The 114,435-nt window shown below is 38.0% G+C and overlaps 16 protein-coding genes across 22 annotated transcripts; 9 read left to right on the top strand and 7 right to left on the bottom strand.

Moving 5' to 3' along the window:
* The first annotated feature begins 6,033 nt into the window (after positions 1-6,033).
* Positions 6,034-7,117, top strand: LOC137950146 (tetraspanin-15-like). Its single transcript, XM_068796531.1, has 2 exons — positions 6,034-6,645; positions 6,800-7,117. Exons 1-2 carry the CDS (start codon positions 6,034-6,036, stop codon positions 7,115-7,117), a joined length of 930 nt encoding a protein of 309 aa, XP_068652632.1.
* Positions 7,118-8,795: 1,678 nt separating this feature from the next.
* On the top strand, positions 8,796-9,849 carry LOC137950143 (tetraspanin-15-like). Its single transcript, XM_068796530.1, has 2 exons — positions 8,796-9,425; positions 9,517-9,849. Exons 1-2 carry the CDS (start codon positions 8,796-8,798, stop codon positions 9,847-9,849), a joined length of 963 nt encoding a protein of 320 aa, XP_068652631.1.
* A 406-nt stretch (positions 9,850-10,255) lies between these two features.
* Positions 10,256-14,389, bottom strand: LOC137950584 (E3 ubiquitin-protein ligase DA2L-like). Of its 4 annotated transcripts, none has more exons than XM_068797137.1 (8): positions 13,897-14,389; positions 13,450-13,501; positions 13,314-13,359; positions 12,396-12,477; positions 12,149-12,260; positions 11,712-11,787; positions 11,068-11,134; positions 10,256-10,983 (listed from the first exon to the last, which is right to left on the bottom strand). In XM_068797137.1, the coding sequence occupies exons 1-8, from the start codon at positions 14,092-14,094 to the stop codon at positions 10,393-10,395; spliced, it is 1,224 nt and encodes a 407-aa protein (XP_068653238.1). In that variant the 5' UTR covers positions 14,095-14,389; the 3' UTR covers positions 10,256-10,392. The 4 variants fall into 4 exon arrangements, with proteins under 4 accessions (XP_068653238.1, XP_068653242.1, XP_068653239.1 ...); XM_068797141.1 differs by having other exon boundaries at positions 10,256-10,968; XM_068797138.1 differs by having other exon boundaries at positions 11,712-11,784.
* Positions 14,390-15,083: 694 nt separating this feature from the next.
* Positions 15,084-15,407, top strand: LOC137950141 (GPI-anchored hemophore cfmA-like). The gene has a single exon (XM_068796528.1). It carries the CDS (start codon positions 15,084-15,086, stop codon positions 15,405-15,407), a length of 324 nt encoding a protein of 107 aa, XP_068652629.1.
* A 1,454-nt stretch (positions 15,408-16,861) lies between these two features.
* Positions 16,862-17,308, top strand: LOC137950140 (putative glycine-rich cell wall structural protein 1). The gene has a single exon (XM_068796526.1). It carries the CDS (start codon positions 16,862-16,864, stop codon positions 17,306-17,308), a length of 447 nt encoding a protein of 148 aa, XP_068652627.1.
* A 7,026-nt stretch (positions 17,309-24,334) lies between these two features.
* On the top strand, positions 24,335-25,012 carry LOC137950914 (glycine-rich cell wall structural protein 2-like). Its single transcript, XM_068797575.1, has one exon. It carries the CDS (start codon positions 24,383-24,385, stop codon positions 24,890-24,892), a length of 510 nt encoding a protein of 169 aa, XP_068653676.1. The 5' UTR covers positions 24,335-24,382; the 3' UTR covers positions 24,893-25,012.
* A 12,894-nt stretch (positions 25,013-37,906) lies between these two features.
* LOC137950426 (UDP-glucuronate 4-epimerase 1-like) lies at positions 37,907-39,611 on the bottom strand. The gene has a single exon (XM_068796881.1). It carries the CDS (start codon positions 39,376-39,378, stop codon positions 38,056-38,058), a length of 1,323 nt encoding a protein of 440 aa, XP_068652982.1. The 5' UTR covers positions 39,379-39,611; the 3' UTR covers positions 37,907-38,055.
* Positions 39,612-47,253: 7,642 nt separating this feature from the next.
* Positions 47,254-53,552, top strand: LOC137949850 (uncharacterized). The gene is made up of 8 exons (XM_068796061.1): positions 47,254-47,502; positions 47,605-47,729; positions 47,857-47,894; positions 49,266-49,376; positions 51,426-51,505; positions 51,949-51,985; positions 52,296-52,337; positions 53,252-53,552. Exons 1-8 carry the CDS (start codon positions 47,263-47,265, stop codon positions 53,317-53,319), a joined length of 741 nt encoding a protein of 246 aa, XP_068652162.1. The 5' UTR covers positions 47,254-47,262; the 3' UTR covers positions 53,320-53,552.
* Positions 53,553-53,981: 429 nt separating this feature from the next.
* LOC137950157 (serine/threonine-protein kinase BLUS1-like) lies at positions 53,982-62,932 on the bottom strand. The gene is made up of 20 exons (XM_068796539.1): positions 62,824-62,932; positions 62,406-62,653; positions 60,794-61,048; positions 60,460-60,584; positions 60,321-60,365; positions 60,143-60,224; positions 59,990-60,058; positions 59,720-59,890; positions 59,558-59,623; positions 56,635-56,703; positions 56,395-56,526; positions 56,234-56,307; positions 55,882-56,103; positions 55,497-55,591; positions 55,258-55,355; positions 55,130-55,189; positions 54,839-54,961; positions 54,680-54,754; positions 54,458-54,519; positions 53,982-54,383 (listed from the first exon to the last, which is right to left on the bottom strand). Exons 1-20 carry the CDS (start codon positions 62,840-62,842, stop codon positions 54,326-54,328), a joined length of 2,148 nt encoding a protein of 715 aa, XP_068652640.1. The 5' UTR covers positions 62,843-62,932; the 3' UTR covers positions 53,982-54,325.
* Positions 62,933-64,018: 1,086 nt separating this feature from the next.
* LOC137950466 (cinnamoyl-CoA reductase-like SNL6) lies at positions 64,019-66,161 on the bottom strand. Its single transcript, XM_068796945.1, has 6 exons — positions 65,777-66,161; positions 65,506-65,663; positions 65,199-65,387; positions 64,918-65,071; positions 64,636-64,828; positions 64,019-64,545 (listed from the first exon to the last, which is right to left on the bottom strand). The coding sequence occupies exons 1-6, from the start codon at positions 65,934-65,936 to the stop codon at positions 64,464-64,466; spliced, it is 936 nt and encodes a 311-aa protein (XP_068653046.1). The 5' UTR covers positions 65,937-66,161; the 3' UTR covers positions 64,019-64,463.
* Positions 66,162-66,871: 710 nt separating this feature from the next.
* On the bottom strand, positions 66,872-75,666 carry LOC137950425 (uncharacterized). The gene is made up of 13 exons (XM_068796880.1): positions 75,486-75,666; positions 74,920-75,114; positions 74,632-74,768; positions 74,390-74,539; positions 73,810-73,911; positions 73,026-73,190; positions 72,769-72,879; positions 71,497-71,594; positions 69,280-69,403; positions 68,126-68,215; positions 67,705-67,749; positions 67,276-67,596; positions 66,872-67,175 (listed from the first exon to the last, which is right to left on the bottom strand). Exons 1-13 carry the CDS (start codon positions 75,550-75,552, stop codon positions 67,149-67,151), a joined length of 1,632 nt encoding a protein of 543 aa, XP_068652981.1. The 5' UTR covers positions 75,553-75,666; the 3' UTR covers positions 66,872-67,148.
* A 3,345-nt stretch (positions 75,667-79,011) lies between these two features.
* Positions 79,012-86,220, top strand: LOC137950450 (probable chlorophyll(ide) b reductase NYC1, chloroplastic). The gene is made up of 10 exons (XM_068796919.1): positions 79,012-79,425; positions 81,854-81,932; positions 82,027-82,162; positions 82,587-82,661; positions 82,784-82,979; positions 83,273-83,341; positions 84,508-84,647; positions 84,810-84,932; positions 85,443-85,635; positions 85,813-86,220. The coding sequence occupies exons 1-10, from the start codon at positions 79,069-79,071 to the stop codon at positions 85,996-85,998; spliced, it is 1,554 nt and encodes a 517-aa protein (XP_068653020.1). The 5' UTR covers positions 79,012-79,068; the 3' UTR covers positions 85,999-86,220.
* A 1,127-nt stretch (positions 86,221-87,347) lies between these two features.
* Positions 87,348-92,681, bottom strand: LOC137950451 (sm-like protein LSM7). Of its 2 annotated transcripts, none has more exons than XM_068796920.1 (6): positions 92,517-92,681; positions 90,466-90,512; positions 89,650-89,731; positions 89,053-89,124; positions 88,374-88,426; positions 87,348-87,762 (listed from the first exon to the last, which is right to left on the bottom strand). In XM_068796920.1, exons 2-6 carry the CDS (start codon positions 90,466-90,468, stop codon positions 87,673-87,675), a joined length of 300 nt encoding a protein of 99 aa, XP_068653021.1. In that variant the 5' UTR covers positions 90,469-90,512; positions 92,517-92,681; the 3' UTR covers positions 87,348-87,672. The 2 variants fall into 2 exon arrangements, with proteins under 2 accessions (XP_068653021.1, XP_068653022.1); XM_068796921.1 differs by having other exon boundaries at positions 92,444-92,527.
* A 3,726-nt stretch (positions 92,682-96,407) lies between these two features.
* On the top strand, positions 96,408-100,899 carry LOC137949774 (proline-rich receptor-like protein kinase PERK1). The gene is made up of 8 exons (XM_068795958.1): positions 96,408-97,345; positions 97,959-98,534; positions 98,878-98,964; positions 99,082-99,152; positions 99,337-99,413; positions 99,793-99,940; positions 100,049-100,210; positions 100,474-100,899. The coding sequence occupies exons 1-8, from the start codon at positions 96,736-96,738 to the stop codon at positions 100,789-100,791; spliced, it is 2,049 nt and encodes a 682-aa protein (XP_068652059.1). The 5' UTR covers positions 96,408-96,735; the 3' UTR covers positions 100,792-100,899.
* Positions 100,900-103,248: 2,349 nt separating this feature from the next.
* On the top strand, positions 103,249-107,002 carry LOC137949740 (ras-related protein Rab7). Its single transcript, XM_068795902.1, has 7 exons — positions 103,249-103,517; positions 103,824-103,850; positions 103,952-104,051; positions 105,711-105,857; positions 105,933-106,013; positions 106,283-106,428; positions 106,710-107,002. Exons 1-7 carry the CDS (start codon positions 103,465-103,467, stop codon positions 106,777-106,779), a joined length of 624 nt encoding a protein of 207 aa, XP_068652003.1. The 5' UTR covers positions 103,249-103,464; the 3' UTR covers positions 106,780-107,002.
* A 356-nt stretch (positions 107,003-107,358) lies between these two features.
* LOC137950480 (subtilisin-like protease SBT6.1) lies at positions 107,359-113,755 on the bottom strand. Of its 3 annotated transcripts, none has more exons than XM_068796962.1 (10): positions 113,087-113,755; positions 112,687-112,815; positions 111,666-111,818; positions 111,383-111,499; positions 110,404-110,588; positions 110,029-110,292; positions 108,866-109,940; positions 108,194-108,694; positions 107,876-107,936; positions 107,359-107,792 (listed from the first exon to the last, which is right to left on the bottom strand). In XM_068796962.1, the coding sequence occupies exons 1-10, from the start codon at positions 113,609-113,611 to the stop codon at positions 107,701-107,703; spliced, it is 3,102 nt and encodes a 1,033-aa protein (XP_068653063.1). In that variant the 5' UTR covers positions 113,612-113,755; the 3' UTR covers positions 107,359-107,700. The 3 variants fall into 3 exon arrangements, with proteins under 3 accessions (XP_068653063.1, XP_068653064.1, XP_068653065.1); XM_068796963.1 differs by having other exon boundaries at positions 108,194-108,688; XM_068796964.1 differs by lacking the exon at positions 112,687-112,815.
* Positions 113,756-114,435: the final 680 nt, after the last annotated feature.

Genomic DNA, 114,435 nt, shown 5'->3' with positions numbered 1-114,435 from the left:
ACGAATATCAAATAAATGTGTAGGTTGTACAACTGCATAAAATTAAAAATTACATGCTGATGTTAAACTGAGACCTGAATAAAATATCATTCTTTACCGATGTAAATCATGCTTAAAAATCAAATCAATTGACATAAAAAACATTGTCTGTGGGCTAAATATTTTTTTAATTCAAACAGATTCAATATTTTTTATGAGTAAACTTGATGATAAAAGTATCAAATTATTTATGAATTCATAATTCCTGTGGGTAAATTATGAATAATTTGATATTTTATCCTAATTAATATACTCAAATATAATAAAAGTTCTTGTGGGATAAATTTTATTATATTAAGTATAATTAATTACAATTAATTTCTACTTTTTCTTTATGATAAAACTATCAAATTATTTATGAATTCATAATCCCTATGGGTAAATTATGAATAACTTGATATTTTATCCTAACTAATAAACTCAAATATAATAAAAAATCATGTGGGATAAAATTTATTATATTAAGTAAAATTAGTTACAATTAATGTCTAATATTCTTTATGTGATGCTAATCATATAATTTTTATTAAGGTAAAGATGTTGTGGCTACTTTCTACTTAATAAAAATTATATGGATCACTAGACATTAAATCTCATAAATGTATGAGAATAGCATGAATTGCATAATTATAACTTACACTAACATGTTATCATTATGCACAAAATATTCTCATAAGATATGCCTAATTAAAAACTATAATATTATACATAACTTTAATTTCATGCATTTACATATATGCCAAAAAATGCATAAAAATTGTAACAAGAAATAAATGTAAAAATTCCTATATACATAACAATTGATGGTCACTAGCCTAATGGTCACTGGCGCAAGTCACTTTCCCAGCGCGCGTTCGAATCCCGCCGACGCAAAACCAATTTTAAGTACCGAGTCGGCTCGGTCCAGGAACGGCGAACCAACTCAACTGATCCGAGTCGACTCAAGTGTTTTTTTTTTTCTTCGTGTCAACCTGACCTGAGTCGCGGTTGTCAAGTTGGAACGACGAGTCGCAGAAGACTCGTCCCGAGCCAACTCGATGGTATTTACAAAAAAACCATATGAATTTAATTAACATGTTTCTGCGCGCTGGAGGTCGTCTTCAACCACCAGCCGCGCACAGAAAAATATTCGCCGGCATTTTTTCAAGTCTTTGACTCCGGCAAACCTGTCGGAATGGTCGCCGGCGTTAGCGCTGCGGCTCCGACGCTCTCAGGCGTTGCGAGAGAGCCGCCGACAGTCCCGCACCAAGAGCGGACAGAGACTGTCGGCTCCAGATTTTTTATACAATGTCGACGCCAGCAAACCGTGCAGAATGGTCGCCAGTGCCGGCGTCATGCTCAACGCTGGTTGTCGCCGATGCTAGAGCCCCGGCTCTCGCAACCAGTGAGTGCATAATTTGTTTTTAAAAAACATAACATAGACCAAAACAGAAACAGAGACTTCTCGGAATCAAAACACTGGATCAGAGGTCTGCTCTGATACCAACTGTAAGCTTTAAACATGAATTTCTAATAACAACGTGAAATTCATCATATAAATTAAACGGAAGCTAAATGACATACCTCCTTCCATACACTTCAAATTTTGTTCTCTGTTCGACACTTCCGATCTCTGAGCATTCATGGCGATGGCTCAACTGAAGGGGCTTGAGTGACGAAACAGGGGACCGAAAACCATTAATTGAAGCCAACCTCCCATCAAGGTTATTCATGGCTTCGTGTTACCGAGGGAGTTGCAACTTCCGAAAGTTGCAACTGCCAGAAGTTTGAGACCACGTTAATGAGAAAACCGTTTCTCATAAAAATGGTTAACATGGTTATCCTTTTTTAAGTATGTAAAGAAAAAAATCCGGTTTGTAGGAGTGGATAAAGATATGTGAATTGTAAGAATCCCTCGGCATTAACATGTGGTTGAACCTATAAAATTTTAACATGAGGTTGAACTACATCTCATGAAATTTTAACATGTGGCAAGATTAAGTATACTTTCCCTCAGATTGTGGCACATGGCAGGATCAAGTCTCCTACAATGTGTCGGATGATGTAAATCATATTAATGCCACATGGTGTTCCTATTGGTGCCATGTGTTGTTAATATGCCAACTCCCCGATTTGTGTGGCATCTAAGTGGCATTCTCTTGTACTTTGATTTTGGTGGAGGCCTAGTTTGATTGACTTCATCTTGACCATTGATCAAGCTTCGATCTTAGATTTTGACTGAAATTCCGATTGAAGATCAGTTTGACTATCCTTCCACACTTTGACTGTTGAGAGATTTGATTTTGACGAACAATCAACTGGTGGCCAAGTTTCTTTGATCTAAACTGTTAATTGAGATTGATGATCTTGACTATTGATCAAGGTTAGAAATTTTGGTGATAAAATTTTGATGTCTATAGATGCCTCCGTTGTGACTTCGTTTTTTTAGTAGATGGACAAGTCTCAGAGTACTCTTTCTCTCTGTTTGTTTCTTTTTTGGTGGCAAACCTAACTTGACCTATCATTTAACTTAGGGTTTCACCTTTTTTTTGCTTTTTCATAAAACCCTTCTTCCATGAAGAGTTTGAGTGGGAGTAGGGTTTTTTTTGCGTGGTAGGACCGATTCATGGGACAACCATCAAAGTGTAACATTGAGGAACTTTTTGGTGATAGGCCCGACTTATGGGACAACTGTCAAAGTGTAACATTGAAGATTTTTTTATGGTGAGCTCAATTTAACAGACAACCAACAATGTGTATATTGAAGAAATTCTTTTTTAGTGGTAGGCCTGACTCATGGGACAAAAATCAAAGTGTAAAGGTGAAGAACATGTTTTTGTTGGTAGACCTAATTTATGGGACAACCATCAAAGTGTAACATTGAGGATTCTTTTTTATGGGCCTTTGATGTATGGGACAATCATCAAAGTGTTCAATTGGATTTACTGTGTTGGTTTGGTGGGGACAAGCTTCTAATATGTTATTTTCATGAAAATAAAAAGGCCACGTGATGACATCTGATTGTACTTGACCAACTGAATTGGAATTTGAATCTCATCTTATAACTACTTTGGATTTAAACTCATAGAAAAGATAATCTCTGCAGTATCTCACTACGCAAGAAATTTTTCCAATTAAGAATCTAATCCCCCATACATTACTTCAATTTCAATTCTATACCACTTCAAATCCTGTCAATGCAGAGATTTAATTAGCAATACTTCACTCTCATAGACCTTGTTATTTGGTGTAGAGAGCCAGGTAATAGTCTTTCCTCCTTTTTTTTTCTTCTTTTTGCTTTCTCCTCTTGTTTCTTTTTCTTTTTCCTCCCTTATTCTTCCCCTTCTTCCCTTCTCAATTTTTTCCTTTTCTTCTTTTTTTCTTCTTTGTTTTTTCATTTTTCCTCTCTCTTTTTTTATTTTTCTTTTCTCCTTCGTTCTCTCTCAGATTTTATATTGCTTCTGATTTATGACATTTTCTTTTAAAAACTTTCAGGTTGTTCTAGTGGTTGTGGACGATTTTGCGACCAATGGAGCTTTGTCTAGGGCGCAATGTCTTTATTCTCAGCCTAGAGTGAGTTGCACCCGCAAGCAGAGAGGAAGAAGACAAGCTAGATAAATTCAATTCTCAGACTAAGAATGTAATTCTTTCTTTATCTTTTGAAGCCCATATATTGGTGTTTTGTTGTTTTTTGTTGGAAGTAATCAACATCTTCATATATATTGTAGGCTTCTGTGGCTAACTCTTGGAAGTCTTTGAACTTTTTACTTTGAAAAAAGTAAAGCAAACCATACTTAATTCCTTGGATGCACATTTGGCATTCTGCTTCTGTCGAGAGGTTTATGCTATCTTTGAAATTCAAGCTCAATTTCTCCAACACTTAATGTAGTCAATTATTTTTTCATCCCTTCATTGCTTACTTTAGGTGAGCTCCACCAATGTGACATTGCATTGAGTGTTATAGAATCAACTTAAGAATTCATTTCTAAGTTGTTACCCATTGTCAATGGACTTCAGAATTAGTTCAGCAAATCAGTATAAAACATTTCCTTTCAATGAGTGGTTGAATTGTTCCACCATCAAAGCATCATCCGTCCCGACATTGTTTCAAGTTTAGATGAAGTGCACAATATGTTGCTTTGGGTTACCATTTCCATCAAGCTATTAGAAATTGGGTGGAGCTTGGATTCTCTTATTGTAAGGTTGAAGATAGACTTGAAATGTTGTTTGTGTTTCGTCCACTAGTTGAAGGTCTCATAGAATATTTTCAACAATGACTGAGAGAATCAATTGATGAGAAACCTCCTTATGTGGGTTGGAGAACTTGTTGACTTGTTGGAGCAAAATATATGCCCTCAAAAGCTAAGTCAAGTTGAGGCGGATTTTTGGGACAGAAAGATCAGGTTTGCTTTCTACGACTTGATTTTAGACATGAGTTATTCAATTTGAGTATCTCTTGCCTTAATTTGCTCATCTTTTTCCTTCATTACTTGTTGTAGCTCAACAATTTGTTCCTCCAAAGTTATTACTTGTGTCATCATGATAGATATACTAACTCTTGGAAACATTGTTTATGTTGAACTTTCTTTTTGTGATGCGTACTGGAGATTTGTTTGAAGAGAACTATTGCATAGCTCCTCATATCATTTTACATTCGCCAACACCATAGGGCTTGAAGAAGTTTTGAGGTGAAGTTCTTCATGTACAATTGTAGACGTGGTTGCCCATAGACCAGTATGGTGGCTTTATACACTTAGAAGGATATGATACTTTCTTTTCTTCCATTTCAAGGCATAATTTCATGGTTGAGTGAACCTCCTTGTTTCACTTTGATGACTCAATGACGGATTGTGTGTCTCACAACCTCTAGTTTAGATGGATAACAATCAGATTTGCCTTATTTGGACTTGATTAACTCATATTTGAGCTTGTGGCCTTGAGATCCTGACTCTTCTTTGTGCCATAAAATGTCAAGATGTTGGATCAACTGATTTTCTTTTCTTGTAGAGAAAGATATGAAAAGTAGAGATGGTTCAGTTGAATATGCAAAAAATATGGACTTACAAATGGGTTGGTCTATGAAATGGCACAACCCATTTATAGTCAAATAACACAAAAAAAAAATTACAAGTGATGTTTTGGGTCCTATCTATACTGACCTTCTGATTTAATCGTCATGACAAGTGTAGAATACCTTTATAAAAGTAGTTGTTTAGTTCGTATTTGAGTCTTTAAGTAATTTCTACTTGGTGTTTAGACAAGAGTTTCAGGCTTGTTTGTTGCGGCTATGAGGTTTATCTTCGTTCTTTGAGCTCTCCCAAAATGGCAAATGGATCACTATAGAGGGCCCCTTTCTCTCCCTTAATTTCTCTTTACCAAGTCTCAATCTATGAATTTTTTGCTTGTGGTAAGACCAAGTCACTAATGTGCCAACTTACCCACTTGTGTGGCATCTAATTGGCATTTAAATGACATTCTCTTACACTTTGATTAGCAATGGCCCAATTCGATTGGTTTCATCGTGATCCTTGATAAAACTTTCTTTTCATACTTTAACTGCAAGTTGGGAGTTTCGATTTTGACCATGGCTCTACTGGTGGCTTTATTTCAATCCATGTCGTTAATCGATATCGATAATTGTGACCATCTATCAAGGTTAAAAATAAATTTCTGTCTAAAATTGCTTCTACTTTGAACACTTGTCTTCCGTAAGTGTAGGTCAATTAATCATGGTTGGGACCCCTGGCCCAGCTGCTATGTGAGGGGCACCAGGCACGGAGAGGGGAGCTCCTCCCTCCCCCAGCAGGTCCAAGCGCCCATAATCAAGAGGTTAGTTTTATCTTCAGCTGACTTGGTCCCGTACCTTGGCACATTCCAGCGAGAAATACTCATTTAATCCGCCTCCAAGCACTCGACTTATAACTGGTCCAACACTACTCATTTCATTCCATGTTACTATATTAAGCCTCTCACAACAAGGAGAAGAAGAACAAACACTAGACCACCCTCAGCACTATGGAAGAAAACAGTGCCCCGCAGCAGCCAGCTGAAGGAGAACCGAAGCCTCAAGTTGAACCTCCAATGCAGTCTCTTCCTCCTCTACCGCCCCCCGAACCTTCAAAGCCTCCATGCGAAGACCCCAAGCCATTACCAGTGTCTGACAAGATGAAGAGAGTGGCTGTGCTGAACGTCGTGTGCTTCATCCTCTCCCTTCCGGTGCTCGCCGCCGGGATATCATTGCTGTGCATGCGAGACTATGATTGCGAGGATCTTCTGCGAATGTCGGAGATGCGACCCGTGATCGGAGTCGCTCTGATTCTCATATTTATAATCAGTAACCTAGTTATCTACTATGGCTTCCGTTGTCTCATGCCTAGTCTCTTGGCGGTGGTGATCCCACTCATGGTCATGTTCATCGTGGGATTTGCCCTGATCGGTGCCTATAAAATAGAGAGCCGCGCAGTGCCGGACTCGCCCATGTGGCTCAAGCTCAGAATTGGTCAGAGTGTTTATTGGAATGATATAAAGGAATGCTTGTATGACACCCAGATCTGCGCCGAACTGGGCTTCAGAACGATGGGACTAACTTCCTACGAATTCAGTATGGAGAAGCTGTCACGGATAGAGGTAAGCCCCATTATTGTTTACCAGAGCGTTTATCTTTCATCTTTTCTCAATCGCATCGCACCAGATCATACCAACAAGCGATTCTTCACTCTTAAATGCACTCTTAATCATTTACCAACGAGAATAACAATTCATGATCTGTTGCTTATGGCAGTCTGGCTGCTGCAAACCGCCATCTTTCTGCGGGATGCAGTACGTGAACGCAACCTGTTGGATCAACACACGGAAAAGCAAAGAGTACCAGGAGCTCAACTATGCATCAACCTCTGTCTTAGGCGGGGACTGTAGTACTTGGGACAACGAACAGAACAAACTCTGCTACGAGTGCGAAGCATGCAAAGAGGGGTTCTTGAGAACCCTCCAGCAGAGATGGAAACGCCTTGGCGTCTTCCTCATTATAATGGCAGTGCTCCTCATCATTACCCATGTTTTGATTTTCGTCTCAAATGTGGCGGAAAAGCAGAAAACGTAGGGTTTACAGATGCTGAATTTGCGAGTATCGAGTCTGTTTGCGTTTGTTTTAGTTTCATCGTTTAGCATCTTTATTAGAGACTCCAGCTGTGAATAGTGAAAGTTTTTATTTACGAGTTCTCTCCGTCTTCTTTAGCTGCTCTGTGATTCTGTTTCTGATGGTATGGCGGAAGGTAATTAAATTTAGGACGGCGTCCACTGGCAGTGGAGACAAGCGACAAATCTCAATCCATGGGAGATTATTACAATTTTTTTTTTTTTTCAGAAAGAGAACTCATTAAAGGATAAAGAAGATGTTCAGCTGCAAGCATGAGGAAACAATCCCTAAGAGTACAAAGAAAGGCTTAATATGAAAAGCCATAAACCATAAGAAATGCTTCCAGACTCTATCGATTGGTCTGGGAAATCCCTGGACCCGTCATGAATGAACCAGACCTCGCTATGTATAGAGCCATTCCCACCAAGGTGGTTACTTTGGCCCAGAAATTTCGTTAACCAAGTGGTCTAGGGAGATCCGGACTCAAAACAATGTTTGGTTCGTCCCAAACTAGTAAGTCTATTTAAACGTAATGAGGTGTCAATAAACACATTAGGGATAAGGGCACCATAAAAGACGTTATTGCTTCTTCTCTTCCTGTGTCTTTCCGCCATGGTAGTGGATAGAGTAGGTTCAACTTTTGCAGAATGGGCACTTCCAAACAGCTGAAAAAGTTCAAACTCTGTAAATCCACAGCATTCCCAGAAAAAAAACCTGGGATCTTGGGTGTGAAGAGAAAAACCCATGGGAGTTAGTCCAGTGAAATTCTCCACTATATCAAATAATGGGTTACAACAGTCTCTCCTGAATAATTTCAAAAGGCTGCAGAAATGCTCAAGAACACATGCAGACAATAATCTCATTAGAATTTATAAAGGAACTAAGAGAAAATTTTGGTTTCTTCACTAGAAACTGGATATCTGATAACGTCAGAATTTTTCTTTCTCTACAACTGTCTCAATACTCTCTTTCTTTCAATCCTTTTTCTTTCTTTTTTTCAAGTAGTCGTTGCGTGAGCCCACCCTACAGAAACTAGCAGAAATGGAGGAGCTGCAGACTGCTTTCTTACTGCTACATATGGAGCGATTCAAACTCGGATAAAGAAACCTATTGTATAATGAACATTGAATGGATAAATCCGCAGGTACCAGCTCAAAGCCATGAAGAAGACTCGCCTCCTTAACAAAACCGAGGTCGAAATAAGAAAGTTGCTCAGAAGAAACTGGTTAAACAGATTTGCCATAGAAAAGATCAAGCCTTCAGAAAGCTCATGCCTGAACAAGACAGAAAAGAAGAAGAAAAAAAAAGTTAGCGCATACGAGGATCTAAAATCATCAGAATTTTAAATATTGAAGCCGTTGCCAGACACGATCAGCAAGCGAACCTCTGGTGATCCACATGCCATGGCCGCTGGGCTCTCGTGATTATGAACCGCTTTGCTTCCTGTAGATTCGTTTGCCCATGACCGATCGATTTTCAAAATCCGAATAGCGCTCTTCAAATTTTGACTTGTTCAAGTAAATCTTCTTATATTAAGTTAAGAAAATCCTAACTAATCGAACGTTACCTGCACCGTATTCAACAGTATTTAAACTCCCGCACAGCCACTCTGCCTCACTCCTAATCGTTGACCATCCCAGTAATGGCTGAAAACAGTGGCCTACCGCACCCGGCTGAAGGAGAATCAAAGCCTCAAGTTGAAGCTTCACAGCAGTCTGAAGCTCCAAAGCCTACATTCACTCCACCTCCCGAAGCATCAAAGCTCCCATGTGAAGAACCAATGCCTCCACCAACGTCGGATAAGTTGAAGCGAGTAATCTGCATAGCCTCCGTTGCATGTTTCATCCTCTCTCTTCCTCTGCTTGCTTCCGGGATATCGTTACTCTACATGCGAGACTACAACTGTGAAAATTTCATTCATATGCCGGAGATGCGAATCATGATCGGAGTCGCGATGATTCTCATATTTATCATCAGCAACCTGGTGATCTACTATGGCTCCCGTTGTCTCATGCCGGGTCTCTTGGCAGCGACGATCCCTCTCATGGTCATGTTCATCGTGGGACTTGCGCTGGTCGGGGCCTATAAAATGGAGAGCCGAGCAGTCCCGGACTCGCCGATGTGGCTTCAACTAAGAGTTGACCGGCATGGACGTTACTGGAATGATATAAAGGCTTGTTTATACCGCACTCAAGTCTGCGCTGAATTAGGCTTCAGAATGATGGGATTAACATCCTACGCGTTCAGCACGAAGAAGCTCACTGGGATAGAGGTAAAACTCTTCTCAAACATTGTTTTCTTGAAAGCACTCTCAATCTGTTATCAGTCAGAATAACGATTCGTTCCTTTCTTCTTATATGTAGTCCGGTTGCTGCAAGCCACCATCTTTCTGCGGGATGGAGTACGTGAACGCGACTTGTTGGATCAACGCAAGGGAAAGCAAAGAGTACCAGGAGCTGGAGTACGCATCAAAGTCTGTTTTAGGCGGGGACTGTAGCACCTGGGACAACGCCCAGAACAAACTTTGTTACGATTGCGAATCATGCAAAGAGGGGTTCTTGAGAACCCTCCAGCAGAGATGGAAACGCCTGGGCATCTTCCTCGTTCTAATGGCGGTGCTCCTTATCGCTACCCATGCTTCGATTTTCGTCACAAATTTGGCAGATATGAAAACATGTAGGATCGTGAGAACCTGAAATTTAGCGAATACCCAGTCCGTTCGCAGTAGTAGCTTCACTGTTTAGCTTCTTCTTTCGTTGGTTGTTAGCAGTGATTAGTGAAGAATTTGTTGATCAGTTTCTCCATGTCTGTGTATTGTTCATCTTTTCTTCCTAAAGGGTCATTTAAGACACTTTTGATGATCATCTCTTCTGTTATTCAAATCTAGACTAACGATTTTCATTATCTTCAATATAAGCCAATCAAGAAGAAACATCACTGTTTGCATTTTCATTACTATCAAATACAATGAACTCGCCGTTTTCTTAGCTGCATCTCAATGAGGTTGTCTTAACTTTAAAGAAAGAGTTTATATGAGAGAGAGAGAGAGAGATCCGTTTTTCTAAACACGCATTTTCCGGCAAAAAATCAAAACTCCTTGGAGGCAGATCACCAAATGGAGCACTTCATCTCATTTCACAACTCTCCACATGCAAAAGGCCAGTGTAGTACATCAAATGCCTAACTACAACAAATTATGTACATTATGCACTGCAAATTGGCTGCGTCACTTAAATTATCTAAATCCTCTCCTGTTCGAGAGAAACAGGAGATGAAAGAATAGAGCAGCAGGGGTTTATCTCATCATCAGTATAATGCAGAGTTGCACAAGATCTGTCCGAGAGAGCATGAATACTGCTGAAGGAGGAGCCTCCATCACTAGCCTCCGCTGCATCTGCATCAGAGAAAACCTCTGGCAACAAATCCTGGTTTCCTTCTTCGATGCTGTGGGAGACTGACTCCCAAGGATCATTCTCAGTAGTAAAAGAACAACTAGCCAGACATTCGATTTCTGACCCTGCCTCAGATTCTAGACCTCCTGAATCTGCAACAGAGTTCGTCTCATTTTTCAGGTCCTGATATCCCCTTCCAGAATTTGAAACTGGGGCTTGACCTGTCAGGTCAATTGTGGATTGACCAGGTTCATCCGTTCTAGGAATTGAAACTGCAACTCTTTCAATAACTGATTCTTCTGGAGGAACATCTTTCACCCCCAAAAATGACGCTGAGGACAACAATTTCTGATTTGAATCAAGATTTGCAACCTGAGCCTCACCAGAGCCACTTGGTGCAGAAGATTGCTTAGTTGTGTTTGCCTGTAAGTCAACTTCCTGATAGAATTTAATGCACATAACCAGTTCATTTGTATATTACCAGATCTAGAAGTGTATATATTAAACTAGCACTGAGCAAACCTGAAGAGATCGCCAAATAGCTTCCATTATCATGATCTCTTCATAATGTTGATTCAATGCTCCATGCCTGTTCAATATAATTTGATAAAATACAACATCATACAACTGAAGAAATAATGATGATGATACTAAAATTTTCTCCATAAAAAACAAACTTACTGCATAAAAACTTGTCATATCAGCAAAAACCTCAGTAGACTAATCATTTTCAGATGAAAAATCAAATTTTGTCAAAGATGGATGTTTCGATTTGTCACAGGATATAGAATTCTATCTGGTGAGTCTCAAAAGAATGACAAGACTGAAATGCATCATATTAATTGATTTGTAAAGTTCTAAAAGAAAACGATTTCTACCCTTCAATAGCTAAGAGAAATACTGGTCTATAAGTGTCGCAGATACAATATCAACATGCATTATGCTGATTTGATATGATAATTAAAAGTGTACACAAATGATTTTTGCTCTCCAACAGTTTAGGGATATACTGGTCTAAAAGTCATGCCAAAACAATAATTTTCTTCTGGGATACTAACTAAAAGGCTGAGTTATTGTAAGTCACGTTAAAGAATTTCGAGGACTGATAGAATAAAGATCATTTTCTTCGATGCTACTTAAGACAAGCTAAAATATTATTCTCAAACCTCTCGGGTGACTGAGAGACCATACTTTCTGCTGGTACCTCCACACTAGAGTCTCTAATCTCCTGGGAATCACCTGCTGAAATCCACATATTCACACATTGTAAACAAGTGCATGTGATTAACATTGATAAATACTATTGAATGCATGTTTGATTCCGTGCAAAGAAACTGACTATTTATTTTTTATTTTTTAAAGAACACTGAATATTTATTGCTAAAGTGCTAAGAGGCCTTTGAAGAGAATGTCAAGGAACTCTAAACAACCATTCCTACAGAATTCAAGGAATTAAATATTGCCACAAATCATGTGCAATTTTCAAATTTACCACAACTATTAACACCATCACTCACTTCTAACCTCATTAAAATGAAATAAAAGGGAAAATTTGCAAAATCCAAATTTTGAACAGAACTTGAGCTTAACCCAAAGCATCAACCTGATGATTGAAGCTCTTCATTAGAAGAAGGGAGGTCCACAAGCAGAGTCAGATCATTCTGAGATTCACGCCTCCGTATTCTCATTTTGGCCTCAGTGACCTTCTGTTCTTCCTAAACCATAACAAACCAACTATTGGCCGTCAATTGTCAATAAAAGTTTACTCAGACACCTTAAAAAACAATAATGAACAGTTACTTACATTCAAACAGAGCTTTTACATATTAATTAAAGAAAAGAACACATACCGCTAGTTCTTTTCTTTTCTCTTCCTCTGTCTTAGCACCACGGAACTCAACTGCATAGCTTGAGCATTTGCAAAATGGGCACCTTAAACAGTTAAGGACTTCAAACTCTAGCATTTCATAGAACTTTTAGGTCAGCTAAGACAGTGTAAATCACCAAAATGTCCTCTTGTCCAGATAGCGGGGTAAAGTTTTAAAGAAAGACACCATTTTAGACTGAAACACTTCAGTTCCCTTGATGGCCTAGTCCAGGAATCATTGAACATGTCTTAATTAACAACCAGGCCCATAACGTTTGCCATCGTCCATGGGATAAACTCAAATTCTCCAAACAATAGAGCACTTTCTCCAAACAGTGTATGACTCTAATTCACTTTCAAAGTAGAAAATTCAACACTTGATCTATTCAACTATTTAGTAAAGAAAAAAATCATAATTCAACTGCCCAAGTTCATTTTGGAGGACCACATTTGTTAGATGGTTCTCCTTTTTCTCCGCCACAAAATTTGAAACTTTTTGCAGGTAAGGTATTCACAATACAGAAACTAAAGGCTCCAACTAAAATGCCTGAGAAAGTTATGGCGATCTCTTCTACTATCTTTTCACATGTTAAATCACTTTTTTTTTTCTTTCCATGACATCAAGTAGCAATAACGCAAAAATCCACTTATCAATGTTTCATCTCAAAAGAGTTTTTCAGTAAGACAACAGCTTAGCAGGTTCAGGACATTTTCGTGATTCTAAGAGTAAGAGCAGTTAACTACCCCAACGAAGCAAGATTTGACGACTATGGGTACAAGAAGCAAAATAGGTACGAGAAACAGAGTGGAAACAGAGTATCGAAAATAATACGAACTGCAAATGCAGATGTAGGTAGATACAAATAAAATAACAAAGACGATTATGAAAAAGAAAAGATACTGAGCAGGACGAGCAGCATTTGAAGGCTTCATCTGCAGAAAGCACTCTACATCGGAAGTAAAAGCAAAAGCTTCATAAAGACCGTATTTGAAACCGAACAAATAACTAATAGAAATGAGAAGGGAAAGAAACTTACCTGTGCAGACTCTTTTCCTACAGCATATCGAGCGATTTAAACTCGGGTAGTACTGAAACAACAAAAAAGAGATAAAAATAGAATTTGGGTCCTTGCTATCAGATTCTCGAATTGTGAAAACAAACTGAAGTAAACAAATCAGGGAACTCCAAGCCATGGAAAGGGCCAAGCTTGTAGAAAAATGATGGAACTTTGAATAAATAAAAAGAAAACCTTTAAGGATTGAATTCATCCGAAATTCAATTAGTAAAACAGAAACGAATTAAAACATTCTAACAATGAAAGGAATAAAAGTTGCCAAAGAAAATATCTACGTTTTCAGAGAGCTCCATGGATAAGAAACAAAGAAGACAAAATAAAGCGCATGGGAAAGATCAAAATTGAGAAGAACCCTGATGAAAAGTAGTATAACAATATCAATTATCAGCAATAAGCCAAGAGAATTACAAAGAAACAGATGGGGCATTCTTCTAGTTCAGGATTAGAATCTTCCACGCCGTCGAAGCAAGGCGCGAGCTTCTGAGACAAAATCAGCTTGCGGAGCCGCTTGTAATCGACATCAGATGGCTGCCGTACCAGTCGTTGCGGTCTCGTGAAGCGCTCCTCGATTGAGCTTCTTCGCTTCCTGCAAATTCGGTTGCCCATCGATCTTCAGCCTTATCGTTTCCCCCTTTCTTTATCGAAATCTTCATCGATTTGCGTTCCCTAACATCTGGGTAGGTTAATTTGTTTTCTCCCTTCTTCCACTTCCAGAATAGTTTTATAGTTCGTTCTGCTACTTTGTTCTTTCTTGTCAGAGCTGCAAGCGAATAAAAAAGCAAAAGCGGCATTAAAATATGGGAACCAGGCAGGAAGCAAACTTGTGTCTGCAACTTGCCCAGTCGAGCTTCCCATTCGGTTTCGAACTCTTGAGTCGAATCGGTAGCAAAAATCAGTTCAAACTTCTAAGCTACCGGACTCGGTCATCAGCATCTTTGGTTGCTCCTGTTCAGCCTAAAGCCATGTCAACTCCTTCTTTCCCCTTTTCCTCTATTTTTCTTATTTTTCGACGGCACTTCTCCAGTTTTTAATGTGCCATGTTGGCAATCTTGGCTGACGTGGCTAGTTGATCATCCGATGTGGCAAGTTAAAATTGGGTATTTTGACTAATAAGTTTAGAATATGGGTATTTTTTCATTTTTATTTTCTCTCTCATTTTTCATAAGCATCCAAACATGATAATAGAAACCTATTTCCTTGACACAACCCTTTAGCTTTACCAGAATGATTTGCAGAAGCTTCTGCCTACTTGGATTTCTTACTTTGTCTGGTTCAACTCCTGCAAGAGTGGGTGAGCACATGCGTTGATCAGACTCCACTTTGAAGGTGCAACAATGGGTGCCGCGGCACCACTACAGAAAACGTGTCACTTGCGAAAAGGGGATCTCATTAGAAAATGCTCCACTACAACTCAAACTCTATTTTCCACCACAAGCTCCAAGACACTCTCTATAAAAATAGTTGAAATCAGATCACTCCCACAGGTATAAATAGGTGACCTCCCCCCTTTCTCTCCAGGCAAATCTTCTCATTCCCTGAAACAAGATCGCAGACAGGATAACTACGGAGTTTTCAGTCGTTGCGTGAAGAAGAAAATGGCCAACTTCAAGCTTCTTGCTGTCCTCCTTCTGGGTTTTGCTACTTTTGCTGCAATGGTTGAAAGCCGAATGGAGAGGAAGGACTTGGACTTGGACTTGGGTGGGGGTCTTGGGCTTGGCACCGGTGCTGGACTTGGTGTTGGCTCCGATGGTTCCGTTTCCGGCTCCGGCTCTCTGTCTGGCTCGGGTTCGGGATCTGGGACGGGTCTTGGCTCACGCTCCGGATCTTACTCCAGGTCTGGTTCAATTTCTGCTGGTCCTGGTGGGATTGGTTACGGGCACGGTTCTGGAGAGGGCTCCGGGAGAGGAGATGGGAATTGAAACTCACTTGTACACATCATATCAACTTTGTTAGTGATAAGCGCTTGTTTATATGAATAAGGAAATGGTTTACTCCATCCATTTATCATTTGTGCCTTCTTACCCAAAATTACTTGAGCCAAATCAACTAATCATGCCACATAAGCATTTTTAAACTAATTTATCATTTATCATTTTTAATAAATATTAGTAAAAATAAATTAATTTTTAAACTTAATATAAAAAATACCCAACTTAGCACGTTTATGTGGTGCAACCATGCCACATAAGCACCCAAATGAATTAATGTCATGCCACCTGACACATCATCACATTGCCACATCATTGGACACGGTAGGACATGTAATCATGCCACATTATCAAAGCACCTCATCAACATATCTTTTTTTACAAAATATTTTATTAAATTCAATAATATCTGAAAATCAATAAAGTAAGTATTAATTACATCATAAAAATATATTTTTAAATAATTAATGAAAAATTATATTTTATAACATTAAATTGAAGGTAATAAAATATGTAAGATTTTTAAAATTTAAAATTAATATTTTAAATTACAAAAGAACATAAAATATTGCAGCGAAAAAACATGTTGATCGCAGCACATTGATGACATGGCACGATAACATGTTGTACATTGTCCAATGACATGGCGACGTGATGATGTGTGAGCTGACATACCATTAATTCCTTTAGGTGTTTTGTGGCACCACATAAATGGCCAAAGTTTACATGTCATCTTAGATTGTACACATGTGCAGTTGATTAGCCAAAAGTTAAGTATTTTTTTAAATAAAATTTAAAAAATGATTTATTTTTTTAGTATTTATTTAAAAATAGATATTTTAGTAAAATTCCTTATTAAGACACGGCTATAAACATCTCAGCAGCGCCAGTAAGTAGGAACAAAATATCACTCTTGATTATGCGTTTATCTCTCCATTTTATTTCCTATAAATTAATTTTACTTTCTTGTGAAGCAACTAATGCTACATCCACACCTCATTTCAAATGTTTCTTCCAAGTTCAAGAACACCGGCCATTTTCATTAACTCTACAGTCACGACTCTATAACTGTAGAACTGGGATTTATCTCTGGTGAACACTCCAACAGATAAGAGGATTCTGTTTGTCCTCAATGGTTATTACTAAAGCATAGCAACAGAGTTGATTTCTGTACCAAGAGTAGCTCGATCATCACTACACGTGCTCGTCAGAAAATAATCGAATCATCTACTCCACTCGCAAGATAGTGAGGTCGGTAAATGAAAGAGAGAAGGAAAAATAATGATCCACTCACGGTTGTCTTCTTCTCCACCACATGCTTCTTTCTCATATTCTGATCACCATCCCCTATAAATAGGCAACAATCTCATAGTTTGTGCAATCAAAGCTACAAATCATACAAAGTTGAGAGCTTGGACGTGTTCAAACAATTCCCAGTGAGAAAAATGGCCACCTTGAAGCTTCCAGTGCTTCTATCTCTGCTGCTTGCTGCTATGGTTTTGGCAGCAGAGAGCAGAGTGCAAAGGAAGGACCTGGGTGTGGACCTTGGCGGAGGTCTTGGAGTTGGAGGTGCTGGGGTGGGAGTGGGACTAGAAGGCTCTGGCTCTGGCTCCGGCTCTGGTTCAGGATCTGGAGCAGGTTCATCCGCAGGGTCGGGCGCTGGCTCGTCTGCAGGGTCTGGAGCTGGCTCATACGCAGGGTCTGGTGCTGGTTCAGGTGCTGGTTCTGGCTCCGGTCATGGTAGAGGCTCTGGCTCTGGACGTGGCCATGGTTCCGGTTCGGGCTATGGACATGGTGAGGGCTATGGAGAGGGGTCTGGCTCAGGCAGAGGCTCTGGCTACGGCGAGGGATACGGTGAAGGTGAAGGTGACGGCGGTGGAGACGGCAAATGAGCTGCTTTGATTTTATGATAGATAATAATTTAGCGCCATTATGAGTGTGAATAAATAAAGACATGGTCGTGCTTCAGATTCCATGCTACAAATTTCACCATCTTATGCATGCTAGGTATTTGTTCGGAAAATGCAATAAAGAATTGAATTTTAATCATTAAAAAATTAGTACGTTTTGTGCTATTTGTGGTGCACTTCGTCTTGAGATTGTCAGAAACTCAAGAACGTCTGCAACTGGCAAACCGAGTCCTAACCATGAGCACATTCATTTCGCAAATGGTGCTATCCTTCCAATCTCTTTCCTACAAGAACTGCTTCAAGAAAGAGGAATAGCAGAAACATCGACGCTTATAAACCTGAACGTCGTGCTACTCAGCAAAACCTTAGATTGATTAGTTCAGTTATTTCTTATGGCTGCTGTGCTTCCTCAACGTAAACATCTGAACCACTGAATGGCCGTCGTATCTACTGAACAAAAATCCAAGCAGTGTCGTTTACTAAACTTACAGAAGTCGACTTCACTCTCTTCGGCACTTCGGCTAAATTCCATCAGATCAGCCACAAACAAAACACAATGACTTCGATAAAAATTCAACATGACGTAGAAACAGTTGTGGTTAGGCGGGCTGGACAATCGTCACGCCAGAATGAAAAGGAAAAGTCGACGAACGTGTCCGTCTCCATGGCTCATGGCTAATCCACTTTGCTAAGAGTATGATGAGTTCCATGTACAAAGCAATCTAAATTTGACAAAAACACTCTTTCTCTTTCAAACTTTAAGCCTTTGACGAGGTTCAGTATCATCATTAATCATATTCTTTTATCAATCGACCACGCAAAGACTCGGAGTGTTGTATGCTTCAGCTTAAGAGTTCAGTGCAGATTCTTGTCGTTCTGTTTACACTAAAGAGAGGTACATTCGCCTGTATATCAAGTCTACATTGCTTTTGGGAAGATGAGCAAGATCGTCAAAAAAAAACTCTGTTTCTCCGAAGAAGTTCTTGTTTAATGAGGTATCATGGTGTGATGAATTCTGCTTTTCTAACCATTATCTTCTCGAAAAAGGATTCTGAAAGAAGAATGACAAATAGCTAGACAGCTCTTAGTGCTGATCATGTGCCCCTTCTCCTGGCCAAAAATATGGAAACAACGCAGCCAAAAATAAGGACAGACGATGAAGATTCTGGAGTTGCCAATTGCTGAGGTGTCTCCTAGGGAAAAAACATCAGAGGCATACAGTCAAAGAAAGCAAACTCCATTCACCACCGACTGCTGCGCATAAAGCGAAGCCCACTTACCTTCTTCGCAAACTTTTGAAGACAGAATTCCTGATACTGCCATCTGGTGACGCACTAGATCTTGTTTCTCTCAATCCACCCGCTTCAATGGAAGTAAGGCTACTATATGAGGGGAAACCAGGCGACTCATTTTTCATCAAAACATCAAACCCTCTCCAATCTGCTCTCGTATTCTTTCTTCCACACAGTTTCCTTGAAGAGCTTAAGCTCACATAGCTAAATGTTGAAAAATAAAAAATTTATTTAAGGCTCTTTTTCTCTCTGTTCAACGTCTCTGTTTTCATGGTAGTTTAGAAACAAAAATGGAAGAAGAAGAAGGGATAAAAACTCTCCTTGCATTCAATTTTATCTTCTTCTTATCATTTTACATAGCTTACAAAGGTATTATAGACCACATAAACCTATGTTACAAGGAAAATTCATTGCCATTCATTTTTCTATTTTGCTGGCTTCTTCTCCAAACTTCTTTGCCAGCTCAACATCCTTATCTGTTGGATACCAACTTTCCTCTTAATCTTGAAGTTTCCTTATATTGGGCTTGAATCATAGACCATGGAGTTGCTCGAACATCATTTCTTCTAAGTCTTTGATTTTTTCCATCATTACGACGATATGCAGAGTATCTTCTCACATCTTCTTAACTTTTCATCATTTATTTAAAAACAACTGCTACTCCGAACTAGTATCAGATGCCTTCATATGTAAGGATTCGAACTCACCTCCAGAAGACAGACCTTCTTTACCTTCTCGACTCCTTTGTAAGTGGTTTGCAACTTCTTCTACGCCTTTCTAGCGGAAGTTTCACTTGACACCATCATCAAATCTTTGATAGATGAAGTAGAGAGCTTTCTTATCTCTCTTTCTTGAATCCTTCAAAGCTGTCTTCTGCTCTTGTGTAAGAGCATCCTCTCACCCTCTCTTTTCGGCTTGCTATAGTTTTTTTTTTTTAACGAAAAACATCGTATGCTCCAAAACGTGTCTTCATCTTGATACTTCAGTTGTCGTAATTATTGTTGCCGAGTGTCAACACTTGGAGGGGTGTCTGCCATATTTTTCAATAAAGAAAACTTTGGATGATACGAATCCAACGCCTCCAAAATCACCCCGATCGGAAGTCAGACGATCTTCTACAAGTCAGCAGAATATTACTAAGTCAACTCATCGAGTTGAACCGAAACCGGCCGAGTTGAGTGAAAACCAAAAGATGAACCAGACAGTTGTCTGTTGAGTAGAACCAGATTGAACCAGGTTGAAATGAAAAGACAATCCATACCATTGTCTTCTTCCCCATGACACTGTTTTTAATAGCACGGGATGAAATTTTTCAGGAACTACTACGGTGACAGCAACGGGAATTGGGGGCGCGCGATGGCGCGGAATTGACGACGAATAGATTTTCCTATGTTCTACAGAGAGAAAATAGAGGTTGAGCTTTAGGTTCGGTGACGACGATAACGTCAGTGATGGCGGCGGAACCAGGGGAGAACTCAAATAAACCAAGCTCTGATACCATTGTTGGAAAATAAAAAAATTCTTTAAGGCTCTGTTTCTCTCTGTTTAACATCTATATTTTCATAGTTGTCCAGTAACAGAAATGGAAAAAGAATAAGGGATAAAAACTCTCTATATTCAACTCTATCTTCTTCTTATCATTTTACATAACTTATATAGGTATTTATAGACACTAAGAGTAAATACACGTCACATAAACCTCAATTACATGGCAAATTCATTGCCATTCATTTTTCTGTTTTGCTGGCTTCTTCTTCAAACTTCTTTGCCAGCTCAATGTCCTTATATGTTGGAAACCGACTTTCCTCTTAACCTTGAAGTTTCCTTATGTTGGGCTTGAATCATAGACCATGGATCAAGTTTATGATCCAACACCCCCCCTTAAACTTGATCTTGTGACTCCAAGTAGATTCCTTAATCTTGTGAAGTTTTTTTTCTTTTTCCTTTTGTACTTTTCTTCATAAACTTGCAATGTTCCTTGGAGTTTTTCAAACATCATTTCTTCCAAGTCTTTGGTTTCTTTCATCATTGCGACGGTATGCGGAGTATCTTCTCATATCTTCTAATTTTTCATCATTTTTTTAAAGACAGTTGCTACTCAAAACTAGTCTCGGATGCCTTCATATGTAAGGATTCGAACTCACCTCTAGGAGACGGATCTTCTTTACCTTCTCGACTCCTTTGTAAGAGGTTTGCAACTTCTTTTCTGGCGGAAGTTGCACTTGACACCATCATCAAATCTTTGATAGATGAGATAGAAAGATTTCTTATCTCTCTTTCTTGAATCCTTCATAGTTGTCTTCTACTCTTGTGTAAGAGCATCCTCTCACCCTCTCTTTCTGGCTTGCTAAAGCCTTTTTTTTTTAATGAAAAATATCGTATGCTCCAAAACGTGTCTTCATCTCGATACTCCAGTTGTCGTAATTATTGTTGTTGAGTGTCAACACTTAGAGGGGTACCTACCATATTTTTCAATAAAGAAAACTTTGGACGATACGAATCTAACGTCTCCAAAATCACCTCAATCGGATGTCAAACGAGCTTCTTCAAGCCACCAGAATATTACTAAGTCAACTCACCGAGTTGAGTGAGAACCAAAAGACGAACCAGACCGTTGTTTGTTGAGTGGAACCGGATTGAAACAAAAAGACAATCCAAACCATCGTTTTCTTCCCCGTGACGCTGTTTTTAATAGCACGGGATGAAAATTTTCGAGAACTACTGTGGCGACGACAGCAGGAGCTGGAGGCACACGGTGACACGGAACTGACGATGGATAGAGCTTTTCCTATGCTCTACAGAGAGAAAATAGAGGCTGAGCTTCAGGTTCGGCGACGACGATGACGTAGGTGATGGCGGCAGAACCAAGGGAGAACTCAAAGAAACAAAGCTCTGATACCATTGTTGGAAAATAAAAAAAATCTTTAAGGCTTTGTTTCTCTTTGTTTAACATCTCTATTTTCATGGTAGTTCAGTGCTAGTTCAGAAACAGAAACGGAAGAAGAAGAAGGGATAAAAACTCTCTCTATATTCAACTTTATCTTCTTCTTATCATTTTACATAGCATACATAGGTATTATAGACACCAAGAGTAAATACACATCACATAAACCTCTGTTACATGGCAAATTCATTGTCATTCATTTATCTCTTTTGATGGCTTATTCTTCAAACTTCTTTACCAACTCAACGTCCTTATCTATTGGAAACGGACTTAACTTCTGACTTTCCTCTTAATCTTGAAGTTTCTTTATGTTGGGCTTGAATCATAGATCATGGATAGAGTTTATGATCCAACACTAACATGTAGCCAACAAAATCATTTTTGTTGAGTTTCTTACTCTTGAGCTCGGTCGTGACTCAAGCAAGCAGGATAGCAAGAAAGGACCTGGGTTTGGACTTGGGTAGTGTAGGGATTGGCTTAAGAGGAGGAGTAGGCATAGGTTTAGGTGGTTGTAGCGGCTCAGGCTCAGGCTCTGGATCTAGATGTGGCCAAGGTGGCGGTAGGGGATTAGGCTCTGGTAGGGGGAGTGGCTATGGCTCAGGGTCTGGCCGTAGAGGAGGTTTTGGGCCCGGTTACAGAGAAGGAGAAGGATCTAGTTTAGGCTCAGGCTCTGGATCTGGGTTTGGTTACGGATAAGGGGAGGGATCTGGTTATGGCAAGGGCCATGGAAAGTAAGAAGTGAAAGTGGATGTTTGTTACCAGTTAGTCTTGTATATGAATAAGAAGGAGATTTGGAAATACCAAATCCGCCATTGTTACTCTTACCTCCAGTTTCTCAATATGATTCAACGACGTTCTTGATTTCTTCTTCAGAGTCCACTTACTTGGTCTTCTTTTGAGCCTAACCCAAGAAGTTACACCAACGTAATTCCAGTTGATCACACCTGCACCATCAAACTGAAGTTCTCAACCCTTATTAATATAATATTTTTCCTATTTTTCATTAGACAAAAAGAAATGAATACTCTTTGTCCTACTGTGGAAAAGTTTTTGCCCTCTCACCTCTCCAAATAGCCATAACAATTAGTGGGAAGCACGTAGTCCTTGGTAACTTAATTTTTTGTGTCGACATAAGAAAATAAAATAAAGAAAAATAACTTTTTTTCTTTAATTTTCTCATTGAAAATTAATTTTTACTTGAAAAAAAATATTTTTAAGTTGTTGAATAAATGGGTGACTTTGAGATTTTTTGTGTCATCATAAGAAAAAAGAATGGCAAAGAAATTATTTTTCTCATTGAAATATTTTTTGTTGGAAAAAATTATTTTTAAATGGTTTACTTACATTTATGAAGGTTCTAGAGCAAAGAAATGGGTGACTTAGAGATTTTTTGTGTCGTCATAAGAAAATAAAATAATGAAAAAATATTTTTTCTCATTGAAAAGAAATTTACTAAAAAAATTCCTTTTATCTGATTTTCTTACATTTACGATATCATAAGAAATAATGGGAAAATTATCTAGGGGACTTCTTGACTACACCTTAATACCACATAGATCAGTGTTGTCCATTCATGGGAGTTCCAAAAGAATGTATAACTTTTATTTTGGAATTTTACTTAATTATCCAATTTTAATAAATATTAGTAAAAATAAACTAATTTTCAAACTTAATATAAAAAAATACCCGACTTTGCATTTATGTGCTGCCACATGATCATGCCACATAAGCACCCAAATGAATTAATGTCGAGCCACCTGACACGTCATTGGACAAAGGTTGACATGTAATCATGCCACATTATCAAAGCACCTCATCAACATATTTTTTTACAAAATATTATATTAAATTCAATAATATCTGAAAATCAATAAAGTAAGTGTTAATTACATCAGAAACATATATTTTTAATTAATTTACAAAAGAACTTAAAAAATATGAGAAAAAAAAACATGTTGACACAGCACATTGATGACATGGCACAATAACATGTTGTACATTGTCCAATGACATGGCGATGTAATGTTGTGTTACATGACGTACTATTAATTTCTTTGGGTGCTGATGTGGCACCCCATAAACGGGCAAAGCTTACATGTCATCTTAGACTTTACACGTGTGCAGTTGACTGGCCAAAGTTAAGTATTTTTTATATAAAGTTTAAAGTTGGTTATTTTTTCTAATATTAATTTAAAAATAGATAATTTAGTAAAATTCCTTATTTAGACACGACTATAAACATCTCAAGCGATTAAGCAGTGCCAGTTAGTAGGATCAAAATATCGCTCTTGATTATGTGTTGATCTCTCCATTTTATTTCCTATAAATTAATTTTACTTTCTTGTGAAGCAACTAATGCTACATCCACACCTCATTTCAAATGTTTCTTCCAAGTTCAAGAACACCGGCCATTTTCAATAACTCTACAGCCATGACTCTATAACTGTAGAACTGGGATTTATCTCCGGTGAACACCCCAACAGATAAGAGGATTCTGTTTGACCTCAATGGTTATTACTAAAGCATACCAACAGAGTTGATTTCTGTACCAAGAGTAGCTCGATCATCATTACACGTGCCCGTCTGAAAATAATCGAATCATCTACTCCACTCGCAAGATAGTGAGGTCGGCAAATGAAAGAGAGAAGGAAAAGTAATGATCCACTCACGGTTGTCTTCTTCTCCACCACATGCTTCTTTCTCATATTCTGATCACCAGCGCCTATAAATAGGCAACATTCTCATAGTTTGTGCAATCAAAGCTACAAATCATACAAAGTTGAGAGCTTGGTCGTGTTCAAACAAGTCCCAGTGAGAAAAATGGCCACCTTGAAGCTTCCAGTGCTTCTATCTCTGCTGGTTGCTGCTATGGTTTTGGCAGCAGAGAGCAGAGTGCAAAGGAAGGACCTGGGTGTGGACCTTGGCGGAGGTCTTGGAGTTGGAGTAGGTGCTGGGATGGGAGTGGGACTAGGAGGCTCTGGCTCTGGCTCTGGCTCCGGCTCTGGCTCCGGCTCTGGCTCCGGCTCCGGCTCTGGTTCTGGATCTGGAGCAGGGTCATCCGCAGGGTCGGGCGCTGGCTCGTCTGCAGGGTCTGGAGCTGGCTCATACGCAGGGTCTGGTGCTGGTTCAGGTGCTGGTTCTGGCTCCGGTCATGGTAGAGGCTCTGGGTCTGGTTCCGGTCATGGTAGAGGCTCTGGGTGTGGACGTGGCCATGGTTCCGGTTCGGGCTATGGAGAGGGGTCTGGCTCAGGCAGAGGATCTGGCTACGGCGAGGGACATGGCGAGGGATACGGTGAAGGTGAAGGTGACGGCGGTGGAGACGGCAAATGAGCTGATTTGATTTTATGATAGATAATAATTAAGCGCCATTATGAGTGTGAATAAATAAAGACATGGTCGTGCTTCAGATTCCATGCTACAAATTTCACCATCTTATGCATACTAAGTATTTGTTCGGCAAATGCAATAAAGAATTGAATTTTAATCATTAAAAAATTAGTACGTTTTGTGCTCTTTGCTCTTTGCGAAGCACTTCGTCTTGAGATTGTCAGAAACTCAAGAACGTCTGCAACTAGCAAACCAAGTCCTAACCATGAGCACATGCATTTCTCAAATGGCGCTATCTTTCCAATCTCTTTCCTACAAGAACTGCTTCAGGAAAAAGGAATAGCAGAAACATCCACGCTTATAAACCTGAACGTCGTGCTACTCAGCAAAACCTTAGTTTGATTAGTTAAGTTATTTCGTATGGCTGCTGTCTTCCTCAATGTAAACATCTGAACCACTGAATGGCCGTCGTATCTACTGAACAAAAATCCAAGCAGTGACGTTTACTAAACTTATAGAAGTCGACTTCACTCTCTTCGGCACTTCGGCTAAATCCCATCAGATCAGCCACAAACAAAACACAATGACTTCGATAAAAATTCAACATGACGTAGAAACAGTTGTGGTTAGGCTGGCTGGATAATCTTCACGCCAGAATGAAAAGGAAAAGTCGACGAACGTGTCCGTCTCCATGGCTCATGGCTAATCCACTTTGCTAAGAGTATGATGAGTTCCGCGTACAAAGCAATCTAAATTTGACAAAAACACTGTTTCTCTTTCAAACTTTAAGCCTTTGACGAGTTTCAGTATCATCATTAATCATATTCTTTTATCAATCGACCACGCAAAGACTCGGAGTGTTGTATGCTTCAGCTTAAGAGTTCAGTGAAGATTCTTGTCGTTCTGTTTACACTAAAGAGAGGTACATTCGCCTGTATATCAAGTCTACATTGCTTTTGGGAAGATGAGCAAGATCGTCAAAAAAAAAAAAAAAAAAAACTCTGTTTCTCCGAAGAAGTTCTTGTTTAATCAGGTATCATGGTGTGATGAATTCTGCTTTTCTAACCATTATCTTCTCGAAAAAGGATTCTGAAAGAAGAATGACAAATAGCTAGACAGCTCTTAGTGCTGATCATGTGCCCCAAAAATATGGAAACAACGCAGCCAATTGACGCACTCACTAAATAAACTACACAGAGTAAGGACAGACGACGAAGATTCTGGAGTTGCTAAATGCGGAGGTGTCTCCTAGAGAAAAATCATCAGAGACATACAGTCAAAGAAAGCAAACTCCACTCACCACCTACTACTGCGCAATAAGCGAAGCCCACTTAACTTTTGAAGACAGAATTCCTGATAGTGCCATCAGGTAACGCACTAGATCTTGTTTCTCTCAATCCACCCGCTTCAATGGAAGCTCAGGCTACTATATAAGGGGAAACCAGGCGACTCATTTTCATCAAAACATCAAACCCTCTCCAATCTGCTCTCGTGTTCTTTCTTCCACACAGTTTCCTTGAAGAGCTTAAGTTGACCTGGCTAACATGTACCCAACAAAGTCATTGTTGCTGAGTTTCTTACTCTTGAGCTCCTTGGTCGTGACTAAGCAAGCTGGATAGCAAGAAAGAACCTGGGTTTGGACTTGGGGTTGTGTAGGGATTGGCTTCGGAGCAGGAATAGGCATAGGTTTAGGCGGTGGTAGCGGCTCAGGCTCAGGATCACGTTCTGGTGCTGGGTCCGAAGCTGGGTCAGGCTCTGGAACTGGATGCGGCCAAAGGTGGCGGTCAGGGATCAGGCTCTGGTAGGTTGAGTGGCTATGGCTCAGGGTTTGGTCGTGGGGGTGGTTCGGGGTCCGGTTACGGAGAAGGAGAAGGATCTGTTGGGTCCCGATTTATTTAGGAATTTACTATAAATATAGGTTTCTGTTTGGATATTTTTGTAATTTGTGTTTGAACTATTTAAGTTCTCTTGTAACCTAAGTTGAATGGAATAATCAGAAAAAATTTTGAACTCTCGAGCTCTTGTCTCTGTTTCTCTCTTGTTCGTCTACCTCTCAACTCAAAAAAATCCTAACATCTGGTATCAGAGACTTCGGGTTCTATTTCCGCTATCGAGATCAAGAAAGACGACATCGTTGCCATCGCTGTTTCTCGCCATTGTCGGAGTTGTTGGACGAAACCCTCGGCCAAAGCTCTGTTTTCTGCCGTTTTTCGGAGATGGGAGAGTTTGTGGGACTCTCGTCGCTATTGTAACCTTGCAACACCGTCGCTGTTGCCAACAGAAGGAGGAGAGGAGTTTTGCCGTGCATTGCGTGACGACCACGCTTCATCTCCATGCGCTCAGTCTGACGTTGATCCGGTAATTCCGTTCTAGTATTTTTTGTGTTCTAAATTTATCGGTAAAATTGCTGGAATGGAGGGAAATCAGGGTACCATGATTAAATTGTCTTCGTCTAATTACTCCATCTGGAAGTCCAGAATGGAAGATTTCCTGTTCTGTAAGGATGCCTATGAACTGGTAACGGGTGTGAAACCAAGGGATACTAATGATGCTGCTTGGAATTTATCCAACCATAAAACTGTAGCCTTGATCAGACAGTGGGTTGATGATTCGGTATTTCATCATGTCTCAATCAAAACCGATGCCAAGAAGTTGTGGGAAAAACTTGAGAGTTTGTATGAGTGCAAAACAGTCCAAAACAAAGTCTTTTTTCATTTGAAAACTTGTGAACATGAAGTATCACGAGAGCTCACTAGTAAGTGAGCATTTGATACGGTTCCAGAATTGTGTGAAAAAGCTAGCTACTATGAAATTGGTTTTGGATGAAAAGCTTTAAGCCTTGATTCTTTTGAGTTCCTTACCGGATAGTTGGGAGACTCTTGTAGTGTCATTGAGTAATTCGGCATTGAATGGTACTGTGACTCTTGCCATGGTAAAAGATAGCATGTTCAATGAGGAGTTGAGGCGTAAAGAGTTGGACATTACAAACGAGTTAGTTGCTCTTGTTACTGAGAATCATGGAAGGAGTAGAAATAGAAACTCTCACGGTCATAACAACAACGATCAAGCGAAAGGGAGATCAAAATCTCGCAAGGGCATTGTTTGCTACTATTGCCACAAATTGGGACACATAAAGTCTGAGTGCAGAAAGTTGAAGGAAAAGACTAAGAGGGATCAATCTAGACCTAGATTTGATGAGAATGAGAAGGCAAGCACCACTACCGCTGCATATGACGGTGAAGTGATCATTGTGATGCTGGTTTTGTCAATTTCACAAGTCAAGACTCCACTTGGGTGATAGACTCAGCAGTTTCATTTCATGTCACTTCTCGACGTGACTTGTTCACTTCTTACAAGCAAGGTGAATTTGGCAAGGTAAGAATGGGGAATAATGGGGTATTCAACATCTTTGGCATTGGAGATGTGTGTGTGGAGACTAATGTGGGGTGTAGGTTACTTCTCAAGAATGTTCGGCATGTGCCGGATATGAAGCTTATCTGATTTCTGTTGGTGCTCTTGATGATGAAGGGTATCGTAGCCACTTTGTTGAAGGGAAGTGGAAGTTGTCTAAAGGCTCTATTGTTGTTGCCTGAGGTGAGAAATCAAACTCACTTTATACAACGGGGGTTAAATTGTGTGGCGAGGTGAATGCGGTAGAAGGTAACTCAATCGATTTGTGGCACTTGCGGTTAGGTCACATGAGTGAGAAAGGGCTTCAAATTCTTGCTAGTAAGGATTGTGTGCCGAGTGATGGTACATCTCTGACATCATGTATGCATTGTTTGGGGGGTAAGCAACATCGAATTGCTTTCAGGAGAAGTCCGACCACTAAGAAGTCGAATATTTTGGATTTGGTTTATACCGATCTTTGTTCTATGGGTGATAGAACACTTGGAGGAGCTTTTTACTTTGTCACTTTCGTGGATGATCATTCTAGAAAGTTGTGGGCTTATGCCTTGAAGACAAATAATCAAGTTTTGGAAGTGTTCAAACATTTTCTTGCTGAAGTTGAAAGAGAAACATGTCAAAAATTGAAATGCATTCAATATGACAATGGTGGTGAGTACCGCGGGCCATTTGAAACCTTTTGCAAGGTTAATGGAATCAAACTTGAAAGAACGGTGCCAAAAAACCCGCAACAGAATGGAGTAGCCGAGAGAATGAATCACACAATTTGTGAGAGAATACAGTGTATGCTCTCTCATTCAAAGCTATCAAAAGCATATTAGGGTGAAGCGATGAATACCGTTGTCCATTTGATTAATCTCTCACCTTCTTATGCACTAGATGGTGATGTTCCTGAGCGGGTTTGGACCGGCAAATATGTGTCTTATGGACACTTGCAGGTATTTTGTTGTCGAGCATTATGCACATTCCTAGAGATGAAAGAGCTAAGCTTGATAGCAAGACAAAGGAGTGTATCTTCTTGGGTTACAAAACCTGTGAATTTGGTTATAGACTGTGGATCCAATTGAGAAGAAGGTGTTAGGGAGTCGGGATGTAGTTTTCTTTGTAGAACAAACTGTTGAGAATTTGGGAAATCCTGAAAATGTGAAAATCTCTTCTAGTTCCTCTGTTGATCTTACTGTTGAAGTCCTAGGCAAGTACTTCCAAGGAGGGAACCCATCCTAGAATTACTCTTGCCCAAGCTCGCTTAACTTCGGAGTTTTGAGTCAGTTACCTAGCCAATACAACTCGAAAAGACTAGCCATTTAAGGTGCGAAAAGCCAAGTACCTAACTCAGACCACAAACTCTAACAAGATTGGATGGAACCACTCTGACACTTACACCCATCTCGAGTAACCAAGGAGTTGAAAGCAACCAACATACCGAAACCAACCAAGTTTCGCCAACTGAAGACCAAGATGAGCAATCTGAAAGTGCTATTGAGCATAATATCTTAGATTCCAATCAAGGTCCACCTTTACAAGAGTTGAGAAGATTAAATCGTGAACGAAGGCCTACTTCAAGATACCCTCCACATGAGTATGTTCTGCTCACTGATAGTGGTGAACCTGAAAGCTTTGAAGAAGCTATGAGTCATGAGCAAAAATGTGAGTGGATTGAAGTTATGCAAGATGAGATGTATTCCTTGCATAAAAATCGCACTTTTGAGTTAGTTGAATTGCCTAAGGGTAAGAAGGTATTCAGGAACAAGTGGGTATTTCGTTTAAAATCTGATGGCACAGCCTCAAAGCCGAGGTACAAGGCTCGGTTAATTGTGAAGGGATTTGATCAAAAGAAGGGGATTGATTTTGAGGAGATATTCTCGCCCGTGGTCAAGATGTCCTCTATTCAGGTTATACTCGGTTTGGCCGCTAGTTTGAATTTGGAGATTGAGCAGCTTGATGTGAAAACCGTTTTTCTCCATGGTGATTTGGAGGAGGAGTTCTACATGGAGCAACCCGAGGGATTTGCTGAACAAGGCAAAGAGAACTTGGTGTGCAGATTGAGGAGGAGTCTTTATGGCTTGAAACAAGTACTGTGAAACTGGTATAAAAGATATGACTCTTTTATGTGTGACAAATTTTTCAGCAAAACCACTTCCGACAACTACGTCTTCATAAAAAGGTATTTTAGTAGTAATTTCATTATTCTTTTACTCTATGTTAATGACATGTTGGTAGTCGGAAATGATATAAAGGAGATAGGAGTTTTGAAAGAAAAGCTTGGGAATGAGTTTGCATTGAAGAATTTAGGTCCCGCAAAGTAAATTCTTGGTATGAGAATCACTAGAGATCGTGAAAGGTGCAAACTTTGGTTGTCACAAGAAAGGTATTTGGAAAAGGTGTTTGAACGGTTCAATATGAGCAAATGCAAACCGGGTTCTTCTCCACTTGGTAGTCATCTCAAGTTGACACTTGAAGATTGTACAAAGGATGAAAAGGAGAAAGAAGAAATGCAGAAGGTGTCGTGTGCATTCGAGGTCGGTTCATTGATGTACGCAATGGTATGTATAAGGCCCGATATTGCTCATGTTGTTGGAGTGGTAAGTCGTTATCTCTCCAACCTTGGAAAAACTCATTGGGATATTGTGAAATGGATTCTTTGGTACACCCGTGGTACCACTGGTTATCGTCTCTATTACGAGGCTAGCAAACCAGTTTTGGAGGCATATACGGATGCCGATAGGGCCGGAGATGTTAACTCGAGGAAGTCAACATCCGGTTATTTGGTTTGTTTTGAGAATGGTGTTGTCTCATGGCAATTGAGACTACAGAAATGTGTTGCACTCTCTACAACCGAAGTTGAATACATTGCAATTACTGAAGCATGCAAAGAACTATTGTGGATGAAGAAGTTCTTTCAAGAATTGGATATTTGGCAAGAGAGATATGTGTTATTTTGTGATAGTCAAAATGCAATCCATTTGAGCAAGAATCCCATATTTCATTCGAGATCAAAACACATTGAGCTACGTCAACATTGGATACGTGATGTGCTTGAAAAGAAGGAATTGATGTTGGAGAAAGTTCACACGAGTGAGAATGGCTCCGACATGTTGAGAAAGTCCTTACAGCCTTTAAAGCTTGAAGCTTGTCGTGACAAAGCGGGTTTGGTTGGGGTTCTACCTCATGAATCGGGAGGAGGAGTTTTGTTGGCTCCCGATTTATTTAGGACTTCACTGTAAATATAGGTTTCTGTTGGGACATTTTTATAATTTGTGCTTGAACTATTTAAGTTCTCTTGTAACCTAAGTTGAATGGAATAATCAAAAAAAAATTTGAACTCTCGATCTCTCGTCTCTGTTTCTCTCTGGTTCGTCTTCCTCGCAACTCAGAAAAATCCTAACAGGATTAGGTTCAGGCTCATGGTCTGGATCTGGGTTTGGTTACGGATAAGGGGAGGGATCTGGTTATGGTAAGGGCCATGGAAAGTAAGACGTGAAAGAGGATGTTCGTTACCAGTTAGTCTTGTATATGAATAAGGAGGAGATTTGGAGAATCCAAATCCGCCATTGTTACTCTTAGCTCCAGTTTATCAATGTGATTCAACAACGTTCCTAGTTTCTTCTTCAGAATCCACTTACTTGGTCTTGTTCTGAGCCTAACCCTAGAAGTTAAACCAACGTAATTCCACTTGATCACACCTGCACCATCAAACTGAAGTTCTCAACGTGTATTAATATATTATTTTTTTCCTATTTTCCATTAGACAAAAAGACATGAATACTCTTTCTCCTAGTGTGGAAAAGTTTCTCCCCTCTCACCTCTCCAAATAGCCATAACAATGAGTGAGTGGGAAGCACGTAGTCCTTTGTAACTTAAAAATGAATCATGGAGGAGAGATCTTATAATGTAATTTTTTAAATTATTAAAACCCTATGAAGGTTCTAGTAGTCCTTTGTAACTTAAAAATGAATCATGGAGGAGAGATCTTATAATGTAATTTTTTAAATTATTAAAACCCTATGAAGGTTCTAGAGTAAAGAAATGGGTGACTTTGAGATTTTTTGTGTCATCATAAGAAAATAAAATAACGAAAAATTAACTTTTTACTTTAATTTTCTCATTGAAAATTGTTTTTTAGGGCTTTTCACCAAAATAACCATTTGAAAAAAGATATTTTGAAAAACAATGACGCTATCAACTTATTTTGAAAAATACCCAACTTTGATCAGTCCATTGTACATGTGTACAGTCAAAGGCGACACGTAAGCTTTGATTGCTTACGTGTCACCATGTCATCAGTGCAGTGAGGCTAGATGCACACATCGGTTGCCCCGTCATTATTCCAACACGTCTTCTACCATGTCAGTTGTCATTATTTTTTACTAGAAAAAAATATTTTTAACTGGTTTTATTTCATTTATGAAGGTTCTAGAGTAAATAAATGGGTGACTTTGAGATTTTTTGTGTCATCATAAGAAAATAATACGACAAAGAAATTATTTTTCTCATTGAAATATTTTTTACTAGAAAAAATTATTTTTAAATGGTTTTCTTATATGAAGGTTCTAGAGTAAAGAAATGGGTGACTTTGAGATTTTTTGTGTCGTCATAAGAAAATAAAATAATAATAAATAATATTTTTTTCATTAATTCTCTCATTGAAAAAAAAATTTACTAAAAAAATTCCTTTTAACTGATTTTCTTACATTTACGCTATCTTAAGAAATAATGGGAAAATTAGCTATGATGTTTGTATATACTTATATTAGATATAAAATATTTTTAAATAAACCACTATAATGTTTCGGTTTATTTTGTTCATAGTTTTCTATTTGAGCAATAGAAAACTCATCATCTTATCATTTTAAATATTTATTAAAGTCGAGAAGAATCAAGAGGAATAAAAGAAAAAAAATTCTAGTACTAAAAAATGACACGCACGTCAAATAATTTTGGTCAATAAGAAAATTTTCTTACGAATTTTTTTTCACTTTCTAGTTAGCACACACCATTATTAGATGACTCAACCTCAATAAGGTCGGTTAACTAGAGACTCTCATGCCAAGGGTGTTAAACTTGTGGCCGTTAAATGAGAATCTCTTGTGAATGAGAAGAAAGGCTGGTGTGTTAGTTTTCACCAATTCCAACTACCATCTATGAAAACAAAGAGCTAGTCCATATTAATTTGTACTCTTTCTTCATTCCATTCAATATTATTTGGAAGTATTCTTGTTCAACAAAACGAAAATTTGAAGTTCAACTTCATCTTCATTTCATGCATCTATATGAACTTCATCTTCGAACTGGGTGTTAGTATGGATGAGTTCATGTGCACTGGAAAACAATTTCCAGTGTTAGTGCCCCCAAATGAGAAAAATGTGGAAAATAAGAGAATTAGTAATTTATATTAGTATACTTAATTAAAATATAATACTTAAACATTAAATTAGGTAAAACAAACGTTATTACTACACGAATAACTAATTTAATGTATAACTAAAATATATTAATATACTAATTAATTGAATTATATTTTATATTAGTTAATGATTACTATTTATAGCCCCCTGTAAATGGTGATTCCATTAATTGAAACCCAAAATCCCCTATATAGTCCTCTTAACTCCAAATTTTAATATCTCAAAGCTTAGAGACTCTTATCTAAAGAATAATTTGGCTAACATGAACCGAGTGCATAAGAAAAGTTGAAATTTGGAAATCAGTGTCCACCTCTTAAACCAGCTGACATCCAATAAAGAATTGAGCATGGAGAATGATTATAAGAATGACAAACTGTTAGTTAAAAGTTTCCTTTGATAGTCAGCTCATAACACACAAAAAGGAAATAGCACAAAAGATGAATTCCAAACCAGTGTGACCACGAAATACATGCATCGAATTTTACTTCATGTAACAATTAAAATACAAAGCCATATTTACATTTGACAGGAGCCAGTGAAGGCTTATGTATACAAAGGCTCAATGCCTCATAGCCCACCCTCAGTTTGCAGGAAGCAATTTAGAAACAAATGTGCAGATAAAGAACTTCACTCTTGTCATTTTAAACCTCTGAGGGATTGATCAAAACCATAGCCATATTCGGAAGCAATGCGATGCTAAAGGGTTTAGTCATACTTTCTTAAATTTGGGGAAAACGGAAGCTAAAGGGTGAAATTGAAGCTGAATGGGGGAATTGATGCCTAATCAAAGTAGAAATTAAGCAATCGATGCCCAAATGTCAAAATCGAAGAAAATCAAAATCGAAATGGGGGAAATCGAATGAAATCGGAAGGTATTTTGGGGGAAAGAGAATAGCGAAAGGGAGAAGGGAGTGGGAGGCTAAAAGGGAGAAGAGAGGGAGGCCGAGAGGGATAAGAGAGTGGGAGAAGCGAGAGAGGGAGATCGGAGAGCGAGTCCGAGAGAAGAGAGGGAGCAGAGACCTCGGGGGCACACAAAGACGAGAGAGGGGGTGTGGGAGAGAGGGTGAACAAAATGAAAAGGAGAAGACCGAGAGACGGAGGTCAGAGAGCAAGTCTGAGAGAAGAGAGGGAGCAGAGACCTCGGGGGTGCAGGGAGACGAGATAGGGGGTGCGGGAGAGAGGGAGAAAAAAATGAAAATGAGAAGAGAGCGAGAGAGGGGCATGCGGGGAGAGACAGGGAAAAAAAAACGTCGAGGGTTCGAACCCCAACGTTTACTTTATCTGGATGATTGGCAAAATGGGTCAGAAAGGTTCCATAAATTATAACGTGGAGATGATGTTCAGCTTCATCTTAGTCATCGAGATGATTTGAAGTTTAGCGCTCCATTAACGACATCAGGAGATGAACTGAATAATGCGACTGAAGTTCATCTCCTACATCAAGTTGACTAACCCCCCCGTAATATTGGTGTGCATCGTTTTAAAAAGAGTACTATTCACTTTCTCCAAAGAAAGTTGAGATAAAATGAAATAATATAACGTGATTCTTGACATGATCATGCATCTAAAAATTAATTTAAACTACATTTTCATTTTTTCTTTGCCATTTACACTTGCCTAATCTCATAAATTCCTTGAAATTGGCATAAGATAAATGGGCTTTCGATATAGGACGCTCCAATCGTTTATAGTTTGAACTGTACGTTTGTGGTAAAAATAATTAAATTTAAAAAAAAAAAAACTTAGGGGTGCTAGTGTTTAAAATTGTTATACTTGAATTATTTTATCAAAAATATGTTACATGTATATGATATTTTAGAGTAAATATTTTTAAAATATAAAATTTAAGAATTAGTGAAACCATCGGAATTAATTAGTCTATCAAATAATTGACATAAAATTGGTATTAAAGGATAATTATTTAAAGTACCTAAAATCATATTTATTTTTATTATTTAATTCTTAAATACTCCATTTTAGGATAAATTTGTAATTAATTTTCCAAAATTAATCATGTAAATTTATTGAATCCACCAAGGATAAGACTTTTTTTTAAAAAAAGATAACAAATAAAAAATAATCTAAAAACTATTATTCATATTAATTGATCTAAACCCTCAAATATAAATCTTCTATATTCAAATATATATCATCTACTAATAATTTTATTTACTAGGGATTGATTTGAATACATGTGACTCGTAATCTAATTAAAATAAAATAAACATAGACACGTAATACCAACGTCTCCATTATATACTTGTGGGTCCGTCAAGTCGTCGTCCTCCCACTGAAAGCTCAGTTAAGTGTGTACTCGTTACGTTCATTTGAACATCTACTTAGTGTACACTCCAAGACACTAAACCGAAACATGAACGGGTCCCACCCGCACCACTCATCATTACCCCGCCGGAGGCACATAATTATTGGGTCCCACCAATGTGTCTTCTTTTTGGTACACAATGCATGGTACATGTACTGAATTTATCAAATGTTCCACGTATTTGACTCTTTCGTGGTACACTTTCATGGATCTACATGATGTCAGGTGCACAAGAATACTTACTTTATAATTGCCCCGTTACAATTAATGGTCACGCTTTAACTTGTAGGTTAAAGTTTATATACTAAAGTATGGTGTATATATCGGAATATATAATTGCCGAAGAAGGGAAAGGGAATAACTGGCACATGGCCGTCAATCACGTTCCGATGCGGTGGTGCCACCGGACACCGGCCAAAGCAAAGTTGGAAAAGTGGAAACGAACGGCTACCCTTTGGAAGGGGGAAAAGTGCACTGGGTCCTTCGATTGAATCTCTCGATCGATGAAGCCGATGCCGGATTATTTTTTAGTCGAGTCCTATTCCTTTGACTGTGTTGCTGTGTCAAGAACGGAAGCAATCATTATTATCGCATTATCCTCATTGAAATCATAAGAAACCTACCCGAAGGTCGCCACAATTTCGTCCGTCCGTGAGATTGAAAACCAGCATTTACAATTACCGACAGATACGGCGGTCGTGTAAGTCGAATCCAACCGTGAACCTCACTAGTTTACGTCGTCACGAGGCACGACTCGCGAAGCAGAGGATCGCCACCTACTCGCCCACGGACTTGAGCTTTCTTGTGGTCCCTCAGCAGTCACCCCCGAATCACTGGTTCCCTTCCCATCACTCGACTGTCAGAGAAGACGACTTCCCTCTCAACAAGTTGCGCTTATTCAATTGTAAAGAGTATCGGATCCGCGTAATACACTCGGAGGCGGTTCTTGGTACCGCATGGGATCATGATCCGATTATGGTTCCGTCTCTTTATCTTTGGTGAAAACTCACGGTAAGGTTAGAACAAGTAAAACATCGAAGCTCTTAAAATTTACTAGTAGAATCTATTTTCCATTGTTTCTGTAGACACCAGAAACCAGTTTCATTCAGAAAAAACGGAATGGTAGCTTCTGGAAATTTCTATTTCTCAGATATAATTTCAAGAAAATGAAAATGAAAATCTTATCGAGTGAGTAGCTGGCATCCTGCCAAGAGAGAAAAAGGCCAGAGATCCATTCACAGCTGGACGGTACGGGCAGCGTCAATCGACTATTTATAAGATTGAATCTGACGGCTGCCGTACTCTTAACATATTTGGGTGGGACCCATCGACATCCGTGAAACAAACCTTTTTTCTTGCTTAGCTGGCGTGCTGGCTTTTCCTGGATGCTTAGCTGTCGCTTTCTCAAGGGTTTTTGTCTTTCTCCCCGAGTCTCATATTCGAGCATCTCTATGCTTTTTCCTTTCCTCCTTCCCCTCACCTCCGAATTCCGATCCTTTTCATTGGCCAGACGCCGGGGGGACGGCATTTTCACATTACTCAAAGGTAATTTCGTCCCGGAAAAAAATCCAACTTTGATGCGATCTTCGTCGTTTTTAGCATTACTCACACAAAAGGCCAATCACCTCGTTGTCCGACTCCTCCTGACCACCTAATCAGGATCAGGTTAAAGTCATATAGAGAAATCCCGATCCTCTACAATGTATTCCACCGATGTTACAGGAAAAATATGAAAATAGCCCCTTCTCCTTCTGTTTTTTTCCTGAAATTTACGACTGTCCAGATACTAAATTGAATGGGTGAACAGACTGGAAAAATGAAATCTATATAAGCAAATGAGAACAGTCTTCAGTAGAGAGAGAAGAAACTCCAAACTTGCTCTTACCCGAAACTTAGCTTTATAGAAGAAACCCAAAACTAGAGGGAAGGCCTCTTCTTTGCGCATCCTCCGACAGACAAAATTGAATTCAGTGTTTTTCATTTCTTTTGCCCAAAAAACCCAAAAAATGAAAGGAATTTTTATTTTATTTTTAATTTACAGCTTTTCCGTGATTGTACCCGTAATATGATAGGTACCATCTAACGAATTTTTTCAATCCCGTCTGCAAGTCGGTCGTCGGCTTGTAACCCAATTCCTGCGTCGCGTGGGTTATGTTGGCGTGCGTGAATGGCACGTCCCCGTTCCCTGGCATTTCGATTACGTGCTTCTTGGCCTTGACTTTGAGGTATCTTTCCAGAATGCTTACCAGCGTCGGCACCGTCACCGGCGACGTGTTTCCCAGGTTGAAAATCCTGTATGGGGCAGGACCCCGCTTCTTTCCTCCGGTGCCCGTGCTCTTCCCGGCAGTGTCGAGGGAACCCAGGCAGCCCTTGACGATGTCGTCGATGTAGGTGAAATCCCTGGCTAGATCGACGTGGTTCTTTCCGCGGTAAACGGTGATGGGTTTTCCCTGTAGGATGTTCCGGGTGAAAGAGAAATAGGCCATGTCGGGTCTTCCCCAGGGGCCGTAAACTGTGAAGAATCGCAGACCTGTGATTGAGAGGCCGTAGATGTGGTTGTAGGTGTGAGTGATCTCCTCTCCGGCCTTCTTGGTCGCGGCATAAAGGCTGGCCGGCTGGTCCGTTCGATCGTCTTCGGAAAACGGCACCTTGTCGTTGAGACCGTAGACGGAGCTGGATGACGCCCAGACGACCGCCGGCTGCGGAACCGCCGACTTACAGGCTTCCATTAAAGTCACCAAGCCGGCGACGTTGCTGTGGACATACGATGAGGGATTCTCCATGGCATAACGTACGCCAGCCTGGGCCGCCAAGTGCATCACGTGGGTGAAGGCCACTATGTCGAAGAGCTTGGCCAGCAACCTGGCGTCGTTCACGTCGCCTTCGACGACGAACACTCCCTGCCGGCTGAGTAACGCTTTACGGGCCTTCTTCAGCGTCGGGTCGTAATAATTGTTAAAGTTATCGAGGCCCACGACCCCGTCCCCCCGCTTCTTCAAGGCAATCGAGACATGGAAACCAACGAACCCAGTGGCACCTGTGACGAGCACGGACATCCCGCCGCCTCGGTTAGCGCGGCCGCCGTCCGAGCGGTGGGCGGGTAGGGCGCTAGTCCTGACCTGCTTCTCCCACTGGATCCCTCCCCATGAAGCAGTGAAATACTTTGTACTAGTGTCCATGAAGCTCTGGAAACTGAGATAAGAAGCGGTAAGGGCGATGAGGAAGAGGGCCCAGAGGAACATGGTGCTGGTGGAGGCGAAGCATCGGTGGAACTGACGGTTGATGGCGTGCGCCCGCTCGATCTTTACCTTCCCCGGCGTCGAAGGAAAGAGGTCATCATCCAAAGAAGGCATATTCGACCCAAATCGCACCGAAAAAGATAGAGATGGATATAGAAATCGAAATAGAAATTGAAATGCAAATCAACGACGGAAGCGCGACTGGAGTGGGGAACGAAGAGGTGCCTTGATTTTCCCCCCAAAAAAAAACAGAAGTTCTGCACCTGCTTTAGAAAGAAGGGAGAAGGAAGAATTTATACAGCCAAACGCGTGAACGCGCTAACGGACGGCAAAATTTAGCATAAGATAAATGGAATGTAAAAACGAAAAGGGGGAATAGGTATATACACGGAGCAAATCAGTGTATAGTCTCTATGCCGGGGTCTCTTATTGAGTTCTCACTTTAGAGGTTCAGGAATTTTTAAACAGAGATGGAGAAGATAAGGAGGGGGCTTAATTAATTTTTTTGTCTAAATTTCTTTGATCACCAATTGAGCCGGTTGCGTCTCCAACGGAGTAGGGGCTGGGTAACCGTGGGCTGTCTGAGGATCCCCGTCGGTCGTGGTTCAGTTTGTTAGGACATTTTAAGAGTTTAGGACTCCCTTTCGCAGAAGTTTCTTCGCTTCCTTTTTAATCTTTCTCCACCGATTTACTATATTACGTGGGGGCGCTGCTTCACCAGCGCCTACCGACTTACCCATTTCAGAGAGATTCTCGTACGCGGCTTTGTAAGCTTCGTAGACACTGCTCACTCGTTCTGATCGACCTGCAACAGTGCCAGCGACGATGATGTCCATCCAGATTACATGCGTAAATCTCTTTTTAAGCAGAGAAGAAGGGTCTTCTCGTTCTCAGGCTCTCAGCAATTGGAACCAAGAGTACTACTCTAAGGCTATCAATGGCAGCCTGAGGAGATCAGTGGCCATTTTTCGCGCCGGATTTCTGACACACCGACAAACCGTGCTGGTCCTGAATCGTGCAAGTAACATTCGTTTTCGCCATTAAGAAGCAGAAAATTGTCCTTAAGAGTTTGGGCCAGGTCGTGGACGATTGGGTTGGTTACGGCGTCCAGGCAATTTACATTTGAAAACTCGAGAAAAAAAATTAGAATTTCATGAGGGGAAACGACTGGTTATGAAAATGATGCGGGCGGAGATAGGTGGGAGCTCGGGATTTAGCCATTGTGCTCTGCAATTGAACCGTCCGTTTGAGAAAAAGTCCAATGTGGAATCCCCTCGCTGTTGGACCTTCTCAAGGGTCGAGCGTACTGGATTTTGTCGTCCATGCCATCAATCAGATGAAGATGGCAGAAACCTCCAAGCGATGATGCAGCTTGTCCGATTTGAAACTCGAATACGTTCAAACGAAATGGGGACTCTCGGAGGAAATGCTTTCGTACTTCAACGTTCAGGAACTAATCCAGGAAGTAGACAGGTTCCCTACTGATTCGACGTGAAATTGGAAAAAACAAAAATAATAATAATAACAACAACAAAAAGGGTTGGGTTCCAATTGATTCTAGACTGACTTGTCGGTGCTCAAACCAACCGGCCCCAGCATGACACTTCATCGTCCTCAATCCAGCAAGGACTCCTTCAGTCTCCATTGATTGGACGCATGTGCTGTTACTGTAAGTTAAAGCAGAAGAGAATTCTTATGAACACTCCAGAAGAGGATAATTCTAGGAATGCTCGAACCAGAGAGACCTTCGTCATAAACGTCGAAGCTGTGGACTCGGAACGATTGGAGACTTGAACTTGAAAGACCGTTTCGTTCAAGATTGATTGTCGAGAAGGAACGCGTAAGTGGTAACTACAAAATGTCAGCTCTTGTCTGATGCTTGTCAAGCTCCATTGCTGTTTCTACTAGAAATGAAAAATGTCGATAGCAGTTGGCATAAAAAATTATTAGAATATGTAACAGTAAATTCTAGATATTATTAGAATATGTAACGGTAAATTTTAATCCAGAATTTACAACAGGTTAGAATATTAGGATTGAAAACATACTTGGCTTTATTCTGTGACTTTCATGCGGAATTTACTGTGACGAACGATAAGAACGGATATTGATATTGTAGTCTACTTCAACTAAATCGCCTTATTCTTCAATAGGACCTTCGTCTCTCTTCCGAATTGGGAGAAGGAAACTATGTATGATTTAGTATCTTGGGGACCTTAACAATGTTGTGTCTATAGGGTTCCTATAATTCCCTATGATATCTACTCAATTGGCCCATATTCATGACCCATTCCTTAATGGGCTTAACAAAATTAGATCACTTAATTTCATCCCATTTCATTAAAAATAGAAAATATAATTGTATAATAAATATGTTACCCAAATTAGAATAAGAAATATGAATTTCCTAACAATCTCCCACTGGAGTTACATATAATTCTTGAAACAATTATATCACAATTGAGGCGCGCATCTGTATACTGTTAATAATGGAACCATCGTATATATTAATAATGGAACCATCGTATATATTAATAATTGAATCACTACGACTTTTATCACATTACATTCGTGACTATCACCATACTAATACACTCAATGATATAGATCAAATATAGATGAGTAGCATGGAAATTACATGCAATTTGATCTCAAATATGCCTATTTCCAACTGGTCCTTCTTTAGTCTTTAGTGAGATCTTTCCATAATATTTAATGCAATGTGAACATTGCACATAGAAAAACACAAGCAAGTTCATAAATAAAATAATTAGCAATCAATTTTATTAAAAAATTGAATAACTCCATGTCTAAAGCAAACATATAGTACAAAAAATGACTCCCACTAAACCAAGGTATCTTCATAAATAACGCCCATATGAGCAGTGTGCTCATGAAAGACCTTAGGCAGTAAACCCTTAGTTAATGTGTCTGCTAGCATAAAGTATGTCCCTGTATGTTCTATAGAAATCTGTTTATTTTGAACTCTCTCTTTAAAAATTAGAAACTTGATGTCAATAAACTTTGACTTCGTCGAGTTCCTATTGTTGTTGGAATAAAGTACCGCCGAGTTATTGTCACAATAAATCTTTAATGACTTGTCAATGCTATCTACCACTCGCAGCCCAGTGACAAAGTTTCGCAACCATATTCCGTGGTTGGATGCCTCAAAACAAGCAATGAACTCTGCAACCATGGTTGAAGAAGCTATGAGAGTCTGCTTAGCAGACTTCCATGAGATAGCTCCTTCACCCAACATAAAGATGTAGCCTGATGTAGAGCGTCTGCTATCTTGGCATCCAACAAAGTCGGAGTCAGAAAACCCAATGATCTCTAAACTGTCTGATCTCCGATAAGTAAGCATGTAGTCTTTTGTTCTTCTCAAATAACGCATCACGCGTTTGGCTGTCTTCCAATGTTGCATACCCAGAATACCTGCACATAATTCCTATTATAAATGTTATGTTGGGACGAGTACAAACTTGAGCGTACATTAAACTCCCTACTACTGATGCATAGGGAATTTTCTGAATCTCTGTTCTTTCAAGATCATTTTTAGAGCACTGTTTGAGACTAAATTTGTCTCCTTTAGTGACGGGTGTGTCTCCTGGTTTACTATATTTCATGTCGAATTTGCTCAACACTTTATCAATATAGCTCTTTTGTGACAACCTAAGGATACCATGAGAACGATCTCTAAGTATCTGTATACCTAATACAAAAGAGGTTTTGTCAGAAATTTCTTGGTTTCGTGCAGTAAGCCTATGTCGCTACTAGCGAGCAGAATATCATCGATATATAATATCAGGAAGATGTATTTACTCCCACTGAACTTATTATATACACAGTCATCAACAACATTCGCCTCAAAACCGTACGAGGTTATGACTTGATAGAACTTGTGATACCATTGACGGAAAACCTGTTTAAGACCATGTATAGATTTCTTCAATTTACAAACCATAGACTTTGGATCACCAGATACAAAGTTTTCTGGTTGTACCATATAAATCGTCTCATCAATGTCTCCATTGAGAAACACAGTTTTGATATCCATCTGATGTAACTCTAGATCTAAATGAGCCACTAGTGCCATTATTATCCTAAAAAAGTCTTTCGAAGATACCGGAGAGAAAGTCTCTTTATAGTCTATGCCTTCCCTTTGAGTAAATCCTTTAGTGACTAGACAGGTCTTATATCTCTCGACATTGTCCTTTGAATCTCTTTTGGTTTTAAATATTCATTTACAACCAATGGGCTTCGCACCTTTAGGCAACTTGATGAGATCCCAAACGTCATTGTCATTCATAGATTTTATCTCATCCTTCATGACATCAATTCACTTTTGAGAGTTAGAACTGTGCAAGGCTTGACATAAGTTAATTGGGTCATCTTCTGTCAATCCGACGTCATCCTCATGTTCTTGGAGAAATATGATATAATTATCTGGAATCGCATTTCTCCTCTCCTTAGTGGATCTCTTTAATGACACTTCTTGAAGTTGTTGAGTTTGTTCTAAAGGTGGTGCAAGAGGAAGAATCTCATTGTTGTCTTAATCTGGAACAATGTCAGGAATAGGAGCCTGAACATTGTCCTCTAGTGCTTGAATTGTGTCTTGAATAACAATAGATATAGAGACCTGATCACTGTCAATAACAGATTATTCTTCAAAGATATGACATCATTCATTATGTTTTCTTACCCTCCAAACTCAATATCCTCAAGGAATCACATTTCCTGTTTCAAAGAAGAATCATGATGTAAGATCGTAAAACTTATAACCCCGAGAGCGTTCAGCATAACCAATGAAATAACAGCTAACTGTCCTTGAGTCCAGTTTGCTTTCATGTGGCCTATAAGGCCGCACCTCAGCTAGACAACCCTAAATGTGCAAATGCTTAATGCTAGGCTTCTTGCTTGTCCAAAGCTCATAGGGGGTTTTGACAACTGTTTTGCTCGGTACCCTGTTAAGGATGTACACTGCGGTCTTGAGAGCTTCTCCCCAAAGTGACTCTGGCAAAGAGGAATGACTGATCATACTCCTTACTATATCCTTAAGAGTTCGATTTCGTCACTCTGCAACACCGTTCATGTTGGGTTTGCCCGGCATGGTGTATTGCGGAACAATTCCACACGCTTTGAGGAAAATCGTGAAGGGTTCTGGACGTTGTTCTCTTGATCCATCATACCGTCCGTAGTATTCACTGCCACGGTCGGATTTGACAGCCTTGATTTTCTTTCCAAGTTGAAGTTCAACTTCAGCTTTGAAAGACTTGAAGACATCCAAAGATCGAGACTTCTCATGTATTAAATATAGGTAACCAAATCTAGAGTAATCGTCTATGAACGTAATGAATTACTGTTAACCATTCTATGAAGCTATAGGGAATGGACCATAGATATCTGTATGTATAAGTTCTAAGACATCTTTAGCTCTTTCGGCACCTAATTTTCTAACATTTGTTTGTTTCCCCTTGATGCACTCAACACAAACTTGGAAGTTTGTAGTATCTAGGGGTTCAAGAATTTTATCCGACACAAACCTTTGAATTATCTGTTTAGAGATGTATCCTAAACGTTTGTGCCATAATGTGGCAAACTTCTCACTGAATTTTTGCTTCGTACCACGTGAACTTATTTGCAATATTTCTCTATAGGAACTAACAACATCAACCATATATAGATTATCAATTAAGGGACCGGAACTAACAAAATTTGAATTTTGGTAGAGACTAACTTTATTATTTCTAAAAAAACAAGAAAAACCTGATTTGTTCAAAATGGAAATAGAAATTAAATTTTGCCTAAAAGACGGTGCAACAAATGTCTCAAATAAATCCAAATAAAATTTAGTGTTTAATTGTAATCTGAAAGTTCCTATAGCCTTTACTGCAACTTTATTGTCGTCGCCCACAAAGATGAATTTTTCAGCATCACTTGGCAGTCGGCTCCACAGGCAACCCTACAAAAACATACTAATGTGAGTGGTAGCACCAGAATCCACCCACCAATTATCTTTAGGTACAGAAGCTAAATTAACTTCAGAACAAACTAAAGTTAAAGGCATACCCTTCTTTACACGCCAGGCGGCGTACTTGGGACAATCCTTCTTCATATGTCCCGACTTCTTGCAGAAGAAGCAGGCTGGAGTTTACCTGCTTCTTCTATTTTTTAGTCTGAGAAGAACCTACCATAGTATCCTTACCTCTCTTCTTCTTCTTCTTGTACTGAGAGGTTAAGGCCAAGTGAGCATTTTCAGTCTTATCCTATTGTTGCCTCTCTTTCTCTTGCACACAGTGAGATATAAGCTCATTTGGTGACCATTTGTCTTTCTGAGTGTTAAAACTCACTTTGAATTGGCCAAAGTGTGCAGGAAGAGATATCAGAACCAAGTGCACGAGCAAGTCCTCAGACAGCTCTAACTTAAGTGACTTGAGTTTTGACGCGAGATGAGACATTTCCATGATGCACTCTCTTATGTTCCCTTTGCCTTTATACTTCATTGAAATGAGTTTAGCCAAAAGGCTACTCGCCTCCGATTTTTCATTATTGGCAAAATATTGTTCAATTTCTTCTAGGAATTTCTTGGCGCTCTTGCTCTCTGTCATAGAGCCCCGAAACCCCTCTGGAATGGAGCGTTTCATGATCATCGAGCACATACGGTTAGAGCGCTCCCACTTCTCAATTTTAACCTCATTGAGGTTATCTGGAGTAGAAATGGGTTGCTCTTACTGAAGTGCAAGATCCAAATTCATACAACCGAAGATAATTTCCACGGTATCTTTCCGGGCCTTAAAATTCGTCCCGCTTAACATTGGAATGCTGCTTATTTGAGCAGTAACATTTGAAGTAGTAGCAACAGAAATTGCATAAAGAACAAAATAAACAAGCATACTCACATTAACTAGCATGTCATATAAAGAAAAATAGGCAAGTACAAAATAAAATCCAAATTGGGGACCCATCTCAAGATACCTAGTACAACATTAATTCTTAGTCTTTGGACAGAGAAATTAATTGTAAGTGGAACTCTCAGTGCAATGATCAAATATTGACAATCAGTTCTGTCAAACAATAGTATTTCTTTGGACCGACTATTGTTCACATGAAAAGTCTTTATAATTGTCACGCATTTATCATCATAGGTACGTTGTTGATTTGGCCAAATTGTGTCTTCCTTTGGGCCAAATAAGCTTCAAACAATTTGATTGAAAATACTAGACCAACTGAACAAAATACATACATATATATATATATATATATATATATATATATATATATATTTATTCAGTTACCCAACACTATGGCACCGCCCCATTGGCGTCGCGGCGTTGGCCTTTATTTCCTTGGAACTGCAATGAATGTTCTGTAATTTAATATATATAAACAAAACATTTATCCAAATGTAACAAACAAATACGAGTAGCCTTATTGGGTATATGCGCCAAACGCAAGAGTCAGCTCAGCCCAAGTCAACCCGATCTGCAGCAACCAGTTCAAGTGACTCACCCAAATCAATCTCGTTAAGTAAATCTTACAAACCTAAAGTAATTTTTTTTATGTAGACGTTGCAGTTTGTCCAACGGACATAACATCACGCCCATTACTTTGAATAGGCACAACAGTTGCCTAACAGACGCATGTCCACTGCAATGAACCAGTCCTGTAGTTGCCTAACGGGCATGGCAGCGCGCCCGGTGGAGTGAACGGGCGCTGTTGAATCTGCCCAAATGACATAAATGGAGAGTATGGTAATATTCTTAATTATAATAAAATAATTATATCTATGTCAATAATGTAATTTTGAAATTTTACCAAAGTATTTTTTGAGGTAAAATTGGTAAGAAATTGATAAGTAAAAAGCGCTTGATCATTTGCTCCATACGAGGAGACGCTCCTCCCCACCCATCAAGCAACGACGCTGCTCGTGAGCCCTTTTTTTTGTGTCCAGGCCAACGCAGTGTGTCGCCAAAAATATTTTAAGAATATTAAAAATAAATGCGGGAAAATTTTAGGGATCCCAACCCAGGAAGTGACAGGATGGGTGGGAGCCGAGCCATCTGCAAGTCCTCCTTCCTAGTTCCTTCCATCGTCTCCACGCAAGCTCGGAGTGCCATCTTTAGGGTTCGAATGACCACGCAAAGCGATGGGACTACACCTTCTAGAAGCACCGAACTTCAGTCCACTTCTTCGGCTTCATCCGTCGTCGATTTCCTCACCCTCTGCCATCGCCTCAAGGTGCGATTCAAATCCATTTATCGCCATCTCGTTTTTTCTTCAGAAACATGGAAATTTAATGGAACGATTACAAGTTAGAAAGATCATTTATGTAATTAACAGACCACGAAGCGAGCTGGGTGGGTACGGCGGGGAGTGCATGGACCGGAATCGGTTGCTGACCACATGTACCGGATGGGTGTCATGGCACTGATTGCTCATGACTTGCCAGGAGTGAACAGAGACAGGTAAACTGTATCATCCTTCTCTTTTGAGTGAGTTTTAGTTTTAAGTTCTGATTGCAGCTGTAAGGAAACTTATTTGGAGCTTTTATTACTTGATTGATTACCTATTTCTGTGCTTTTTGCTTTGTAGGTGTATAAAAATGGCCATTGTGCATGACATTGCAGAAGGTGAGACTGTTACTGTTTTGAGCTTTCCTATAGTTGTTTTTCTTTTCCTTCAGCTTGTATTGGAGGGTTTAGTATATTTTGGAATTGATGTCGCTTCTGTTCTGTATTCTACTAACTACGTGAGGCATTAGCTTGTGAAAATCTTTGAATGGGTTCCAAACTGTCAGCTACCGGTCACCTTTAATCATCCCTTTGATATTTTAGTTAAACTATTAGGTATTTTATATGAAGTACAGATTCGTACACTATCTTTTCATAGCTGGGTTGAGCATTATCTACCTGCAGTGATTTTCCGGTTTGTGTTGTGGACTAGTCTTTCAAATGTCGACGTTAGTTTAATCTGTGCCATGTCGTAAATTGTGGATTCTTCTTTGCTTTGTCCACTAGATATATGTGTTCGTGTCTATAAAACTGTATCCTTTCCCAGTCTATGCACATTCATGTCTAAAGGGATGAAAAAAGGAAAAATAAGAAAAGAAAGATAAAATCTAAATGAGTTACTAAATAGCTGTTTTCTTTATGGTGGTATGACTGATAACTAAAAATATTGAGTTTTAATCTGAACCACAGAAGACATGGAAAACAAACTTGAATGCTATCTATTGGCCTAACAAAGTATGATTTCTTTTGATCATATAAAAAAATAGCAGCTAGCCTAGCAGGTTGTTTTGCACATATTTTCTATCTCATGATGAGGATGGCTAATACATTCTTGAGCTTCTTCAATCCTATGAAATTCAATGTCCTTCTCTACTGATCTGTATAGGATTTTGGGATGTCCAGTGTGCTTCAGACTTTGAATATGTCTAAACACACTTCAAACATCTGTTTAGTAGTCAAGTTACGATATGTTTCTGTTTGATGTCATCATTGATTAAATGTGGGAAACACGTTCAAGAACGTAGTTGCCACAAACATTCTTATAACTTACAGCCCTATAGCATTTTGATATATATTAAGACTATCATAGAATGTATTAACTCTTCTGCTTTTAAGGGACGTTATTCCTTACAAAAGATTGGAATCCCTTCAGCTACACCCTTTGATATCTCTCACTTATGAAAGATATGAACAAAGTTTAAAATATACACTCACAGTCTCGTTGGGGTTCTCCTTTAGGCATCAGTAACTGTATGCTTATCCTACCTCTTGTAGAATACTTTCCACACTTACCTTTTTTTTTTTTTTTTAAATGGCTGCACTTACAGTTGTGTCTATTATGCTAGATGAACATTATTCAATACTTACTGTGATGTCATTGTGCCGCTGAAGGAGAATATTTTCCATATGTACCTCTTTTCTCTTGACCACTATTTCGAATGAAATAAATCTTTTTGGTTACTTCCTCTCACCTTTTCTTTTCTTGCATAGCCATTGTTGGTGACATTACTCCTTCAGATGGAGTGCCTAAATTAGAGAAAAGTCGTAGAGAACGGGAAGCTTTGGATCACATGTGCGAACTACTTGGTGGAGGATCAAGAGGTATCTTGCCATGTTCTATCTAACACTTGTTCATAAATTTTTTTAGCAAACTGTGGATTAAGTTTCTGTGTTGGTCAAGTTATTATTATTATTATTTCTTAAAAAAAGGTTCGCAGTGCTGGAATTAATTTTCAGTAGATGAGTCAATGAGAAAAACATGGATATGTTGAGATGAAGATTGTGGTTGATGTTCTGTTTCATTTTCTGGAAATACTAACACCTTTACAAGAGCTATAAAAGAATTGGCACTTAGTTTACAAAAATAAAGCAGATCACAGGAGATTGAAATTATAAAGAAAGATATACAGGAAAGCCAAGAAAGGAGTCAGACAAACAATGATGTTCTTGACACCTCAATCCTTGAGCAGTGCACCGGAATATGACTGATTAATATAATCAATTATGTCTGACCAGCTCAGTATGAGTAATAGCTGACATCCATGACCTCCTCAAAATTGCAGCCAACTGTCATCGAAAATCTATAAGATCTACCAACTATGACATTCTAATAACATCTTGAGATAAACTTTTGGTGATCAAATGTTTGCCCCACAGAAAATTTGCAATTAAACTCTATAAATTTGCTGCACATGGCATTTTCCATACCATATGAAGAGCTTAATCAAACCTGTTACCCCTGGAGTAATCTGCTGAACCAAATCTGATACAGAACTTATCATGCTTGAGACTCGGTCAATCCATCCCCATTTGTTATGTAGAGTTAGTAACTATCCAACACATCCATGTTAGACTAATTAGTAAATAGGACTTCATATATACGTGAAAAAAGCTGTAGCTACCATATTAAGGAGTAGGACGTATATTCTCCTTATGGCTATCCAATTTACATCTGATAGGGTACTTACTACGAGAATTGGTATCTATTGGCTTGAAAAAGTTATAACAAAGCTAAAATTATTAAATTACTGGATGGGCATTTCTGCCCATTTTTAAATAAAAAATCCATCTGTTCCATATCTCTTAAAATTACTGAAAATTTCTGTCCCATTATCAGTTTTGCCCCTCTTTTCGTAATGGACTTTACTTCATCACCATCATACCACTGGTTTCCATATGCTTCCTGATGAGCAGCTTCACTAGAGAGTAAAAACTACATAATAAGCAAGTGGTCCTGCCTGATAATGGGTGAGCAGGTCAGTATGACTTCCCATGAACAGGTTATGATAGATTTTCCTTGATTAATGAACTTACTGCATAAGCCAACTGCTGGGGGGAATCTGTCTGAATTGTTATTTTTCAATGACTTCTTGCCTGTTGTATGCAAGTTTATTCAAACACTCCTCTGAATCCAGATTCCGTTTCACGGATGGCATCACATATCAGGGCCATTCAAATCTAATCCGTATCATATATTAGATTGCAGTGCCTTGTCTTCTGCTAAAAGATAATAAAAAAAATAAAGTGAGATGTTACATACTGTGCATTGCATTGGACACCTCCAAAATCCTAGACATATCAAGCCATATGTGAGACATGCTGCTAATAAACCCACCCTTGGTTCCACTACCGATCTGCATTTGCTTGATGAAAATATGCACAGAGAGGGGAGAACATGCACATCAGTTGCCTTCCAGAACCTTAGATATTGTTTATCTACAGTAATCAGCAAGCTTTATTTGCAAGTATTTGGGTTTGCATTATGCCAGTAAAAGTAGTACTGCTATGAAAGAATCTGAAATTTTGGGAGACCCACTTTGACTGTATAAAACATGAACAAGTGTCTTTATTGACTGGACATGACAGAGAGGAAATTCAAGGACCTTAGCCTTGCCCTTGGAGGGGAGCAAGGCATGGTCTGCCATTGCTAGCTTTCTGTGTTGAGATTTTTGAAGTAACATGTAATCTCTCTGAAAGCTATATCCAGCATTTGAAACTGTTTATTGTTTTGAATATAATATTAATTCTGAGCCTTCTGCTGACTATGGCCACTTAGAATTTTGCTAATATGCTATTGTTTATCGAGGAACATCAGTCAGTTTTACTCAATCTATTATGAAACTTTAATTACCTTGAACTTCCTACCTGTAGCAAAGGAAATACATGAACTGTGGATGGAGTATGAAGAGAACTCCTCGCCGGAGGCAAAAATTGTAAAGGACTTTGACAAGGTAAACCGTTTCATCTTCTTTAAGACTCTAGATAACTTTTGATTATATTCAAGATGTCCATGCTTTCTTCAATGCATTGTTTGGAACTTCTTGTGGGCCAAGCCATGTTTTTTTGAGATTTAATTCCTGTGATTCAGGGAAAATGTCTGTAATCAATTTCAAGTGAGAATCATTAGAGCAGGCTTCCAAATGACTTTTGATATTATGGTAACAGTTTTTATATCAAGTGATTGCATCAATGGGGACTTGAGAACTCGCCCAACTCCATGGCATCTCTGCATAATCTTTTTTTTACATTCGATATTGGTCTGGTGTTCTCCTATAGATGGCTTCTAATCATTTTATGTTTTTGTCATGGTTACCGTTTTCATAAGTTTCTGTGGTTATTGATTGTTCTTCTGAAAATAACTAAGCATTTACTTAGATCAATTATACATTTGCAGGTGGAGATGATACTTCAAGCCTTAGAATATGAAAAAGGTGCATTTCTCTTTTTGATTTTTACATTTTATTTCTTCTTAATTCAATAGGTGCCCCACTTATCCTGAGAACAACCAAGTTTTTGTCAATACATGCAAATATGTATTTTGCTAATTTCACCCCTCAACAAAATGGCATTAGCTAGTCTTTGTTCAGTGTTTCCTATTACGTATGATAGACAGTCTCTACTCTCAAGGGAAAAATTGGATATCTATGTGGAGATATGATATTTACTTGCAGGAAAGAGTAAAAGTGTTATTTAAATGCATTATCTAACTATGAAATGTGCTGTATGTTTTGCTTTTTGCAGAACAAGGGAAAGATTTGGATGAGTTTTTTCAGTCAACAATGGGTATGAATATTAGCCACCATTCTTTTTCTGATCATTCTAGATTATTCTATATTTTCCAATTGTTACTAACGGATCTAATGCATATGAAGAAACCACTGATATGTTATTCCAATTTGTCAAGTAATTCTTTGACATTTGTTTCATGAGTTCTTAAGTTATTATTCCTCGGTATAATAAGACGTTGGAGCATCTATTAAAGATGGCAGTTTAGTGGGTCTGAGAGAGCTTTGCTGCAAAATTGACGAAACAGCTGCAACGTCAAACCTGCACTACTCTTGCCTGTCTTTTAACGTGGTTAACCCTTCCTCCGTCTCTGAAAATTCATCTTTCATATCAAGATCTTCCTTTCCCTTTTTAGTATTAAGTGATCGTAAGGTTCTGTTTGAAATAAATATCTCTTTGGCCATGGGATAATAGGCACGGATGTGATCCGTATCTGCTAGCTGAAGCTGTTATTTGATTTTTTTTGTAATGACATGAAGTAGTTACAGACTGAAGCATTTGGTCAAAGGGAAAGATATTAAGTCTATTTTGGATGTTAGTCTGAGAATTTAGATATTTTCTTGATGCTCTTTTTATAGATTTTTATCACACATTTTCTTTCCCAGTGGAAGCACTGAGAGAGTTTTCTCCTTCCCTCAGACAAGAACTACTATTTTTCATCAGGTTCTTCCTTCACTTTGGAATGTATGAAATTTGGTTTCATTAAAGAAATGAATCCTCCTCAGCTCAAGAAACTCTTCTCTTAAACGATAGCACATGCAGATCTTCCAGAACACTGTCTTTGTATTGAAACCATTGAGATCCGAACTGTTCTTTGGTTCTCATATTTTCTTTTCCCAAATGTTCGATATTAGCACTTATCTTACTTAAATGACTACTTTTCACTAACTATCTTCTGGTTGTGTTTATAGGGAAGTTCCAAACTGATATCGGAAAAGCATGGGCTGCTGAGATAGCATCCAGAAGGAAAACACAATGAACATTGACTCTAATTTCGAGCAGCTCGCAGCTTCCAATGTAGTGAGGCGAAACTGCTGCTTGTTTTCTGGCAGGTGGACACTGAACGTGCTTATAACTTCTTTGGTCATTAGTCAATGAGCCCTGTTTAGGAATTCTTTTTATGTTTTCTTTCTCTGAGTTAGTATTTGTTCTATGCAAACTGCACGTTTCAGTTCTGATTTTTACAACTAATCCTCGAAACGATTTTTTTTCTTTTTCTTTGAAGATACTTAGTACAAGGAAAATAAATGGTAAAACTAACTCATGATCATGCAATAAGATCTTTTCATTTTAAATCATCCGATATGGTTGAAACAGTGAGTTTGTTAGGTTGATGACGAAATCTTGTCATTGCATTTCAGTGAAGCTTCAGTGTTATCGGATCTTCACCTCTTTTCACTTCGTTAACTTAAAATATAAGCTGTTATAGTGATGACTTCCGTGTCCGCCACTCCCAGTACCTATCTTTGTTAAAGCACTCCAAATCGAGCAAGCGCAAGACCATAGATGTAGCAGCTTTTGAGAGTTTCATGTTCATATGAATCACTAAGACGATACAACTACTTGACTAGAACTGGAAGAGTATCAAGTTTCTTAGCATCGTTTACTAATCGCTGAAAGACGATAAACAATAGATGACAGGTAACTGCATTTGAGCGGAAATAATAGTAGACAACCACACGTATCCAACGGCCAAATTGAAGATGTATACATATATCAAAATATATACAATTGTAGTCGAGCATCGACGAATGGGTAAACAAATGCATTCCTCGCTATACCCACATGCCTGCACAAAATCGGTGCCGACGATGGTTAATTCCTTCATTGCAGCAGGACACCAACCCTCTTCCCTAGAGTTAAACTTGCGCGGCGGCGCCACATGAACTACTGTCTTGGAAAGAAGACAGGCGCATTTTTTGGTGTTGAAGCATCCAAGAAATCTATTATCTGATCTGGGCGCTGACATGGATGTTCGGATCCAACTAACTTGAACGGTTTTCGCTCTTGAGTCTATTAATCTCGTCTTGAGCATTTATCAACCTGCGTTTCAACTAAATTATCAGGTATCTATATTTCAAAAGACGTACCTTGATAGATCTGGTCTCTGCAATCACCTCCCTTGCAAATCGGTGATCTCCAGTAGTAGCTCCCTTTCCCGTTCATGTGCTGCCTCCAGCTGCCAAAAAAAGATTTCGAATATGGGAATAAGATTTCCATAAGACAGGTCCAAACCTTAAATATCGGGTACAAGCTAAAAGCATAAAGAAGATCATGACGTTGGAGGAAACAAACGAAGCAAAGAATTGAAGTATATGGTACATCTAACTATAACTCACCAAAGACTTCTCTTGGAAGTCAACGTTGGTTCCCTGACTGGAACTGATATGCTTCATTGCATTTAGTATATGATCCTGTCAAAGAAATTAGACAAGCAAATAAACTGCCTACTTAAATAAGAGCACATAAGTCTCCCAGTAGATACTGAAATTCCATACCCTAAGAAGAATATTTGTCTGCAAGATAGTATGAAGATGAGTATAAATTGAAGATCCAAAAGAGGTTGATGTAGTAGCATCGGGTGGCAGTGAGGTATAAACTGCAGGAAGTTGAGATATAACCTGCATAATCAAACTACTCTTTTACAAGCCTTTGAAATGACAATGTCCGAAGACCATATTTGTTATAACGGTCCTGTTAAGGCCTCTGCTTGTTGTGCCTCCCTGGAGCCTGAAATGGATTTCTCAGGAATGGGCTATCTAAATTCACAACAATTTCCAAGTACAAACCTGCATACTGTGGCTTTTCTGAAGGATCGGAGCAGGAGCTGGAAGAGAAGATAGAACCACCTAAAAAGAAAGATTTGACAAGTTGTAACATAAGACCGAGAGGAAAAGACAGACAGCGATCATTATACCTTTTCAAGCTCAACATTCTCAGATGTCACTTTAAAACGTCCTCTTTGCTGGACAACTGGCCCCTTTGATTTCTCATCATGGTCAGAATTTGATGTCCCTGTAACACATAAGAGGTTGATGGACAAAGGAACTCAATACAGAGCGAGCTCAGAAGACAACAAAATAAATAATTGTGCGTTGATGGAAATAACATCAAGAAAGTTACAAGGAATTAAGAAATACAACACCTACTCTATACCTGATGATCTTGGAGCTTTTGGCAACATATCTAGAGGTGCATCCTCTACTCCATCACAAGTGCCAGTGGCTTGTATCTGAGATTGTTGCTTATCCCTAAATTAATCAAGATTACATTAGAAACAAAAGGTAACAAAAGCAGAACAAGATGAAATTACCTTAATGAAATCTATCAACAAGAGTTTATCTATAATAATACAATCTACAGCAAATGAATACAGGAATGCAAAGAGCTGTTAGATCAAGCTCTTGACAAGAAGATACTGAGGAAAACAGCCAGTCCATTCACTTTGTGAAACCCACCAAGGACTGAGAGCTCCAGAGAACATATGTTCCCGTTATTATCAATCACTGAATAAATGTGACTGGAAAGTCTAATCTCAAACCTTTCTCCTTTGCATGAAGAAGGACCAAGTTCTGCTGTTGTATGAGAAGGATTATTTGGAAGCGCCCTCTCAACATCTGCATGAGGAGCTGTACCATCTCGATGCTTGTCATTGCTCTCCTCACATCTCTCATTCAAGCCATTCTCCATGCCATTGCCTGAACAAGGTTTACGATTTGATATAACAACACTAAAATCATCTTCAGCTCCATTACAGTTTTCCCTGATGAATGAAAATGACAACCGTTATATTTGCTTTCAAAACTAGCTGAAGACAACTTGTCAAACCTAAAGGACACACGAGGAAGGACAAGAAATGAATGAGAAAAAGGAACGTTCTTCAATTTGTATACTTAAGATTGTTTGAAGAAGAAGGAACACGTGACTGAGAGGCTGTTGGCTTTGTCCGTGTCCTATCTTCATCTTCCTGCAAAATCCAACATCATTAAAACCTTAATTACCAGACAGATACCTTCCAGAAAGCAACATCAACAAGGTGAAGTTATACGCTCACTTTTTCCATGCCATAATCTTTTAATGAAACAACGGAGGAGCTTTGTGAATATTTACTGGGTGAATCAAGACCAGATAAAGAACTGGAGGAGCCTCCTTGTTCTTTGTCTGGAACAGCTTCATCATCCTGAATCTAACACAACAGTAGTCCAATCATGAATTCAGCATCTCTTAGAAGAACTTGTACTGTTAAAGTGACTTCTCAAGATTGTCAAGATAGAGGAAAGAATGCAAGAATTACCAACGAAGCCTGAGTCTTCATGTCTTCAATATTGAAGTTCCACCCGCTGATCCCTCGCTTGTATTCACTCTGCAGAGAGTTTTAAACAAAAGCATTAAAATCAGTAAATATGAAGCAATGGAGACTCAGATAAGAGAGAGACGGCCACAACAAAGACATAGCAGTCTGCATATTAGAACTTCCTTTCGATGGGCACATTATATCATACCTCCTGCTTTGGAGGGCCACAACGAAGATATAGAAGTGCAGATTAGAACTAATGAATCATGATGCAACTGATATTCTTCAAGTGCTTAGATAAACAAGTAGTTTCCTAACGTGTAGTCTAGCAAAATTCAGCCTATGAAGCACAAATAGGAAAACATTTGACAATATTTGAATGAAAAATTAAGAATCCACCTTTTAGGAGAAAAAATCTAATGGTCCAATTAAACTCTGTAAAATAAAGAAAAATGAAGAATTTTGAAGGAAGAAAGTGGAAGAAAAGAAAAAGAAAAGAAAGAAGAGAAAGAGAAGAGAAAGATAGAGCCATGTTGAAGATAAACTGATTGGTTAGTGGATCAGGTCGACCCCAAACCTCTTTTATCCATAACATAAGTGATTACAAGGCAAAAAGATAATAATGCCCCGATTCTAGTTATCTTACTTACAGCCATCAAACAGATACAAAAATGTAAAATTACATTGTTAAACATTTCTAAATCACATCTATCTAATTATAACTTTAGAACATAATAGCTTATAATAAAATTACCAAAATACCCTTAACCTTTAACACTACCCCTCAAACTGGAACATATATATCTACTAATCCCAGCTTGGAACAAAAATCAACAAATGGACATTTTCCAAAGACCAGTAAACAAATCTCCAACTTGATCAAAAGTCTTTACATACGTAGTAGTCACTTTACTGCTTAGCACTACATGAATAAAATGGCAATCTAGTTCGCTCATGAAACACTAGATTACTAGCAATAAGTATTACTACTTGGTTATTGCATTTTAGTTATGCAACAAGAGTTCATTTCCATAGAAGTGTTAACAGGTTTGGCACCCAACAATCCATGTTCACTCAATATGTCTATGAGTCTGTCACATATGTTTTGTGAGATAAAATCATACTTTTTTTTTTGCTTCTTGCCACTTCTACTCCCAAAAAATAATTTAGTGTACCAAAGTCTTTACTATTATATCATACTTCCTGCTTTGGAGGGCACATTCCTAAGTCATTTTGTTTCTCCACTTTCTACAGAAACACTAGCCAAGTAAGATTTCCAAATTTATCCTAGCATTTGTCGAAGAAATGATTAGATATACCTTGTCTTCCACTATCACTCCCACGTCCTCTACCTCCCATTCCTCCTCATCTACCCCTAGATGATTCAGATCTAGGAATAGAAGATATTAATGGCGGGGCATCAGAACCAGCAATTGTTTTACCATCTTCCACTGTTTCTACCTTAAGAACTCTGTTATACACTCTCTCCAATGTATGATCACCATCATCAGCCAGTATTTGTGCCCATATAGCATCACACTCTGGTCCTACCTTATCTAGAAATCTAATAACCTGAATCTGATTTTTCTTACTACGAGGCTTAGTAACATCAGTAGTAAAAGGACGAAAGGTGTTAATCTCTTCCAAAATGCCTTCCACCTCTATAAAGTATTGAGATACAGTTTTATCCCCCTGGATATACTAAAACATTTTGCATATAGCTCGTATATTCGTGACAAATTAGTTTCTTGTGAAAATAGCCGTCAAAGTATCCAAGAACTCTCTTGATATGTTATATAGCTCATAACCAGGTCACTTAGATTTTCCTCCATGTTGTTCACTATCCAAGTCATAACTTAATTATCTTCAACTTCCCAATAATCATTAGGAGGAATTAGGTGAACCTCACTCAAAAACTTTGCCTTTCTTTTCGCCTTAAGAAACATTTGAACAGGCATAGACAAATTAAAATAACTTCAGCCATTGAGCTTGGTAGAGGTTATATGAATAGTATGTGATTTCTTGGAATCTGAATTTCCTGAGCTTCTTGGGGGTGTAACTACGTCAACAGAGTCAGCCATTAACCAATTTCAAACTCTACAACACTAACTGGTATACAATTCAGATTCAAGATTATAAAAAATGCATTAGTATTAGGACACCCAAACTTCAGTCAATGCAGCTTCACTAATGCTATCCACTAATCCACAAAAACTAAAATTCCTAGTGGGTAATGAAAAGCTGACGGCAGCCCCGATGCTGATGACATAGGCAGACCCAGGTCTGTGAGATGTTCATAGGCAAGAATAGGGTAAAAGGAGCCCTAAAAACCCTCAAGAAGCATAAATATCATATAAAGTTGTTCAATTCAAAACACCAGCCACAGACCCTAGGTTTATGGCACAAATAAACAGAAAAATGTCTGATCCTTACCTTCAATCAGCAGCAGTTTTGTGAAATCCCCCTTCCTAGAAAACTTATAGACTTGAGGTGAAGACGATTCTCACTTAAAAACTCACAACAATCAAACCGATTGCTTTGATACCATGTAAAATAAAGAAAAAGGAAGAATTCTAGAAGAAGAAAGTGAGAGAAAAAAAAAGAAGAAAAGAGAAAAAGAAGAGAAGGGAAGAAGGAGAGAACCACATTGAAGAGATTGTTTGATTAGTAGATCAGGTCGATCTATAATCTCTTTTATTCATAAACTAAGTGATTACAAGGCAAAAAGACAATAATACGCACATTCTAGTTATCTCACTTACAGCCATCAAACAATAATAAACAAAAGTAAACTTTACATTTTTGTACATGTCTAATTCACCTCTATCTAATTATAACTTCAGAACATAATAGCCTATAGTAAAATTACCAAAATACACCTGACCTTTAACAAACTCTACAACAAAATTTACAAAAACCAAACCTGGGATAACTCCTCCTTTTTCCCATCAGGCATTTTCTTTTGTGCTAACATGTCAGCTTCCTTTAACTACAATCAAGATGGAAATGCTTATTTCAAAACATAAACCAACAAAGCATTCTGGTGAAAATGGCACATGATATTAAGTCACATGTTGGAACCAACCTTTAATGCTCTAAGACGATCGCCAAGGTTAGGCAATCCCTCAAGAAGTGCCCGCGCAATATAGTCATTAGATCTAGCTTTCTTGAAAAAGGAATGTTTTAGAAGCTTCTGTGCAGTAGGCCTTTTGGAAGGATCTTTTACCAAACACATAGCAATCATTTGCTTAAAAGACTAGGCAGAAACACCACCAAGAAAACAGAACTGTAAGCAAAGACCACTGACCACTATTGGAAAAGTTAAAACTTCAAATAAGCAGTCTGTAAATGATACCTTTGAAAACTTCCTATCCCTTTCATAGTCAAGACCAGGTGGTGCATTTTGCAAGGTCATAAGCAAAACCTGTTGTGGGCCATTTCTGTTAGATTTTATTAGTGCTAATGAAGTAATTGAACAAAGAGAAAATAAAATGAAATGCCTGCATACTTTCATTGGAGGATACTTTGAGAAAGGAGCATGACCATGAGCTAGTTCAAGAGCTGTTATTCCAAATGACCATATGTCTGCCCTGTAAAACAAAGTTCCAAAAGACATACACGTGTAATATTGAATGAGCCGGTCAAAGATGAGATAAAAAAAAAGATAGAATAAGTGAAAACCAAACTTGAAGTCGTATCCATGCAATTGTTCCATCACTTCAGGTGCCATCCTAGAAACAACAGGATGCATTTATGAGTAAGGACATCAAAGGTGAAGAAAGCAAGACCATATTCGGGCTAGCAAGAAAGATGTCAGAAATCTACCAGCAAGGTGTCCCAACAAAAGTATTTCTTGAGCGTTGCCTATCACCCGAATCAAAAAGGCAAGCAGAAACTCCAAAGTCTCCAAGCTTAATTGCTCCACGTGCATCAATTAGAATATTCCCAGCCTATATAGAAGAAGTCAAATGGATTGATAGCTATAATTCATGTGGCATTGAAAAATATTGTCTAATCAAGAAGCATGAAGAGCTATTGCGTTTATCATTCGTGATATCTGTCCCACACTCAAGAAAATTAGAGTGTAATCTAATATGATTGACCCACCAGATGCATCAATCCGATTCTTTAAAGCAATCAGAATTACCAGATATCTTACCTTAACATCTCGATGTATGTGACCATGATGATGAAGGTACTCTAAACCCTTCAGAACTTCACGTAAAATGGTTGCTATAACAACCTCCTCAAAACCATCAGGATAGGCAGCTTTCAATATGTGAAGACAAGAACCACCAGCGAGAAAGGGCATGACAACCCATAAGTTATGGTCTTTTACAAATGAACAGTGTGCCCTGAGAACATTAGGATGGTCCACCAGGATCATTGTTTGTGCCTCTCGAGAAATATTGCCCTGATGTAGACACGAAAAATTGTAGAGATGTCAGAAAATTATACTTGTAAAGAAATTTCTTCAAGACAATGTTATACAGCATATTCTCTTCTGGTCTTTGGATTAGAAAGACAAAAACTACTGTTATTTACATTGGAAAATGAAATTGAGTCCAAGTAAATCAGAACTCGCCTGGCACCAATTTGATAAATGCAACCTTACTTAAGTTTAAATGGTCGAATTAAACAAGAATATGCTATATAAATACAACTGTCAGAAGAGAATGTCCCCTCAAAGGTCTTAACACCTCTCATGTCTAGGTAGAGATTCATAAAATTACTCAATACAGAATGCATGAGAATAAAAGTGTTGTATGCTTGAGCAGCATATATGTTATGAAACACTAGTGGGTAATTTCTGCAACCTCTGTGTCGCACCAAGTAAAAAGGTATTTTCCTCTATTCTAAGTAGAAACAAATAAAATATATAACTATAGGGTACAAATGCAGCACATTTTCTATCAATATTTGCTACTGATGGTATCTAACCCGCTTTGCAGCATCATAAGCCATGATGAAAGATGATAACAGTCTACTGTATGGCTGTTTTTCAATATAAAATGTATAAGAATTGTTTTTGCTTGTGATAAAAAACTTACAATAACACGTTATAAATATTAATCCATAGCAAATATGAGCCTCAAGGCTCCGATCCAGTGAACATCTTAGCTCTTCTGTTCCCTAGCCAAGGATTTCCCTTCATATGCTTTGAACACAACACAAGTGTTTCTTCCAGAAGACATAAAATTTACAAGCTCAGTTTATCAGTGGTAGTTTGTATGCAGGTGACACGGATAATGTTCCGAATCTCACCTCAATATTGACTCATTAATGAAGGCTACAAAACAAGGAAGTGAACAAAATAAAGGACTACCACATTACTGAATTACGATAATTGAAAATCAGTAATGAATGTGGCACGTAGGTTCCATTTCCACTAGCTTTAGATGAAGAATAACAACCAATTAAGCTCTTGAGAACGTATGCCTTCTTCTCAATAAGGGAAATAATGTGAAAGGGAAGCTCTGCCACCAAGGAACTAAACGCATCTAACAAACTAACACAATTTCTTCGTACTGAGAGTAAAACAAGCAACCAGTCCTTAGATAGCGAGAATCCCATGCACATTGGTACGAGAGCAACTGAGCAGATCCCAGTCAAATCATCAAACAAACAGAGAGATACAAAGTCGTCTGAAACAGAATATTTCCCAGTACATTTTCCTAACAGACATTCCCACCTGGATTGCTGTACGCGTGGAGCATTAACCACAAACATAAGAAGGAAAAAGACACAAATTAAAAACCGGAGAAATGTACCAGATCGCTGTTATTCCTCTCGAAATCAAGAATCTTGATCGCAACAATCTCGTTCAAGGGGACGCAACGCGCACGATAAACTGATGCGCTAACTCCCTGCCCTATCTCTTCTAACAGTTCATAATCCTCTGCGCCAATCGGATACTTTCTCCGATCCAAGTCCACTTCCTCCGACGCGAATCTTCCCGAACTAAGCTTCTTAGACAACGACGACGACATCGCCTCCGAAAGCCTCCTTGATGCACTAACTTCTCAGATAAAGACCAAAGCACGGGATTCTCTTAGACAGGAACTCGTCATCAATTAGACAAACTCAGAGATATAAAGCAACAGCGAGCAAACGATATTGCAAAGCTAAATCCAAAACCACGTAACAAACCAAAAATTAGAACAAAAAAGAAAAAAAGAAAAAGCTCACCAGTTAGATGTTTATCCATGGCTGTGATACCAGCTAATCAACCAGAGCTGCTTGGAGTTGTTCGATTTGTCTAGATCGAGAATGGCGGAATACGGAAACGGGAGAAGAGGAAAAAATCGAGGAGAAGAGAAGAAAGGAAACAATAAACATGAAAAGGGAGGGAGATCGTGAGGTTTAGCGGGATTTGCTGGCCAAGGAGGGAGAGTCCTGAGCGTTCGGATCGGAGGGCGAGGTGACGGCAAACATTTGTATAGAGAAAGCGCGCCACATGGAGAAGGTGAAATATATAAAGCCGTTCTGTTAAAACCAAGAATTAAATAAAAGATTCAAAGACTAATATATACCTTGGGTGTTCTTACTTGTATACTCGGCAGCCAGGAATTACCTTTACGCACCCAGTGCCGTATAGAACGTCAAGGGACACGTGGCCGAAGCATGTAGCATCTAGTGACGTGTTAAATGATTTCCGAGGTTGGTCTGGTCACAAGAGTCAACAGTGATCGAAATACTTGGTAGGACATAAATGTCCTCTGCAAAATTCAGAATTTCGTTGAATCACAGCTGAGCCGGCCAGCAACTACTGGCTCCGGTTGGATACTGGTTCCAGCGAAAACAACCTTCAGTTAAGGCAGAGAATGTCAAGAAATTATTATCCTATTCCGAACCAACCCGATCCGGTTTTGACTTCCAGAAAAATAAACTATAACAGTACTTTTCTTCGAAGTCAAGGGTATTTAAGGAAATCTCAAGGCGAGGATATGGACTACGTAATAGTAGTAATTTTGGAAGTAGTGCTGTCCACGTGAAATCTGTTTGGGTATAGAAGGCACCATTTTGGGCAAGGAAAAGCAGCAAAAAGTACCAAAAAAGGGTAAATTACGGTTTCGGCAGAATCCTTCTGCTCCGTACCTCGCCTGCCGGCTGCCAAGCAACCTGTTCGGACTTCCGGACGTTAATCGGGAATCGACAGCAGGGCAAAAGGCGTTCTCGGTCTTCTCTCACGTGACTCCTCCACACTCGGTTTTTTTACAGAGAAACTCATCCCCCGCCCTGTTGCTGATGCCCCGGCTTCAACCCAATTAAGGGATTTTACGAGTTACGATTAACGACTCATGACAAGCAGAAATTTCTGGATGTATCAATTGAGACTTGCTACCAACAACAAGTATTGTATTAATTATTATGGGATCAATCTCAAAACCTGCATCTTTGGGTGGATCAATTCTTTTATCGAAACACTCCTTTTTTCCCGAGAAATCTGGACCATTTTAAAACCTTCAAGAAATGTCACAGGCTAGGACTGAAGAACCTCCACGAAATCCTCATAGCACTTGATTGAATTAAAAGTCTAACACGCATACTCAAGATCATCCACGAAATCCGCCTTCTCAGAAAACGAGACTAGAAATAAAGAAAGTGTTGTCGATCATCATGACTTGGGTTGACGATTCTTCATCAATCATCTCTTCAAATCGTCTTCAGGAAATTCAACAATAAGCCTTCTGAGGAAACCTCCCTCTCCAATTCAATATAATCACAAATAGTAACTTGTTTACAGGTAAATGAACTCATAAGAAGCATCACAACCCTGATCATGTATGGAATGAACTGGTCTTTTATTCATTAAGAAGGATGCATCTCTATGCTGCAACTTCAACCAACTTCTTTAGCTTCTTGTTACTCAATCTCTCCTCGTAAATGATATTGTTTTTGCATTCATATCTGTGTTACAAATCAAATAAAATCAAATCTGTCAGGAAATAGAAAATTTTAAGCAGTTGTTGCGGAAGGCCAGAGAGTTATAAATCGGACCTCGCTGGAATTGAGATCAAAGTGTTTAATCTCTGCCCCAGTCTAATGCAGTCTTTCTCCGTGCTTAGAACCTCTGTGAAGCAGAAGTATCTCCCGCTCGAATACTGGTCCTCCAACGCACGGATATGAACATCTGCAAGGAATTCCACATCCACAGAGGCAAGAACTCCATTTTCACACATCTGGGCTGCGCCTGTTGGAATCCAAATTAAGAAGAGGTTAATGTCGAATCAAATACATAATCAAGACTAACCGATATTTTGATATCTGATGGATTTGCACCTTTGAGAAAGGACATCGTCGGCCTCGGATTCAGGAGAGCAATGCCAGGGCCAAGCACCAAACCAGCATTGATTGACACCATGTTTACCATCCTGTCCATGGCTAAGGCCCAGGATGCCCTCTCCGAGAGTGTTTTTGCTAGTGGGTACCAGAGCTGCAGATTGGAGTAGAAGTATTATTAGATTCATAATTCTGGTTCCAAATTGAGGATAATCAATTTATTGAACAGCAGACTTTGAATGAGAAGAAATTCCATAGAAAGCTTAGGAATTGACACAAACCTTGAGCCGTTTGCAGAGTTCAGGATCACTCCATGACTTCTCATCCACTTCCTTCACCAAGCCAATGTTTTCTCTCCAGATAGCTGCTGCTAAAGAAGAAGAAAACACCATCTTCTCAACGCTGTGAACTTGAGCACATGCTTCCACAACATTGATTGCCCCTCTGACCTCCAAATCCACCGTCAGGTCCTAGCAAAAGCAAAACTATAATGAGCTTCTGACTCCCATAAATACTGTGAACAGGGACAGGATTTTCCCTTCCTGTAATCACAACCATCTGAATTACACAAGGAGAAAAAACACAAACATCATATGAATCCGGACTATCCAGAGAACAGAATAAAGCAGAGCAGTCCTCCAAAGCCTCAGTGATGCTGTGATAATCGAGCACATCCACAATAAAGACCTTTAGCCTCTTTTGGAAGAGACTCATCTCCTTAACTTTCGATATAATTTCACGGTTCCCTGCATCCAAAAGTAAAACAGAGAAGATCGCCTCTAAGAAACTAAGACGAATTGGAAGAAACACACGCTCAAAAATTCAAACAAACCGCCAACAGAACGTCTCTATGACTTACCATTTTTCTGAACTGCAGCATGAACCCAATACCCTCTGTTAACCAGCCCTTTGAGAATCCAAAAACCCACATAGGAAGAAGCGTCGAGAACGCAGACTGTAGGCTTTTGTTGTTGAACTTGAGGGCTTCCGGGATCAGTTTGTGAAGGAAGAAATGTCATGTTGAGGAAGCAATCAGAAGGGTATTTTTCTCATTTATTTTGCACTCCCTGTTTCTGCCTTCCCACGTTGCATTTGGAGCAGTAACAAGGGGCTCTTGCTATTTATAAATCTGCCCCTCCCGCTTTGCACAGGAGAAGGGGTGGTTAGGTGAGATTCAGGGGGGAAGGCTTCCCATCTACTCCCGCTTTGCCCACAGGAAGAGGTAAAGGTTTGAAAACGGAACGAACAATTTGGAGCCAAAGAGGGAAATGATGAATGATTATCATGTCAATGGGTTAAATGTTTAAGAGTATGAGAGCCTTATTTGTTATAAAAATTTTATTTGAAAAACAATAAAGAAGAAAACACTATATATAGAGGTAATCAAGTCTTAAACAAAAAGCATGTCCAATAGTTTCTTTCCTTCTTTTGTTTATGATACTAAAATAAGTTGCCTATTACACGGTTTTAGCAGAAATGATGTTGTATGACAAGAAGCATGTCCAATAGTTCTTTTGATGCCTAAGGTATATTCCATCAAAAGTAAACGGAGAACACACACACACACACACACACACACACACACACACACCTCAAAAGTTTATAGCTTGTACCTAACAATTGATTTAGTCTTTTTCGTTTTTTTTTTTTTAAAGAACATTCGTCACTGAAACAACCCTATAATACACAATTTCACAAAAATGTCTCGTACCCAGCAAAGGATTCATTCCGTAATTTCAGGATGACACTTTGGTATAAATAAGATTATAAACGATGGGCGAGACCTACCAGAGAAATACACATAAGAAAAAAATGTCCTCGTGAATAAAATTAATCCACAATAAATAGACCAAGTTACTTCTCCCTCATAGGTGGTGGATTTTTGTCTTCTCGATGTTTTAACTCTTGATTTAATTATGTAGATATTCTAGATGGGCAAAAAGAAAAAAAACTTTTTTCAGTGATTTATCGATTTAAATTACTACCTTTGAAATTGATTTAGTTCAAACAGACTGTAATCACACATGTTTGAAAAAATTGAAATGAATTTGCATAAAATGAGTTCTTATTACATTCTCAACCCACCTATGATTGACATGACCAGATTTCCCTTTCACTGGGACAACCATTACAATTGTCCACTACTGGCTGCTGATTCCTTTGGAAAAATGAACTTTCATTCTTACAAAATTTTATCTAAACAACAACAATGAAGTAAGCACCTCAAACGATCAAGTCTTAAACAAGTTCGAAGGGACCTGCACAAAAATAACTTTTAGTACATTTTATAACAAGAAATATCGGCACCCTTATGAACAGCTTGGTGTAGGATACATTTGTGCATAATCATCATATTACCTTCACATGATGTGGCATGATTTTGATGTCGAAAGGCACATGAAACCATGCTTCAGGATGGTACAAAAGGAAATTGTCCGGCTTACTAGTGTAGACATCAGCATATTGATGAATATTGTAAGAAAAAGCCGATTCTTGGCCACTATCAGTTAGGAAGGTTGCACCAAAAGAACTATTGAACATGTTTTTCATCACTAAACGTGTTTTTTGTCTTTCTTCATTCAGTTCCGCTAACAGCTCAAAATAGGTATCTCCTTTTGGACCATGAGTAGTAGTTGCATGCAATTTTCCAAGCAGTTCTTGTATAATGTGGAACTTAGCCTAGATCCAGACAAAGTAAATAAATGTAGTTAATAATAAATCCTTCAAAAACATATATATATATATATATTATCAAAACACTGTATTACTTTACTTGCTCAAGCATACCTGTTGGAGTCGATAATGGTCTTCATTTTGCACATTTATCTCATTCTGCATCAAGAAAGCATATGAAACAACAACCTATGATAACTTTTTTATTTTCTTAAAAGAAGCGCACTACAACTTAATTATCAAGACAAGTAGAGTTGGACATGGTTTCACTATAACCTCAGGTGACATGTAACCAAAATATCAAAATAGAAATGACATTACAAAGAAGCAACTGGCATATACTACTCTAGCATACATGGATACAATCTCTCATGTCTCAAAGTTATGTAAGAGATTATCTCTCAACCATTATGCTTTGACCAGAAAATTTGTTGCTTACACATTTTATATCTGGACTTCAGTAAGTCAAGATAACGATAGAATAGAAGTTTTTAAACAGCACAACGAAGAACAAAATATAGGAAAGATTTCATACTTCCAACTCATGAATGATAGCAGCAGTACGCCACCCAGCTTTTGAAGGTCCCCTTAAATCACTGAACAAATGATCACCAAAATAAATCACCTACAAGAAAATTGAATACTGAAGCTTTAGTGGTATAGTCAAATAATGATAAAAGCTATATATAAATACACATAAAATGTTGTTAAACAAATAAGATGCATTTCACAACATGTGAGGAAAAAAAAATTGATGAAACTACAAAAAAAATGCAGTTAGGGATCTCAAGAATTAGTTAGGAAGAGCTCGTTAGATGAGGCAAATATCCACATTATGTTTCCCAGGCTCTGGCATCCATATAGGCAGATCCAGATATTCCAGATACAATTTTTTTTATCTTGCATAAATACTGATGGTGGAGATTAAATCACTTTGGAAGGATTGCAAACAAGATCAGCAAAGAAGCACAAAACATTCAATACACAAGCATAGAAGCAGTCAAAAGTTAAGCAGATGTACAAGAAGCACCATGAAGAATGCAATGGGGAGGTAATTGACACTATGATTTAGCTAACCATTTAAATAAGAAGCATATTAATATTTGAGAAATAAAACATTAATTCAATTTAATACAAAGTTCTATACCCCAGCCCCCTTGAAATGATATCACAGGAACAGAGAACCAATAAAATCATCACAAGAGCAGCCAGTTAACAATAAAACATGAAATCCAAAAGGCTAAACCAAATTTTAAAATGAAGAGGTGACAAAAAAATAGAACAGCTAAAATTTTATCTTCCATCATATATTCTCATTTAAATCTGAAAAACGGGGATGAAGCAGACTTGGCCACTTCAGCAGGTCAAAGCCAAGGTTAGGTTTTAAGATATTGTTCTCTAAGATGCTGCCAAATAAGAACAGGATTTAACTCTGTGAGTAAACTGTTAGACCATGCAAGAGCATATAGATTCAGTACTATAAAAGTATGTGAAAGTCCCAAGAAATATAAAAGAACATGAAAAGACCCTCAAAAGAAAAAGAGCGAACATGGAACATAATGGCTCAATCATCAAGTTCCTACAAAATGAAAAACTCAGAATGGGGATATTCAAGGAAGAATATATGGCAGCTATGCAACTTCTAAAAAATATAAGCAAATGAACTTTTCCGTCAAACACAAGTAATACCTCTGGACCTTTCCACTTTGTGATTTCCAGGAATGATTTTAGACATCCATGGTAATATATTTGGTCTGGCAGCAAAGCCTCCACCTTCGAAAAAGTTAGTTTGTCCTTCTCAACATCATAGCACCTACAAGAATGTTTGAGGAGAACCAATAGCCCAAAAAAGAAAAACTAAGAAGGGATTCAACACAACGGATAATGAGCAAGAACAGGCCACAAGCAACTCTTATCAAGTAAATGAACTCACCTATATTGGAAAATAGATGCTTTTAGTCCTGAAGTACTTCTGGTGAGTTATTTAGAGAGCACATGTTTCATTCAAGAGGCTCAATTCATTTCCATCCGGGTTTAAAACATTTTCCTTTTCTTCATCTTTTCTTCTACTGGTCTGGCCATGTCAAGTTAAAGCATCTTGTGTTTCATCTATCATGAATTATGGGTGTTGCATGACTTTTCAATTTTTTGGACCCGCTGAATCCACACAAATTGTTCACCATACAGGACCCAAAACTCATACCTATCTCATGCAACCAGTTATATGTCAATTATTGTAACAATACAGTGTAAATTACTCTACACATATGCCGGTATTATCACATATTAACAACATGTAAGCTTAACAAGTCAACCAGCATATCAATAGAATCACACACATGTCCCTCGCTTCCGTTACTCCCATTACCCAACTCTAATCATGACATGGGGAAATACCACAATACCGCTGTCCGAAGGTTCTCAATGTCATTTCTACAATGTGGACCACAATACACTAGCTTGATACCAGACTGTTCATCGCATGTGAGACTAATGTAATGTGACCAAACGGAGACACTGAGCCCCTTTTTTGACATAGCCCATCCATGGAATGTGGGACCCAAGTGAGAGGCCTCATGTCAAATTAGAAGGGCCACTTTGTGGCGTACCTAATAAGCTCCCTACTAAGAGGCCTAACGTTATTCTAATATAGAAAAACATATTCCCAGTGTAGCCTAGGATCTCCAATCTGATATAAGAATTTATAATATTCTTCCATCATTTACCAGGCTAGCATTCGTAACATGACCTACCCATTTGATGTCAGACCACCAAGTAGGATGCACATTAGAATAACAGGTCCTAATTAGGACTATATTACACTTTTTTTTCTCTGTCTTACATGAATGGTACAGAATAACAGGCTTTAAACCAAAATTCCAGCCTCACTTTTAATATGGGCCCACTGACCAATACAGCAGACTTTTTTTAAAGTGATCCAACTCATCTTAATTTGGGGTCCCCTAGGATGGTGCCACATGAATAAGCAAAGCCACACTAAAGATTCAAGGACGTGTAATCATGATATGAGGAGTCCTAGGTACTTTTACAAATGATGAGCAAGCCCCATCAAACTAGCAGAGTTATAGCTAACATTAGAAGAGACAAAAGTATGCTTTGTACAGGGTATCTTTGTCTTTTTATATCAGAGTTAAACATACAAACCAAAAACATGGAAACTCGATCTTTTGATTTCTCATCAATCTGAGTTAAGTCTTGACCAAGTCAAAAAATTAAGCCTGGTTAATATACAAATAGGTATATCAAATTACTGACAGAAATTACAAGTACAAAAGTGTATACATATTTAAAAATAAATATTACAAAATACATGTATAAGTTTTTTAAAGTTTAGCATAATCATACATCACACATTTTTGAGTTTCGATATTTAAAACTTTTCAATGTGTGACTCATAATTAATTGCATAAATTTAACCTGAAAGATATTAATAATGTTAAATGAAGAACAAATAATCAAAAATGTTTATTTCTGATAACAAAATGGCTCTAGTGAGTTCCTCGTATTGACTTAGACCAGTAGTTATTTTGCACTGAATTTCCTAAACTCGGGTGAGTCTATGGAAAAACTCGATTGACTTAGAAACCTAATTTACAAAAATTACTTGATCATCCTAGTGAACTGACTTAATTCGGGCATGTCAGAGCAACTCATACAACTAGGATTCCACTAATATTCCAAGGGGATGTATGTAAATTTCACTAATAAAGAAGTTTATAACATTTGATAGTTGGGGGAATGAGCACAACAGGACCATTGTTAAACTATAAAGGAACATTCTGGCTCAATGCTATGATTTTTAAAAAAGAGAAGTTCTGACAAATACAGATTAGCAGTCTAGTATAAACAAGAGAAACCAAAAAAGGAGTAAGTTTAAGATCATACCTGAATGGGTGCTCAGATGTGTAGAATGTAGGCTTATTGGCATGAGCAATTACAACATCAAAGAGATCTCTCCAAGAGTCCCGAGTAGAAAGAGAGCCCTACTCAAGAAATTTTTAAGTAGCCAATCAGTTATAAGTTCCAACATTATCTAGATTGTGCCCATTTCCTTGACAATATATTCAAATATTTAAGATATTATCCATCAGTAATGAGGAACAGAATTCATGGCAGTTACTCAGCAATAATAAGATGAAGCAACCCTAAAAGCATGTTCTGCCAAGTAGACGAGTCAACCCTGTGATAGTCTTCATAGACTTGTCGCATTTTTTTAAGGTTTCAAGATTGATAGCAGAGCAGCACCATTTAAAAAAAAAAAGATTTATAGCGGAGGAAGAAGGTAGATAAGAGGAGAAGAAGTTGGAAATCTGGTGCAGGACAACTGATTTTTCTTGATGGAAAACTGACCTCCTTTACTTCTTGCTTTTAAGAAGAATTTCAATAAGAATCATTGACTGCTCTTTCTCTTCAGCAAGTACTTTTTACTAAAAATCCACATTACAACAGAGGAAGTGAATCCCACTAATTTAACCCACATGCAACTGATTATAATTAAAAACTCATTTTAATTCCAACTTGATTCCCTCCAGGCCCGTAACCAACTACTTAAAATGAAACAACTTAATCGAATCATCACCCACAATCCAATCCAATCATAAACATAGTGCTTAAACAGATGAACACAGTAATAATTAGGATCCCAACAACTTGCAATCAAGCTGAATCATATTAGATTCAATAATAAAAATCATAGCAACTTTCTACCAAGCCAAATTACATCTGATTCGACCAAATCAGAGTCAAATTGGTGAATCAGGCTTGGTCTGGACCAGCCTTACTCTAGAAGAACTAACCCAATCAATGTGAATTGTAAGATAAACACTCAAATAGCCTGGAGGAGAGCTCTTGCCTCAACCTCCATGGAATCACAATGACAAAGGAAAAAAAAACAATACAGATACTTCCCTCTGAGTCATGGACAACTCTGCCTCCCCTCATAAGGTTGGGGTTACCTCACAAGAAGCAAACTGATTTCAATAAAAGATATACAAAAGACACGATCCACCAAAATACATGACAACATGTGAACCATAGAGCCACACAGACAAAAAAAGTGGAGAAAAGGGCTGGGCATTAAAAGACCATTTTATGACTCAATTCTCATCACAAAAATTAAAAGAAGATAATAAATAAGCTCTAAAATAAGGTAATCACCTCAAGCATAAATCGCATCCCACCATCAACAAAATAATACGGAGAGTTTGTTAGGAGGAAAAGCTTCTTTCCCCTCTCTTTAAGCATTTCCAGGAAGCGCAAGAGTCGACCCTGGAGTATTTCAATACTGAGTCAAAAGCCTCAGAGACAAGACAAACAAAAGAAGTGTAACCACTGCATAACCAAGACTTTAGACTTCCTTAAATAAAGATACATGTATTTATCCAAACTATATTTTTTATGTCTTAACGACTTACATTTTTCATGAGATATCTTTGAGGATCAGAAAGAATTTCCCTGTGAACCAATCCACTTTGGTGAACATGTTGGATTGCATGATTGACATCTTGGTATACGTAGGAAGCATCAAAATCCAACTTGGCATCAACAAAATGCTGGACAATATCTGCAAGAAGACATGCCTATATGGCACCAAACAATTACAAACTTTAATACATATTCCATCATTTTCACATTCTACACTTCTACGGTACCCTCTATGATGACAGCTCCACTAGGACCATTTGATGGTATATCTAAGAGATATGGCATACAAATAATATATAAGCTAGAATAGTGTCATGACATACAGCTAATGCCATAACGTAGATGTATAAAAATTGCAGAAGGGACCCGGCACACATACATGCACCATGTTGAAGAAAACAAGGCAACAAATAAGATGTGCAAACTAGCTGAGCCTACAACCAAGACATGCTTGACAAGTTGAAAAGGGTGATGGGCTGTGATCCAGTAAAAAAATGTACACTGGCCTCAATAAATTATGCAGAAATTTGATATTTAATAGGTTTACGATAATGTTCTTTTATGCAAATTCACCCCTTACTACTATTACTAGACAACAGAATTAGCATTTTTGTTACACAACCCATTTCCAAAAAACTAAAAAAACAGAGAAAAAAATTGCATATGATGCTTTTTTTGTGCATGTCACATCAAAATAATATCAATTGACATGAAATCATAAAGTAACACCAAATGACAGTTAAGAATAATCAGAATCATAGAACCAGGCTCTACCTCACTGAAGCAAAAGAAATCCATTAAACAAACAAGCCCACGTGCTTGGTCACGACCTATATGTCGTGTCCCATATATTTCTTTTATTTCATGTCCATTGAGCTGGTTGCATGTGCCAAAAAAGAGAACAAAAAGAACAAAAAAATGGTATCAGTACAACATTTATTGCTCACTAGTCAGTCCAAAGATCAAAATAAGACAAGACAATAAGAAGAATTGACCAGATTCTTTAAACAGCCAGATGCAAACTTCTAAGAATACCCTAAGTTATTTTAATAGATTGATTGATCTATTTTTCCAAAAGAAACTAATGGTTGTTTTTAAAAAAAAATAAAAGTCAAGCTATAAAAATGAGAAAGAAACATGCGCTATGACTTTCTACTATTTAACAGCATAAAATCATTTTTCTTTCCACATTAAAAGTTGGATACATCAATCAACCCATATTTCTTTTATCAAGCTTTTTTTTCACAGAAAATCCCCATGCACCTTTATGAATGAACTACTTCTCTACATGATTAGCAACAGGAAACCAAGATCAAGGAGCTCAGATAACGCCAACAATGATAAGCTAACTTACCTTGCGGCGCCCAAAGAAGCAACTTCCAGGCTCAATAGATCCAAAGAAATCTAATTTCAAAAGACATCCTTTTAGTCTATCGTAGTATAAACCCCTGATAGGAAATGAGGGATCATACTTAAATTGTGAACAACTCTCTGGATACTTAAGCTGGAATGACAATCGGAACCACATTAGTCGTTCAACTATGGAAATGAAGTCAAGGAACATATAAAAAACATTATCATCAGCACAACACTGACCTCATTAACAAGGTGTTCCTTTGCAAGGTCATAGATCAAACTCTGCAAATTAGAAGAATAATGTGCCAATGTGTAATCGTAGTCAAATCCAAAGACTTGAATGCGGTCCAACCTGAGGTTCTTATTGACATATATCCCTAAAAACAATCAAAATTGGATAAATAACGACAAAAAGAAGATAAGATTTCAGTTAATATACGAGGAAACGCACGCACACACATTAGTAGAAAATGCAAATTTATACAACATCCGCTTATTTAATATACACAAGATAGCAATAAAGCAAACCTCTGGGATTCATCTTAGGCATTTCCTTCATAGCCACAGGAATATTTGGAAAGCACCGCTTTGCCGCATTGAATTCTTGCCGGATCCTCGCGATCTCGTCCTCGATGACAGAATCATCGCCTTCATATTTTGGGATTATCCCACACGAAGCTACTCCGGAGTGCAAGCTCCGTCGGTAAATTTCGAGTCCTAATCCTTGAAACCATAAGAAGGACGAGAAAAATGAAAAGAAATAGATTAACACTCCGTCGGCAACTTTTGAGTCTTTATCCTAGATAGCCCATAAAGAAATTAAAAAGAAAAAAAAAAAAAAGATAAATGAAGTAACACTCCATCGGCAAATAATGAGAGAATTGAAAAGAAAAACAACAAACAAAGTAACAGTTCCTCGGCAATTTCGACTTAAGAATGAGAAAATTGAAAGGAAGAAAATAAACGAAGTAACACTGTATCAGCAAACTTCACGTGCTAAGCCTAGAAAATCCATAAAAAGAAAGAATGAATAAATTGAAAAGAAAAAGATAAAAGGAAATAGGAAAACAAGAAGAAGAAGAGTAGAAGCTAACCATCTCGTACCGCTGGATTCAGGATACAGCGAGAGAATAATGGAAAGAGCCTCCAGCTGCGGGCCATTAGAGACGTCGGACAGCGTTTTCAGTTTTGCATTTCGAAGTATAAAGAAATACAAAAGGCAGAAGGAAGAAGGGCGGGAGATCTTTAGGGCTCTGTCGTGATACAAATCTATACATATATATAATAGCAGGGAGGCAGACCGACTTCCCATTCGCCCGTAATGTAACCGCTTTCCGACGACGTCGTTGTTTTATGGATTTCGGCGGTCCGCGGACGTCTTTTTTAGGCGGTGTCCATGAAGCTTCTCTATTGGCTGAATTAAAAATAGTGTAATCTCGAATATGATGCCCACAATGGCGGTGGAGTAAGAAAATTGTGAAAACATGGTAATTTATAAAATATATTAAACAATTATAATCTAATTACAAATAAATTAAATAAAATATTAACATAACTAAAACACTTGAAATTTTTTTGTGAGACTTGCTATTGTACAAGTCCACCGTGACAATTTTGGTTTTGTGAGATTTATTTTTGTGAGAGTCATGTGAAACTCGTTCATATTTGTTCTTCAAAAAAATTAATTAATTTGAGTAAATAATTTTTATTATTTAATTTAAAAATAACCTTCTATCATAAATTTGTTGTTTAACCAAAATTACCGTCTTTTATTTTATTTTTATCTTTTAAGGAAATTATTTTAATAATATAACACATAAATAAATATAAAATATATATTTATTTTTTATATATTAAATTAAAACTTGTTTATTGTTGATAAAACTACTACTTATACATATCAAAAGTTTATAATTGAATTGAAATTGGAGTTTCTATTTGTAGTTGAAAATACTATTATTTTATAATAGCTAGTGACTATTTAGGAGTGAGGTTAATACCCCCCGCCCCCGCCCCCCCCATCCCCCCCCAATTATTTTTTGGCCTGCATAATGCTACTCACTTGTATTAAACCTATTTTGTCTTTTTTTGTGAAACTTGATGAAATATCAACTAAAATTATGAAAAATACTAAAAAAATCATGTTGAACTACAAACCACGTAGACGGGAAGATTTTTGAAGACATACATTGGCTGAATTGAAACTCTAAATTTCTCATCACAACTCTTCTATGTCGTATATTTTGAATGTCATATAAGTTGTTTGATCAATCTTCAATGATAAGCATGTTCTCTTTCTTTAGTTGTTCAATTGCTTTGAACTAATAGTTTGAATGGATCCTTACAATGGTTTTTATCTCTTTTAGTTATTTCGGATGATGATTGTTTGATCGAATGATCTTCTTGGTAGAGTTTGGTTGTATTCCTTTTATCTTTTGAAGGCCGTTTAAACTCTTCTTGGTTGGTCAAATAGTTGGTTTGCAAGAACTTGGTTTATGGCATTTTGAGATATCCAAATTTACTTAATACATATAATTTGTTTATTAAGTATTTGTTATCAACAAAATTAACTTAACGAGAATTTTGAGACCAATAAATTCAAAGAAACTTATCTAACTCATCATATCTTATATTGTTTTATGTTATGAGGTCTTATTATATAAGCATTAATGAATTTCTCTATATGGTAAATAATAAAAAAGATATATAAATATCTATCACATGTAACATAACATAATTGTTAATTTAAAAAAAACTCATTGACTTATGTAATTTGAACACACTGGACCTCAGTTCATAATAGAGAAAGTATATAAAATAATAAAATTAAATTACCTAAGTCCCAATTACACCCCAAAAAAGTACTCTTAATTATAATAAAACTATATAATAATAAAATAACTAAAACACATTTAAATTGAAATAATTTTGTCAGAATTTCTCCTGTGAGACTTCTTTTAGATCCCACTATATTAATTTTTTATTCATGTGAGAGTTATATAATACTATTTCAAAAATGGGTTGGGCAAAAGCGAAGGGGGCAGCGTTTTTATTCATATGTGGGAAATTATAAAAACGGCTTACTTCTATCCATATAACAGAAGACAATGTTGTTACATTATTTGTTCCTTAAGAAACTTATCTTCTCCTTCCTCATCTTTACCATTGACTAATGTTGACTTTATTCTACAATTTTCCTTAAGCCTTACATCATTCAATCAAATAACAAAAAAACACTTGATTGCACAATGATTTTTTCCCTAGTTATTATAACTTATGGGATAGAAAGATCAAACATGTGATTGGTGGAGGTCATACAAAAGTGGATTTCGTTATTTGAACAATGAAGTGATTTTATCATACAATGACACGACAGACTAGGTCATCCATCGTTATATATGTTACGGACTTTAGGTCATTCATTTAAAAGTATATCTAGTTTACCGTGTGAGTTAAGAAATTATCATAAGAGTATCGGTCCTTCTTTCACATATAAAGTAAGTTATAGTCTATTTATTTTAATTGAACTATACATTGGGGTCCACTAAAAGTGTCTAACATTACCCATTCTCAATTTTTTTTATATTTGTGGATAATTGTACTCGTGTTACTTGGTTGTATTTAAAGAAAGATCATTTTGAAGTGTTCCATATATTTAAATCCTTTTGTACTATGTTTGAAACTCGATTTAAATTTTTTAAAAAATCAGATTTTGTTGTTATAACAATACCAAAATAAATTATCTACTAAGTTTTAGTCTATTTGCAAGCAAAAAAACGTTATAAACCAAATTTCATGTACTTATACACCTCGACAAATTAGAATTGCAAAATAAAAAAATAGACACCTCTTAGAAGTTGCTCGGGCTTTATTGGTGTTAATAAATGATATTATTATAGTTACAATATGTTATCTTATTAACCATATCCTTCTAGTATTTTGGAAATAATTTTTTTTTCAACTATTTTCCCTTATTTTCAACCATTTTCCCGTCTTGCTAGAGCGTTTGGTTATGTTTGTTTTGTTCATCACCTATCTACTGGTTGAAACTCATTTTGCGTGACGTGAAGCCCAAAATGGACTATATGTTGCCACTATTTTCTCGACAAATTAGAATTGCAAAATAAAAAAATAGACACCTCTTAGAAGTTGCTCGGGCTTTATTGGTGTTAATAAATGATATTATTATAGTTACAATATGTTATCTTATTAACCATATCCTTCTAGTATTTTGGAAATAATTTTTTTTTCAACTATTTTCCCTTATTTTCAACCATTTTCCCGTCTTGCTAGAGCGTTTGGTTATGTTTGTTTTGTTCATCACCTATCTACTGGTTGAAACTCATTTTGCGTGACGTGAAGCCCAAAATGGACTATATGTTGCCACTATTTTCACGACACGCCTCCTACGCTAAGCATTCTAATCATGCAGACGTGGCTGCTTCAGGGAGGGCAGTTTGGTAAGCTCGACGGAAAAGCGACCCGTGATGTGGCAAACCATCCACGTGGCAATGCGAATGCTATAGAATGGTTTCGTGATCGTGTGGCCGTCACGGTTGACGACAGTAGATATTTGATATTTGCTCGCTCTTTTAAACAACACGTAAACGATCAGCAGACTTATCGACAGGCTCCGGGGAAAAAGGAGCCAGTGGAGCCAGTGATCGACGGGCAGCCATGGCTGCCGTCTCTAAGCTCCAACTCTCTTCCCACACCTTCGAACCGAATCCAATCATTAGGCGTAGTTTCCTCCGGAATGCGGTGAAACTAGACGGAACTTTGTGTCTCCGTCGCCTGACTGCCGACCGTCGTAGTTCACCGTCGCAGCTTTGTCGATCTTTCAGATCCGATGATAGAGAGGAATCTGAGAAGAAGCACGACGGAGCTGTGGAGGAGCAAAGGTTGCGGTCAAGGAAAAGGAACGGTGTGCTTTACTCCCTGAAATCGTTGATTCTGAGGGTTTCGGGAGGAGAATCGAAGTTGAGAGGCGAGAACGGAAACGTAATGGCGAAGGTGGAAGAGATTTTTTTCTCAGTGAGTAATAAATCGATGCTTTTTCTGTAAGATTTGCTTAAACTCATATTGTTCAGTATATTCCGGACCATGGCACTTAAAACACACTGATAAGCAATTAAGCCACAATTAAGCGAGTCAATTAAGTGAAGATTTACAGATAAGCAGTTTCAGGTCTACGCTCTATATATGTTTGTCTCCACATATAGAAATTCATTTTAATGTTGTCTTTCGTTTCGAGGTCAGTCACAAGGCTCGCACCTTTCTTTCCGAACTGATGGATAATGTATAAACACGGACCTTTTTTCTGTTACTTCTTATTTATCGGGTATTCATTACGACACAAATTCTTTTTACGGGATAACAAATTGTCAGTTTTAGAAAATTCCTTTTATTACTTCTTAGAAAACATTTGTGGTCTTCCCTATCTAGAGTTCTGACTTCTGAGTGACGCGTCAGTGTAATTTTCTTATCCTGAACTCACGTTCTGGAGTTTTTTTGTTTCCTGGTGGTCAAAATCAAATACTCAAATTGTGTGGTTCGGTATTATGAAAACTAGTGTCTTTCAATGAAGAACATTAGTTTAATGGATCAGTGTGTCTGGTGAAATTATAGTCCATCTTGGTTTTGCATTTTGCTCACATCTGCGTTTGGCAAAAAAGTTGAATTACAAAAGATTAATTGGGAATTTCCACTTCTAGAAAACACTTCTAAAAATTTGGGTGCCTAAGTTTTAACTTCGTTTGTGTGTGTTTTCACATTTTTTCTGATAACGAACCCAACCATTGAAAACGAAATAGGTAATTTCTGGAAAACCTTCATGCAGGCTCTTGCATGTTTGACATTGCCTACATAGAGCCCAAGGCACACTTTTAAATGACCCGTTCTATTGTAAATGCCCGTAAATTTCCAAAATGCCTGCATAGTTTAGATGGGAACCAGGTGAGGAACTGTTAAAAATCTCACGATCTTATCTAGTAAGTGGCCCAGCCTGTTCTAGCTGAACCCATGACAAGCAACAATGTCGTCATAATGACAAATAGTCCCTACAATGCAGCATACATCACAGGCCTGCTATCATGAAAATAATTTTAAAGTAGATCTTTGTTATTAGAAATTGCCAAAGTTAAGGAGCCCATGTAATGTTTCTTCATTATTCTTAAAAAAGTAACTGAAAAAGATGAATAAAAAATAATGCATATCTTGTTTCATTTCAATGATATAGATATCCGACCTTGAAATTCACCTTTCAAAGTTTGAATTTTACAAGTAAACAAGGCAAAAGTGTTAAGATAAAAGGTAAATTCAAGTGAAAACTGGTTCAGCTTGCTGGGTTGTTCAGTTTATCAAAGGAAAGGGGTTTTATCTCCTATTTCGCTCAATTGAATCTTCTAATTTGGTCCTGATATTAGAACACTGATCCTAGTGTTACCTGTAGGTGGTTACTGAGGTTGTAAAGAAGTTACTTGACATCTTTGTATTGTATACAGATGTTAAACCTGTCTATCTCAGTTTTTTCGTCATAACGATCTAGATTTTTTGTTGTTTTAACCAAACTTTTAGTTTGCTTCCCATTAACTATATTATTTATAACCTGAAGTTTTCTATAGTTGTTAGTAAGCTTTCTGAGTTGAAAATTACATTTATGTATGCTGGTTGTTTTAGATTTCCTTGTCTTGGAAGTAGTAATTAGCTAATGTATTGGATCTGTGATTCTTACTTTCCTGAGATAAGTACAGACGTTAAAACTGAGGAAAAGTGGAACTATTTTGGGGCTTCCATAGCTGGCCATAGCTGGCTGTATGCTACAAATGGCAATATATGGCTTTCGGGTTTGTGAATAACTTAATCTGGACTAGGATATTGAGAATTGCTCCAGAATTCTTGTACTTTCTGACTTTCAAACCTCCAGAATCCAGCATCCATGTCAGGTCTATGACTCCTAGTCTTGATTTTTTTATAAGCTACATTCAAGTCAATCACTGTGTTGCTAATGTCCGCGGCTGATTCTCTGTAGATAAGATTTTTTAATACGGCTCTGAAGTCTAATACTAAAACAACTAATATTGAGCTAGCTTCCTGTCTGATTAGCAGCTGGCAGACTAGAAATTCTGGCCCCAGAGGACACCTCTTAGCATATCCATGCTTTTCTGTTCCTGTTACTGAGTGTAAATCATATGTTACTTGTTGGTCACTTCTCTTCATATTCATCTCCATCACCATTCAAAATGCTCATATCTGTTATAAAATTTGAACTTTATAATTGGTAAATCACTTTAAAATTTCATATTTTTCTGTACCCATGACATGCTTGTGTCTTTCATTCTCATACATTCCATGTTTGTCTTGACCAAAATATTTTAATTAACTTCTCTGCCAAGGCGTAATATTGACAAAGTTTGCAACTTCTAAAATCTTGAGATTATTTTTTTTTCCCATTTGAATCCAGTTTGCCACCCAATTTGGAAGGTATCTGTTCACCATGATGAGCACCGGAGTAATTCTTGCAATTGGTTTCCAGTTGTCAGGTTTGCTTTCTTGTCCTTTTACAAAATCCTGGGTGTCTGAAAATGCTAATGCTAGATTGGAATCTAAACTTCCTGATGTTTGTCTGCTATCTAGGTGGGGACAGTCAGATGAATAATTTGATTTGGTATAGCTGGCTTGGTGGGATTATCATTGGAACAATGATAGGAGCAAACATTGTTTTAGAGGAGCACTGTAGGGCTGGTCCTCGAAACGTTGTCATAACAGGAAGGTATTATGTTTATTCTTTTCATTGCATGGTATTGTCATTACATACATCCGTCTGCAACTTTCATTTAAAAAAACTAAAAGGTAACAACCGCTCTGCATAATGTTATTTTCATTTATGGACTTCTTGAACATGTTACCATAATTGTGCATATATGTGAAAAACAAAAAAAGTACTAATAGTTATGAACGGAATGATTTCTTGTTGTCAAACTACCATGTACCTTGTGTGATTTCAAATGAGGAGAACATTACTTTAGTTTACAATAACTATGACTTGCAATTCATCGGATTATGAAATGTTGGTGTAAAGTCTTCAAATGCTACATAGAAATAAAACACCTGAATATATATCCGGTGCCTAAGAAATAACCTATAAAAATTTCTTTAAGTTCTTTGTGTTTATCCACATTTGTCTTCTAATACAGCACAAGAGGACTGGGAAAAGCACTTGCCAGAGAATTTCTACTTTCTGGGGACCGTGTTGTTGTTACTTCTCGAAGGTATTGTTCAGATCTCTGATATTACCTTTTGTCCATACCTCTTTTACTTTGTGACTCTATTTTATCCATCTCAAGTTGACTCATACTTCTACATCCCACCTTGGACTTTTTTCTCAAGGCAGTCCTGAATCTGTCAACAAAACTGTTGAAGAGCTCCAAGAGCATCTGCAAGAAAGTATGCTGACAGCAAGTACTAAGTCTAAAACAAGTATGAGACATGCTAAAGTGATTGGCCTTGCATGTGATGTCTGCAAAGCTGATGACGTCAAAACACTGGCTAACTTTGCATATACTGAACTTGGATGTATAGATATTTGGGTGAGTTTAATCACTATGTTAATTTTAACTTGAAGTTTGCCGTTTAAGGAAGCTTGAAATCTTGACAACTGATGTGACGACAAGAACGAGGGCCTGTTCATCTGATGGAAGTTTGGAATTAGTTTATCTCGAACAGGGTCTTGTTCTCGCTTGACCAGCATTGTGCATATAACAGAGCTCAAATCCATGGTTCTAGAAGAAAACCTAGGGATACGCTCAAGAAACCAACACTTCTTTAATTTTTTTTTCATTTATCAGGTATAAAGTTGTGCATTTTTTTGTTTCTGGGACAGATTAATAATGCTGGCACAAACAAAGGTTTCAGGCCATTATTGCAATTTACGAATGAAGATATTCAGCAGGTATGTGTTCTTCTTTTTTGTCATGCATCTCAGGAGAGCAGTGGCTGAGGAAGAAGAAAAATAATAATTTTGATGTAATAAGTTATCCTGTTAAGGACATGAAGTGCCATTTGTTTACCTCTACTTAAAAGGAGGTATCTGAAAATTCTTCCTAAACCATAAACTTCTAATGTTGCTCCCACTGAGGGGTCATTTACCTTTTCAAAAAGCTAAAGCAAAAGTAAACCACTAAAATGAAAGAAAAGAACTCTAGGAATGGTGTTTTGTAATTTTGAGCGTTTTTGCTGAAGAACCTACTAGATTCTGATCTCACTCATGGGGCGATTTGTCTTGGTATCAATCATGTGAATTGAAAAGTTGTTGAAGAAAATTTTGTTGGTTTTAACTGTTAATCCTATAGAATATCCAGAATACTAAGGAAATTTTTTGGAAAGTGTGTAAGATAAACGTGCTCTATACTATGGCTATCCGACAAACTACTTGTCTAGGGATGATGCAGTTTGAGACGAACTCACATCAAGCTGATTTGACAAATGATAGGAGACTGTAGGAAGTGATGTTGTGTAGAATTCAGGGTCTAGTAGTTTATGTATGTTAGTTATTGTACAAGCTGAAGTGCAGCTGTTCTGAATTGACTGACATTTTACATTTTTCTCAGTTGGCCAGCACGAGGTGCCATCATCTATAGCACCATTGGTCAGAGAAATATGTAACCAAGAAAGATAGAACATTGATTGGATCAATAGAAGATTGATTCATATGGGTTAGATGGGTGGTTTTCCTATCATGTTTGCCTAATCTCAGCGAGGAGGTGCAAAGTCCAAAATAAGATTTGATTTCATTCATTGGGATTATTCTTCATCTATGGATCTGCACATCCATGTTGACTTAGACACAGAGGAAGAAACCCTTTTTAACATGATAATAAGCTTGTTCAGGAAACCTGATTGGAGGTACCTGAAAATCATTTGCTTCCACTAGCTGGGCTTATTGTTTTTAGTATTTACAGCAAGAGGAAGAATCCGGTCACATCCACATGTACTGCTCATGAACTTGCAGATTTTATTTCTCAGAATTATGCTGATTATCACTGACCATTTCATGATGTTTATGTGATTATGACAGTCCACCTTATCACACCAAAACTTCATTTGGTTATTTTACAGATAGTCTCAACAAATTTGGTTGGTTCTATAATCTGCACACGTGAAGCCATGCGTGTCATAGGATCCCAACAGAAAGGGGGTCATATATTTAACATGGATGGTGCAGGTTCTGGAGGATCCAGCACACCTCTGACAGCTGTGTAAGTTATTTTGTACATCTTACAACGATGTTACCTTTAATGGTGATTACATTTATGATTTTTCTTCTCATAACTTTTAAGTGACTCCCCTGTATCTTGTTTTAGATAGAATTTACTCAATTGCTGGTTATGCTAAGATGCTAAACCAATTTCACTTTGTAGTTATGGTTCAACCAAATGTGGTTTGAGGCAACTGCAAGCATCCCTGATAAAGGAATGCAAGCGATCTAAGGTTGGAGTGCATACAGCTTCGCCAGGAATGGTTCTTACTGACTTGCTGTTAAGGTAACTACAGATGTATCTTTCCTCTAGGCTATATTTGAATGTTATGAGAAGCGGATAATACTGTGCATTTTGTTCAATGATTGGAGATGCAGATGTGATGTGTGAGCTATGATCTGAACCGTAAGTTATTTTGGTGCATGAGTGGTTTGTGATATTTATAGATGTCATAACAGTCAATATTGCTATTATTTTTTTTATTTTTTTTTGTAGTAAACACAATCTCCTCTACTGCATTCAACCAGTAAAATTTGTTTCTTGTATAATGTGTCAACCTCCTATTGGATGTTATTTATCTTTCCTTAATTCTTTTCTCATTTTGGATGGATTTTTTATCTTTTCCACTGAGATTGGCTCTTTGATCACTAGCAATGGTCATCACATAAGGGGGGGAGGCCTTGGGTTTGAGTTTCAATAGGATATGGGGTACAGTGTGGTGTGTTCATGTAAAGACAACTTTAAAAAGATGCTGACAGTGTCATTGGCTATGTGGACCGGACATTTTGTTTGCAGTGGTTCAACTCTTAAAAATAAGCAAATGTTTAACATCATCTGTGAGCTGCCAGAGACTGTTGCTAGAACATTGGTTCCACGAATGCGGGTAGTAAAGGGATCTGGAAGAGCCATTAACTACTTAACTCCTCCCCGCATTTTGCTAGCCCTTGTCACTGCCTGGGTACGCCGTGGTCGTTGGTTTGATGAGCAGGTAGAGTTGACCTCCTTTTTCATAATATTTTGTATCAATAGTTATGTTCCTTCTTGATTGACCGAGTAGCAGCGAACGTGTCAAATGCAACAATCCTGGTAACTAATGAATAGTAATATTTTTTTTTTGCGGAACTGATAACCTGAAACTGTAACTTGGACATCTGTGTTTGACCAGGGGAGAGCATTGTATGCAGCTGAGGCAGATCGCATCCGTAACTGGGCAGAGAGCCGTGCGAGATTCTCTTTCACTGATGCCATAGAAATGTACACAGAGAACACTTGGGTGTCTGTTTTCTCCCTCTCTGTTGTTTGTGCCTTCATAATCCTCTCGAGTTCGTCCGGCCCACTATCAGGAACCTGATATGTGAATGCGCCGCCATTGAAAAACCAGAAGATACTTGTTGGAGACCAACTCGCACAGAACTGCAGAATCCTTCTCTTTCATTCCTTTCAGTTTTCCTTTTGTGTCGCATTCGGCACCATCGATTTCATCAGCGTCTACATTGGTAGTTGCTTATGTCATGTAAATGAATTTTTCATGTATTCTTCTTCCATTGAAAAAAAATGTATTAACAACTTTGTATACCATCAATCCAGTTGTATAATTGATTAGTATGTGTTGTAATTTTATCCATTTACGTAATTTGTCAGTTTAATTCAGTCACTTGTAAATGGATATGAAATATAAAAAATATTATTCAATTAAAAACTCTCAGGTAATTTTAATTCGTTTATCCGTTTATTAAATAGAAAATCTATGAATGATACTTGATTACTCAAAAATACTTAAAGAGAAGACTTTATATATTTGTTAGGTACAATAAAGGCATTGTCCTATCTATTTATCTTGGATACCTAAGACAACAAAACCTGCCCTCCCTCAGATGGTTGAAAAGAGAAAAAACATCACCGATTGGATCACCAAGGGAAAAGCTCCAATTTTTCTTCATTTCTCTTTTATAAAGATTAAGAGAAAATTATTACACTGTGGTTGAAAGTAAGATGACCTCGCTCATTTTTATCTTTATAAATATAAATATTTTTATTAATAATACTTATTTATATAATTATTTAAAATTTTATAATTATAATAAAAAATATGATATTTTATCTATTTATTTACACGTGGAAAAGATTGGATAATTAAGAAAAACAAATAATAACGAAATAGTTTATTTATTTTAATCAAAATAAAATTAAAAAGAGTAAGTATAAAAAAGAAACAAATAACATAATATCACTGTATTCGCATTGCTGATGATTAGCCTATCATGAGAAATGAAGTTGGAACTTTTATGGCTAACGCACTTCACGACCACCCCTAACATGAGATGACACCTCGAACCTAGTTTCCCTTGGAACTAATGCTAATGCAAACGGCCGTTAAACGCACGGGTTACGATTAAAATATTAACCTCTCATTCATTGAAAAACAAAGAAAAAAAAATACCCTAATCCCCATAAAAATCCACAAATAGATCCTTTCCCTCGATTTCCAACTTTTTTGAGATTCACTACCTTTTTTCTATTTTTATTATTGAAAAAAAAATAGGTGGGTGGAGTGCCCAGCAATGGGTTGGGAGAGGAAGGAAGCAGTGCCCAGGCCTTTCCTCCACCTTCCCGCACAGGAAGGAGGTGGGGGTGGAGGGAGGATCTGCCACTTTAAATCTCCTCCCTCAGTCTCCAAGCTCTCTTTGATAACATGGCTAGTTCTGACCAGCTTGAAGGTATAGCATGTTTGCTAAGAGAAGGGGGCTCTCTCTGATAATAACACTCATTTCAGTTTGGCCTAAATATAACATGTTTCAATAGTGGAGCATCACACCTAAACTCACCCTGGTATTCACATCTATTTGATAATACCATCTTCACCTGCCTGAAAATGTTACAGAAATTGTTGTACCTATCTGAAAGTTCTTAAACCCACCCAGTCAATTGCTTCTAGCTTCGAAAGCTGGATCATTATGAATTACCTGGAACAGTAAAAGTTGCTGATTGCAGCCACTACGAAGCTAAGGGTTAACGTTACCCTACACTATGCGCCCTCAGGCTGGACAAATGGGTTAGCGATCTCGTCAGTCCCATCAGTTGGGGATACAAGCATCACGGCAGTGCCTCGACAGACCTACAAGATGAGTAAGTGATTAAGTAGCAGAAATGCTTCATTCTCTGAATGATATATGCATGTTGCAACTGCGTCTGATGCTTAAGATTGTCTAGATCAAATCCAAGGATAGCATTTGGATGGTTGGTCAAGTCACAAAATAAAAATAAAAATAACTTAATAAATGCTACAAATGCTACAAAAAAAAATGACTTAATATTTGAAACTTGAAAGATCTATGCAGAAAAACACACTACATTTTCGAGCCTAATCAAAATGCTTCCAAATTTCAACTCTCCCAACCTGAAGCATACTCAAACGAAAATGAACGAAGATGGAAATTATCAAAATTTATTAAATGCTCTTTCCCACAAGTTAACAATGAGTAGAATCACAAACTTGCGTGTAGATATGAAGTATAAATCCAAACTGGTAAACCTCCATATCAGAGAGGGGGTTCTTATGCAAGTGAATTTCCGCTTATGTGATATAAAAAAAAGTGATAATTTTGAAGTGCCACTTGATTTAGTGTCTACAGAGGTGCTTTTCTTTACAGAATATTAAGTTTCTTCATAATTAGATGTCAACAGCAGAAATGTAATCTAAATTAGTATCAAGAAAGAGTAACATACTATGAGGCCAAGACGCCTAGTCTGATCAGTAGTCTTCAGTGGATCATCTGGATCTGTAGTAAAAGAAAGGCAACATAAATACAACCTCCACATGAAAATAATGAAAACCATGCTCTTTGATTGCCACGATACAGTTTAACTTGTAGACTTGGAAAATAATAATTACAGAAAGAAGACATCCCATAGGTAAAACACATGAAATATTATCTTGAGGACAGCTCGGTCTCTTTTGCCACCTTAGACCACCCAAGGTAAGTTCTTAGGCATACCTCGGTAGACCTTAGAATTACTAATCTCACTTGAATTGAAAAGAAAGCATTGTAATTTTAAAAGTAAAATAGTTAGACAGCTCCTCAAAAAATAGGACCGGAATTTTTTTTTAGCTGATGAGAATGAGATGACAAAAAAAATATAAAAAAAATTATGGATGGTTGGATATCAAGCTAAGGCATGAACTAATCTCCATAAGGCAAAATTATTGACATCAGCTTTTAAGAAAGAAAAACTACCATTATAGTCAGTAAAGTATTTTCTGCTCAACTCTATAAGAAGACTCAAACACAAATTCTACAATCAAAGTTAACTGCTACTAGAAAAGACATCATAGATTAAATGAATACATAATCCATGTCTCATACTACCAGTCATGGCAAGGAGCAAGTGAACTACAATGTGATACCTCTCAAGAACTCTACAGCTTCATCCAGTACAAGGTTCAGTAACTGGTCATATCCTTTCAAAGTTCCTGTGACTGTAAAACAGAAGACACTGACTTATGAACCATAAAATAGGCCTTAACAGGTTCAGCAGAAAACTAACGGGAAAAAACTTCTGAAGATAATAAAATAAACACAGAACAAGAAGAAGTGCTAGCGCTTAATCTTGTGATACAGAAACAACATCTACCACAATTTATCTGCAGTAAAATGCAAAGGTAACAATTCCACATAAATAAGCCAGGTTTACTAAATGATAGACAACACAGTCTTCTTCTTATTATTATTCTTTTACTCCTCAGCCTTGGCCCATGTATGATGGGATCACCTACATGAATCCATTTTCTCCCATTTTGACCTAAAAGAATATCTTATCAAATCCACCTGGACATAATGATTTGGATACTTCATTTTGAGATTCAAAAAAGTAAAACCACAATAGCAGAAGCAACTCTTATGTAATAAAACAGATTTAATAGGGGCATGGATGTTAAATGCACAAACAGCAGCTTATCAGAACTTTTCAAATAGACAAGAGTAATGAGAAATGGATTACTGACCTTGCCGTCCACCAGTAAGTTTGACTTGAACACCCTTGTCAACAAATTTTGCCAAATCAAGAACAGTTTCCTTACGACCCGACTGAAGACAGAAAGGTTAAAAAATTGAAAAAAATAACTTGAATAGGCTGATTAGAGCAGTCACATGATAACTGGGCTGGTAGATTAATAGGTAGTCAATGACTTACAATAGAAATAAGACAGGAAAACAAAAATTAGTAAAACATAAGAGCGTAAAACAAGAATAAAAATACTTTTTTCTGATTAAGGTCAATTTTGTAGTGATGGTAATATCTAAATTTCAGGAGACGTCTGAGTTCCTTTTTCCAAATGATGAAGCAAAGAACTTTGTGGGGGTAGGTGAGGGAATTAACCAAAAACAGGCCCATAGTTTATAGATTCAATCAGAAGCATAGCATTTCCATAGCATTCTACTAGTAAGAATTTCAATAACTCTCAAGGGACTGAATCCAAACAGTTCGCACAGTCTACAGGTTCAATCAGAAGCAGAGCATTTCCATACCATTCTACAAGTAAGAATTTCAATAATTCAAATGTACTAACAGTGAAACTTGCAGAAGTCTTGATACAGTTACTTCACTGCTAAAAGCCGAAACAAGCTATGCTAAAAAGCAGAAAAGTTCAGGCTAGAAAAATTCTCTGCCAGCCATCTAGGACAAAAATAAGCTCCTAACTGATAAGAGTTGCAACATTGAAAAACCGAAATCTCCAGGATGGAAAATTCTAATTCTTGAAGCTCAAGACATCCAAAAAGAAGCTCCTAACTAAAAGGAAATGCAACATTGGAAATCTCACCATTTTAGAAGTTGTAGTCCTACTTCAGTGGCATCAACAAAGATAACCTGCAATCAAATCCAAACAGCAGAGTTGCATACCTCTCTCTCATCAGAAATGACATAAGGCAAGGCTTTTTTACTGAAAAGATGATAAAAGACAAACTTAACTAAATATGAAGAGAAAAGACCAATTAGCTAATCAAGTAAGAAAGACACCAATCAAGCCATGAGTGCATAAATGAGGATGAGGGAAACCTCATTTTCTTTTTCTTTCTTTTTTTACTTTTTTTTTTAGATAGGCAATTTTTATTTCAAGCCAGACAGCAACAAACAAAAGAAACTAGGCAAGGGAATCCCTAACAACGAGAGATTGAAGGGAGATCCTTTTTTACCAAGAGAGTCAACCAAGTCATTGGCAGAGGGACCTCTCTAAAGCTTTTTCGTTAGAGCACCAGAGGCAGAACAAAGAAAATGTATGCCACAGCTATCGTACTTGTATAATTACCCTTTTTCTTGCTTAGTAACTAGAGAGAGAGAGTGAGAGGGAGGGAGTGAGAGAGAGAGAGAGAGAGTTATGCACATAAATGCATCAGAGAATGTGTCCACTTAGAGGGCGGTGATGTAGCGGCACATGAGCACTTCAAATGCTGAATGGTCTGGCCCAACATGCCAGGCAGTCAATTTGTGCATTTAGCAGAAGATTAAAAGATCTAACCCAAGAAACTAATTCATATCCTTTTATTCAATTCAGGATCATGCACATGGGTGCCAGGATTTCCAAAAGCTAACGTTCAAATACATAATTTTAGAAACAAGCTTGCTTTCATTATTATTGATCTTCATTTTAACTGCATAACTTTCAAATTCCACTTGGTAACCATACTTGTTGTTACTCGTTGGCATGGCAGCATGTAAGTGGATATGGTTTCCCTTGCATTGCAGCATCATATATTGATTTATCTTTCCTAACTTTTGCTGTCTCTTTCCTCCCTTGTTTCTCCCCCCCATCCATTGCTACTTTACTCTCATCCTAGAAGCCGGTAACCCTCAGAGCAGTTCTGGAAATGTACAGATGGCACTGCTCATTTTCAAAATTTATGGGAAAGATCAGCTATATACGTCCCTAATAGTCTATTGTTTAACTAAAAGTGCAAAACACGTATCTCCCTACAACAAATTGATTTCGGCATTAACAAAAGGGTTGTCAATAATGGGCTTTAAGTTTGTTGTAGCTCCAAAAGCAGAGGGGTTTATTGATCCCTCACAATGTGGATGATTTCCACTTTTAGAAACTATCTGAGAAAAGCCAAACCCACGACAATCTTTAGCTTCTTATCTCTTCAATGACTGTTACCGCATAGCCATTGGTTTTCTTTTCCTCTGCCACAAAATATGTGCAGTTCACCAAGTTGCCTCTTGCATGCCCAACGATCATTCCCCTATAATTACTTCAACAGATTCTGAGTAATTTGTCACTTGACACAACTGTTCTCACATAATTTGGGTAAAAAGATGACAAAACAAACAAACATCTAATGGATTATATAACTATAATGTCAATGACTAGTATGAGACCCTGAGACCTGACAGAGGCTAGGTAAAAACAATTTCAGTGAGAAATCACTTATTCCGTCTCTAAAATGATATTTGCGTTTTCCTATCGAATGAGCTGAAGAACCAGCATAAATTACTTCTTTTTGGATAGATCAATAGTAAAATTCTTATGAAATCTTAACGACAACAAAACCAAAACCAGAGGAACAATTCTTTTTATAATTGGACGCGAAACTTGCATAATTAGTAAATTCGAATACCTAAACCCAAATTCAGTCCACAGACGCACAAAAAAGGGAGCATCCAAACAGTAAAAGACGCTTTGGGAATCCCACCCTACAGATTCCATAACTCGTATAACTCCTAACTCATCCCTTCCACTTCCCTAACCGCTACTACTACATACGACTCTTACCTAAAGTAGATGGATGGGATTAACAAACCTGGAAAAACTAGTGAAGCCAGGACTGTAGGAGTCCAACGGGAACAGTAATGAGGCGGAGGTCGGCAACAAACCTAGGATGAAGATAACGGAGAACTGAGACTGCCTATGAATATGTTGAGGACGTTCGGTGCAGAGGACAATGGCAGTGACAGGCTGACAGCGTTGAGCGGAGGAGGATAGCAGTCGAGTCCCGAAAGGCGAGAAAAGTGACGCGCCACAGGCAATGTAGTGCCTCCCGCTCTCTCAGGGTCGGTTTATATACCAGGGTGTCCCTGACACAGAAATCAGGATACGTTACAGAGTTGCCCGTATCGGATTTTCTCATACGTATCAAGAGACCTTAAAATCTGATACATATTGGATTATGGGCCAATACACTTCCCTGTATGGGCCTGTATCGACAGATTGAAGGGTCGATCGAGTAGCCCGAAACCTACTATGAGCTGATATCTGATACGGTTGTGTCTATCTATATATTTATCTATCTATATATATATACTCTCGATATTCATTCATTTTTATTTTTATATTTAAGACTAATTATTTTAAAAATACTATATGAATCAATCATGAAATATTCAACATTTTGGGGGGGGGGGGGGGGGGGGGTCAATATCACTCAGGACATGGTCTTCATGTGCATTACTCAGTTCATGTCCTGAAGTCATTGGGGAAGGGAGCGCCAAACTTCATGTCATATACATGATCATCTATCACTCGGGAGTTCATGTCCTAAGAGTAAACGGTGGAAAGTGTTTTTCACCCATTTTGAGAATCGTGTATATGACACTATAGACCTCCCACTCGATTTTGATATTTGGGCTTCAATTTCTTAATTTCTACTTCAATTCGGCATCAATTTCCCCATTTGGCTTTGATTTCAGCCATCGGCTTCGGTTTAACAGTCATCCTCCCTCTCCTCTCCCTCTCGACCTCCGTCGCAGAGCACGGGAGGTTGAGCATCTGTTGTAGAGCTTATCGGCCTCTCACTGTTGCCCACTGGCCCGTTGCCCGCTGGCTTGCTGTTGAGGAAGACGACGATGGTTTAATTTTCCCTACCGCAACGGCGAAACTAGCGTCATAAAAATCTTTTTTTTTTAAATATAAAATATTTATTTGTATTTATTTAATATATTTATTTTATAATTACTATATTAAAATAGTGATTTAATAGTCATGATTCAAATATTTGATAAATTATTTTGGCATAATTATCCGATTGCTATAGTTAATTAAACCAATGGTTTTAAATTTTGTGATAATATATTATTAATTATAATACATAAAATATATTATGTACAAATATATAGTGTGTTAAAGTTATGATTAGATCAATTTTTTCTCTTAAATTATTAATTTTTAGGTTAAAGTATATCATATGTTATTAATAAATTAAATAACTCAACGTATTACTTTCGTTTTTGTTATTTATAACGTTATTTATTTATTATTTATAATTAATCATATGCGTATTTCGTTGGCTCATGTAATTACCATATTAATGCACAATAAAATATCTAATTCAATTAATAAATATATTCATATATTTAATTATACATTAAATAACTTATTCGTGTAGTAATAATGGTTATTTTACCTAATTTGGGTTTAAGGATTATGTTGTAATTAAGTGTACTGTAAAGGTTTATAAATTCTCTTGTCTTTTATGTTTTTCTCATGTTGGGGCACTAACACTGGAAACTGTTTTCCAATGCACATGAAGTCATCAACACTAATACCAAGTGCGAAGATGATCTTCGTGTACATGATTGACATGATCTTCATGTTGGACATGAACTTGAACTTCAAAAATCCATTTGGGGACTACCCACCTCTTTAATGCCTTTTTTTATTATAATTCATTTTTACAGTAAAAATTATACTATACTAAAACAAAAAAAATATATAAATATATAAACCCTGGACTAAGTTGTGTATAAAATCAAAGCACAAAATATATATTTTTCTTTCTTTTCATGTTATTTTAAGTTTTAAGCTAATATAGTTTATTTTAAAATTTTTTTCATTCTTACAAATATGACTGATTTACCATATTTATTTTCCTCGTCTAATATAGTATCAATTTGGGCAAAAGTCTCGTAGTAAGTTAATCTATCTAATGCATAAATCAGTTAGAATGAAACAAAACATAAAAAAATTATTCAAAAAGTTAACTACAAATAAAAAATAGCCAAAATCATACATTTGGCTTTGGTACATGAGAAAATTTTATGCGAAAATAAAATTGAAGATGAAATGAATAAAATGCACAAACCAATTTTATGTAGCTCAGACCTAAGAGCCTAATCCACGGACTAAAGGAGATAGGGATAAATTTTATTGAATCAGAATAAAATCTATAATTAATACGAGTCTATTTATAGGCTAATGAAAGATTATTTGATTCCTTAATTAGGGATTCGAATTTTATTAAGTTAAAAATCAAAATCAACCAAGAATTACTTGATTTACCATGATTTTTTAAAAACAATTACGTAATTTAATTTTGAATATAATTTTAAATTTAATTTAATTGATCTCTTAGCATAAATATATAAAGCTAACAAAAAAAATCGAATTTACCTCGACAAATTATGAATTAATATGAAACGACAAAAATATTTCTCATAACAATAAAAAACAATTATTAATATGAATGAAGCAGATATTGAGTTAATAAATACAAGATAATATACTCTATATAATTGGCATTTGGCATTATATGTGTCTTTCGTTATGAGAAATAATTCATAGATTGGATCAGATTGGATCGAATTTTATGAATTGAAGACGGTTCAAAATAGGCACATTATAAGTGTCTTTCGTTGTCCCACATAGTGAGTAGTCCAAATTTAGAGAAACGTACAAAGCATGCAACGACTTGACACCTTTCTTGTTGCTTGCATGAAACCATATAAAAGAATTAGGTGCTTACGTGTTTTTACTTATCTCACAAGATATTCAAGTGAACGAACACTACCCTTCACCATACACACCCCAACTAGAGCATGCAAATCTGAGTTGACTCAGCGAGTGGGGTAGTTATGGTTTCTTGTGTCTGAATATTTAAGCAAGTGCAGTACAGCTCATATTTGCACGATGAGTCAATGACCGTGTGTGGTTTTTTTCCCTGTGATTTGTTGAACTAATCCAAGCCCTAGGCAGAGTTTCTCCATCAGATGAAGAAGGAAGAGCAGCACCTGTCGCACCAGGTAGTTTAGGCTTTCCAATCGATCCGTTCTAAAACAGAAAATTCCCGACCCTAAACACCGTGGGCCCACCACCATTTTAGTGGGCCATAATTAATTGCTAAATTTCCGTAAGAGATGATTCCGCGGTCCGCGTCCATTTCGCCGTCTTCAACGGAACAGCCGATTTATTTTCTCTTAATTCTTATTTATAAATTATTTATAAAAACGCGTAGAAAAATAAAATAGAGACAAATGGTCCGAATGGATACTAGCTGGTAGCTGGTCTATCTTTTGCTTACAGAAACGGCCTTTCCAAATATCTTCTAGCTCAATATTTAGAATTAAAAATATTAAAAAAATAAAAATAAAAAAATTATTTTGAAACTACTTGGAGCTTCGCACATGGGCCGTCATTCCCTCACATCACCGCCGTTCATCTGAAGATATTAACAAAAGATAAATCCCACTTAATTAATTTGTTAAATGAGCCAGCATTTCTGTGACTCCTGCTCACTCGGACCTAGCCAAGCTGGTAAACCCGAATTGTTTTTTGTTCTTTCCCAGTTCAAAAGTACGACGGCTGAGCCGAGCGCCGCTCTCCTGAGCTGTTTTAAAATCTGACTTGGCTGGATCTGGAGGCTGTGAATAGCACGTGGGACCACTGTCACTATTGACAACTCAGATTCCTGGTGATTCAGTCGTTTGTGCGCGTATTTATTTCTAGGTTCAAAATTAATTCCATTTTCTTTAAAGAAAAAAAAGGTTTGAGGATTGGTGGACAAGGACAGCGGAAGGAGAATAAAGGTCGGGCTGAAGAGGAAACACTACCTTTTACAAGCGGAATTTCGCCGGCGATGATCCCGGCGGAGGGTTGGCTGTTTTTTTGTCCTTGACGGTGAGGTGATTAATGGGTTCTGGGGTTTTAGACTGCGGTTCTCGAATTAGTTCACCGGAGGAGTTTTTTTAGAGGTTGATTTTTGAGTTGGTCGGAGTTAACGGTACAGGTCGGGGCTTTTGGACAAGAGAGGCAAAAGAAAGATTTTTCTTTGTTCCGGCGTAGGGGTTAAGAGTTTTTTGAATTTAAGGTCTGAAGCCGGAAATGTCTGCGACTTCACCGGCCGGTACGCCAACCACGCCGGCTCCGGCGACTTCTCCGCCGTCTCCTCCAGCCGCGACGCCTCCTTCCTCTTCGTCGCCCACACCTCCGTCCTCCCCGCCGCCAACACCTCCGTCCTCTCCGCCGCCAACGAATCCCACGTCGCCTCCACCTCCTACGTCGCCGACTAATCCTTCAACTCCTCTTCCGGCGCCGATTCCACCAGTGGCATCGCCGCCTCCGCCAACTACCGGTGCTTCGCCACCATCTTCGGCCACCGGATCTCCGCCGCCACCATCGTCTAATCCGTCGCCTCCTGCTCCAGGCTCCTCTTCCCCTCCACCGCCGTCCAGTCCTGGTCGGACACCACCATCTTCCGGCAGAACACCTTCGACGCCTTCGACACCGGGTTCGCGGGGTTCTCCACCTCCCCAACTGGACTCCTCGTCGTCAAGCTCTATATCCACTGGAGTGGTGGTTGGAATTGCCGTTGCGGGTGTGCTTGCGTTTGTTTTTCTGACTGTTCTCTTTCTTTGCTGCTGTAAGAGAAAAAAGAGACGACATCCAGTGCCTGTTGATTTTGGGTATCCACCGCCACCTCCCCCGCCAAAAGGTGAGATTTTGCCGTTCGATATCCATCTTTGCATATGTTTATAATGTTGGCGCTTTTTTGGTGATAGCTACATACTTAATGGAGTTTGGCTTTTTTTTTTTCCTTCCTTCAACGACATTCATGTACTAGGCTCTTAGCACACATCTAGTTGTTGATTTAAGAGTTTAGTGCTGTAAAAGGTTTTGCTATCTGCAAACATTGTTTTTTTAGAACATCATCTGGCACAGTTAGTTTTTTTTTCTTTTTTTCCCGTTGATATTACTGGATATTGTTGGGTTTTAGATGCACGGAACTCAAGTTGTTCCTAGACTTGAAAATTTTCTAGAGTGTTTAATCTCGGTTGACTTCATCTCTGTGAATTGACGTATACAAGGCTCCTGAAGCATCCTTCCCGCTACTGCATTTTCCAAAATTCTCACTGGAGATGAATTGTAACATTATAGAAGCACAGCACATGAAACAGATGAATAATATAATTTTTTAATTTTTTTTCTTTTGGTGGTATTCAAAGGCAATACATACTCTTGCATCAGATATTATACGCTTGAGATCTTACTTTCATGTCATTGCCAGATCTAACAAATCATCAGTTTTTTTTTTCTTGATGATTCAGTTGATACATATGGCGGACAGCCCCAACATTGGCAGCATAATGTTCCACCACCACCAGCCAATCGTTTTGCCAAGATTCCCCCACAGCCTTCGCCTCCACCACCGATTGCACCACAGCCCCCACATTCACCGGTTTATAGTTCTTCTTCGCAAATGACCCCTCTACCACCACCACCTCCATTCACTAGTAGTGGGGGTTCTGGTTCTAATTATTCAGGGTCCGAAATTCCTTTACCTCCTCCGTCGCCAGGTATGGCATTGGGTTTTTCAAAAAGCACATTTACTTACGAAGAACTAGCAATGGCAACAGATGGGTTCTCAGATGCTAATCTCCTGGGCCAAGGTGGTTTTGGTTATGTTCATAGAGGTATTCTGACAAATGGGAGAGAAGTGGCTGTTAAGCAGCTTAAAGCTGGCAGTGGACAGGGGGAGAGAGAATTCCAAGCAGAGGTAGAGATTATTAGCCGTGTGCATCACAAACATCTTGTCACTTTGGTTGGTTACTGCATTGCTGGGGGGAAAAGGATGCTTGTTTATGAATTCGTTCCTAATAACACTTTGGAGTTTCATCTACATGGTGAGCTATGATCCAGTTTGATTCTTTTTTCCATCCCCTGTGATTTGGTATGTTTGAAGGAGTTGTCAAGAATGATGAGTTTTGCAGTTCCATTATCTTTTTAGTTTCTCTTTCTTTACACATACATTTAGAAGCTCGATAAGATTACTGTGAATAGACAGTCTGTTGCTTGTAGAGTTTACTGTCTCATATTATGGCAGAAGATGCTTCAACTGCCCAAGGCTTTGCCATATATAACCTGTAGTGCTTTTCTGCTTAGTCTCCCAAAGTCTGTTCTTATAACAGTTTCATTTTTTAGGCCAAAACTCTTGACTCAAGCGTGGCCTTTATGCCAATTTTGCAGGGAAAGGACGGCCAGTCATGGAATGGCTAACCAGGCTAAAAATTGCTTTAGGCTCTGCAAAAGGACTTGCATATCTGCATGAGGACTGTGAGTCGTCCTCTTTCTTTTCCCTTTATTTTCAAATTGCTAGTAGAGGAAGATTCTTGCCAAAGTTGTTAAGACAGCAAACACCGAAATCCTTATTCAAATTACTATAATTTCCAGGTCATCCTAAAATTATTCATAGGGATATTAAAGCGGCGAATATTCTTCTAGACTTCAAATTTGAAGCAAAGGTAAGGCTGCTTTTGCTCAGTATAAGGCATAAAAGCAAATTCATTGGTTGCATCTTTTGAATAACGAAAGAACATGCTTGTTTATGACTTTCTACGTTGTTATGTGACGGAGTTTTTCAGCTTTATAGATACTTATAAGGTAGCCCACAGGTTTATTTGAAATAACTTGGGATTATGCATGCAGGTGTCAGATTTTGGGCTTGCAAAATTTGCATCAGATAACAACACCCATGTCTCTACCCGGGTGATGGGTACTTTTGGGTGAGTTTCTCCTTTCAGGTTGAAGAAGCAATCTCTTTACCTTTGTGTAGTGTTCTCTAGTCTGTGCTGGTCACCAAGTTTGATTTGTTTCCAATGAAAATGACTTTTTAAAAGTTGGTCTTAGTCGAACCGGCAGATGTGGCTGCCTCATTACTAGGCCAATTTCATATTAGAAGTTTTTGGTTGTGAGAATTTTTTTATGGCATTCGGTGATTGAGTACGATTATTTCACCCACAAGAAGTTGCCAAATGATCAACTTGACTGTGACAATACTGTTTATGGGAGGTTTGCTTCCGTAATGAAGTCGAGCAATTGTATTGGTCATTTGCATGTTTTTCCCTTACACATTTTATAGTCTAACAAGCTTGCTGTTCTCAGGTATTTGTCTCCTGAATATGCATCTACTGGCAAACTCACGGATAAGTCAGATGTCTTCTCTTTCGGGGTTATGCTTTTGGAACTGATTACCGGGCGCCGACCTGTTGATAAAACTTATGCCTACATGGATGAAAGCTTGGTTGACTGGGTGAGTTCCTTGTTTTATCTAATGCATTACAAATCCACTCATTTAACTTGTGGCCTTACAATAGTAATTGAATATGAAATTGAAGAAATTAATTGTTGTGCTTTCCAGGCAAGGCCCTTATTAACACGTGCACTGGAAGAAGGCAACTATGATACGCTTGTTGATCCAAAGTTGCAGAACACTTACAACCCTAATGAAATGGCACGCATGGTTGCCTGTGCTGCTGCTGCAGTCCGCCATTCTGCACGCCGTCGTCCTCGAATGAGCCAGGTATATCAAAGAACCTTATTTTCAACTTAGTAGATATAATGTAACTTAACTTGTGCCAGCAGCCAGAAGTGATTGTTCTTCAATATCCTATAGTCCAATACTGATCTATGAATCTTATAGTCCAATACTTGTGCCAGCTGCAAGAAGAGATTGTTCTTCAAAACCAGAATAAGCTGTTATAATTTTGTTTTTGGGAGAAATCTGTTTGCTTGCAATGATGTTTCTATTTGCTTATTCTCGATTCGATACTGTAAACTGAGCAGATTGTACGAGCCCTGGAAGGTGCTGTGTCCCTTGAGGATTTGAATGAAGGTGTTACCCCAGGCCATAGCCGAATGTATGGGAGCTCGGATTATGACTCCACTAGTCAGCAGTACAACACAAACCAATATAATGAAGATATGAGAAGAATGAGGAAGTTGGCACTTGAAAGCCAAGAGCACACAAGCAGCGAGTACAGTCATCCTACCAGTGAGTACGGCCTCAATCCATCCGGCTCAAGCAGCGAAGGCCAACTGACCCTTGAAATGGAGATGGGGAAGATGAAGAAACAGACTCGAGGTTTCAGTGGAAGCCCTTGAGAGCTAACTCCTTTTTTCTGTAAAAAGACAAAAACACTGCATTTGTTTCCCTTCTCAGAGGAAAACCTGCATGTGCGAGCCATGAAATTATACAGTTTGTTTTCTGAATTGTTCTATTGATTGTAATGTATTTAAGCTTTCACAAACGAAATAACATATATCTAACTCATCATTCTTTTTAAATGAGTTGGTCAGATTTGTTGGCCTATGTTGAGACTTTTGCTGTAGATCGATTGATTCATTCTCGAGGACGACAAGCCAAAATAGCTGTTTCGCTTAGGAAAAGTTACTGGGTTGCATTCAATTATATTGATTCCTTCAACTTTTTCCTCAACAAAAAGCCTCCGAGGAAAGGCTCCCAAAAAGTAAAAAAAACCAGAGATGGCCACATGTAAGCACATGGTCTCCCATTATGAGATTCTTACCAGGGATGATTGCCCGTCCCGACCAACCCAACCACCGAATCTCCCGGTTTGCCTGGTTATGTATCCGCAGAAGATGCACTGCCTACTACTGGCATGCGGAGGTCTTTTTGTCAATGGCAGATTATATTATATTGGGAGAAACAGAGTCGATGGTTTGCCTTCCTCTCTGGCTTCGAGAGCGACCGGCGAGTCCGGGTCAATCCGGGTTTTGCTGCGTCCGGCGCAATTTACGCGTATCGGCATGTAATAGTCAAATATGAAGCCAGTAAATACGATACAAATATACCTACAGAACGGCTGTCTTCTCTTTTAAAAACGATTAATGCCAGTGAAGAACTGGAAGTCACGGTTTGGCTGATCGAGGACATGGATTCAGACTTCAGATAAGTCTTTTATATAACGAACTTGCCGTTTGTGTACTACTTCGCCTCTCAAATATGTTTCAGAGTCTGCATTTGCCGCGGAGAAGAAACTGAATCGTTCAAATTTCAAGCAATTTATTACAAGTTTTCTGCTTCACGTAATTTTGACGTCAGATTCTGGTCAAGGCTTATCAAACAAAAGAGTTAATGGGTACTCGGTCCAACTCGAGCAATTGAAGATTTTAACCTATGGCGCCCATTAAGGCGACTGATGTGGCTATTGAAACAAAGCAAAAGATGATCAATAATTATAAATCACAGTTGAATTAATCTTATAAAATCTTTGGAAAAATTGTAAATTACAGTTAATGCTTCCTTATCTATCCTTTTTTTCTTTAATTTAAAGGAAGCTGGTCCATGAAGATGCACGAAGATAAATACAATAACAAGAAAAAATCACAAGATTTTAAGGGAAGACCTATTTCAAATCTAGTCTTTTAACTTGATATCCATGTTTGAGCTTGATTAGAACCTTAATTGATCTTCGATACCTTCTTTTTTATCTCCTAAAAGCTCGCTTTCTAAATAGTGTAATAATAATTTACATATCGAGATTATTTTAATTTATAATATGTATTTATATATCTATTTTTAATTTATTAAAATCTTATATCTCATATTTTATATTCATTACATAAAATAATTCAAAATTTAAGATTAATCTTATTATGTAATTTATTTTTATTTAATAATTCAAAATTTAGTATCTTATTTTTTGTGTCATAATATTAATCAATGATTGTATCATTCAATTTTTATTCTTTGTGTGTCTTTTTATTTATTTTTAAAATGTTGTTTAAATTTAATCTCTAAATATTTTTATTTGGTATTAATTTATTTTCATAATTTTTATTCTTTTTAAATGCTACGATAATAGTTTTGATTTGTTTTTAATTGTTTAATGTATCATACTTAAAGATTCATTTAATGTTTTAAATTTCTTATCATATATAATTTTTGTACCTTTATAATGCTTTAATAATAATTTTCTTTTATTTGAATTGTTATTGTTTTTAAATAATACGGTATTTTTATATTTTTATCTTTGATAATAAATTAAATATAAATAGTGTCCATTTTCTAGCCTTATTTCACCTAAAAAACTCCTACTCTTGCGCTTGTGTTGTCTCATATAATGGTTTACACATAAATAAATTTAAAATATTTAATTAAAATGATTTAATCATTATTTAAAAACTTCGTGGGCAAGAAAAAAACTAATAATCATGAAAAAAGGAAAAGAAAACACGAAATAAAGACAACAAGATTTATACAGGTTCGCCTCATAGTGAAACTACGTCCTATCTTCTATCGCTGCAGTAATCCACTATGAAAATGAAATAGTTTATAAGAGAAATTAATCCTAATAACGGTATCCCTCGATTAAGAAGAAAAAAATTAGGGCAACTCGTATACAAAAAGTAAAATTCTCAAACTGTGATTAATGAAACAAACATTCTCAAAGCCTCAATAGCCTGCTCTCGTCCATGATTGAATAATACATTTTCCATCATTTGGTAGGTAGAGGAAGTGGTATTTGCTTTTCATAAAACTCTCCCCAGGAGGAATATAAGAATTCTAGAACTGAAAGTCGGGAAGTAAATTCAAGTCATTAGCAAGGGTTTTCCAGTCTTTTTAAGACGTAAACTGTCACCTGATCTGTGACGATAATCTGGCCGGTCGGTTCGTTTTGCAAGATTTGCCTCCAAGAAGAACTCCAAAATTTTCTTCATCGTGTTTTGGAACCTTTCTCAGGTTTATTCGCTCCCTCGCCTGACAAGACCGTCGAAAGACCGTAAGTTCTGTCATTTAGGGCTTGCGAATCAATGGCTTCTCGTAGGCGCATGCTCCTGAAGGTCATAATCCTCGGTGACAGCGGGTCAGGAAATTTCTACTTTGGTATTTTTGGTTTTGTTTTGAAAGTATTTCTGGAATCGATTATCTTTTAGATCTCTTGCTTTAATCATTAGAAATTCTTCATTGTCTCTGGGATAAAACGTTCCTGTTCGGTGAACGATTTTCTTATGCTCTTGTGTTGGATTATTTTTATTCGCGCTATTTATGACGCTAGATGTAACTTTCCTTGATTATCAGTATTTTGAGTTTATTATTTTCTTGTTGGTTGCTTTTCGTAATTGGATCCTTACAGTCGGGGGCATTTGTATTTACTTTTTGTGTTTGACAGGGTGGGGAAGACTTCTCTGATGAATCAGTATCCTGATACTTGGCTTATACTGTTTGTATTTTTCAAATGATGTCATAGAGGATGTCATGACGCACACTTTTTTTTTTTTGCTTAACCATGTCGTTTAGATATGTGAACCGGAAATTTAGTAATCAGTACAAAGCGACCATCGGAGCAGATTTCTTAACAAAAGAAGTTCAGTTTGAAGATAGGTTGTTTACGTTGCAGGTTAGTTATGCTGATACGGGTTGGTATTAGTTACATGTGTATAGCTCCTCAATCTCTCGTGTTTGGTGATGAACACATGACGATATGGGAAACAATCATGTGATATGAGTGGTTGATCCGTGCCACGATCTTGTGAGATGGATGTGCTTTTTTTATTCCTTCAGTTGTTGATGGTTTACACTGTTATGGGTTGAAGATTCATTTTCCAGTCTGGGTGTCCTTTTTCTTTTTTTTTTCCTTATGTCATGGGGCTTACCTCATTTATCTTTGCACTATCGAATTTATACTTCCAAATACGTTATTGCTTGTCCAAATATATTTGACTCTGATGTGCATCTATTTGGTGCAATATGTGACTGTGCGATTTGCTGTATCTTTCATGAATTTGTTGCGGAAAAGCTAAGTTTCTTGCATTAATCTTTACTTGATCAGAAATGGCTTATTAGTGAAAAATGTGAACCATGATCTAATTTTCTTTCATTTTTTTAGTACCTATGAACAATTCTTTTAGACATTGAAAAATATAATGGGTTCAAGTTAATTTCTTTCCCCAAAATTCATCTTGACCAATGGGGCTAGACTTCCCTACAGGTCAAAAGGCTCGTCCCACTTATGAGGAACTACTGACTTATTCTGTTTAGTAGTACATCAACATGTCACAGTTGGATGCTCACAGTTGTCATGCTTATAGTTAAAAATTTTGGGCTGGCCTTACTAAGCATGGTGCAGTGCTTCCGTGAAATTATGCATATATCTGGTGGTCCATTTATCTGATGGATGCTCTTGTTTGGTTGTTCCCTGCCCCTGGATAACATTTATGAAATACAAATAGAGAAAACTAATGGTTATTTTGAACTCATCTAAGCTGACTGTGCCAGTTAGGAAAACATCTTCATTTATTGTCTGTAGACAACAAAACCATTACAGCAACAGGCAATTGCAAAGTCCGACAGGTTTTCGGTTACAATCATATTTGTATGGCTTGTCTTGGCTTCCATACTTCTTAATTTCCTTTTTCAAACATTGAATAATAAAAAACGACAGAACTAATACAATGAGAAATTAGGAGATTTTCTTGATTACATGCTGCACTAGAGACACAGCTGGCATGCCAGTAAGAAGGATTGTAAGAAAAGTGTTTGAGACAAATATATTGTTCAATAAGGAATCAAGTCCTTTTATGAGGTACAAAAAGCAATAGATCATGGAAAACTGTAATATAGTAGAGATTCATAGCATCTGTCCTGGTCAGCCCCTAGGATGATATTTTGTAAAAGAAACCACATAAGATATTACATTTGTCTTCCTATATGACTTTGTTTAGATCAGGTAATTTAGGTAATTTTAGTATCTTATTTTCCATTTAACTTGATTTGGATTGATAGGCACAGCTTTTCTCCTTCATTTTTTCGAAGTGTATCTTTTCGTTCTTCTCCTAAATAGTGCTTCATTCTGCTTGTGCTCTTGTGTATGACAAGCTTCAGTTAATATCTTTCTCACTGTGATTTGTTTTTGAATATCTGACCAAAAATTTGTCATATGGATAGCTTTAGTTATCTGCTTTTGTCTTGAATTGTTACTTTTTAAAAAAAAAATACTCCCTTTCACCGCTAATATTTTGGTGAGCTGATCTTGTTGAACCTGTAATTGGTTGTCCAGATATGGGATACTGCTGGTCAGGAAAGATTCCAAAGTCTTGGTGTAGCTTTCTACCGGGGTGCAGACTGCTGTGTTCTTGTTTATGATGTTAATGTTATGAAATCATTTGATAACCTCAACAATTGGCGGGAAGAGTTTCTTATTCAGGTAATCATTGCTTATCTCAGAAGCCAAGTGGTGCTTTTGCAGGTGCTGACATTCTCATGGGTTCTAATGTAACAGGCGAGTCCTTCTGACCCTGAGAACTTTCCATTTGTGGTGTTGGGTAACAAGATTGATGTGGATGGAGGAAACAGTCGAGTGGTAGGACATCTTCCTCTTTTATGTGATACCGTTCAGTTCTTTAAGTTTTTTCAGAAAAATTTACGTCTGTGTTTCTTGCGCTTTTTTAAGTCGGCCTAACCTTTTTTTTTTTTTTTTTTTTTAAAAAAAGCAAGTCAGAACTTGAAGTTGCAAGAGATGGAGTCAGTTTTTAGTCTCTGCCTTTCTGTCTGCGCCACTCCCCCTCCCCCTTTTTTTTCACTGTCTCTGCTTTTTAAAGTGGGTATTATTTTCTTGTTTTTGGTTGATAGGTATCTGAGAAGAAGGCAAAGGCATGGTGTGCCTCAAAGGGCAACATTCCCTATTTTGAGACTTCTGCAAAGGATGGCTTTAATGTGGAAGCTGCTTTTCAGTGTATAGCAAAGAACGCTCTCAAGAATGAACCTGAGGAAGAAGCGTGAGTATTTCAGAAGTCCTTTAGCTTCTATGTTATCATGTTTCCACTGTCAATTTTGCATCCTGTTTCTTGTCACTTGTCAGTCATTATTGCTTCTTATTTATGCGAGACTCTATTGGTGAATTACAAATTATAGTTGTACATTTCTATTATTCTAAGTGCAATTTAACAAGAATTCAAAGCTAAGAGAATTCCATGCTCCTAAAGGAAATTTGAATATTGTGTTTTCTTTGTTGCTGTGGTTCAATAGTTTTGACTTTTATGTTCTTTGTATACTGAAGTTATCTTCCGGACACCATTGATGTGGCGGGTGGAAGACAGCAGAGATCTGCATCAGGTTGTGAATGTTAGGGACGGTTATTTTGTGTGAAAGAGGGAAAGTGGCCACAGTCTTCTCCTTACTTGTTATTAATGCAGCTTTAAATGTGGAATATGTATTTTAATTTCTTCCGTAACATGTACAAAAACAAGTGATATTTGCAGAATGGTGGCTATTGCCTCCTCAATTCTCCCTACCTGAAACTGGAAATTATTTGGTAAAAGCTGTCAGAAAAGACAGGAAATATTTCCTCAATTCCTGCTATGAGATGGTTTCTTTTGGTCCTCTGTTTATTTTGCCTCGTGAGAGTGTGGACTTCCTCTGCCTTTTTAGGTCCTGCAATCTTATATAAACATTTACGAGAATGATGACGAAGGAGAAAAAGAGCACCCATCTTAGCGGAGGCATATGTTTGACCCCTTTCCTGTGTTTGCTGTTGTTGAAACTTTACATGGCTTTGAATCTGCCTGCTTTGATGTCAAAAAGCTTGTTTTAATATAACGATGTTGTGACTTTTGAAAATACATTTTGTTCATTTTTTGAACTGGAGCAGCCCTTCGTTTTGATTCTGATAGACTCATTTCGTTCTGCAAGGGATTATAGACTCGATATACTGTAGATTATATCGTTCTTTCTTACTACATTCTCAAGAACAGACTGGAGAAAGAAAAATGATTCCAGTAAATCTCGATAGCAAAATTTACGAGCTTCACTCTCCATTCAAAGAAACAGTTACAACACTTGTTAACGCTTCTGGTGATTCTGCTAGCTACAGTCAATTCTCCCCCTTTAGGCCATATCTGATGGGAGTAATTTACTCCACACCTTGATTAGTTTAGTAAGAACAAAGGCTCGGGGAAAATGGAGCTCAAGAGATTGGTGTATTTGTTAATAGTAGTTTGTGTCAGTGCGGGAAACTCTGCCGGCAGTCATCTCCGGTTCTTTTGGGGCAGCTACACGTTAGCAAATCGTCCGGATCCAGACCGCCTCCGTCTCCGTTTTTTTAGACACGCTTTCCAGAAGCAGCTCCAGAATAGCAAAAAACCTGACAAGTAACAGATTTAGTAGTTACTACACTGCAATGGCTAAAGATGACACAGAGTTCACATAAGGTTAGTTTTTGGTTACCAAAAATAGCCACAACAGCAGGCACAAGCCATTGACTTGCAACCACCATGGACACATCAATCTGCAAGAAAAGTTGAACCACAAAGTTTATTTAAGAGTAAGATGAGGCGAATGTTTTGAATCTAAAGGGTCGATACCAGGCAGTAAAAGCTAAATTTCATTTGTGCCAGCAGCAAACTTTTGTAGCTACGACTTTGAGAAAAAAACTGAAAATTCGTCCAAAAATCTATTAATCATGATCCCAATGGGCTTTTCAGGATTAACCAAAATCAATAGAACAGGAGAATTAAATGGTTAAATCTGCATCAGACTCCATACCTCTTCTCGGTTGAGCAAATCCAAAAAATCCATTCTTTTGCTGAATCCTTTTCGACCAGCAGCAGAAGATGAATTCTCTTCCAGACTGGAACTCTCTAAGGTCAAGTTTAAATCACTTCCCAAATCCATAGAAGGATACCCTGGCAATTTCCTGTTTCTTCCCCTAACTTGGTAAAGATAACCTTTTGTCCCCCAAACATCAAACCTGGAATCACTTTGGCAGACCAATTCTTTGCCCACAACCGCCGAATAAGTAGAAAAATTGACATCCTTTCTGTGATAAGGCATCTGCTTGTCATCTTCATGTAAAGGAGAACTCCTCCTAGCTGAATCAGAGAAAAGCACCGAATCTTTCACATTCCTACCTGTAAAATCAAGCATTTTCTTGAGAAGCCAATAGCAATTGGCCACCATATGGCTACTGTCCAGGCAATTAGAATCCCCATAGACAGCAATACGACCCCCACCCATCTCCACAAGACCAAGAATGGAAGACTGAACCTGCACTTTTACTTATGAGAAACTTAACGGGGGAGAAAAAATGAAAAAATGAAAAAAAGAACATTGACAGTATTCAACATAATTGCTGCAGTATCAGGTCTATCTGTGAGCAATGCCCTTGTAATAAAGCTCAAAATATATAATAAGCTCTTCAAGACACTCCATGCTCACCTTTGTCACACCAGAACTCATCAGCACATTACGAGTTGCTCCACCCTCAGAGATGTCCTGCAACTGGAAGCTATGCAAATATCCTCCCTTGGGAAATCGCACTATATTTGCTCCAGAAGCATAATGACTTTGCTCATCCTCAATATAAAAATCTCCATTTAGAATTTTATCTCCAAAAGCAATTCCAAAAGGAGCCAAAAGTTCATTTAAAGCTGGAATATTTGCACCTCCGGTAATTGGGGTCCACCAGCTACGTGTGTTATCATCAAAAAACCGCATCTTGACCATAGTATCCACATTATACCAGTCAGCGAACACAGCCAATCCCAAACCACGGTTGATGACATCATCCCTCAACTTATCAATCTCTTCCTTGAAATATTCCTCCTCAAGATCCACCATGAGCAGTGTGCCATAGCGATCAGCATCGAAGCATGTCAAGGGTGACCCAAGTGTCTCAACGTAGTATCCTGCATCTACCAACATGTTGTACACGAGGTGGAAATTTGTATGGAGGTGGTCCCCATGCCAGTCAAGGATGTCATTTCGAACATCCAAAGAGTCCCTTGGGATATAGCCAGGAGGGTATTTGATGTTATGGTACTGGTCCCATAAAACCCGCTTAGACCTTGGAGGAGTTGGAACCATTTTCAGTTTCAACTGAAGCACACATGTGCTACTCCTCCGTGGGCCTTCCACCCCAGCAGGTGAAGGACTATACACCCTAAGTGTTACATTTCCTTCAATCAGACCAGAGAACTGAGCTGCCTCGTCTTTGATCTGCATATGAAGTGCTAGAAAGCCAGTCCAAGGCCAGATGATGTCTGAGTAAGTGAAGTGAATACTGAGCACATTGCCTATTTCATTGGAAGGCTGCCAAATTGGTGGGTCCTCAACATAGCCAATCACTCCCATACCATTAAGAATGGTTGCATTGAAGATCACAGGCATAGCACCTGCAAAGAGTGGCTGGCGACAGAAGGGCCAGGAGTATGGGCAGTCGGTGTAGTCAAGAACACTGGGGAAAATGCTTGCTCGAGGTTGGTAGTTCTGGAGGATCTCAAAAGACTCTAAGCTGACAGAAAATAAAACATAGTAAATAACACTTGCAAAACCAATATGAATAAATCAGACAGACTCGTTCCAAATATCATCCTACTTACAGGTTGAGCCTTCCCGCACCCTGCTCATACATGTTGGAACCTGAAAGCTTTGTGGCTCCTTCCACAAGTGCTTGTTTCATGCTTGCAGGGTTTATAATGTTCTTCCGGGAGTTTTCTGGAAGGACACTGATCAGCAGGCATACTACACCTGCAACCACTGGGCTTGCAACACTAGTGCCCGAGAGGCTTTTGCATCCAGTGCTTATCTTTGAGCCCATTATGTCCTTCCCATATGCCACTACGTCTGGCTTCATGCGGCCATAACTGGATAATTCAAAAATCAATGCAGTTAAGGTAAGTAATCATAATCTAGAAAAAGTATTGCAAAATACAACATGAAAAATTGAAAGCTTTGGCAGAAATAAAGATGCGTACCCATGAGGAAGCTCCCCGGTACTCATGCCACGAGAAGAGAAAGGGGCTATGTGATCATCATAATCAATGCCTCCAACACCAATCACATCATTTTGATCCGCTGGATTATTCAGAGTACCATAGAGGGGTCCATCATTTCCAATAGCCGATACCATGATAATATTACTAGCTGTCAGCTCCCAGACCTGCATGAGACAAGTACATATCCATATGCCTTCATATTGTCAAATAAGTATCCAGGGCTCTTGGAAACTTATCAATAAGCAAATTCCATATTAGCAAATCTGTTACTTCCAACAAACTTACAAATCAATACAGAATATCAGAAAAGCATATCATATGCATTATAAACAGATGTCCTAAAGTTTAAGAAATGCCACAGTGGTGAAGCATACACTTGCTTTCAGATAAATCATGGAAGCACGCAATAACCAGTGGTGAAGCATACACTTGCTTTCAGATAAATTATGGAAGCACACAATAACCAATGGTGAAGCATACACTTGCTTTCAGATAAATCATGGAAGCACGCAATAACCGGGAATTCGCTAAAAATTCCAAGAAAGAGTGTTTCTTCTAATAGTGGTTACACAAATCACAAACACACTTGCGATATATCATACAGCCTATAAGACTTGAGGGTCAATAACCAACATAAAGGGTAAGCCAACATCTGCCCTTCCCCCCAAACTCACAACCCACATACTAACAGGGGGTCATAGTGGATAGTAGACTCCTGATTTCCTTAGCATTGAGAAATAAATTAAGAATATCCAAATGCTAGGTGCAAGTTTCTTGATGTTTTATATTGTTGGCAAAATAGAGGCACAACTGGGAAAAATATTGTATGGAGAAGGGGGTCCCTGATGAACACAAACTACTGAACATATTAAAAGTAATTTTAACCGCTGAATCTTAGACAAATGAAAGAGGTTTGTACATCATTCTGAATCACACTCAGTGGTACAGAAAGGTTTACCTTTTCCACAAATGGAAGGTCCAAATAATCTGGTCCACCAATACTTAGGTTCAGTACATCTATGTTAGTTGCTATAGCATAGTTGAATGCATCAAGGAACCAGGAGGTGTAAGAGACCTGCAATACAGCTGAATACAAACCCCTCAAGATCTTGTGACAAAAAAATGAGTTTGGAATTTGAAGTCAACTGGGAAGAATAACAAGGACTGGAGTAGAGTAGGTAAACTTAATCAAAGCCATTATGGATATGTGTAGTAATTTTTTAAGGCACAATCTTCATTACCTGGGCATCAGTAAACACACGAAATGCATAAATCTCTGCATCTGGTGCAAACCCTGCGCATTCTGCATCTGCACCAGAAATAACACCCGCAACAAATGTACCATGTCCAAGATTGTCATTTAAGGTATTTTCATTAGTCCAGTTTGTCCGTTCCTGGACCAATGGAGAGAAAATTGGTTACTTGAGAAAAAAAAATACAATGTTGCTACTCTTCATAATATCATAATACAATAGGGAGTAAGTGAGAAATATCCAAAAAAAAGTAATGAGTTCTTTTTTACCTCTCCCAGGGAACAAATTATGACAACAGAAGGCATGAATTACATCATTGCATGAGGACCCAATATATTGGTTTCAATTGAAAGTGTGAGCTATAGTCCAGATTACTTTACGGTAAAGCATGTCTGATCGTAAAGCATCAATAACATGGATTCTAGTACACATCAGAGACGCAAATTATATAAGTATCAGTTGTTTCAAGTGAGCATACCTAGAAATCAACAACCAATGAGAGGATAGCTTGTATGAGCTCTTAAAAAAATGGCACCAGGAATATTGGAAGCAAAACTTACATAAACAGCACTGTCACAGTCAAGGTGATCATTTGGCGACTTTCTTCCATACAAACCCTCCACCATGCCACATAAAAAAATTAAGATACAAAATCCTTTTTATACTTTATCTGAAAAATGTTGGGATTGCTACATAAATCCGCCTTTATTTACTTAATTAAATAGCTGCTAATTGACACTGATAAAACAAAAGTATCCACCAGTTGATCCTCTTCAAGAATATCCCCACATTATCAGCCATGTCATTTCGGGATTCCTCGGTATCTCGCCATTCCCAACTGATAATTACAAGACTCTCCTCATTGGTGCATTGGGCCTTCATTGAACATGCCCAAGCCATCTCAAATGACTCCCTTATTTAAATGTAAGCAGCAAAAAGAACTCTAACTTCAGCTACAACTGGTATTCAGCATAACACGCAAGAACACTCTTGTGGTCAATTATCATACCTTGATATTGCGAAAGTGCGGATGATTGGCTCTAATTCCAGTATCAAATATCGCCATTTTTACTTTTCCACCCCTGTACCCTTTTGCCCAGATCACTTCAGCACCAAATATCGAAGTAACCTGGGATCTCTGTAACAAGGGCATTGTCAATAATGAAGTTTCAGACGGGCAAATTGACAACGTGTAAACATAGAAGTTGGACTAACCACAGCAGAATTTACTGCTATAGCAGAAAGTAACAACTAGCAGCAACGAATGTTAAGAATAATAAGAGGCAACGGAAGTCGATTAGAGGGACGAATTTTTTTTTTCTTCCTACCAGATCTCTTGAGAGTCAAATTTTCAAATAAGAAATATGTACTAAAATCAAATGAATCAAAAATAAATAAATAAAAGGAACCTGCATCAGAAGCTTCCGTTCCCAAGTGTTCGTAGAATTGCCAACCTCCATGCCGGTGGCTCCTTCAAAAGACATCTTCGTAAGTATTTTTCCTGGTCGCTTTCTCACATCAGCCGAGCTCCACCAGTCATCGGCGAGCAAGCTCCGCGTATAGCTCATATCAGCCGATACATCCTTCACTCTCCCCAGTTTCCCGATCTTTTGAATAAGGAACGACCGAAACGAGTCCTCTATTGAAACAAGACCAAAGTCGGTAGGAAAAGAAGCGGCAGGATTCCGCCTCTCGATCCATTTCCATCCAACGGGCTCAACACTTCGCTCGAGATACGCCCGGTGATCTTCCGCAGGCCGATATTCCAAGAATCGGATGATATAGTTTCCGGACGGCAAAGTCTTGGGGATTTCTGGTGATTTTGCTGGGGGGCTATCTTGTCCAGGCTTCAGAGCGAATAAAGCAACCGAAACAAGAACCGAAATGAGGGAAATAGATGTAGGATGCTTTGTTCTACCAATCGGGATCATCATAGTTTCCTTCTTCGTTTACCGTCTTAACGAAACACGGCCTTGTGGGTTTGGCTCCGAGAGGGAATTGGCGGGAAATGTCAATTCCATGGGATGTGGAGCTTTTCTGCAGATGGCGAGTGATTACTTTCTGTTCCTGGTCTGGGACTCGAGGGCAGATTTGGTGAAACAACACCTCACGGAAGACGAATTTATTTCCGAGTGAGCGAAATCCAAACAGGAATCACCAGGCCCTACGACGCCCATTTGGAAAATTCAACGGCCTTGATGCTCTTCGTTGTGCAGCTGAAAAATAAATATTCAGGCAATATTTTATTTTCTATCAAATCATAATAAAATATAAGTTGATTCATATTTTTGATTTTGGTATCTCTATGTGCTTACATCTTAAACCCTAAACCCTAAAATATTCATATAAAAACAAATAATAGACCCTCACTAAGTCGCTATGATTGGAAAATAGGGGTCTGCCCTTACGGTTTTGCCTTATAGGGGGTTAGTCTACAAATGGGAAGTTTATTTTCATCTCCAACATGAACTTCATGTTAGTCATCTACATCAACTTTATCTTGGCACTTGTGTTAATATTGACGATTTCATGTGCATTGGAAAATAGTTTCCGGTGTGCCCCAATATGAGAAAAACATAAAAAATAAGGAATCCCTAAACCCTTACGGTATACTTAATTACAACATAATCTTTAAACCCCAAATTAGGTAAAACAAATATGAGTACTACACTAATAAGTAATTTAATATTTAATTTAAATATATTAATATTATAATTAATTAAATTATATATTATATTATTTAATGATTTTACTTTAT

The sequence above is a fragment of the Aristolochia californica genome, unplaced genomic scaffold (assembly GCF_029961685.1).
Source record: "Aristolochia californica isolate CCGP_79_NKW_82.1479 unplaced genomic scaffold, dmAriCali1.0.hap1 SCAF_14, whole genome shotgun sequence".
NCBI classification, from domain to species: Eukaryota; Viridiplantae; Streptophyta; class Magnoliopsida; order Piperales; family Aristolochiaceae; genus Aristolochia; species Aristolochia californica.
The sequence above is the reverse complement of the archived record's forward strand: the minus strand, read 5'-3'. Positions and strand labels throughout refer to the sequence as shown.

Excerpts from the sequence above, each read along its gene's own strand:
- LOC137950146 (XM_068796531.1), top strand. The coding sequence starts at position 6,034 with ATGGAAGAAAACAGTGCCCCGCAGCAGCCAGCTGAAGGAGAACCGAAG. Across the intron at positions 6,646-6,799 it reads AGAAGCTGTCACGGATAGAG|TCTGGCTGCTGCAAACCGCC; the intron begins GTAAGCCCCATT and ends TGCTTATGGCAG.
- LOC137950143 (XM_068796530.1), top strand. The coding sequence starts at position 8,796 with ATGGCTGAAAACAGTGGCCTACCGCACCCGGCTGAAGGAGAATCAAAG. Across the intron at positions 9,426-9,516 it reads AGAAGCTCACTGGGATAGAG|TCCGGTTGCTGCAAGCCACC; the intron begins GTAAAACTCTTC and ends TCTTATATGTAG.
- LOC137950584 (XM_068797137.1), bottom strand. The coding sequence starts at position 14,094 with ATGGGCAACCGAATTTGCAGGAAGCGAAGAAGCTCAATCGAGGAGCGC. Across the intron at positions 12,478-13,313 it reads AATGCTGCTCGTCCTGCTCA|GTGCCCATTTTGCAAATGCT; the intron begins GTATCTTTTCTT and ends TAACTGTTTAAG. Across the intron at positions 11,135-11,711 it reads GTCTCTCAGTCACCCGAGAG|GCATGGAGCATTGAATCAAC; the intron begins GTTTGAGAATAA and ends TATATTGAACAG.
- LOC137950141 (XM_068796528.1), top strand. The coding sequence starts at position 15,084 with ATGGCCAACTTCAAGCTTCTTGCTGTCCTCCTTCTGGGTTTTGCTACT.
- LOC137950140 (XM_068796526.1), top strand. The coding sequence starts at position 16,862 with ATGGCCACCTTGAAGCTTCCAGTGCTTCTATCTCTGCTGCTTGCTGCT.
- LOC137950914 (XM_068797575.1), top strand. The coding sequence starts at position 24,383 with ATGGCCACCTTGAAGCTTCCAGTGCTTCTATCTCTGCTGGTTGCTGCT.
- LOC137950426 (XM_068796881.1), bottom strand. The coding sequence starts at position 39,378 with ATGCCTTCTTTGGATGATGACCTCTTTCCTTCGACGCCGGGGAAGGTA.
- LOC137949850 (XM_068796061.1), top strand. The coding sequence starts at position 47,263 with ATGCGGGAAAATTTTAGGGATCCCAACCCAGGAAGTGACAGGATGGGT. Across the intron at positions 47,730-47,856 it reads CCAGGAGTGAACAGAGACAG|GTGTATAAAAATGGCCATTG; the intron begins GTAAACTGTATC and ends TTTGCTTTGTAG. Across the intron at positions 47,895-49,265 it reads TGTGCATGACATTGCAGAAG|CCATTGTTGGTGACATTACT; the intron begins GTGAGACTGTTA and ends TTTCTTGCATAG.
- LOC137950157 (XM_068796539.1), bottom strand. Across the intron at positions 56,527-56,634 it reads TGAAGACTCAGGCTTCGTTG|ATTCAGGATGATGAAGCTGT; the intron begins GTAATTCTTGCA and ends CTGTTGTGTTAG. Across the intron at positions 54,755-54,838 it reads AGACAAATATTCTTCTTAGG|GATCATATACTAAATGCAAT; the intron begins GTATGGAATTTC and ends TTTCTTTGACAG.
- LOC137950466 (XM_068796945.1), bottom strand. The coding sequence starts at position 65,936 with ATGACATTTCTTCCTTCACAAACTGATCCCGGAAGCCCTCAAGTTCAA. Across the intron at positions 65,072-65,198 it reads AACTCTGCAAACGGCTCAAG|CTCTGGTACCCACTAGCAAA; the intron begins GTTTGTGTCAAT and ends TCCAATCTGCAG. Across the intron at positions 64,546-64,635 it reads TTGATCTCAATTCCAGCGAG|ATATGAATGCAAAAACAATA; the intron begins GTCCGATTTATA and ends TTTGTAACACAG.
- LOC137950425 (XM_068796880.1), bottom strand. The coding sequence starts at position 75,552 with ATGGCCCGCAGCTGGAGGCTCTTTCCATTATTCTCTCGCTGTATCCTG. Across the intron at positions 68,216-69,279 it reads CAAAGTGGAAAGGTCCAGAG|GTGATTTATTTTGGTGATCA; the intron begins GTATTACTTGTG and ends ATTTTCTTGTAG. Across the intron at positions 67,176-67,275 it reads TCATGCCACATCATGTGAAG|GTCCCTTCGAACTTGTTTAA; the intron begins GTAATATGATGA and ends ATTTTTGTGCAG.
- LOC137950450 (XM_068796919.1), top strand. The coding sequence starts at position 79,069 with ATGGCTGCCGTCTCTAAGCTCCAACTCTCTTCCCACACCTTCGAACCG. Across the intron at positions 81,933-82,026 it reads AATTGGTTTCCAGTTGTCAG|GTGGGGACAGTCAGATGAAT; the intron begins GTTTGCTTTCTT and ends TCTGCTATCTAG. Across the intron at positions 85,636-85,812 it reads GTCGTTGGTTTGATGAGCAG|GGGAGAGCATTGTATGCAGC; the intron begins GTAGAGTTGACC and ends GTGTTTGACCAG.
- LOC137950451 (XM_068796920.1), bottom strand. Across the intron at positions 88,427-89,052 it reads AGCTGTAGAGTTCTTGAGAG|ATCCAGATGATCCACTGAAG; the intron begins GTATCACATTGT and ends CTTTTACTACAG. Across the intron at positions 87,763-88,373 it reads CTAGGCGTCTTGGCCTCATA|GTCTGTCGAGGCACTGCCGT; the intron begins GTATGTTACTCT and ends CTCATCTTGTAG.
- LOC137949774 (XM_068795958.1), top strand. The coding sequence starts at position 96,736 with ATGTCTGCGACTTCACCGGCCGGTACGCCAACCACGCCGGCTCCGGCG. Across the intron at positions 97,346-97,958 it reads GCCACCTCCCCCGCCAAAAG|TTGATACATATGGCGGACAG; the intron begins GTGAGATTTTGC and ends TTGATGATTCAG. Across the intron at positions 99,414-99,792 it reads CGGGTGATGGGTACTTTTGG|GTATTTGTCTCCTGAATATG; the intron begins GTGAGTTTCTCC and ends TGCTGTTCTCAG.
- LOC137949740 (XM_068795902.1), top strand. The coding sequence starts at position 103,465 with ATGGCTTCTCGTAGGCGCATGCTCCTGAAGGTCATAATCCTCGGTGAC. Across the intron at positions 103,851-103,951 it reads AAGACTTCTCTGATGAATCA|ATATGTGAACCGGAAATTTA; the intron begins GTATCCTGATAC and ends CATGTCGTTTAG. Across the intron at positions 105,858-105,932 it reads GGGAAGAGTTTCTTATTCAG|GCGAGTCCTTCTGACCCTGA; the intron begins GTAATCATTGCT and ends CTAATGTAACAG.
- LOC137950480 (XM_068796962.1), bottom strand. The coding sequence starts at position 113,611 with ATGATGATCCCGATTGGTAGAACAAAGCATCCTACATCTATTTCCCTC. Across the intron at positions 108,695-108,865 it reads TGAGTTCTGGTGTGACAAAG|GTTCAGTCTTCCATTCTTGG; the intron begins GTGAGCATGGAG and ends GTAAAAGTGCAG. Across the intron at positions 107,793-107,875 it reads TGCTGTTGTGGCTATTTTTG|GTTTTTTGCTATTCTGGAGC; the intron begins GTAACCAAAAAC and ends GTTACTTGTCAG.